The sequence below is a fragment of the Homalodisca vitripennis genome, chromosome 4, assembly GCF_021130785.1.
Source record: "Homalodisca vitripennis isolate AUS2020 chromosome 4, UT_GWSS_2.1, whole genome shotgun sequence".
Lineage (NCBI taxonomy): Eukaryota > Metazoa > Arthropoda > Insecta > Hemiptera > Cicadellidae > Homalodisca > Homalodisca vitripennis.
Window position 1 is genome coordinate 88,018,303 of NC_060210.1, and position 144,179 is coordinate 88,162,481.

General features: G+C 32.9%; 6 protein-coding genes across 9 annotated transcripts; 4 read left to right on the forward strand and 2 right to left on the reverse strand.

The window, feature by feature from the left end:
• The first annotated feature begins 3,364 nt into the window (after nt 1–3,364).
• LOC124359714 (glutathione S-transferase-like) lies at nt 3,365–24,702 on the forward strand. 3 transcript variants are annotated; one of them, XM_046812683.1, is made up of 6 exons: nt 10,865–11,434; nt 12,763–12,869; nt 17,415–17,560; nt 18,866–19,033; nt 19,879–20,021; nt 24,450–24,702. In XM_046812683.1, the coding sequence occupies exons 3-6, from the start codon at nt 17,419–17,421 to the stop codon at nt 24,618–24,620; spliced, it is 624 nt and encodes a 207-aa protein (XP_046668639.1). In that variant the 5' UTR covers nt 10,865–11,434; nt 12,763–12,869; nt 17,415–17,418; the 3' UTR covers nt 24,621–24,702. The 3 variants fall into 3 exon arrangements, with proteins under 3 accessions (XP_046668640.1, XP_046668639.1, XP_046668638.1); XM_046812684.1 differs by lacking the exons at nt 10,865–11,434; nt 12,763–12,869 and adding an exon at nt 3,365–3,413; XM_046812682.1 differs by lacking the exon at nt 12,763–12,869 and having other exon boundaries at nt 11,138–11,434.
• Nucleotides 24,703–41,148: 16,446 nt separating this feature from the next.
• On the forward strand, nt 41,149–72,326 carry LOC124359716 (spindle pole body component 110-like). 2 transcript variants are annotated; one of them, XM_046812686.1, is made up of 5 exons: nt 41,149–41,258; nt 60,319–63,235; nt 64,482–64,649; nt 66,877–67,016; nt 71,791–72,326. In XM_046812686.1, exons 2-5 carry the CDS (start codon nt 60,322–60,324, stop codon nt 71,965–71,967), a joined length of 3,399 nt encoding a protein of 1,132 aa, XP_046668642.1. In that variant the 5' UTR covers nt 41,149–41,258; nt 60,319–60,321; the 3' UTR covers nt 71,968–72,326. The 2 variants fall into 2 exon arrangements, with proteins under 2 accessions (XP_046668642.1, XP_046668641.1); XM_046812685.1 differs by lacking the exon at nt 41,149–41,258 and adding an exon at nt 52,703–52,826.
• An 11,712-nt stretch (nt 72,327–84,038) lies between these two features.
• LOC124359717 (serine--tRNA ligase, cytoplasmic-like) lies at nt 84,039–86,510 on the reverse strand. Its single transcript, XM_046812687.1, has one exon. It carries the CDS (start codon nt 85,995–85,997, stop codon nt 84,546–84,548), a length of 1,452 nt encoding a protein of 483 aa, XP_046668643.1. The 5' UTR covers nt 85,998–86,510; the 3' UTR covers nt 84,039–84,545.
• A 2,528-nt stretch (nt 86,511–89,038) lies between these two features.
• LOC124359718 (ubiquitin-conjugating enzyme E2-17 kDa) lies at nt 89,039–124,707 on the forward strand. The gene is made up of 6 exons (XM_046812690.1): nt 89,039–89,364; nt 106,315–106,378; nt 108,125–108,156; nt 111,073–111,150; nt 112,981–113,086; nt 123,956–124,707. Exons 1-6 carry the CDS (start codon nt 89,341–89,343, stop codon nt 124,093–124,095), a joined length of 444 nt encoding a protein of 147 aa, XP_046668646.1. The 5' UTR covers nt 89,039–89,340; the 3' UTR covers nt 124,096–124,707.
• A 6,106-nt stretch (nt 124,708–130,813) lies between these two features.
• On the reverse strand, nt 130,814–131,812 carry LOC124361112 (piggyBac transposable element-derived protein 4-like). Its single transcript, XM_046815147.1, has one exon. The coding sequence runs from the start codon at nt 131,810–131,812 to the stop codon at nt 130,814–130,816; it is 999 nt and encodes a 332-aa protein (XP_046671103.1).
• A 3,728-nt stretch (nt 131,813–135,540) lies between these two features.
• Nucleotides 135,541–138,936, forward strand: LOC124359719. The gene has a single exon (XM_046812691.1). The coding sequence runs from the start codon at nt 136,934–136,936 to the stop codon at nt 137,732–137,734; it is 801 nt and encodes a 266-aa protein (XP_046668647.1). The 5' UTR covers nt 135,541–136,933; the 3' UTR covers nt 137,735–138,936.
• Nucleotides 138,937–144,179: the final 5,243 nt, after the last annotated feature.

The window sequence follows — 144,179 nt, forward strand, 5'->3', positions numbered from 1 at the left end:
CCTTTGGTTTACATGTTGGTTTGGTAGTGCTGTATTGTCCGCCTATCTGGACAAAGTCCTAGACTATATAAAATTTAAATATGTGATAAATTTTTGTGATGATATCTTAGTGTACAGTAAAGACCTTGATTCGCATTTAGTACATGTCAGAGAGATTGTAAATAGACTAAGCAAACATGGCTTAACGGCAAACCTAGAGAAAGCAAAGTTTTGTTTTGAGGAAATCTCCTTTTTGGGGAACTTAATAAAAAATAATACAGTAACTATAGATCCCGAGCGAACAAGGAGTATAAGAGAATTTATGCCGCCTAAGAACGCCAAACAAATTTCACAGTTTTTAGGTATGACCAATTTCTTTTCAAAATTTATAAATAATTATGTCGAATTATGTAATCCTTTAAATCGTTTAAGAAGGAAAAACGCTAAATTTGTTTGGACAAGTGAATGTCAAGATTCGTTTGTAAAGTTAAAAGAAGCTATAATGAATGAATCCTCCTGTACTCCAGTTAGCCGATTTTTCAAAGCAATTTATAGTAATGACAGATGCTAGTGGAATAGCCGCAGGTGGTTGTTTGTTACAGGAAAACGACCAAAATGAATTAATGCCAATAGCCTATTACTATAGGAAATTTACTGATGCCGAATTAAAATATACTGTTTATGAAAAAGAAGCTTTGAGTGCACTAATTTGCATAGAAAAATGGCACGAATTTTTAGAAGTAAGAACCTTAAATTAATAACTGATAACCAAGCTTTATCCTATGTCCTCAATCACAAAAGGAAGGTAGGAAGACTTGCCCGGTGGATCGAGAGGATTTTGAATTTGCCATTTGAGGTGGAATTTAAAAGTTCCACCGATAATGCGCTGGTAGACGCCCTTTCACGTATGTTTGAGGGCGAGTCGACGGGAACAGCTGATCCGAGCCCCAGTGACTGCCGGAACGTTCCAGACCAGGATAAAAATAGATTATCGATTTCCTTCTGCCATTCAAACTCCTCCCGAAGGCAAACATGTAAACGAACATCTAATGTAAAGCCTAAAATGCAGATAAATAATAAGTGCAATAACAAGGATAATTTGTGGTTGTTAATTAATGATTTGCCATTAGCGTTTAAAGATTTAGAAAAATATCAACTTCAAGATAAAGAAACTCAGAAAATCATTCAATCTGTAAAAAGCAATAGTAACAACAATTTATGTTATTTTATAAAAAACAATTTACTGATGTACAAAAGGAATGTAAAAAGTAAGAGTAAGATATTTTTGCCTGTACAGTTAATTGATTTAGTATATGAATTCTTCCACAGTTCTTTAATAGGAGGTCATTTAGGCATTGCTAGAACGCAAAGAAAAATTAATCAGTATTTTTATAGACCTGATTTAGACGAAATTATAAAGGCAAAAGTGAAAGCATGTAATGTTTGTAAAATGAGTAAAGTGTGCCAAAGAAAATATGAAGGCGAATTAGTATCTGTGCCATTTAAGAACAATATGGATTGTTTATTCATAGATCTTTTAGGTCCCTTAGTGAGAATTAGAAACAGCAATGTATATTTACTTGTAGTTGTAGATGCCGCCAGTAAATTTCTATGGCTAATCCCTTTGAGGGAATGTAAGAGTGCTGAAATATGTAATAAATTAATTAGACCGCATAATTTTTAACAACTTTTCTGTACCTAAAATAATAGTGTCAGACAATGCCGCATATTTTACATCACTGTATTTTAAGAAGTTCTTATTTAAGAATTTTATTGAACACCGTAGACTAGCGCCTTACAGGGCTAATGGAAATCAATCAGAAAGGCATATTAGAAACATATCTACATTATTAAGTAGTTTCTATCACAACTGTCATAGTAATTGGGATAATGACCTAGGCTATATACAATTAAGTTTAAACACCGCCCATAATGAAAGCACAGGTTTTGCTGCCTTTGATTTAATGTTTAATCATTCCTGTAATAATGCTTTATCTAATTTATGGAAGCTAAATGATCTAATTGGTGAGAATTTGTCCAAGGAAACTGCAGTAAACAATTTAAAGAGAGCTGTGGTGAATGTAAAAAGGAGTATAGCAAATAACAGTAATAGACAAAAGTACTCAGAGCAAAATGTAAAACATCCCTTAGATTGCATTCCTTAGTATGGATTAGAACCCACTATTTAAGCAATAAGGTAGAAAAGTTTTGTGCAAAATTAGCACCAAAATATGTAGGAATTTATAGGATTTTATATTTTTTAAGCCCTGTAACTTGTATTATACAACACACTGAAAATGTTTTGAATGTAAAAAAGGTTCATATTGTAGATGTAAAATTAAATTAAGACCTGTTCTGTATAAAATAAAAAAAAAATTTTGTAGCATCCCTAGCTTAAGGAACCACTTGCTGCCAAATTTAAAAGATAAGATAAAATCCAGGAAGTTAACTGTTTGGTGAATTCTTAACGAATGTGTCAATGGAAATAAAATATAGAAAAAGAATTTGTAAATAGACTTAGTGTAAAGAAATGAGACAAAGTTGATCCTGACTGTTTGTAATGAGGGAACCAAATATGAAAAATTGTCTGTGTTTTGTAGGTATGCCGAAATGTTGAATTTTGAATTTTGTAGATATATTTGAAGTGTTAAAATTCATGTAGATGTAAGATGTATAGGATGTTGTATGTAAATATATATATTAAGAGTGATGCAGTATTAATACGAAATGTGAGACTTAGCTTCTCGTGAGGGGACGTTTCATTCCAAAATATTCGATCCATATTGGTAACTTGTCCGCAAGTCTCAGGGTATTTAATGGCACAACACTATACACAAAACACTGGTATGAATGCAAAAAAGAAGTATGAATGTGGCGCCTATATAACAAAACACTACACTACACTTGTTTACGATTTAATCGCCTTAAATGCCCTTATTCTTGCAACGACCCGCAAATTCTAAAACGCTGCAACGTGCACTGCATGAAAATAGTTTGCCTAAATTGATTTTCTATTTTTGGTCCCTAAGCGAGCAGTCATAGATCTGCATTGGCATGCGATCTAGCGGATTTCATAGGAAACTTTTGAAATCCCGCGCTATCGTATTGTTATGGTTGAATTTGAATTTATGTAATGAATAAAAGGTTGAATTAAGTTTGTTATTTAGAATATGTTTAAAGTAAAGCGACTAACTAGGTTGCGAAATCAAAACAGGGGGGATATTCTGTACCGTAAATTAGTAAATTAAATTTCATACAATGTAAATTTCGCAACCTAATCAGCCAGTATAATATAATATTATTTTACATCCAATGTTCCGGAACTAAATTATTGGGCGGAGTAACTACCTAATTGGCACGCGTATGAATTTTTTTCTTCTAACCCTTTGTAGCAGTCCACCTACGTAACCGATCAGACCTCGCGCGCTTTGTCCGTAAGTAAAATTTATCTTTTCGTATTATTAAATTAGCCCTTTGATGCCAAACGTATAAAATGAATGTAACGTATAGTAAAGAAGTAAATAGTAAAGTAACTTACCCTTGAAGATCTTTTATTTGCTTGATTGAGATGGATAAAGGTTGTGGCGTCGTCCTTATGGCGACGAGCACGTTGTTATAAATAGTAATTTGTATCATTAAATGGCTAATACCGTCGCGAAATTTGTTTTAGGCGAGTTTACGTAGCTGATGTATCTCACGTGTTGTTTGAATAGATGGCTACCACTTCTCAACTTCTACTCCTCTTCTAGAAATAACCGTTCTTAGACTACAGGGTTGTGAGTCTACCTATTGCGAAGGGAAGTGAAATATTATTGTTTTGTAAAGTAAAACGTCGTAGGCTACGCATAATTCAATAGAACATTGGATATTTTAGGCCCACCTAGAAGATATACTTTTTAGTTATTATATTCTAATTGGCAGCAACGTGGCATTACATAACTTTTCCTTTACCATCTAAAAGTGGTGCTTTTAAGTTTTCGTAACTAAACTGAACTTATAAGTAAACTTTGTATTTCTAGTATTTATTACTACGACCTCAGAAGTCACCACCCCCATGTGTTATCGTCGTACGGTACAGTGTGGACATTACATCTGGTGTCAAGAGGTTATATTTCTGCTTAAATTATTACCTACTTCCTAATATTCTGGTAATATGAATATAGGCCAACTTGCATTTTATCCATGTAAACATAAAAAAAACATTTGTGTCTCAATCACCAATTCTTTCATATCTAATGATTAAACCACAAAACCTCCTCAAAACAAGACTATTTTGAAGATAATGGCACTTTCATAGCAAAACACATATTCTTGCAAGAGGTAGCCTTCCGTAAGTTTTCAACTCCTTTAAATTATTGTGTAGCTTATTTTATGCAACTGAAGGGAATATCCACAAAAGCTAACATACGCTGTAGTATACTGTACTTAATTACCTAGCAAGCAAAATCTCTGATTCAGTTTAGTAAGCTGAATTTGAAGATTTCATCTGGTATAAGAGTTACGTCACGTCATCAGTTTACAGCGGAAATGAGTTACCTGGGATCGTCTGGGTGTTAGTATTTACTGATTAAAGAATCCAAACAAGGATATTCTTCTTCATTACTCTGATGTCAAACGGTCACCCACAGGGTAGTTTATGACAACACAAGTACGAAGCTATCTGCCTACCACTGTACTTGAGCAACAATACTATGGATTCTGGCAGTCAGGATAGTAAAATAGGCCTGCATGCCAAACGTTCTCAAATGACTTCCAAATAATTGTTTTGAAAATACCATTTGTTTATATTACGTTAGTCCAATAACTCATGTATTACACAATTTCTCATCAAAGTCCAACTAAATTTGATAAATTGTTTAATCTAAGTGCTGAAGAACAAATAATGGCACAATATTTAACTGCAAAGCACAGAATCCCAGACCTATGATTATCACAGAACGCCATGGGTAGAGTTATATATATAATACAATAATTTAAAGGAGTTGAAAACTGACGGAAGGATACCTCATGCAAGAATATGTGTTTTGCTATGAAAGTGCCATTATCTTCAAAATAGTCTTGTTTTGAGGAGGTTTTGTGGTTTAATCATTAGATATGAAAGAATTGGTGATTGAGACACAAATGTTTTTTTATGTTTACATGGATAAAATGCAAGTTGGCCTATATTCATATTACCAGAATATTAGGAAGTAGGTAATAATTTAAGCAGAAATATAACCTCTTGACACTAGATGTAATGTCCACACTTATTTATTTTAGTTTCCACGAGTTTCCTCCGTACGGTGACAATTCATTTAGTAACTTTTAATAAAACAACACTCTCTCTTTGGTTGACTGAAACAGAATATTATTTCTCTTTTTTTTTCTGATAAAAAATTTATTTTTTACCAATAGAATATTTTTAGTTATTTATTTACTTACTTTTGCAACAATTAGAAGAATTATATTTTATTATATTTTGTATTTAACTTTATATATTTATGTTACACAACTATCGTTTAAACTGTTATCATTTCAGTTAAGTTGGATTCGTTTATATATGCAGTTTTATTTTTCTATGACAAGATTTTTTTTTCTCTTTTTTAATTTGATATATAAGACCATTAATTGATATTAAATTTTTTGCATTAATCTTAAAAATGGCCCAGGTTAATATACGCTTTAGTATAAAATCTGCATAAGAATTAGAACTTTTGAATACGTTTGTTGGCTAAGCAATACTTTATAATTACTTTTTCAAATTTAAATTGTATTTATGCTTTACTATTAGATTCCAAGTGTGTTTTGATTGTGTATGTATATGTATAAAATGTATACTTTAACAAGTGTAAACCATAGACTTTAATGAGTGTTGTTGTATTTTTAAGCAAAGGAGCTGAATTTTTCAATGACAATGATAAATTTGTCGTACAAAAATGAATTGATTGTGTATTGAGTATTGTATGTGCGTGTGTGTGTGCGGGTGTGAGAGAGTGGTGTGTGTGCATGCTTGTTGTGTGGTGTGCGCGCGTGCGTGCGTTGTGCGTGTGCGTGTGTGTGTGTGTGTGTGTGTGTGTGTGTGTGTGCGCGCGCGCGCGCTATTCTGTCCTCTGGGGGTCCTGCTCCTCGCTGGCTCGTCGCTGCTTCGTGGCTGAGGGACCAGTATGACTGACCCTCACAGTGATGGTTGTAACACGGTGACGGCTCCTTCCTCTCCCTCCACAGCCGACATTCTCTCTGCCCGCCTCGATCCCTATCCAAAACATCTCAAAATTGCTCACATAAATTCCCAATCCCTTCTAGGACATATTGATGAGGTCAATTCAATATTCCGGTATAATAATTTTGACTTAATAGGTATTTCAGAGACTTGGCTCTAAGCCGGTAGTTTTGTCTCATGAAGTAGCGCTCCCTGGTTTTTCACTCTTGCGGAAATGACAGGATTAATAAAAAAGGCGGTGGAGTTGCGCTTTACGTGCGGTTGGGTTTGAAATACAAACTTTTATATTCCTCCACCTTCTGAGTATTCAGCTAAGCCTGAATTTATGCTAGTTGAAATTTTATTTCCAGGTTATGAGCACCTCCTGTTAGGGATCTGCTACCGGCCTCCGAGGGTAGGATTCATGGTCGATTTCGAAAATGCTCTCTTGCGCTACATGCCGACCTACACTCGTGTCTTGGTGATGGGGGGACCTGAACACAGACCTTCTAATGACTAGACGCAACTATGACTACAATCAACTGACTACTATGTTTGACTCGTGCAATCTGACTATACTGCCATTGAATCCCACACATCACACTGCTACTTCCCATACCTTACTCGACCTTATGGTGGTCAGTGATCCTTCCGAGGTCCTCCTTCATGGGCAGCTTCCAGTCCCTGGTATCTCACATCATGACCTCATATACTGTGTTCTAAAAAACTAAAACTCCTAGTGTTAAGTCTTTGTTTATAACCTACAGAGATTTTAAAAATATTGATGAGTGTTCTTTTGCTTGTGATGTTGCAAATACGCCTTGGGAGTCCATTACCCACCTTGAAACAGTCGATGAAAATGGTTGACAGGTTTAATTCCTTTGTTCTGGGTCTATATGATAAGCACGCTCCATTAATTACAAGGAGAGTTTCTAAGAAGCGCGCCCCGTCCCCTGGTTAACACCTGCTATACGCAGTCTTATGGCTCAGCGCGACTCTTTGTACCGCAGAGCTCGTAGAACTAATGACCCAGACATCCTCGCTCAGTATCGTCAGCTCCGCAATAGAGTTAAACAGGACCCTTCGTAACTCTCGGCTGCGATATATTCACAGTTTGTTTCCTGATAAAAGATCCTCATCCACCGAAATGTGGCGGAATGTTAAATCTTTAGGTATGGGCAAGCGGAAAATGGATATTCACTGCAATATACCATTAAACGAACTTAATGATTTTTTATTACTGCATCACAATCAACTAATCCAAATGCTATTGAATCATTTCTGCAAGAACTAGACAACCAACCTCCACCCATCTTCCCATATGAGAAATTCATATTTCAACATATTCTCCAGGTTGACACTCTACGAGCTATAAACAGATTAAAAGTAATGCCACCGGAACTGATAAAATATCTATTAAGATGCTGAAAAAGATCCTTTATGCTGTGCTTCCTGTGGTTGACTGTTATATATAACAAATCTTTAACCACTGGAGTTTTTCCTGAACATTGGAAGTCTGCCCTTATCCGTCCCAACAAATAAAATTTCTTCTCCCACTGAAGCAAAAGATTTTCAGACCAATCAGCATTCTCCCTGCTCTCTCAAAGGGTTTGGAAAGAATAGTGCACTGTCAAATTTCAATATTCCTAAAAGAAAATAATATTTTGAATAAGTTTCAATCAGGATTTCGATCAAATCATAGCACTGAAACGGCGCTTCTCAGTGTTACTGATGACATTCGCCAAGAGCGATGGATAGAAGTCAGTGCACTATTATGGCATTGTTTGATTTCTCCAAGGCATTTGACTGTGTTATATTCGGCTTGTTGTTTGAGAAGCTGCGTGCTTTAGGATTTTCCGAGGTTAGTATTACCTGGATTAAATCTTATCTCTCGAATCGGCGGCAGTGTGTGAGTGTGGCTGACAAAGGTATCTGACTACAGGATTCTCACTGGTGGTGTGCCGCAAGGTTCAATACTGGGACCTCTTTTATTTTTACTCTACGTAACTGACATTTGTACAGTACTTACATTCACTAGATACCACATGTACGCTGACGATTTACAAATTTACGCCCACTGTGGGGTCCGTGATATACAAACGACAATACGCAACATAAACTTTGACATTCAAAAACTTGTGGAATGGACAACGAAACACGGACTGAAGCTTAACGAAAACAAACCCAAACAATTGTCATCTCTCACTCACGACTAAAGAACTATATAGACACAAATAATATGCCCAAAATTACTGTAAACAACGTTTCTCTTCCGTACTGTGACAAAGTAAAAAATTTGGGTCTAACTATGAACACAACTCTTGGATGGTGTGATGCTGTTGTGGGCAATCTGTAAAAAAGGTGTTTGCTTCAGTTCACTCACTAAAGAGGATGCAGCACTTCTTGCCAGAACGTGTGAAACTTTTACTGGTAAAAACACTGATATTTTTCCTCATTTTTCATATTGTAACTCTATAATCAATGATATGACTGTGGATCTGGCTAACAAATTGCAGCGATGCCAAAATTACTGTTTACGTTTTGTATTTGATCTAAGACGTGACAATCATATAACGCATATCTATATTCAAAAATTCCATTCTAAAATTGGCCGATACAAGATTATTAAAAATTCTTTATTTTGGTGTATTCTAGTCTTAACTCTGGAGAGCCTATATATCTGTGCTGACAAATTCAAATGATCTCTGAAACGAGCGCAAGAGAGACAAGAATGGCCTCATCAATGCTTCTTATTCCCCGCCATCGAACCTCAACTTACAACAAATCATTTGTCGTTACTGCTTGTCGAGCTTGGAATTTCCCTTCCTAACCATATTAAGTCAGTAGGGAGTCGAAATCGGTTTGCAGCCTTACTGAAAGCTAAATTGCTAGAAACGATGTCAGCGACGGGTTTAGTTGGGGTAGGTTTTGGGAGGGACGGATAGGGTTGCTAGTGAATGTGTGTATGAATTTTTTGTATGAATGTATTTAATACTAAATTCTTAAAGATACCTTTATTATATAATTTTGTTTTATTTTAAATGTACAGTAGTAGTTTTATTTGACTTACGTTCTATATTATTATATTAGGGTTAATTGTAAGACAGGGCCTTATGGCCCTAAATTCGCCCTTTTTGTATATATAATACAAATAAAGTCATTTGAATTTGAATTTGAATTTGAATATTAGGCTAATTTTAAAACAGATTACAATTTTAACTGATGTTGCAATTCAATACTTTAAGACAAACTTAATAATTCAGAACTTTAGAACGGGAAAGTGGTTGCATTAAAATAACGTTATCAATCAATTCTATACGGCATTTCTTAAGAAAACATTTGATTAGAAAACTTAAACAATAGCGTAATAATTATTTAAAGAGAATAATTTGAGAGAATAACTTTTTTAAATTTAGCAGTATTTAAATTTGTGTAATACCTCTTTAAGGGTTTCAAATTTCACACACTATAATTGCTTATCTGTAATTTATTCAGCTTAAAAAGTTATATGACTTTATAGTTAACTAATTTTAACCGACAATAATACTATTTGAACGTAATACTTGGTTCAGCATTGACATTTCATTTTCTATGCGATTGCTAAATAAATTTTATTTTAGTTTAAGCCTTTTTTTAATACTACAGAACGTTAAACTATGTAATGCTTGAAAAATAACATAATTTCAATCGACACGTTTGGATCAACTAATGACATCTGTAACATTAGTGCTCACGATTACAGTTACATTCTGCAGAGAGGTGGTCATCACATTCACATTGAAGTTATGCAATGAGGCCAGGGACGGCTCTTGACGATTACAGTAATACTGAATTATTTTAATAATTATAATAATAATTTTCTAAAAAAATGTAATTGAACATAATTGAAAATTAAGAGGGGGTCCGGGCCCCTTGCACCCCCTCACTGACTACGTCCTTGCTAAATTGCATACCTTCTTCTCCAGCATTACTTAACCTAATGTGACCGACTTTATTATATTTATAAAGTATTATTACGATCAATTAAATACTTGATGATATGTTACGTTTAGTGAAAATAAAATATGTTATTGATAATTAATATTCATGACAGTTGGCTAATTGAGAGAGTTTACAAGCATTTACAAGTCTAGCCTTACAACTATACGTTATGGGTCATCAAAAACCTAGGTGATAGGTTTACCAGTGGCGGGATAGTAAGAAAGGGTTTTTGTATTGGGTAATTCAACTTACCATTGATTGTGAAGAACACGGGTTTAGTCTGATGTATGAGGAAGGTTTTGTGTACTAGGAAAATAAGAATCTCGGAGAAGATTCTAGAAGCGGGTTAGAATTTTCTATTCCTGAGTAGGCTACGTGTATAACTCGCTATATTATATTAAATTAAGTTTAATTAAGTACAATATTCTATATTTTTACACTTCCTAACGAAATTTGGTAAAAGGAATGTACCATCTATAATCCCGCTTTACTCATTATGTATCATGACTAAATTTATTTATGTTTCAGAAAAGCCCCAGTTTCAAGATTTGTCCCAATAAGTTTGAACTATAAATACCTAATAAATTCCAACATAAAATATATTTATAGTTTAAATGTATCAGTAAAATACACTTCAAAAATATTTAGAATATATATGGATAATTACAACATTTTTCATAAAATTCTAAATTTACATTCTAAAACAGTATTACAAGTTTCTGAGGTATGAATTTAAAAATTTGCAGATTGGTTGAAAAGCGTCAAAAATCGGAACCGGAACCTGTTTCCGTTGTTGTCTAAGTGCAGAAATCAATTAGTCCGAATTTAATGTTAAATTCCCGTTATTGTAGCTCTACTGGTTAGTTTGTGGTTGAATTCCAAACTTGGGTATCTACAATTTTGGTCCTGGAGAGTAATGATCAGGTTACCTTCCTAATAATCGACAAAGTTCCCGGTGTGTATTGACCAGTTTCCTTAATCCTTATTAAAGTATGTTTTGTATCACCTTATTATAAAAATATGTAGAAGTCTCTATTCATACATCACGGATGCCTTTTGTTTACGTCGGTTGTCTATCCATAACGTCTTTAATCAATAGCAAAACACACTACTGTTTTTATATTGAGAATTTTGAAAGGAGGCAACAGCGCTCACAGGTCAAAGTCAGGCCAGAGTTTCGATTAATGAGGAAAATAAGATAAAATTAATTGTCGATATCTCGCATTCAGTTCAGAGCACCAGTTTGTGTTTCATCGTTTAGTCCAGTTCATTGAAGTTATTGTTTTAGCAGTACAGGTAGTATTCGTTATCTTTGCTTCATTTATAGGCTACTATTATTTATCTTGAGGAATGAATGTTCATTGTTCAATTTACACTTCATTATATTTATATTCCAAAACTACTAGGTTAGCCTCTTCTGTATGGCGTTATAATGCATTTAATAAACCAAATTTAATAAAACTTGTTTAAAATACCAACTGAGTACTTTGTAGTGACTCGTTCTCACACACAGGCTTTAGTAGCCCATGTGGGAATATTTCTCAAATAATTAAATTAGTAATATAAATTTATTTTACACATTACACTATAAAAACCAAATATTTAATGTAATAATATATTTTTTTAGACAGTGAATATATTAATATGTATCTTTTGTTAATTTTTCTGAGATTAAACGATTCTGGTTTGATTTAATTTGAACTCTGAAAAGTTATCGAGGAGAGTCTCCTTGATGTTTATTGATAATAATTACATATATTTTATACTGACAACATACGAGTATATTATACGACAGAGTGAATTATACCTTGTTCCAATCGAGCTCTCAGTGGCGTACTTCAAGTGCCGCCCAGGAGCTAGACCTATCTGTCGTCCCTTGTTTTTTTCATAGCCAAAGTTTTATTAAAACGTAGTAGATATAAACAACAGTATAAGTTGAAACCAATTTAAGCTTGTTATATTTGTTACCATTTATCAATGTTAGTTACGTATTTTAGTTTACCAACACTGGGATTTTTTTTATTTCACTATCATATATTTACAAACCTCCGACCTTGCAGAGCTCTAATTTCATAATTATCAAACTCTTGTATTATGCTACTAATATGCTCTGATAATTATCCATACGTTAGTGCTACTTTTGACAAGTCGGTTTTAGATGATTGCAGCTTTTTACTAGTGATATTAAATCTGTTAAGTAGATCTCCCCACATAATTGACAAAAGTAGAGCTTTCAATCTTTGAATCTTGCAAAGTTAGCTATCGGCTTTAGTTCCTGTAGTTGCCTTTCTGTTTCGACATTGGAAATAATTGTATTACTTCCTTCTAATCTCCATTCAATGCCTTGCAAGCGTCATCTCACTGACCAACGTGTGTTTGATAGACTTGCAGTTTAAGTTGTGTTTCTTGTTAAGGCAACTACTGAGCCTTTCCCACCTTTAGGTTGAGGCAGGGAAAGTCAGAACTTTCTCTGCAACTACTAGTTGAATGCTCGCCGACTAGATTCAGTGAATTACATTACAAGGATCATATATTGCTGTCAGCATTATCCCTCTAATTCTGGCGTGTAGGCCAGTATAGCCTCCAGACATTTTGATGCATTCTCATATGCTTGTTCTCTGCAGTTTTTATGTCTAGACCAAACATATCCAGGACATCAATAACGGCACGAAAAGCTCATCGGCCTTATGGCCAACATATGGTAGAAAGCAGAGGAATCGTTCTACTGGAGGTTGGTACAAGTTTCTCAACTTTATCTTATCTGGTTCAAAAGATATAGTTTTTTAGTAAAACAAACACATACAGACAGATAGACGGAAAACTAAAGGTTTTAAGACGTGTCTTCATATGAACTGTTTTCTCATTTTTATGAGTAGAACAAAATCCCAAAGTATTGGAACACTTTTACTAAACATCCTGTGTATGTGTGTATATATGGCTAATATATATGAAGGGTCGCGAGCAAGAACAATCAGAGTCAATTTTTTCACGAAATCGAGTTTTTCAGTGCCATTCGATAGCTTAATAGAAGTAGATTTCTTAATGCTATTACAAACGTGCAAAAAACAAGTAGAGTCACTAAGTTTTTCAAAGGGAAAGATATAAGCTAACGGGCAAGAAACATCATAGTCCATGCGGCGGCGCACATAACAATCAGAGTCAATGTCGCTCCCCTCCACCTCACTCTAACTCAGATTCAGTCAGGTGCTTTGTTGTTTTGTTTCCAAAACATAACCCTACTTTAGTGGATGTGTGAATGTTGTGCGGACAAGTTTTCAAGATTGTTAGATTATTTTACTGTTAGTAAACGCTATGTTGAGTGATATAAGTGGAAGTGAGGGGGAGGAAGGGACTCATGTTGGTTTACAAAATGCAAAGAAAAGGAAGAAAACGGGGAAGATGAGCGAACGTGATGAAAAAACTTCGTGCAACTACTCATGAGGTTGGTGATGATTGTCAATGTTCTCGTTACAAGTGTTTTTCACGTTGTTTCACCGGAAAACCGACAACGTATCATCAATAAATTTAACGGACTAGGTGATTACAACGCACAAAATCAGTACTTGGGTGTGGTCTTATATCTGTTGTACCTGTTAAGCAGCGCCGCAACCGAAATTCCCAAGAAGAGGCTAATTTCAATCTTTCTTCTTTATTGTTACCGTTGTTCGTGCATATGTAGATGATGATAATTTACAGGACGTTACAGTTTGTTACAAAGCATTCATGTCATTACATGGCATTGGGAACAATCGCGTTCAAACCATAAAGAAACACCTTACTAGTTTTGGAGACGTAAAGCCAGATGGGCGAGGTAAACATGCAAACAGATCTTAATGCTCTGTCCGAAGAAACAAAAGCAAAAGTAATAAGTTTCATTCAATCCCTAAAGGGTAGAAAATCACATTACTCTTTGAAGGACACGTCAAAATTAAACTTACCTGAAGAGCTCAATAAGTCTAAATTGCATAGAAATGTACAATGAAACAAATAAAGATAATACTGTTGGGTTCACTACATTTCGAGACATTTTTTGATAGTAAATTCAATATTTCATTCGGGTACCCAAGGAAAGAAACGTGCAGTACCTGTGATGTACTTAAAGCAGAAATTTCTGTTTTAGAAGAAAAAATCAATGGAGCGGATGACAAAAAAACTAAAGATACATTATCACAAGATCTAACAAAGAAACAAAAAGAAAAAGAAAAATTCACCTGGCTAAAGGCACAAAATTTTATTCAATTAAAACAAAGTGCAGGAAGGAAGCAAGAAGAAAAGAAGAATTTGAGGCCGTTACGATGGACTTTCAAAAATATTTTCCTACACCAAACATTACAAACATCTGACGTATATTATCGACGCCAGCTCAACTTTATATCATTCAATGTCCACGTGTTAAGTGACTCTACATCGTTTGTTTTACACATACGACGAAACCGTCGCCAAGAAGGGAGCAGATGATGTTTGTTCAATGCTTGAACATTTTTTTGACAATGTACTAAGCTTGAAATGTGCGACATCTTGTTCTGTTTTGCGACTCGTGTGCAGGACAGAACAAGAATTATACCGTCATACGCTTTTTACATCACACAGTTGTGGACAAGGACCGTTTCGATAGTGTGAAAGTTGTGTTCCCCATAAGAGAGGTCATTCGTATATGGAGGGAGACAAAGACATGAGCGTTTGTAAACTCAAAATCCTACACAGAGACACCAGAACGACTGAGGGATGTGCTCAGAAATTCGAGGGTGGAAACCTTCACCTTTCACAGTAATAAACTGTGGCACTGAGGTTAATTTTCAAACCTGGACGAAGTACTTTTCTGACAAGTACGTAAAAAAAAAATGTCCCATCCCAACGAGACCTATAAGAGTACTCAAGATTGACAAAAATGAACCAAGATTCATGCTGCACAAGTCTAACTACTTTGGTAGTTATTAGGCTGTCTTAGTTCCTCCATGAAAAAAAAGCAAAATTCAAGAAATCCTAACAAAAACAACTCTCCAAAAGTGCTTAGTAAACAGTACAACGGGACCAGTGCCTATTAAAGCGGCAAAAGTGAAAGACCTTTTTACACTTAAAACAGTTTTTGACACACCAGGAGTCAAAAGCTTTCTATGAAGCGTTAGTACCTGACAGTGAATGTTTAGAGGAAGCCTCGGACGGCGAGTTTGCAGACGACCCACTCATTGATGAGGCCCAGTGACGGGGAAAACCAATCAAGGTCATGACTCTTTTTTTTAAATATTTAAAAACAACCTTTTATTGTCGTGACTTAAAAATGTTTACTATGTTTGGAATAAACTAAATACTATTTGTAACATGTTTGGATAGTTTATTTTTAGCTTTAGACCTTTTTAATAGTAGGTAGGCGACGTTAAACTTTAAAAACTGTTTTCTGGCAAACTAGGTTCAGTTGACTCTGATTGTTCTTGCCCGCGACCCTTCATATATATATATATATATATATATATATATATATATATATATATATATATATTATATATATATATATATAACACACACACACACACACACACACACACACATGGGTTTTTTGACAATTTTACCGGAGCCCCCCACACGTCTATGTAAAAGGACAGTGTTGACGGACGATATAATCTCAATCTAATTACTGTAACGCTATTATAGACAAAAATGTTAATATCGCTCATTAAAATTCTGAAGAAACTGTGACTATTACTTTTAAAATAATAACCTTACTTTTGATTTAACAATCTGGATCGTGTTTATTTACATCGTGCATTCAAGCGGAAAAGTCAATAATAGTTCTTGTGATCAAACTACAAATACCTCAACACTTGTTTCCGGTCTGGCCCGATGATTCGTAACTACGTAGAATGCCGATACAAAAGACGAATTATCATATAGCATATCTTTTCAATATATGTAATATAAAAACAAGTAAATTATAATATGATATGTTCTGAATATACACTCTAATATCACATTCGTTTGTGAAGAAGTAATAAATAAGACAACTTTCAACATTTGTAAGTAATATTGCCTTAACACGAATAAGACAAATCCACTTATTTTTCATTTTTATTTAATAATCTATACTGAAAAATATAGTAACAATTATTATTAATGTACTTTTATGAGTACTATAGTTGTTAAAACTTATATTACTACAAAAACTGGTAAGAGTGTTACTAAGGAAAGTGTAATATTATATTAAACGCTTATATCTTGATCCAACGTAAATGCAGTTTCCTGTCTACATTCCATTAACAATGCCAGGAGCTTCATGCCTTACAAGAGGTTTTTCACACGGGCCATTACAGTAATTATGCAGGATTTCTATTCAAGTTTCCCAGTTTTCACACAAGCTTCTGCAAACATCTTGACGGCATACCACCTTTCATCTGGTAAACTCTGTACAGTTTTACTTTTGTGTACCTGGTGCTGCAGTAAAGTTTCCTAACGTTTAGTAGAGCCAGTGATAACATTATATATATTTAAAAATATTTGTTTAACGTGCATACCTCCTGTTAACAGCTTCCAGCACATGCGCTCATTAGGTTCAGTGAGTGTGCAGCACACGGAACATTTATAAAGTGTTTTAGGGTTAATTTCTTTAATATAAGCACAGACAATGGATACAAACGTATCCATTGTCTGTGATATAAGTTTATAGGCCAAAGTAAATCCCTAACATAATACTTGCGCTGTGAAATGAAATGAAATGAAATGAAAGAAAGTTTATTTCCTGTATAATTACAATACTATTACAATTAGTATTAATATATACATTGATAATAAATATATGTACAATAAATAACTAAAATTATTAAACATAGTGTTTGGAAATTAGCCTACATGGGCAAGCAGCCTGTGCGTAGGCTAGAGTCGTATTATTAATACCTAATGTGTATTTACAAACTTATCTCCCAGGAATGTAGCACTGATATATCTCTAACCAAAGGTATCTCCATTAATACAACGTTCATCGCCATCAGTGCATTCCAGTACCTGTCAACAGGTTATTTTTCAAGTCCACAGCCTAAGATGGGAATGAGGGGGGGGGGGCAATGTCGTATTCAGTAATGTCTACTGTAGCAGTTAGTCGTAGGTAAACCATAATCATGAGCAAAGGATTGTCCACGACAATCATTGATGTTGATAGATTATGATTCACTATTGAAGTTTCATCGCCATTGAAAACATTAAATTGAATAAACTAATACTAATGTTGTGGAATATTTGTCAGTATTATATTTTCTGACATTCCTTACACGTAATTATTGTGTTTCAGAAGAATGGCGCCAAAGTACAAAGTGACCTCTATCGATGCTAAAGGTTCTGTCGAGTCTATCAGGTACCTGCTAGCCTACATGGGAGAGGAATTTGAGGACGTGAGGTTCCAGTGGGACGAATGGCAAAACTCAGATTTGAAGTCCAGTTAGTATTGGTATTGAGTGTTTGTAAGAATAATATGTGCCAACTGTTGTGAAAAATAGTTTTGAATAATTCCTATCAATTTAAATGTTGGGTTTAGCTCCAATTCATCTTTTATTTATTACAGTGTCTAAGACTGTTCATCTTTATTACTCTGAATTTCTGCTGGTTAAACCATAGGAAAGTCTTTGTACCTAGGTGTCTCTGATGTCAAAAAAAAAAAAAAAAAAAAAAAAAAAAAGAACACAATTAATAATTCACAGTGAGGCCCTGAGTACATTTTGAATACTGACATCATACAATCATGACATGTACTAAGTGTATTTCCCAGGGCAGTCAACTGTTTCGATTTTGCTGGATCCCTTCAGACGGACGTTTACTCCAGATTGCAGGAGTCAAGTGGGTGACAGTGTCAGTTCTGCAGCATGTGGTGTAATATACTATTACTATTATGCACTTTAAATAAATGGTTAAACTTAATTTGTATTCTGATGATTATAGCTAGGAATAACAAATAACTCAGTATGATATAAATGTGAACTTTAATGATGATAAATTAATTGACACAAGTTTGAATTTTGAAACAAGATGGAGGATACAATAATGGTAAAATTTTAAATACAATTCTTAATTTTTAGGGCAGGGTGGTCGTGCTGGCTTAATGAAATAGAAATATTGGGTATTTTTTTTAATAAAAGATATTGTAATTTTGAAAATAATTTTGTTAAAATTTAATTCTATTAATTTTGAATTATTAACCAAATTGAATGTTCCTGGGTTTTATGTTCTTCCAATGAATCACTGTTAAACTTAAAAACAATTTTCTCACCCAATAGTCTGTCTTCTGCTTCTTTGTACTTCAGTGATAATAAGAATTTAATAAAATAACCTTTCAAATACTGCTGAATAAATGTAACCAGTTTCTTTATTTAAAATAATAATCTTGCTTCACTTCTTCCAGATCCCTCTCTCCTCTTCACCTTTCAAATCTCTGCTCTCTTCACTCTTCAACAATCATCCCTGCACACTGTATCACTGACTTTAGTTCACTTTATAACTTTTGAATTTTATATGTAATAAGTTGAATTTTGATTAATTTTGTATTTATTATTGTTTTTAGTTAAATTTGAGACAATTTATAAATAATTATTCCTTAATTATTATTACTAATAAATTTCTAAATTAAATTAGGCCTAAGTATTGAAATGAATGTGAGATGGGTGTATGAAATGAGTCATTACAGTGGAAGGTGGAATGGAGCTAAACCCAACATTGACATTGAATCAATTCTTATAAATCTATTTTTAGGAATTCCTTTCGGACGCCTACCTATGGTAGAGGTGGGTGGGCAGGTGCTGACACAACCGGTGTCCATATGTCGCTATCTCGGCAGGCAGGCTGGACTCTGTGGTGATAATGCATTTCAGGATCTTCAAATTGACATTATTGCCGACACTCTTGTAGACCTACGTTTGCGTAAGTTTTCCATTACATCGCATACCCTTCCATAGATCATACTGAATTTAACACTTTGCTGTTTTATTCATTTTAACTTGACATTTTAGAAGTTAAGTTATATGCATATTACTTTTCAGTAATAAGACATTAATGACCCTAACGTTAAATCCAGCACATCCAAACCTTTACGAAGCTGATGTGTGCCGGCCATTTCCGAATCACACAGCACCAGTTAATAATAACAAACTTCATACTTACATTGCATGGCACTTGAAAATCTGTTGATGATATATAGTTACTATAAAAACTTTGCGTTAACCTCTAAAGTTGATTGGATCAAATGATTATCTAAATACTTAACTGCCATATTTTTTATAATTTTGGTTCTAGAAAGAATAGAATATAAAATAATTAATCTTTCTCTATGGAACCTACTATGGTACCGACTAAAGCACGTATTTCAGATTTTCTGAACCTAATAATATGTTTTGTAATTTGTTTGTTGAAGTGTAAAATCCAAAAAGTTTCTAGCTCCAAATGTAAGAAAACGTGATTAAATAAAATCTGGTCAAATTTGTTCATTTTTTAATCTGAGAAAAATTACCTAGAATAATGCGTTTAAAATGTTACAATGTATACATTAACAAATCTCAAAATATTTAAAATATATATGATATCACAACTACAAAGTTAAATAGCAAGGAAACAACCAAACACACTTAAAGCCCAGAAATAACTGTAGAGTTGTATTTTAATCTAAATTAATATATAACAGATTTTAATTTACAACACCAATTGTTTCTTATAATCTAATTTCTTTCATTCCTATTAGCCTATAAGCGTAAACCCTTTGTCTGTTTTAGCTGTATTACAGTTTCTTTTTGAAAGGATCGAAGGTACGAAGAAGTTAAAAAAAGATGCTTTTAAGAATGAAACATTACCTTTTTATTTTAAGAGGCTTGATGCTATTGTCAAGGAAAACGAAGGATATCTTGCAAACAAAAGAGTATGTAAACAAAAGTTATCTAGCACTAAGTTATTTCTCAGTTATTCATTGGGGCATATCAGCACTTCCAATAATTTCTTTACTGTTCTGTCTCTTTGTCTGATTTCAATTTTGTTATAAGCGTTATAAACTATTATAAGTTTGTACACTTTGATTTATTTACAATGTAGTAGTAAATAAATGTGTCGCGTAACAGGCTTTGCTGGGTTCAATGTAAAATGTCAAGTCTTTATTTAGCTCATTTAATTATTGACAGATACACACCAATTATTATTGTTGTTAATAATTTCTTTATTATTGACAATCATACGACAGAGAAATGCTCACATTCCGGCAAACGAAAAAGAAATTGTGTCAGCCTAACGAGCGTTTAATGATGCTCATTTAAATTCCATGGTTGGACATACACCATACTAGAACTCATTCTTGTCTATCTAAAAATAAAGTTTCATGCAAAATTTCAAGTCTACAGGTGAAATCTTTCTGATATATCTTGCCACACGATACAGTTCACATTTTTGTTTATTGCATTAGGTTTCATATCAGTGTTTAAATAAGAAAAGTCACATTTCAAATCACCATAATTATGAAGTTATTGGGTGTGTTGGAATAATTAAGCTACATTGTTTTCAAAACTAAGATAGACATATAGAAAAACAAGCAGAAATTAAATTCTCCAGCGTCGCTAACGCTCAGCCAATAAGTAGCCTAATCATTTTATATTACAAAAGGCTACCAGGTATACAAAAACGTAATGGGCTGAGCGTTAATAAAGGTTGTCACTTGTGGGACTGGACCGTCATTTCTATCTGTCTATCTGTCCGCATAATATCTCAAATTGACCCATAGACTTAAAATGTTGCAGGAAGCTTCATTTTTAGATAGACAAGAATGAGTTCAATGATTATTTATATAACTTCATAGGATTTGGCTGAGCATTAGAAAGTATTTTTAATTTGGTCTTATGACAAAACCATGGTGGCCAACGAGAAACTAGCAGAATAAATAAATGTGTAAACAAGCTGAGTACAATCATATGTGATATATTATCATGTGTAAAGTATTAATATATAGTAAAAAGAAAAACACAACAGAGTGAAAGCCCATTTTGAAATTTTGTGACAAGATTTTATTTCAGCACAATCTTGCGTTGTAGTACATTCCCTATCTCATCGTAATTTTTATTATTCAAACACTGCTATAAAATATAATTCAATTCACAAAAATGTGACTTCACTTTTTGGTAAGATACCTCAATAAAGGTCATCTGCAGACTTTAAAGTTTGCATGAAACTTAATTTATACGTTGTTCTATGACAGTGTATGTCCAATCATGGAATTTGGCTGAGAGTCGTTGAATTCTACCACAACAGATTAAATATTATATAGAAATATCTTTTGTCTATGCTCAGTAGGTTAACACAAATTTCTTATGTGTGTGGGAAAATGTAAATACTCGTATTTCTTTTCTGTGTGATATATTCAATCAATCAATCAATCAATCAATCAATTCATTTATTGCCAAAAACATAACATGCATAGGCATTCGTCAAGAAAATTATAATATCCTAACTTAAAGTATAGACTACTGGACAGATCAAACACAACAAGACCAAATCAATATAACAGGAGTGATCTACAATTTATTATCCTCAACGTATTCCCGGACACTGTAATATTCTCTCGAAATAAGAAATTTTTTCAGACGGTTTTTGAAATTCCCTATCGTCCACAACAATTTTCAAGCAGGATGGCAACGAGTTAAAAAGGCGGCGGATGCAGGAGTAAAGACTTTTTGTTTTTCAAAAAAAGATGTTTTATGGCAGGTAGGATCAGGTTGTTTCTTTTTCTTAGGGAGTAATTATGGGCTGGATTAACGTTGACTGAAAAAAGGTGGGGATACTTTTTGTTAAAAAAGAAAGACACTGAAGGATATAAAATGGATGGGAACGTAAGGATATTATTACTGCGAAAGTAACCTCTACAAGACTGGGAACGACTCAACTTGAAAATAATCCGTATAGCTCTTTTCTGGAGACGAAAAAACATATTGAGTTTTCTTACTCTCGTATCCCCATATAGAGACTCCATAGCAAAGGTAAGGATAAAAAACAGCCATAGTAAGTAAGCAAAAGAATTTCCTCACTAGCAAAACAGGATAGTCTATACATCAAAAATATGCAGCTGCTTAGTTTTTTCGTGACTTTATCAATGTGACTAAAAAAGTTTAGCTGATCATCCAAAACAATTCCAAGATAATTAACATTCAAAGAAGGACACATTTCTGACTCTCCAATCATAATGTTTTGAGATTCAATCAACGTTTTAGCAGACTTTCTAATTCCAAAATCAAGAAAATTGGTTTAGGATGTATTTACAAACAGAGAGTTTTCACCCAACCACTGCAGCAAATTACTGGCCTGAACAAAGGTTTTGGATTTCAAGCTCGGCTCGATTGCAACCAGAGATGACCAAAGAGGTATCATCAGCAAACAAAAACAACTTGGAACCTTTCACGCTTCGATGGATGTCATTTATGAATAGTAAAAATAATTAAAGGACCAAGTACGGAGCCTTGGGGAACTCCAGTGCGTACTTCTCGCTCCTCAGAAAATTGTTTTCTTAAGCACCCTGTATCATCAATAAAAGGAATTTCAACAATCTGTCTACGGTTCAGGAGATAAGAAGCAATCCAATCAAAAGCTTTCCCTCTAATACCCAAGTTTTCAAGTTTTCTGAGCAACAACCCGTGATCCACAACGTCGAAAGCCTTCGTAAGATCCAAAAATAGGCCAAACACGTGATTCCTGTTATCCAATGAGTTTGATACCTCAGTTAGAAGACTAAAAATTGCATTGACTGTAGGACAACCCCTCACGAAAGCCATATTGGATGGTCATGTAAAATTCCATTGACAGACAGGTAATTGGAAAGTCTGGTCAGCACAAGCCTTTCAAGAACTTTTGAAAATGTAGAAAGGATCGAAATGGGGCGGGTAATTGCTTAAGTTCATTTGGACTTCCTTTTTTCTTAAATATAGGTTTTACAATTGAGAGCTTCAAGTGTGATGGGAACTTCCCAGATTCAAATGACGAGTTCGCAATCTGTGCAAGAGGATCAGCCAATATTATCTATACAGCTCAACAAAATCCTGGATGAAACTCCATCAAATCCTGCTGAATTGCTTGTTTTCAAGGACTTTACGACTGAGATGATTTCATTTCTTATCAGTTGGAGCAAAAAATATAGAGGAACTCATACTTGATGAAGACAATGATCTAGGAGGAACAAATGAAGAATTACCCTCAGAATCTCTCAAACTCTGGCTTATTTCTGCAAAATGGATGTTGAATTTCTCTGAAATCATCCTAGGATTGTTCATCAGATCGCCATTCTCGTCATTAAGCGTAATATGTGTGAAGGCATTAGCTTTCTTATCAGGAATGAGATCCTTAACCACATTCCAAGCAGCTCGCTGTTTATTCTGAGCCCCGCTGATGTAGGTCAATACTTTTTTCGCTTTGGCGGAATGGATGCGATTCCTAAACTCCTTCTTGGTTTGAATAAAAGAAACTCTCAAAGGATGAGAAGAGTCAAGATGCTTTAGACAGCGAGTAGAGAAACAAAAGGCGATTATGAAGTTTTTTTAGATCTTCATCCAAAGGAATCCTCATCTGAGTGCCCCATGTACCGAACTTAGTCTTTTTTGTAGGAAAAACACAATCAATATAAAATGACAAAATTGCAAGAAATGAGTCAAACATTTCATCAACATCAGCGGCTCCAAAAAGCTCATGCCATGATTCACCCTCCAGAAGACTCTTGAAGACTCTTGAAGACTCAGAAGACTATTGAAAGGCTGGCAACATCCCTCTTCTGTCAGTGTGACTGTCTGTTTCCGCAGGGTGTCTCCAGAATTTGAGCTATATACTGGAATTTTGAAATGAAAATTCAAGCCTGTTAATACGGGATGATTTAGTGTTCCGCTCTTTTATTAGCGGCATTTAGTTACAAACATGTTTTGGCAAGGATTTTTACAAGGATTGCCAATAAGCAAGGATAATGCCTACTATAGGTGAAAACTAATAGTCCTAGCTCTAGTGTTAATATTAAAAATATTTAGAGAGAAGAAAATAAGTCTTTAGACATTCGTCTAGGTTCCAAACCAAACTATGTTTTTCTTAAAGAAATAAAATTAGTAATACTTCATGTTTTTATAGTTTTATTTTTTCCAAAACTAATTAACCCAAAGATCTTTTTTAAATCTGGGATGGCAAGCAATTCCATATTACAACGTTGACATCTATGATTCATTCAACGGCAACGGCTTGCACTCACATCAAGTCAGAAGTTTACCATCTAGTTAGCATAAGCCATATTTTATTGATATTTTTGCTTTTAATGTGTTATAGTATATTTGTGTTGCAGCTATCTTGGGTTGACTTGTCATTCGTGGCTATGACAGAGTTTCTCGATGCCACATGTGAAGTGGCTAATGTTACTGACGCCTATCCCAATCTTTATGCTCTGAGGAACAGAGTCTTCGATCTGCCGCAGATCAAGAAGTGGAGATCGGTCCGACCCGTCTCTCAACATTAAGAATAAAATGTTAACACAACCACCTGTCTTGAAATTTTCGGAAACATGAAACCTGAAGCAATTAAATCATTCATTGACATAATTTAGTTTTATTTTGACTGAAAGCAATATTCTTATTTCAATATAAGTCGTAGTAAGACCAGAAATGTGTTGTCCACGAGTTATTTTTAAGGTTAGGTTACAAGTAATCGATGTATATTTTCGCTTTAATGATGTCAAGAGCTAAAACTATTAAACAACTATCACCTGACTACGCTGTAAATATTGTAGTAAATGCCAAGTATCAAATAAATACGAGTACGCCTATTAAGGATCCGATTTATTAAAATTGTCTCACTGTCACTGTACGTCCGTCTGTTTGAGGGTGATAACTCTTGATGGGAAGGTCCCAGAGACTTGAAACCTGGTACAAAGTTTCGTCTTGGTAATAGGAAGAACTCTATTTAATTTAGGGTAAAAAGGTAATAGGGCACTCCATAAGTTTGTCTGTCTGTCTGTCTGTCTGCGCGGTGTGTCTTTCGTTGCGTTCTGTCGGGTCCTCCAACCATCGATACATCGATGCCTCCAACATCCCGTTATATCGGTTTATTGACACATAACAGACAATTGTCGCAATATGGACACCACAAGACGTTCAGAATTTGCACTGACTATTTCCGAGCTTGTACAGATTAATAGTATTTTACTAAAGAAAAGTTATATCGCTCATAGCAACTCGTACACTAAACAAACTCAAAATCTCTCAAAAATGTATTTAAAGAAACGAGACCTACTGAAAACTTAATTAAATGTTTTATCGATTTATATTTAAACAAGAAAATCATGAGTAATTTTGGTCTGATAAGTACATGTTGTTTATTGTATTTACGTTATGTTATGAGATATTTTTGTTGTAATTTGTATAAACATACTATTTAAATATGAGTTCGAAGGCAGCAATCATGAGTTTTCCACTTGCGGAGGAAGTGTGGCCAAAAGTAAGAACTCTGTGATGAAGTCGAAGTCGACGCAGAAGCAATACTCCAAAGGAGGAACATAGTCACATTACATTTGAGAAGCGATAACGACAATATAGTGCTGAAAAAAGTATTCGGTTTACGTTAATTTTTTAACGCTTGTAGCCAAATGAAAAATATGTTTTATAGTGGTACGGGGAATTGTAGATATTTACTACAGGATTTTGGAGGACTATGAAACCAGAATCATAGAAACCCCCTATTGAGATAAGGACATACCTTTTTTGTGTTATATATACAGGAGCAGGAGCAACAAACAACTGACTGAGTCGTAGGTGGTTGGTAGACGAATACAGACGTATTGTGACCTGTATTCTGTAGTTCAGTTTTAATAATTAGTGTTGTGTATAGTTTCTTATTAAGTGCATGTTTTTAGAGTTAGTGAAGTTGACACACAACATGTTGGTTGTGATTCCTGACTGAGGCGTGCCACAACGCTTTGGTATGATTTGTTTATTTTAACCTAGTTTGTAATTATGTATTAGGTTAGTTATTACCTGATGAAGAGATCAGATTACAAATCTCGAAACGTAGTGTTACTGATTTCTTGTTTCACTGAACGATGGCAAATGTCCGGAAAAATCCTGTTTCCTTCACAATCCTTCCATCGTCAAAAATAAACTTCAAGCAAAGAAACAACTGATACCTGTCAACTGTGACACGTTTGGCGCTCCCGGCTTGTCCAAACGTATCTTTAAAGTGGTCTTGTTCTCTTATGCACTGATGGATTTCGTCAAAACAAATACCATTGGAATTATAATAAAGTTGCTCAAATAGTATATTCCTATTGAATTGTTATAACTATATGGGTTTTTTGTTATTTGACTTCAATATTTTCAACAGACGCAATTTTGTTAATATTAAAGAAAATAACACATTTTTTTAAGTTTTCTCTAATCTATTCAAACCTATGTGGCAAATTTGGTTTCCTCAGCTTAAATATTTGTAGAGATATTATTTTGTTTAAGAAGAATACTAAATGACGCCTAGCGGCTAAACGGCACATATCTCGACCTATATTTATAGGACATTTTTTTATTGAAATTATGAATTCCCTCTCCCACAGAAATGTATGAACCCCTTTTGTGAACATCCTGTTGTGAAAAACACACACACACACACACACACACACACACACACACACACACACACACACACACACACACACACACACACACACACACACACACACACACATACATATAAGGATGAATTTAATTTGTCTGTATGATATTTCATAAAAAACATGACGTTTCCTGAAGTTAAAAGTCATAAACATTGTGTTAAAAATCACATTCTATGTCCACCTGTTTTATCTAGGTTATGTTATAACATTTCTCAAAATTTCTACCCTAATTGCCTATTATTCATCATATTATGAGTCAACTGCAGTTAAACAACCTTAAATTTTACCATGTAAGAATAATGTCAAACTGCAAACCCTTTTAAGCCCTTATTTTTTTGTGCTATAAGTTAAAAGATATGATTAATGCGTCCAAACACTTTTTCTCATTTCTTGTTAAGGTTTTGGATCTTTTAATATTTTAAATATAAACTAAACAAACTTAAAAATAAATAACATACTGAAAAATCTAAAAAGCGTTTTGATGCATATTAATATTAAACTGAGACACCTCCCATCATCATAGGGGCAAAAATAGGAAAGCGTATTTTTTATTGCTTACAATAGAAGTATTCTAAAGTTATTTTATTGTTTAAAGGCTTGTGTAGTATTAATACAAAGTGACAGTTAAAGAATAACTTTGTCTTTAGATTTCAACATTACTATAGTTGGGTAAAAGATAACATTATAAGATGTCTGATTATGTATTATCAGTTGATCTCTGATTATTTTCAGTTAACTAATACAAATAAAAGTTTTAACAATATGTCATCAAGTATGTCATCTAAGAGTGAAGAGCTGATTCCTTGTTAACCTCTTTTATTCTCCATAGCATCTGGAATAAAGACTAATTACATAAGTCTGTAGATTAAACAAACTTCATTTAAAATTTAAATATAAATCATTTAAGGGAACGGATTATCACAATCACAACACACAATATATATTCTAATCCCCAGACTTCAGCAACACAGACTAAATTTATTTAGAAACTCTCCATCTTAAGTAGGAGTCAGATTACAACAAATTCCCAGAATATATTAAATTAGAAACCAATGACAAATCATTCAAAAGAAACTTGAACAAAATTTGTTTTCCAGGGCATTCTACATAATGGATGAATTTGTGGAATACTAGCAGTTGCCCACGGCTTCGCACGCAATTTCCCGTTGAAAAACAGTACACTATATTTACGTATTCTTTTTCTATCACATTCTAAACATTGCTGAGATAATTGATAGTCGATCCTTCGTGAGCCTCTTGGGCGCATTATGAAGGTATGTACCTTATTTCCGTTTTTGCTAGGTGTTGTTAACTTATTCAGAACAATTAATTTATATGGATGAATCTCAATAAACTAATTAGGTTATAAAGAATCAAATTTGGTCTGTTAAAATTAATTTTCTGTCTAAGATATTTCCAGTATTATTGAGGAGTGTACCTTCAAGAAAATGTATCAACGAAAACCAATTTCGATCATAAAGCGTCTTCTTTCGGCTTTTTTCATTTACCTTCGATCTAACCAAATTCGATTACCTTATGCTTATGTGCAAACATTCACGGATTTGTACAATGAGGTTGTTTTCATAATAGCGTTTAATAGTATTTTCGTTGCATTAGATAGTTTATTGATCACTAGCTGACCCGGCGAACTTCGTACCGCTTTAAAGGGTCCACAGCATCCACATTGGTGCTTTAAATGTGCAGAATAAAAGACAAAGTAAAAAATAAATCAAATTAGGTCCTATGTGATTTTTTTTCTTCACGACTAATCTGAAATTTAAGTAGAAAAACAAAATAAAAAACACAATTCGTAAGTTATCTAAAATAATTTAAATCGCAATAAGCAGCAAAGCCACAGATACATTAATTTATTAATATTGATTCTCTTTCTTCAGAGATAGTGATATTGTGATATACAACATTTTTGTCTTGTTATTAGGTGCAAGAATGAATAAAGCAGATGGTTTGCCGACACGTGAACATGCCACATATAGTTGTCCATGAGAAAAACATGGATTTTCTAAATTTAGTCCACAAACGTCATGGCAAATGCAAGACGAATCGGAAACTGAGTTCGTTTAAATTCAAAAGGCATATCGGTAGGAATCATCGGAATCCTTGGAATAAGAACTTCCTCACCTTTAAATTTTCCTTTAAGAATCTTCGCGTGAATCACATTTATCATCAATTTTTTTACAACCAAACGCGTTCCATTGTATAATTTTGGTTGATTTAGATTGCGAAGCATTATGACTACTGCACCAACCTTCAAAAGTAAATTATGGGGTGGTAAGCCGGGCACATCAAAAGAGTTTAAAAATTCAGTTGGATAGTTAGTGGCCTCATCTTCATTTGTTACGCAATCAATAGATTTGAATGTTTGCAGAGTACCATCAATTTGACTCTGAATTAAAAAGTTCAAGTCATCCACATCCTTGTTCTTAGCTGCCAAGATTGCTCGCTCACTCAACCAATTGTTATTTTTGTGATTAGTGATGGATCAAGAGGGGGAGTCAGTATTGGCAATTTTACTTTGCCATTAAGACAACACAATCCAAGCGACTCTCCAACAAACTTCAATGCACTACAATGCCCACAAACAACATCCATTGGACCAATAAGTGGGCAATTCTCATAGCGGTGGTTTTTTACTGTCCTTTTTAGTTTTAAAGCATTTTTTTAAATATAAAAACCCAATTTTTTGGTGAATGCGTAGTAAAATATGTTTTTTTAATAGATATTTATTTTTAAAGGTCATAATTTATGTTTATTTCCACATTTTCTTTCCTTAAAACTATGGTTGAACTCACGACCGTCCTTTGTCCCCAGCTAAGAATGCCGTTTTGAACTAAATTTTTTTCAGCCTCTTTTCGGAATAAAAAATTATTTGTTGTCTTGATTCAATAAAGAATGCATTTTGTATTGATTATTATTTCATTTCGATGTATTTTTTTTTTTAAGTAAAAGTTGGTGAAAAGCAGCATTTTCAATCTGTCCTCAAGTTTAAACTCACGACAGTCACAGTAACTTTTAGTTTTCATAACTGATGCCAGATGTCACTAGTAGTTTTATATCCAAGCTGGATGGAATAGTGGAAGTGTCTTTGAACGACGCAGGTCTGTAATGTGGTGATTTTGTTTGAAGTTCTCCAGTATTTCCATCATTTATGTAAGTATTCCATGCCTACGTAACCTTTATACTCACGACCGTCATGCTATTTTTAAGTGTCAATAAAGAATTACAAAGTTTTAACTTTAAATAAACTGTGTGTGCATTGCTTCACACAAGTGGTTGTTGGAATGGCGATTGAGGTTATGTTTCGGTGTACCTACAAAAAATAATAAACCATGCGGTCCTCACAACCGTCCACACTCACGACCGTCACAAGACCGTCACACCCAGAAAGTGACAGGTCGTGAGCAGATCTAGCCGGTCGTGAGTGATAAAGAGTTTATGATAATATATGTTGCTTGTATAATATATTTTATGATAAAATTACGTTTCCTTATTAAATATTAGGAATTAAAAAAATTATATCTAAAACTTAATTTATACTATAATACATAATTTTTAACAAAAATTAAAATACAAATTTGAGATTTCAACACGTAAAGAATAGTTAAATTATTTTCATTTATTATTAGATTTAGAGCAATTTCTTTTATTTAATTGGTTTTACAGAACGTAACTATTATACTTGAATAGAAATGAATACACCACCAAAGTAATGGAAATAAAAAAAAGATGGCACCCCCTAGTGACAAAAGAAAAGCTGCCAGCTGAGAGAAAAAGAAAACAACGAGAGAGGCTTCGTGAAGATCCTGAAAAATACGCTAATGATGAAAGAAAAAGAAACAGAACGCAGTAGGAAAAGAAGAGAAGAAAAGAAGATTCCTATTATTAATGACTTGAGTGAACGTGGAAAGAGAAAACAAAGAGCTGAATGGAGAAAGCGTTACCCATAAACACGCAAAAAATAAACTTCAGCAGCAACGAATTGAGAACTTTGTTGATGAACAATCTCCACCAAATTCACCGTCTGCAGCTACAGACTTACACATTGAAACTGTTTTTTGAAAACCAAAGAGGCAATGAAAATGATAGCAGAAAAAAAAGACTTCGAAAAAGTAGAGACAAATACAGGAAAAAGATAAAGCAATTGGAAAAACAATTGAAACATCAAAAGAAAAAGACTGAAAAGTGGAAGAAAAAACATTCTAGAGCCGTATTCAAACATTGAATCAAAAGTCATCAGTGAAAATGTAGGTAACGATATGGCAGTTAAGAGTACTCAGTTACAGAGAGCCTGGAAATAAAAAACGTATTGCAAATTCACATAACATCAAGGTTTTAGTGCAAAAATTCTTTATTGAATGATGAACAAAATTCTTTCTCTACTCCTGGACGCAAAGATACCATTACTAGAAAAAAAATTAAAAAGCAATTAAGATACCTAACAGATTCCCATGTTGGCTCTTCACAAAAAGTTTGTTTCTACCCAGGGCGCCAAGATTTCATATCCACATTTTTGCAGACTAAAACCTTTTTTGGGTAGTTAATAGACCTACTAACAAGCGAGATACCTGCATGTGCAAATACCCATGGGAAAACTTCTCATTCATATTTCAAAAATGTAAACAATATAAAGTTATAGAACATGTTAATTTGAACGATTTAGTGAGTAGCCTTTGCTGTGATGTGACCAAGAAAACTTGCATGTATAGGGAATGTACGATGTGCAAGTCGAGCAAGATTTTATTCAATGAAAGCTGTGATGTACCATTGGATTCAATTACATACCACTACGAATGGAAAACAATTCCAGAGAACGAACGAGTTAAAAATGGACAGACAAGACTTGTGAAAGTTACTAAGAAAGTCAAAGTCGTATGTACATTACAAACTTTGAAAGACAAGTTATGTTCTCAGATAGTATTTTTCATGAAACATAAGTTTAGAGTGCATAACCAAAGCAAGTTTTCAAAGTATGTGAGAACTAATTTGAATGATGATGAAGTATTCAACGTGTTAGATTTTTCTGAAAACTACCAGCTGAAATACTCAAGTGAAATTCAAAGTCGTCATTTCGGTGCTTCGAATGAACAGCTTGCCCTTCATGCAGGTGCCTTACCTAGCTAAAAACCATGTGTGAAGATAGCTCTGTAATCAAAAAATCAGGACATTTTGCACAGTCTCTTTATTGTAATCGTCATGATGCAGCTGCAATTTGGGCTCATCTTCTCCCTATATTTAGGAAGATAAAAGAAGATCACGAGAACGTTTACTAGGGTACACATCATGAGCGATGGACCTACAAAACAGTACAGGAATAAAGAGTAACATTTTCCTGTTTTGTCACTTTATGAAATTGTTTGGTTCCAAATAGCTTCTTACAATTTCAGTGAGGCTTGGACACGGAAAAAGCATTGCTGACGGTGTTGGCGGTACTGTAAAAAGAACAGCTGACTCTGCAGTTCGTCCTGGGAAAAGATGTAGCAAACATTGAGCAGTTCTTGGCCTCTGTAAGCAACTTGAGACCACTTATTTTTACAAATTGAAGGAGCCAGTATAATAGAAGTCGATGATATTTAAAAAAAAAAACACTTAAATTTGCTGCCGATCAAGAATACAATGATCCTTCACCAGGTTGTCTGGAATTCTCAAGATGGTCCAAAAAAGCTGAACTGTAGATTTTTGTCGTGCATAAACTGCAGAAACAAGACAATGTGTACCCATCAAACAACATATGACCATACAACTTATTGAATGCTGATATCAACCTCTTCTACGACGCCGGTCTACTAGTATCCTTTTTAAACTATTTATTTAATATCTTCATTCATAAATATTTCACATGTCTTGTTTTTTGGAAATATATTTTAAACTGATATTTTTCTTATAACTAATATTGTTTGTTACAGTTTAATTTCATCTTAATATCTCAGTGTAATGAAAATAAAAATATTTTTCAGCTAAACAGAAAAATGATAATATATGTACTCTTTGCTTTAATACTATGATATTAAATTTAAAAAAAAAATATTTCGTTACGTTTAATAAGGTTTAATCGTTAAATAAACAATAAATTTTATTTTATTCCTTAACTAAAGATTTAGGTGGTCTACAATCCAAAAAAATACAGTCTCGAATGAATTATATATCATCAAGTATATAGCTCGGGATGAAGATGAAACGTTGGAAAAATTCTACTAGCCCTACTTCTCCTAATCAACCAGAAAGTGTTGTCAACGATCTTTCCGATGGTGACTTTGTTCTAGTGAGATTTTGTAACAAAAAGACTGTTACCCATTATATTGGACAAGTGATGAAAATGTATGCTGATGGTGATTGCGAGGTAGACATTTTTGAGAAAAACAACTGGTGGGAAAATTTATTTTCCCTGATGCCGGAGGACATCGCCTCAGTCCTACTCAAAGATATAATTCAAGTTTTAACAGAGGTCACATCAAAACAGAGGAATCTTTTCCTTTAAAGACCTTGATATAACTTTAAACGTGAAATAAATAGTCTATCAACATAGGTTGTGCTCCAGTAAAGTTTCACAGTTTGATCGTATTCTCAAATTCTGTTTCATTTTTAATTTTGTTTTGTTCTATAACTATGTTTTAAATTTTTTTTCTTTAGGTTTATTATGTTTATAAAAAAACTACTGTAGGTTTTGTTTCAGTACAATTTTTGCATTAATTTATAATAAACTAATGAATCCAAATCTGTGTGTAATTTTCCTTTTCTGTAAAAAAAACTGGGAAAAATATCATTAAACTAATAACAAAAAATTATAAATAATACAGAAAATTGAGTACCATCGATGATATTATAGTTCAAAGGTTAGTTTTAACGAAAAATTGCATTTTTTCACAAACATCAGGAAACACTCACAACCGTCACACTTACTCACAACCGTTCACACGCCAAATAAAAATTTAAATCATGAACCAGTCCATTTTTTTTATTGAAAAACCTCTATATTTGAAAAGTACTCATTATGGGTTGTCTTAAAAAAAATTTTAGGTTTGAAGTTAGTCATCGAATACTATGGAAATACTCAAAATTGTACTTTTTTCTGGGGAATGATACTATGTTTGCAACAACATCACCTAAAAAAGTTACTTTAATATAAATCTATGAATGTATTTTCATGATTTTTGAAATTGTTATATGTAGGTTTTATGAATCATTAAACAATAATTGTAATTAAGAGTATTTTTACATATGAAAAAATCATTTTAAAAGCACTGTGACGGTCGTGAGGATTTGTTACTCTCTCCTTGAGGAAAAAAATCTCTTTAAACAAGCACTTAATACAACACAATGTTGGAACCTTGTGTACAAAAATAAAGTAAAAGATACAATAAACCAAAATAAATAAAAATCAAAAAATTAAAAACAACTTTTTTGTCAAGATATATTGGTAAAAATCAGCAAGGCTTTGAGAATGGCCCAAGTACAGATACATGCGAACTGTAATCATAAGTGCAATCATAACTAAATGATGCTCTATTCAAATCAACAGCTGATGTATTCCTTCTTGCGTGTCGAACTTGATCTAGTTGTTGATCAGTACGATTAGCTCGCCGATTTCGCATAGCCAAGCGAGCTGTTTCACGGGCTTCCTCTCTTTGCTCTTGAGATTGAGAAGCACGAAGTCGGGCCATACCAACACGACGCTCTTGTCGTCCGATTTTACGTTCTTCTTCAGTAGAATTGTTCGCAACATTACGAAACCTTCTTGCATTACGGCTTTGTTGAGACAGATTTGATCTTCTGGGTCGCGGCATCTTTATAATAATCCTCTCAATGTTCACAAACACTCGCAAATCGTTTTCGTGCGAAACAAAGTTATCCGAACCGAAAGCAATCGAAGTAATAAGTTGTTTGTCTTTTTTAAAAACCAACAGATTATTGCAAAGGTAAAAAAAAAAAATCACTTCATGATTGACTGATTATTAAGTAAAACTGAAAGGACAATCTATATGTCAGTAGCCATGATTTCATTTCGTTTGACTGAGTAACCCAGAAAAATGACACAGGCAGCTGTCAAAGTGTCAATCAAATTTACAGTTGTTTGTTTACATTTTTGAATTCAGGCAATTGTTTTTTTCAAGATACAGTTTTTTTACTCTATTCTTTCAAACTATAGGATGTGTAAAGAAATTTAAAAATAGTAATTAAATGATATAAACATATATTTCTTTTCTCGCATTATATATGTTTACAAAGAACAGCTGATTAAATTTGAACAGGCTCTTTCACTTAATAACAAATGTTTGCTGCAATGCATTTCTTATGGGTATTTTTGTAACTTTTAGAGACCAGTGGGGCGGAATCCTGAATCGGGAACGGGATAAAAAGTATCATTATGTCCTTCTCCCAGTTCTTAGCTACCTCCCTACCAATTTTCAGCCAAATCGGTTCAGCCGTTCTTGAGTTATAAATAGTGTAACTAACACGACTTTCTTTTATATATATATATATATATATATATATATATATATATATATATATATATATATATATATAGATTGGTGCAATCTGAATTTTAAATTAGTCAATGACGTCTTCTATGCAACCTGCATTACTCTACTGATCAAGCACTTTACAATAACAATTTTCTCAATTTTAAATGTAAACAAATGTTTCTGCCTCTTTGATGAACTTCAGCTGAAAGTATTAACAGCTGTTAAGTATCAGTTCGCTTTGTATTACATGTCGTAGCGCAGTCTGTCGGATCCAATATAATACACTCCAACATCAACAACAATAAATTTATAATTCAAAAATTAATCAAATAAACTATTTAAATTGAACCAAATCATGAATCTAAACCATTCTCGAATTCCCTTCAATACACACACAAAATTTCATCAAAATCGGTCCAGTCGTTTTGGAGGAGTTCAGTCACATACACACGAACACAAGAAATATATATATATATATATATATATATATATATATATATATATATATATATATATATATATATATAAAGATAAGATTAACATTTTATTAACTTTAAACATTTTTTTTCTTTAATTATTGGATATTTCCGAGGTTATGCTCATTTATAATTTATTTTATTTGTATTTTTATAGTAAGGTATTTGTAGAAAACACATCCAGTTCAAAATTGTTTTATATTTAATATCACATTGAAAAAAGAACTAAATGTTGTAATATATCAATAATAATATATTATAATATAATAGAATGTCTGTAATTTTAATGTAAATCTAAAGGTATTGTAATTGAAAGTTACACATCGGCTGTGTTAATGTACTCAGGATAATCATTGCATAGTTATGGATCAAAATAAGAATAACTTCTACATTCCACTCTAAGGCTTACTATACAAAAATGAAGCCTTCTTTTCTGGTCGATACTAAGCTGAATGACCTCCCAATACTACAGCTTCCCAATTAACTATTTCGGCAGCCAGCAGATCAGAACTTGTGTGTCATACATCATATCATCCAGTGTACATAACCAGTAGGTTTTAAGCTATTTATACATAGGGCACATATATTAAAGGTTGAACTCAAACATAGATCTGAACTTTGCAGTCTTCAAATCCTTTCTATATTCCCCTCAGATATACCATTTCCATATGCTGTAGCAGTAATAAAATACTGACAAATCAGTGCCTGTGTCAGCTGTACTGGAAACAGTTCTCTAAATCTGAACAGACCCTTCAATCTATTTATTGCTCTTTGGATAGCAGTACATGTGGCCAGAAGGGCTTAGCTTACTATCTATTTGAAAATCTTCTATCATAACCTGAAATAAGATTGTTCTGAAATATATACATAATGAAGTTGCTCCATTAAAATTTAATAACATATTAACCCTTCGTACGCGTCAAGTGGTATATATCGCCGATCGTAATTTCCCCGTAGCGCGCTAAGCGGTATAATTCGCGGTATCTCTTAACAACGTATTATAAACATTAAGTTCCACGAAATGCCGTCAGAATGTGCATGAGTGCTTCTTTTGTCTTCCATTGTGATATTGGTGGAGCGTGACACATCAAAACAGCTGTCGTCAGTCACAACATCTGATTTTTGTTCGCCGTGACCGCCTGCGCGCGCACTCGGCCTGCCGTCTCTACGCTCGGAGCGGGTAAACTCGCTCTTGAAAACAACAGCTGAACGTGCATTGTTTGTTTATATAGTAACCTAACAGTGGAAAGACTTACTTTATGAAAAAAAGGAACAGCTAGGTGCTTCGTGTGTTTGAAGAGAGGACTGAGGAAAGAAACCATTTATCTTTGCAAGACATGCAATGCCAAGCCTGATGAATGTTTTGAAGTCTACCACAGTCAAGCTCAATTCTAACTGTGCAATTTTCTAACTGTTTTGTGCCTTCTAATTTAATTTTTAACAGTGTATCAAATCCAAATTATTTTGTTTTAAACTAATATGTATCAAGTCTTAAAAAATTAAATAAAAAAATTGAAATTATTTGAAAACTTTTATTATTTACATAATTAAATAATAAAAATAATTGTTTAACATAACATGTGTTTTTATATAGTATTTAACCAATATGTTCAATAAAAAAAAATAAACTTTAGAAAAGATACAAAATTAAAAAAATTTTAATTAAGCGTAATAGTAGATTTTTGTACTGATTATTTAGTGTACCAAGGTTTAAAGTAGTAATTGTTCATTACAAAAGCATTTACTCAATGAATGAAGTTATAGATCAGTAGCAATTACCTCCTCTGAAATTGTTAATAAAATAGATGTATTAATTTTTATTTTATTTAATTCACTTAAATAATAACACAAAATTTTGATTTAGAATGAGATAACATTGGCAGAAGTTTGATTTTGTATTATATATTTTTAAGACTGTAAACTGTAAAATTATTGTAAATCTGTAACTTTTATACAATATAGTCTTATCACACAATATTTCTATTGTTTGACAAATAAAGTAATTATATATTGTTATTCCAACCACAAGAGTTTGAATTCTTGTAGTGAAAGCCTGTACCTGGTATCACACATAGACTATTGTTTTTGAGGACCTTCTCAACCTCCTGAGACATGCACACTTACTCACTTTCAACTTGACAACGTTCTTGTCTGAACGTTCTTGTCTGAACATTGCAGTATATACTATAGATTAGTGTTCGTGTATACTCTCAGCAGAAACCCAACTTCTTAACCACATGTATTATATTTTTACATTTTTAGATAAATCACGCAACAATGTATCAGATTAATCAATAAACTACATCAACATAATATGCAAAATACAGATTATAATAGAAAGACCAGATTTTGATTTTATAAAACATAGCTGACTTAAATTGGACAAAGTTTTTTATTCAAGTTACCAACTAAGTTATTATTGAAAATTAAACGAATTTAAACACTAAAAATATTAACATTAACTTTTTAAAATTAACTTTTTTATGTACTAAGAAACTTACTTAAATTAATTAGTTGTAAGGCTAGTTTCACAAAGCTTTAATACCTCATAAAGTTTTAATTACTGAAAATTTAATTTAAAATGTTGAAAGCCTTAGTGTGCTCTCAGTCTGATTAGGATACTTATCATCACCCAGGATAGAGTCACATTGAACTGTTAAGAGCTGTCTCTAGTTAAAACGACCTTAAGTTTTTTTTCCAATAAGAATAGTGTTAAAACTTGTGTACTTTCACATCCTTATTTTTATCGTAGCATTATGGGAGATGTCAAACTTTAAAGATATAGTTATATAAACGCAAATGCTTAATGGGTTCTTTTTTGTAAAGAATATATTTTTTAATATATTAAATGATTAAGTACAAAAAGTTTCTGGTTTTTTCAGAACCATTTACTGTAAAAATATATCGAATTTTTTAATGCATTGTAATTATATCTTTAAAATTAGACATCTCGCATATTCTAAAATTTAAAATAGGATTATAAAAGTGTATGAGGTTTAACATTGTTCATATCAGCCAGTACAGGCTTGTAGTGCAGATTAAGATTTGTCCAGGCCCGTACTCAGACTGGTTTTTTCGGACAATTTTACCAGGCTCTGGGCCTTCAGGGGGCCTGTACTTGGCCCCATTGTATGTATATTTGAAGAGACCGTGTCGTCAGATGGCGCAGGACATGATAGAGCCCGCCAAAGCTTAATACGGCCCTGGATTTGACAATCTATTGCAAGTGTTGTGATATGCAGTGAATTTTACTTTTATGCTCACAAACCATAAACATATTACACTACATTTATAAAAGTAATATCTATGAGATTACAAAAAATGATAAAAACCCATATATGTAAGAAAATCAAAATTGTATAATAAACTCTCAGAAATTGCAGACAGTGACTGTAACTAAATTTCAATCCACTGTAAATGGCTGGTTTGAAATAAAGTGCTTTTTATTCAGTTATCAAATTATCAACTTTAATGTGAATTAAATAGGTTAGTTAAAACAGTTACAGTTTTATGTTATGCTCTTAATTACACAGCTATTTATTTTATTTTGATATTTTATGTGTTTGTATTTTCTAATTTTAACTCTGTGTAATTTATTTCAATTAACTAGGATTGATCTTTTACTGTATAGTCATTCATTATCTAAGGAACTTTAAGTGAAAATGTTGGTTTTTAAATTAATAACATTATAAAGTTTTTATTCTAAGCTTTCTTGTTCCATAACATGTATTGCTTGTATTGACTATATCTATTTCACCATTTTAAAACATGCGCCTAATGACAACAAAGTTTTGAATTTTTGTTTGGAATATATTTTCTTTAATAGCTTATTAAAATGTATGATTTACTTTTTGTTTTAAAGATTTAATTTTGGCAGTTATATGTCTTCTCTTTGTATTTCTACTAATTTGTCTACTTAATTACTTGTACAAATACAACTTTTACAGAAAACTTCTTATTCAAAACAGACATTTGGAAAACTGTTGTAAAAAATATTGTTACGATTTAATAGAAATTATTGTTTTTGTGTTAACTCATTTACATTGGAATTCAAACCCATAATTTTTTTTGACAAAGCAACAGAATTTTCCGTGGATCTGTGATTTGTTTTATGCAAATTACTCAGACCTAAACCTTGTTTAAAGTTTTAAAAGCAATTACGTCACAATAAAACAGGTTTAAATTTTTGGTTCTTAAAATAACGAACACTAAATCTAATTTTAAAATCTCAGCAATCTAACACTCAGCACAATACTTTTATGAAAACAGAAAGGTGAAAATGGAAACTATCAAAAGAGAAAGCTATGAACTTATTTGGAAATAAATGCCGTGGAATAAATTATAAATATTTAAATTATAATAATTCTGGAATAAATACTATCTTTGATTGTGAAACCTTAAGGTTTAATTATGAAGGATACTACAATGATAACTCTATATTTAAAATCCTCTTATTCCCAAAATAATAAGTTTTTGTTTTCTGAGATAAAAGTCTAATAAAAATTAAAAAAACTCTGACTTATTAGAGTTTCTGCACATTATTAAACACAATCTAAAGCAATGTTAAATGATCCATTTTACTCACTGAATCTTGAAATCCTTATTTCTAAAGTATTCAAAAAGTTAAATATTATTAGTTTTGCATTATTCCTTTCACTCTTCAGCTATAATAAACCTGTTTGTGACAAAGAACTTTAGATTTTATAAATCTATATGTTTTAATTTACATGATTAGAAATTCATGTAGAACATCTGTATTGTTATGTTAACATTTGAATTTGGATGTTTATTACTTTTACCAGAGCAACCCACTATGATCTTTATTAGGGAAATACACCTATTTTTTTGTTTACACAAATATAGTTGACTATTAGTTAGACATTATCTGTGTTTGTACTTTCTTTTATAGAGAGAACTTTGGTTTACATAGGTTACAAAGCCATCAATTCTGAAGCAATTGTACACATATTAATCCATCATTAATGGGTCAATGTTAAATCTGATAGTTTTCTTTGGTGGGCTTACTGTAGCTGTAAATTTAATATGAATGTAAATGAACTTTAACATATAAAATATTGTATAAGACTACCTACCTATTAATTTAAATGTATGTAATTAATTTCAACATTTCACAACATTTAATCATTCAAGATTTTTAACCTTCTTAATAATTTTGATACAGAATATAGTGAATTCTCAATTATTATTTATTTGGTTTCAATTTCAAGTTATGAGAAATAATTTTGCATAGTTAATTAATATAACTGTCTTAATAATTCAGTTCATGCATAAAAGTTAACTAATCACATTTTATATTATTCCAGATTTTTAACCTTTTAATTAGTTTTTAAATAAACCAAATGAACAGATTTCTCTTCCACTGCAGGGTAAATTAGAGAAAGTAGAAAAAGGCAAGCAGTTGAGACCTTGATAATGGATATCTTGTTTTCATCTTCTGTCTCCTATTTAGCAGTTTGTCATTTACATGTTCAGACCTATCCATAACAGGAAGTTTTAGACCAACGTAGCATGTTCTAAATGTAAGTACCTGCTTTAAGATATAAGTAGCATTAGGACACTTTATGATTTTAATAACTATAATAATAGTCCAATATATATTGATTTTCAGAATCAACGTATAAATTATAATGCCTGTTATACAAATGTTGAAAATTATGATACAGGTTACATACATTTAGCTGAACCTACCTTACACCATATTGTTAAAATGTAATGTACTATTTCTGAATAATTATTTATTTTGTAAAAGTGAAAATATTAAATTAAATAAATTCAAAACATATTAAATCCTTATTGTTTGCTCTATCCTCCACAACAGAAAGGAATGATGAAGTATGTGAATATATTATGTTGTATTGCACTTAAGGGGATTCTGCATCTAGAAATGGCAAAAAATGACAAAAATTTGAAAAAAAAATATTTATACATATTCTTGTTCTCTGTTTAATTCTGAACCAGAAAAACATAACTTTATGACTAAAAAAATAATATTTTATCTCATAATATTTATTTTATTCGGCCATGTCCTGAGTGTGAACTCGACATTTTCTGGTTTCAAAGAAACTTTACATGTAATAAGCATTATTGTTTACTCTTTGTTTCTATAGTTATTTATGTTTGTTTGTTTGTCTTTCTGGCTAGCTTGTATGTTAGTTAGCTAACAACTGTTTGCTCAAACAGCTGATCAAATGTATTTGAGTCATATGGTAGCATATCACAAACAAACATTCACAAAATATTCTGTTTGTTTACAATTGTAATTGTGCAGTTTCTTGTGTTTTAGTGTCTACAATAAGTGAATAGTTTAGTCAAATATGGGTCGAAAAAAGAACTCCAAAAAGAGACTAAGTGATAGAAATAGACAAGCGATTTCGCTAAGATGGAAAGATACAAGTGACAATGGAAATAGAGCTCCAGTTGAGCCTAGGCCTAACCTACAAACTTGTGATCCACAACCTAGTGTTAGTATGCAACATGTTACAAATGCACCATTTGTCCAACAACAAGTAAGTGAAGAGACTGTGGAAAATGTAAGTAGCCTACTGGATTTGCATTATATTCTAGTTATAATGAGATAGATTCCAGAAAAAAACGAATCATCAGAATACATTTTAGTCGAAACCAAGAAGCTTGAAAGTTTTATAGGCTCTTTTCCTTGTAAAATGTGTTTTTCTGAGAGGTCAAAAGTAATAACCAAATGCATAAAAAAGGTTTTGCTGTTACCCTGAATGTAAAATGTGATGACTGTGATTATGAGACTAGCTTTTGTACGTCCCAGTCGACGAATACAAACGACACTCCGAGAGGTTCTTATGACGTAAACCGCAGAGTAGTCCAAAGCAATTGCTTCTATTGGCAAAGGGCATAGGGCTTTAGATATGTTTGTATGTCCTTGAACATGAGTCCAATGAATTATAGAACGTTTCAAAAACATATAAGTAGCCTACAACGCTTCTTCAAAAACAGAAATGGAAACATGTTTTGGAATTAGCCCGATTCGAAGTAAAAAAGTGTTATGGCACTTTAGATGCTGACAATGAGGTGTTTGACATAACTGTGAGTTATGACGGATCATGGCAGAAACGTGGTTTCACATCCAAATATGGGATTGGTTGTTGTATTGAAATTTTGACAGGTCTTGTTATAGATTTTGAAGTGATATCCAAATTTTGTAACATATGTGAGGTAGCAAAACGAAAAATTAGCAACCCTGAGCATTTTCAGACTTGGTACAACAATCACAAAGGTGTATGTAACCAAAACTAAGTAGGTTCATCACCAGGAATGGAGGTGGAGGCAGCAGAAAGATTGTGGCGGCGTTCGGAAAGCATTGGATTTAGATATACAACCATGTTGTCGGATGGCGATGCAAAAACAATTGCACATCTAAATGATTGCAATATTTATGGTGACAAACAGATTGAAAAAGTGGAGTGCCTCAATCATGTTGCAAAGAGGTTAGGCACTGGATTGAGAAAACTAGTAAAGGATCGTTCAAAATCAAAAAACCCAGTTGGAGGTCGATCTCGAGGTCACCTAAGTGAACCAGTTATACAAAAACTAACAAGGTATTACCACAATGGTATACTAAAAAACCTTGGTAATGTAACCAAAATGAAAGAGGCAATATATGCCACTCTCTTTCACTGTAAATCCACTGATGAGTCACCACATCATAAGTTATGTCCGCTAGGGAAGGAATCTTGGTGTTTTTAACCAAAGAGCCCATTGCTGATGGAAGATCTCCTGAACCACATGCATTGAAAATCAAAACACCTCTCTCTCCTAATGTAGTGAAAGAAATGCTTCCTTTATATGAGAGGCTCTCCACCGAAACTTTGTTGACTAGGTGTTTTAGCCGGTCGGACTCAAAATGCCAATGAGGCGCTCCACAATGTTATTTGGTCAAAGTGCCCCAAAACTGTTTACACATCTAAAACAAAACTTGAACTGGGTATTTTTGAAGCCATCAGCATTTACAACACAGGCTATAGAAAACTTGTTCAAGCTATCAAGAGGCTGCAGGTATTAGTCCTGGGAGGCACAGTTATAGGATAGCTAAGCGCTTTGGATAAAAGCAGGCTAACGACTATCAAAAAGGCGCAAAGAGTTACAGATTGGAGAATATAGGAGGAGACTGAAAGTGGCACAGATAGCAGAAGAAGAAAGACTAAGAGCAACAGAAGGGCTGGTGTATGGTGCAGGAGAATTCTAGGTCTAAAACCTAGTAGGCTACATTTGGCTGTAAAGATCTGAATGCTGGAACCACTACTTGATACGGTAGGTCTAATTTTTTTTTTTTTTTAAGACTTCAAAACTTAGATTTTGGACCAACAAAAAATATTTATGGATACTATTCTAATAGGCCTATGTAAAATAACAAATTAATGTAATATTATGTTATAATAAAATTGTTGTATTAATATAAACTTGTAGATTACATTGAAGAAATGAAACTATTTTAGTTTATCGCGATTTTCCGAAAAGTTAGGTTTCTTTGAATAAAAATTGATATTGCTTGAGAACCATAATACATAGAGAGCTGAAATTTTTTCCAGGTATTATTCATATCATGTCTAAAATTCCTATGTATTTTCATAACTCTACAGCTTACCTAACCTATTTTTTTTAATTATACAAATAAAATAAAATGAGAAAATATTTTTTTTAATTTTTAAAAAGCCCATGGAATTTTAATCTATTGGGGTATGACAATGAAAATACATAGGAAATGTAGTAGCTGTCAATAGCATCAAAATAAAAATAAACAGGATAACAATCTGATTGTCATTCAGCTATGGAATATCAATTTTAAAAATTAACGTTATTTACAAAATAAAAACGAGTATTTATTTTATTGTATCCAAGTAAAATTAAAATATGACACCCAAAGGTATTTTACATATTAGTTTTTACATGTAGGGAATTGAAAAAATACATCAAAATAATAAAATGTTAGTAAATATAAAAAAAACACCCATCTAGATGCAGAATCCCCTTAACATTATCATATTATTATCCAAGGTTGCAGGACTAAAATATAAATATAAATCACTTTCAGAAATTATGATGTAATACACACAAAAGTGTTTTTTAACCCGATAATTTTGAAAATCTATATTATTATATAAAAATCGAATGTTACCTCTCAATGTGTGTTAATCACGTAAAAACTACTGGTCCGATTTTACTGAAATTTTACATGGACATTCTTAGGATCTCTGATTAACATAATAGGCCTTTCCTATTTTTAAAATCCCTTTGGGCTTTGTTTCACTGGTCTCTAAATTTAGAAAAATCCTACTTTAGTCTCTAAAGTGGCTTTGCAGCACACAAATTTTAATTGAAAAAGTCTGTTTAAATATAATCAACTGTTCTGTGTAAACACATTGTTTTATGACAGCACAACCGTATGCTTAATTAATAAAGACATTTGTTTACATTTATAATATTGAAGCATAGAGTGAGCTTGATAATATGAATAATTCTTATTTCAACCTTTTCAAAAACTGCTGTTGAGCACAGAGTAAGAAAGTATCCAGATAAGAAAATATACTTTAGCTTTATTAAAAATATACTTTTAACTATATGTTTTAGTACATGTTAAGTATGCAGTGCTTGATCAGTACTGTACAACATACTCGTATATCAAAGATAAACTTAATATCGAACTTTTACTATTAATTCACCCAACTTACTTGTCTTTCGATAGAAGTAAACTTCTCAGACCTGTATATGTATATATATATATATATTTTTTTTTTTTGTAATCGGAGGAATAAGGCAAAATCAACCATGGCACAAAAAATATTAAGATAAGGGTAAATTACAATGGCCACAAATATTGCCAATGGTCATTGTGTCCCTGTTTTTTAATACAACATTACATGTGATGCAATGGGTAATTGGTAGTTATCAATATAGTAATAACTTCTAGTAATGAAAATGTGGTTGTATTTGTCTCTGCACATTAACTCATTATTAATCAAGCTGAAATTGTAAGTAAATGATATGGAGACCCATACATGCTTTGGTTAACTCCAAACTCAATGCAGTTACGGCTCCTTGGCATCTAGAACACAAATATTTTAATTCCGGTAAGGCAGAATAAATGTCCATTTTTTAACCCTAATGTGCTTCATGTGTTCCCTTGTTTCTTGACAACTACTTAAAAAATTATGTAAATCTTTGATCAATGGTAATTGATATGTTTTTGGCATCCAAACCTTAAAGAAGGCTTTTGTTGATACACAATATAAGTATATTTTAAATACTTAAATTACCTAAAAAACAGTTATATGTAGTTTTAGTTTGTTTTTTTTTTTTGTGGAGCCCCGTACTGCAGCTTTTCAATAAAACAAGATATATTTGGGTTCATGGATATACCTTACACAAATATGTTCGTTGCTGTCATACCTTATTTCATGAACTTGTTTACATATTTTATTTTTTCAAAAATTAAAGTTACAATATTTTAAATTTTATATCCCAATCAGCTATTTTGAGCAAGCCTTTAAAAGAGTAGTTTTCTAAATACAACCTTTGATCATGAAATCTTAAGGTTAATGAAAATTACTCAAATGCTAAGTCTATATTTCATTTAGTTAATATTCTCATATTCCCAAAACACTTAGTTTTTGGCTCCTGAGACATAATTATAACAATAATTGCAAAACAACCTGCATTTATTAGGGATTTTACATTATTCTGGTCTTACTTGATCATTTACTTTTTCAAATACGTTTTCAAAAATACAGTAGTTAAAGGTAAATATTTATACTAAGGACAAGGGAATTTTTTATTTTTGGCAAGTTCTTGAGTGTCAATTTAAAGGTTGAGATATCCTTTGACACTATAAAAGATATACAAAATTATGCATTTCCCTGCATTTTTTCCAAATTACATTATTATTATAATTAAATATATAATTATATGTTGTCAAGGCGACATGGCTGTTGCACCTGGACACAATTCCTAATTTGATGATCTTTTGAGAACTTGTTGCATTTAGTTTGGACAGTAGGTTCTAAAATTTAGAAGTGACAGAATATGTAGAATTGGAGGGAGAGCAAACTTAAAATAGTTGGACTTTAGGATTTTTTACTTATATACTACCAAACCATGCATTTCCTGAAGAACCTCATATACAAAGTTAAAGAATATTCAGTTTCCATTAATATATACTGGTTGAACCTCTCTTTTGTCCAAAAGATCACTGAAAAACAACAGTTCAAAGATGTTATGAATTTTATTATGTTTGAAAACTACAGATAAATTCAGGACTTTTCTTGTACCATTTTTCTAATTTGTATGGTTTAGTGATATGTTTCTTAAAAGTTTGACACATAGAAAAATTAAGAAGAGAAACTCCTTAATAACATCACTAATCTACGACTATGCTTTTTTTCAACGAGACACTGAAACATTTATATGCTGACGTAATTTTAGTACAGCTGAGGCGATTTGAGCCCCTCTTAAAATTGTTCTTTTTACGTTCAAGTACTGATTGTTTGTTGACACAAATGTATTACAAGTGTTTTTGAAATGTATGATAATCTACAAATGAGTCAAGTAGCCTATGTTATCCTTACAATTCCCCTCTAAATGTCTTTTAACAGTTTTCAATACCATGGATGCAAATATTCAGGTATCAAGTCAAACAACCATCCTCTAGAAAAGTTTATTTATTTTTCTTAACTTCTATAACTTCTTTACTTACTGGGAGTACATGAATGTTCTGTCCCTTTTTTAAAACATGTGAAGGCATTGTGAGTTAATGGTAGGGCCATTTACATTTATTTTGTTATACCAGTTTTAGAGTATAAATGATAGTTTTTAATAGAAATACTATATTTTGAACAATTCTCATATAGCTAATTGAGGATTAGTAATGTAATAAGAAATTTTTTCAAGCTTATTTATCAATATAACTTATTGCTTCATACAGTATTATTAATTTAAATATCATACAAAATGTGCTATTGAATGAAATACATTTTTGAAATCAAATAGTAAATAATAATATTGTACCAGGCTTTGGATACTTAGAAATTTGCTATGCTTAAAAATTATAATTAAAATAAATTTCATCTTAATGTAACCATCAAAAATCAAAAATGTGATGATATTCACACATAGAAGTTATTAAAAGAAATAACTTGAAATTTCATGTTTGTTGAAACATGCTTAAATGATCTAAAAATCACAAATTACCAAAAACTTCCTTGCTGGTTATAGACCCTTATCAGTTGTAATCCTCAACAATCTTCAACATCTCAGGAGAGAGGTCCCCTAATGTTCACACTTGCCAGTTGCCACTGGTTTAACTTTATGAACTTCAATCTTGTCTTTATTTGTACTCTTAAACACTTCTGACCGGTTTTATAAATACTTCCAATGTCTGTAGTGTTCAAGGATGAAAAACTATATCCTCGGACCTCGTTCTATTTAATTTCAACACAGCTCCGGACAATGCAATTTATAAATTAAACCCAAATTTATTGGGCATCCAATTAGGATGATAAATTAGTTGCCTAATAAAACAATATTAAGATCAGCTAAACCAGAGAACGGAATTATTGAATTCCACACCCCATCCTTCATGTGGCACTGGATCTTGCTCTTTAGCAGCACTGATTCAGGATGACCAGTGATAAAAAATGGGATCCATTAAACACCTTAACTGTGATATTAGTTATTAATGACTTTAGGACAGATGAGATAGTAGTAGCATGCATCTGCCATAGTCAATGTGTTATCCAGCCTTACTTTCGAAGCAGGTGGACCTGATTTTTGACACTATTTCTCCTTACTTTGTTATTAAATACACACACAAAAACTTTGAATCTAAACCAATCTTAAAGAAATGGGAGGAGTTGTACAAAAATGATTTAAAAATAAATTGCTCATTATATAACTGCCTAAAGCAGTGCTTCCCAAAGTGTGCTCTGCAGCATCATGAGGTGCCTGTAAATCCTGCCAAGGGCACCGAATTATCAACAGGGTTTATGAAAATATAAGTTTGTGTGAAAAAATTAAAAATATATATTTATTATTACTTTCATGCTAGACTAGATTTATAATGTCATACTAAATTATTTAACTGTCATCAATATTCCTACAGCTCCAAACATTAATTAAATCACTGTTATATTAAAACAATTAAGCATACACAAAAGAGATTGCTACGTCATCACATGAATAGTGTTATGGTGAGAGACTTGCAGGGGTAATCACCACTATTTCTTGGAATGTGTTGCCATGACACTAGACATGACCTCACCCAGACAAGCCAATAAGCATGGCAGTGACTGGCAAAAATGTGTTGTAATATGTAGTCTACTGATAGTGGCAGTTTAAAGGCAGGTCAAAAAGGTAGCTTCAAGCTCTGTTTGAGTGAAAGCGACCATTGCGATTTGGACCCATTACAAGATCCATGGAGAAGCATTAGCAGCTGAACATCTCATTGAGGAACTGCACAATATACTTAACATTGTTATTGTTGCACTTAACAATGTTATTGGTACAATCAACTACATTAAAAACACTCCTAAAAAATAAGATTTTTTTTTAAATTGTACACGGACATGGGATCTGACTGCTCATGTTTTATTCTACATTAGTTCTTGTTGGTTGTCTCTTGGTAGCCCCCTTTCTAGAGTATTTGAGCTGAGACAGGAAATATATGCTTACCAGAAGGTTAAAAACCATGTTATTGCCGATAAATTTATTATAGCTTTTCTTTCTGAATTGTTTGAAAAGTTGAACATACTAAGAAAAGAACACACATATTTTAAATCCGTCAGACAAAACGGAAGGTTTTAAAAAGAAACTCGATTTGCAGAAGGCTATCATGGCTAAAGGTGAATACACTAGATTTTCCACCTTGAAACAGTTTATTGAAAAAAGATCTTTCCAAACTGAGTGTATTTTGGATGAATGTCTCCCTATCAACAAAGTCAACTCTATAATGTGGGTATGAAATCCATTTAACAAAGAAATACATCTAAACGTTGAAGAGACTAGTTGAATTCCAAATAGATACTTCGTTATAGGCTGGATTAAAAACTAATTATTTGCTAGAGTTTTGGTATAACTTTGAAAAAAGAGAACCCCCAAATTGCCAGGAAAGCATTGCTTGTCTTAATACCGTTTGATACGTGTATCTTTTTGAAGTGGACCTCTCAGCTGTGGCAGTCACCAAATAAAAATACAGACCTAACTTAAAAATTGAAAAGAAATGTGAGTTGCAGTTTCAAACATGAGTCCAAACCTCATATTCAGATATTGATGTACTAATTAAAGGAGAAATCTTATCCTTCACATAGATTTTTAGCAAATATGTCTGATTGGCTTGTGTGAAACTTAAATAGAATATTATCTAACTGTGATGAATTTTAGTAGACGTAATCTGACTAGCTAAACTGTAATATTTATGGAGCAATCGTGAATTATTATGACAATATTTAAAATATTAAACGCTTTGTATTTTAATTAAGTTACTTCCCTCTATAAATTTATTTGTACTACTCCAAGTCTAACAATAATATAATAAAAATAATGATCTTTAAAAATCAGTAGTAGTAAATAGTACATAGTTTCACATAATTTATTAAAAACACAGTTTTTACTTTATATTTTTATGACGGTTAATTTGCAATTGGCATTTTACTGATTTGAATTCATTATTATCTGAATTAAAAAGTCACAAACATTTATTGTTATTCTTTATCGACTCTATTGAGCTGAAGGGATGGAGTGCCAAAAAGGAGCCTTGAGTACAGAAAGTTTGGGAAACACTGTCCTGAAGTGATGCTGTCTAAATCAACTAATGTTGGTGTGAGAGGTAATCCAGATGCGGAGAGGCCTCCTCCTCCTCCTCTCTCTTTCATTCTTGATTTACTTCTTCCAGGTTTGGGATGTCATTTCAAAATCATGCATTTACTTATTCTTATCAAAATTACAACATTTTAATTCCTAGTACACTTACTGAACTATTAGACTGATAGGAAGTGTCTGATGTCCTAAGTCATATATGTAGAATATAATTAACACTACACCATTATAGTTGTGTACTGCTACATCAATTAACACTATTACAAAATTATTAATTTTCTGTGGCTAATCACTGTACCTACCTCAACATTTTGCTTTTCCACATTTTTTGAGTATTAAGAGTAGCCTAATAAGGAGGATAGTTTTTTTATCTTACAATACTCGTTTCAGGACACAATTGTTGACTTTTACTTAATGAAATAGATTTTACTTGCAAATTAGGATTTTGTTGTCCTCATATCGGCTTTTGAAGGAATTGGTATGAAAATTCTTTGCTTTCATTACCTAAAAATTATTTATGTAAGTTAATTTTTGCAGTATGTTAGGATATAGTAAGGTCAATATCCTGCAAAATTGTAACATTATCATTATATTTTATAGATATGAATATTTTAAAATAAAATACAAACACACAAGCAGAGAAAAAAAGGATTTTAGGAGCTATATTTACATGAATGCTTTGTTTAAAGAAACATCATTAAGTTTGACATTTTAATAGACAACCTGTAAATTGGGAATTATGGAAAAGTAAACTCACAAATGAACTTAGTAAATATCAAACTCAATAAACCTTGAAAATATTTCGTAGCAAATATTTGGGTGAGTGATATATCGATACAAATTATTTTAGTACAATGTCATTAGTTCTACTTATTACTTATCCATTTTTTAAAGATAAATTTTGCGTAAATCTTGAATATAGAACAACTTTTTAAAATAATAAATTCCTTATAAGGCTGTCTAAATAAAGGCTTTAAATGGCTGACTTATTTTACAGTATTGTGGAATTTTTATGTCAGTTTATTTTACATTGAGCCCTTTAAAATGACATAGAACTTAACCATAATGTTTATGATGATTTTTATGATGGAATTTGGTAATTTACATGGATTTAAAAATGTTCTACTAACCAACTTTATGTTTGCTGAAGATGTCAGAATTATCTGAGGACAAAAATATTTTGTATACCCTATATTGATGAAGAGACTTTTACTGTTACAAGTTAAATCATAAAAAAATGCTTAAATGGCTGGCCTTTTCACAATTTTACAAATCTTTTTATGTCAGTTTATTTTACATTGAACCCTTTAAAATTACATAGAGTTTAAACCTAATATTTTTTATGATGGGATTCGGTGATTTAAATTATTTTTAAAATTTTCTACTAAACAACTATAATATGTTTGCTGAGGATATCAAAATTATCTGACGACAAAAATGTGTTTTATTTTTTTATATCCTATATTGATGAAGACTTTTACTGTTAACAGTTAAATCATTCAGAAATGCTTAGTCATTTTATAATATTCAATATACTTATTAATACTGATCGTAAATTTTACTGCATAAAATACAATTTGTAAAACAATACTTCTCTAGGATTTAACCCTCCAGCTGGTACGAAACGAATTTTCGTCGCAGAAGTAGACATGTACAGTTATTGAAATTTTAGGCAATTAACTGAATTATTTTAGGTCATATAAATTATTTTTATTTGATATATTCTAGAAGAGCATTCACTATAGTTCCGATTTACTGTTCTTACTTCGATTATTGTCTTCTTTGTTTACCGTAAAACATCGTTCTCTATGGACAGCTGACGCTACGTCGCTAACGTAGTACTGGTCAACCTCGTTGTTGTGAAACTGTAAACAAGTGCAGGGTTTTGTGTTTCAGGTTACGAATCCAATAGTATTTGTGGAAATTGTATTTTCTGGTGTTTTAGTTTTGTTATTATTGTTGTTTAGCTTTCTTAGGTTATAGTTTTAGTTGTTCAGTATGGGTGAAAACTTGAGAGACCGATCAAGTGATCCTAGAGAGCATTTTTTTGAAATAAGCAATTGCGCGCGCTTTTTCATACAAAGCCTACAGGGCTAGATTGATGAAAAGTTTTTAGGATACTCTTCGTAGTTCGTTGCATGAATTTAATTTTTTTGAACGCTCAGATTTCTTGTACCAAAGTAACTAGTTATTCAGTTCGTTCAGTTGGCTAACCCTGTGAATGTACAGTACAAATGGATTATGAAACCCACGTAAGTTGGCATAAATGTATAGAGATTCCATCTTTAGCCCTTATATTAGGGAAAGATATCAAGGGAAAGTGTATAGCTTTAAAAGTATTCTTTAAATTGAAACCATAAGAAATTATGTTAGGTTTGTATGTTAGACGTAATTCCACCAATCAGGATCATAGTTAAATTATTTCTCGTAACCAACAGAATATTATGTCCTCTAACAAATTATTACAAATAGCCTTTAATTTTGTTTTCAATTCACAACACAGCAGTATTTTAAATATAAGATTATTACAATTAAATCATTTAAAACTTCCAGATAGATCTATGTTATTTATTATTTTTCCTAAATTCCTTCTATTTATTTAAAATTAGTCAGAAGCAATGTATTTGATGAGTGAATTTTACAGCAAACTATGGAATAATAACATAGAAAACAGATCCCGTTGCTTGAAAAGTCCAGTCAGCTGTAATGAAATGTTCTTATATTGCTGTTATGAGCTTAAACTATTAGACATAAAAATTTCTAATAAGGAACCTGTATTGTTTATTATTGTAAAAGTAATTTATATTCACTCCCTTCTAAGTTTTTTTTTTTAAATAGTTTAAAGAAATTGAAAAATATAAGAGAGGGATAACATTATTGTGAACTTTACAAAGAGCAAGTGAACTTATTTATTACATCAAAGGAATTCCTATCTAAAAAGTGACATAAAATTAAGATATTTTATTTTAGACATAGGTAGCACTGCATGTATCCCAGTACTGGAAACTGCTAAAACTCCTACCAGTCACTCAACATGTCAATAATTTGCCCTCTCTCACCGCTCATATCAACACACTTTTCCCCACTACAGCAAAAGGCCTACCTGTCACGCCCTCCAATGTTGATTCAAAATGGAGGGGTCTGGCTGGTTGAAAGTTCAACTACTTGAAGATTTCCTATACTAAACCAGTGTCCAGTGGTATGGTGACTGATTACATGAGCAGTGACGGATTTTTCTATGGCACAAGATATGGCTTCTAATAATTCGCCCAGTCACCCCTCTGTGCTCCACGAATTTGAATGAAACATCCCAACATAATATAAGACTTAATTAATGAATATGACTAAATTAATTCCTGGGCGTAATTTAGTTCCTGGCTAAATTAGGTACTAGTTTACAGATGTTTTAAGATATTATAATATGATTTTGTAATAATTAATATTGATATCATATCTTCTAGATATCCTAATCTTAATAATATTATAAATTCGAATACCGGTATTACATTTTCTTGATCAGGAAACACGGCAAAATTAAGTATGGAACAGATACTAAGAACAAGTAAATCACAATGGCCATTACTATTAACCTTTTGACGTATTTTCTTGATCATGGCAACAAGGCAAACTCAACACTGGCATCGTAAATATAATTCACTCGAACCAGCAATGGTCATACATGTGCAACACCTATTAAATTGCATGCATAACAGCGGGTAACTGCTAGCAGTGCAGATTTAAGAGATAATCTAGTCTAACGTTTACTTTACAATTTAAAGACTGTTATGAAATATAAATTACTTGTCTTTTGGCAAAAGTAGGTTTTGCAGAGCTGTGTATTGTATATATATTTTCTTGATCAGGGGGGGAGGCAAAATCAGCTATGGAACAAAAATACTGAGATCGGCATAAATTGTAATCAGCATAAATATTTTTTTTAACATATTTTTTTTTTTCGTGGGAAGAAGGCAAACTCAACATTGGTGTCAAAAATAAAAATTCACTCGAACCAGAGGTGCTCATACAGGTGCAAAACCTGTGAAATTGCGTATGAAGGCTAGGGTAACTGCTATATTATAAAGACAAGTAAAGTAGAAATAAGATATTATTATGTACTATAATAAATTTAATATGTTTTGAAATTTCTTCACTTTCACATTCATTGGTGAAGTTTCAAAATAAGACAACTCTACATTTGTAAGTAATATTATTTTAACACAAATAAAATAAATGTATTTATTTTTCATTTTCATACGATAATATACAACGAAAAAATTAGCATACAAATTATTGTTACAGTAGTTTTTATGTGAAATATAGTGTTTAATTTTTACATTTTGTTTAACTGATAGACTAAATGTTACTAGTGAAAATGTAATCTTACACTAAAATGTTGTCTTGCTTTCTTAACTGAGTATTTATTTCTGTATTATTTATTCAAATCCAAACCATTCATCGTTAAGGATATCAGATTTAATGGTCAGAATTACAAGGGAATCCAATTTTTCTTCTTTGAGAGTAAAACGTAGCTATCTATGACTTAATTTTCTTCAGAAATAAAAATGACCTTTTTGCGGAGCAGTTGATAACCTAAATACATTCTTAGAGCTATATCTACATTAGGAAACGTTTCCGGCAAGTTCTTTTCTCTGAGAAACTTGCTCATAGACAGACGTGTAAATGTGACATAATGGCATTTGACAAATTTATAAAAATTGCAAAAATTGTCCAAATCACTAATTGGGTAGAGCCTCAGGATTAAGACAATCTAAAATGTTTATTTCTCCTTATGCTACAGGGTGGGCAGCTCTCCTAGGATCAGAGAAAGGAAGATATAAGACTGATATTAGGCATGTTGACAGGACATGACTCCTAAGAAAACATCCTATGAGGGTGGGCCTCAGCCAGACTGATGAATGTAGACTCTGCAGAGAAGAGGAGAAATCAGTGGAGCATATTTGGTTAAATTGTCTTGCCATTTCAAAAATTCTGAAAATTCCTGGGAGCATATCTCCCCAGCCCCAAGGATATCAGAGAACAGGAGCCCTCAAATCTGATCAGCTTCTATAAAAGCCTGAGATTCTGAGGACACAAGTATAAGTGTCCTGGTGTTCCATAGGGTTATTAATACATTAATAGTTTACCAGTTGACTTTCCAAATACTAATTTTATCTTATTTGCTGACGATACAAATATACTAATTCAAGAAAACAACATAACGAGTATGGAGGAATCAATCGTAAGAACTCTAAATCAACTTATGAATGGTTTAATTCTGCTGGACTAATATTAAACCAAACTCTAACAAATGTAATGCATTTTAAAACAAAAAATAACCAAAACAGTGTCTTGAAATGCAATAGATTAAACCTAGTCAATTCACATACATTTTTAGGACTGAAAATTGATAAAAATTTAAACTGGAAATTTTATGTTAATTATCTAGTTAACAAACTAAGCTCTTTTCGCTTAGCAATGAAAATATTAGCAGATTCATTATCTATTTCTACTTGTAAAATTGTATATTATGCCTATGTTTAATCAATTCTGAAATATGGTATTGTACTCTGGGGTTCGTCTCCTGATTTTGAAAAAGTATTCATAGCCCAAAAAGCTGTCTGAGAGCAATGGTTGCGGCAAACTTTAGAGAGAGCTGCCGACCACTATTTAAAAAATCTAAAATACTCATACTACCAGGTTTATATTGTTGAACTTAGTCCATAAAAATCCAAACACCTTTGACCAATACAAAAATCAGCATAATCAAATACTAGACACAAAACTCTTCTTGCCTTTCCAATCCATAAAACTTCTTTATTTGAAAAAAGTCCACCATATATGGGAATTCGGTTATATAATGTTTACCTTTATCACAAAAAGAGCTTAAAAATAATAATTTTCAAAATAGTATTAAAACCCTCATTAGAAAAGGCTTATTACAGTGTAAATGAAATGCAGAAAGATTTTTCACATAATATAACTAATCAATTTAAAATCCCAACCCATGCAATTATTCATTATTAAATCATATTATCGCTTCAGTCTATGTAAAATAAGGATGATTTATTATTCTTTATAGACATAATACAATATAGACAATTCATGCAGTACATACTGCAACGCTCGTATTTTAGTTATACTTTTAAAAATCTTTAAATTTTTTTAATAAGTAAGGGAGGTGCAAATGTCCTTTTTAGGACTTAAGCGTGGAGAGTAACCGTCTTATTCCCTCAGGGAAGAAAAGGATCCTCACTTTGCTATTGGTTGCTTCTTGTTGGTAAAATTTTGATGGTGTGACCTGAGCAGTGGCGTAGCAACAGCTTTGGGGGAGGGGTAGGAGGAGGATGAATCTGATTGAAGAGCACACACCCCAGTTGTACAGAATAAATCTGAATATATCTAAATTAGATAAGCCTAATTCAAGGCAAAACATTTAACTGCTGCATTTCAGAGAAGTTAGATAGATGTTATATGAATATTTTATTTATCTTTAGAACTTGAGGTGGTTTTATCCCCCTCATCCCCCTTTGTTACACCACTGGACCTAAGACAAGGAAATTCAACACTAAAAAATAATGGAGGAATATACCTAAAAGTCATATTCACAGCCAAACATCTGTCTCCGCTGGTTTGTCGATGCTACAGGGGTATGATCAGGGCCGTACTCAGCTTTGGAAGGGCCCCGGAAAGGATATTCGGCTGGGCCCCGTCATGTCCTGCCACCATGCCCTGTTACACCACTTCACCCCTCCTCCATTATCTCATTGTCGTCTTATTATTGTGTTAATAGTAGCAAAATTCAATATATACTGCTGAAAGTAAGTACGGGGAAAATCTTATAATTGGACCATTTTAAGCATTGTTGTAATTAATTTAGTGAACTCTAAAAATGTATAATAATTAGTCTATTAGTTGTCTGATTGAAATTATTTTTAGATATTGTTAGTTGTGAGAAAAACCTTTAGAAGACGTGTTTTTTTTATTTTTTTTATTCTCAACTGACGATAGTTCGTCTTTTGTATTGACAATGTAGTAATGATTCATAAGGTCAAACCGGACGCAAGTGTTGAGGTATTTGTTGTTAAAGATTGGTATTTGTAACATTTGAGAATTGACTATATGGTGGTTTTGTTGAAAATATCACAGTCCAAAGCGTTATCTTGTCAGAGGTATGGTAAAAGTTGCATCAACTCAAAATCGATTTTAGGTTTTTGTAGTAAATGCACACAACAGTGTGAGTCACTTTGCTACTGCTAATGTTTTAAAATGGTTAGGAATTTAATACAACAAGTTAATTACAACTCGTTTTCCAATAAAGGCACTTTTGTAAAGTTGCCTTTTTTTCTTTTTTTTTTTCCTTGGGGCGGCCTACTGCCATGCACTTAAGCCTCAAGGGCTTTTTGCGCACCCCGGAAACACCATGAGGCCCACCAGTCTACAACTTCAGCAGTTCAACAAACCGCCAAAAACAACCTATCAAGTCCTCCTGGGAAAATTCACCACCCCTGTCCAAGCTACCAAAGATGGCATACCGCTCTCTTGCTATTGCAGGGCAATCAAAGAGTAGGTGCTCAGCAGTCTCCTCCTGCTTTTTACACCTTCCACAGAGCGGATCCTCCTGAAGGATACCAACTCTGTGTAGATGCTTCCTCAGGTGACCATGCCCCGTAATGAGACCAATGACCTTAGAAGACATTGATCTGTTTAATGAGAGAAGGTCTGAAGCCACCTCGGAGGAAGGTGACTGTAATACCATTCTACTCACTCTCAAACCCGGATGCAACCTCCACCTTCTCCCATGCTCCGCGCGAATCCATTTCGAGACAACCCTAGAGGATTCACACCTTGGAACACCGCAGAACGGTTGAGGGCCCATCATAATTGTTGCTGAGCCCTGGTTGGCCAGGGCATCAGCTCTTTCGTTCCCAAGAATCCCCTCATGACCAGGAACCCAACAAACGGTTACATTGTTGATTCTGGCAAGGGAGGAAACGGTCTGATAGCAATCCCAAACCAGTTTGGATTTGATTGCACAGGAATCCAGCGCCTTCAGCACTGCCTGACTGTCCGTGAAATTGTTAATCGTCTTGCCCCTATATCGCAGACGAATATTCTCACGAGCACATTTCATAATGGCTGCGACCTCCGCTTGAAAGACTGTCGGATACGGACCCATAGGAACCTTGCCTTACTATGGAATCCTCGATTCTGAAAGGCTTCGCAAAATTAAATTAATATTGGAAAATGTGTTTAAATTCACTATAAGTATTAAATGAAAATATTTCCAATGCTCCAAGAATCTTCATGGTTAGGAATGATGAATGAATTTCAAGAGTATTTGATAAACATCTTTGAACAAGTGTAAATTTATTGTTTGGGCTGGGGTATAACTCAATGCATTTTATTATCTTTGACTCCTTTCTTTTTTTAAATATTGTTTTGAGGGCTAAGTCCAAAATGTGGGCTTCAAGATTAAGTAAAGATTGGCAATTATCAGTAAATAATGAATTGATATATCTTTTCTTGAGTTCTTAGTTTCTGTTTCAGCTGATTGCAAAGCCAGTAATATTTATTAATAATATCTACCTCTCAAGACTTGACAATTGAATTTAATTGTTCAATTGATTGCCAAGAACAATTAACAACTGATGATCATCACCAAGAAAGTATACTATATTTAGTTTTATGACAAAGTCTATTAGTAATGAATTTTTTTGGCTTTTGGAGTCTTAAGCAGTAGCACATACGGTGCTGTTTGGACACTGAAGAGACTGACAGCCATTAGGTGATGGTGGTGAACTCTGGGCTACTGACGATAATGAGGTCCAACAGGGTGTCAGTATCAGTAGTGTGGGCAATAGGATACATTAGTAATCAGCTGTTTTCAAAGTGATCTGGATGTCACTGTCTCACCTGTATGGGTGGACTCTTCTCTCCTTGGAATTCCAGGTTAGGTGATGTTTAGTTTATCAAGTGTCATAATGCTGATTGTCACACACTGGCCACAGCTTTGTTTTATTTGATGTAGTTGGATCGTGGCACAAGTGTCCTGTTGTTCCAACACTGAAAAAGAAGATTATAAGCTCAATATGGTCTGTAGAAATAGCAATACATGTCTCATTGACGCTCAGGAGGTAAGTGGATATCCTGTGTTCAGTGGTCTGCATGCTCTGCAAGCGGCCAAGTACACAGATAACCAGTCACTGAGGTTGGTTCTGTCTTATAAAATCAATGTTAGGTCTATTAAATTAACTTTTTGTCATGCACAACTATTTTACATCGGATCTTCTCATCTAAAGGATTTTTATAGCGAGAACAAGATGATTACTGAACTGCAGAAGCTGCATGGAGTTCACATATTCCCCATGTGTGAGATGGATGAATTTAAAATCCCTCATGGACCATTGACAGAATACATACTTATATTCACTAATATTGTTCTGTTTTTTTCAAAATGCCTCTATTATTCTATAGAGTTCTATACTTGATGTAGCCAACTCAATTACTAATGATCAAAAGCACAGCCTAACATACCTACACTATATATTCCTATTAAAACTAAAATAGTAGCATAAAAAATGTACGTTAAAGTTCTATCTCTGCACACTTGAAAATGCAAACACTGAATTATAACCAATTTAGTTTGCTTTCTCATTCTCAAAATGTAAATGAATATTTCTTATTAAACTTAATTTTATTATTGTACATGTATGTGAATAAAACAAAAATTATAATTTATTTCAGATTATGGCACTAAAAAGTACGAGTGAAAAAGGAACAAACACAGAACCAAGTAGTTCTAACAATGCAGAAGCAACTTCAAATCAGCAAGAGCCGAATTTAAACGGTCAAGCAGTCAATTATTTAATGATACAAATGTTACCTTCAACTCTCCAGCAAGTAACATCAAGTACTGAAGAAGTAAGTTCTAGTAATGAAGAAAATTTGGTAAATGCACAAGAATATATAGAAACACTGAGTTTAAAAGAACAGACGCTAACTGAAAGTAGCCTTGAAGTAAGTTCAAATGGGCAAAATATAAACCAGAGTGACGAAATTGTAAATTTAAATGAATCTATAGAAAAGACAAGTAAAAAACTTGGTACTGAAAACACAATAAAAAGTCAGGAAGTTAGTGCAAGCAATAAAGTGTTAGACTCTGATCATCAAGCAATTGATTCAAGCATGAAAAGTACTAAATTACACCAAAGAAATAGAATTGAAGAAGATTTAAGCAAAACAAGTATTAGTACTGAAGGCAAACCTATAGACAAAGTACATGAAGTATTTAGCAGTAAAAGATCTAGTAGTGAAGAAATTAATTCATATCAACAATTATTTCATTCAAGCACAGAAGAAGTATGTCCAAGCAAAAAGAGACTAGAAGCAATCATGAACGAAATGAATATTTTAACAAAACCCAAATCAGAAGATAAAGTAAATGAAATAACAAAAGCAAGCGTAAGCAGTGGAACACTTAATTCCTGTGGCAAATTACTTGATTTAAACGTGGAAGAACTTGAAGAAAGCCCAAGCATATTAAGTGCAGAATCAGGAGAAAAAATAAGCAACAAAATCTTTATTACTCAAAACAAAATAGACGATAAAGTAAATGAAAGAGAAAGCAGGGAACTAATTCACAAAGAAACACTGCATTCAGTACAACATGAAGTTGACTTAAAGATGAAGGAACTTCAAATAAGTGAAGAATTCAGTTCACATCAAAAATTATTTGATACAAGTGCAGAAGAATTTGAACCAAGTCCAAGCAAGAAGAAAGTAGAAGAAAACATGAACAAAATGAATATTTTTACAAAAATCCAATCAGAAGATGAAGTAAACCAAATTATAGACAGAACAAGAATAAACAATGAAACAATTAGTTCCTGTGGTAAATTACTTGATTTAAATGTGAAAGAGTTTGATGTGAGTCTAAGCAAAGAGAGTACAGAACCAGAGGAAAAGATAACCAATAAAGTCTTTATCCCAAAAAGCAAAATAGAAGATAAAGAAAATGAAAATATTGAAAGAACAAGAATAAATAGTACAATATCTAATTCCGGTGGAAAATTACTTAATTTAAATGTGGTAGAACTTGAAGTAAGTCCAAGCAGAGAAAGTGCAGAATCTGAAGAAAAGATAAGCAATAATGTCTTTGTACCACAAAGCAAAATAGAAGATAAAGTAAATGAAAGAGAAAGCAGTGAACTAATTCACAATAAAACATTGGATTCAGTACAACGCAAAGTTAACTTAGACATGAACGTACTTCAAGAATGTGAAGAGTTCAGCTCATACCAAAATATATTTAATTCAAGCTCAGAAGAATCTCAAGTAAGCCTAAATCTAAGCAGAGAGAGTACTGAATCAGAGGAAAACACAAGCAATACAACATTCATCACTCAAAATAAAAGAGGCTATCATTTAAATGAAAGAGAAAGCTGGGAACTATTAAACAATGATAAATTGTGGTATTCAGCACAACAAGAAATTTTCTTAAACTTGAAGAAATTTAGAGAAGCAGAAGACTATACTGCATACCCAAAATTGTATTATTTAAGTACAGGAGAATTTCAAATAAGTCCAAGCAAAAAGCTAGTAGAAGAAAATATAAACGAAAAAACCAAATCAGGAGATGAAGAAAACAAAATTATGTTCACTCAAAACACATCAGAAGATGAAGTAAATGAAAGAGAAAGGAGTGAACTAATAAGCAATGAAGCATTAGACCATCAAATAATTTCAAGCAAGGATAGTTCAGAATCAACAGAAAATGCAAGCAAATCCGTCATTAGCACTGAAATCAACCTAGAGTATAAAGTAAATGAAAACAATAGTGAAAAAATAATAACCAATGAAATATTAAATTCAGATCAACAAGAAGTTGATTCAAACATGGAAGGATTTGAAGTGAGGACAAACAAAAAGAGAACAGTGCCAGAAGAAAAGGAATGTGCAAGTATAAGCAAAGACAAACAAAGTAATGAAAGACCAGTGTCCTTCCAGCAATTGCTTAAGTCATTCAGGGAAAAATGTGGAGTAAAACAGAATACAGGGAATACAGAATTAAAAGAAAAGATTAAGATTGCTAAAACATGCATTAGTACTGAAAACATACAAAAAGATAAAGTAAATGAAATAGTGAGCAGAAATACGAGTATAGCAAGCAGCACAATATTAAGTACAGATAAATTAAAAATTGACTCAAACATAGCAAACCTTCAAGTAAGTCCAAGCAAAGAGAGAGAATCCAAAGAAAAGACAAATAAAATATTTCTTAGTGCTGAAACCATGCAAAAATCAGTAAATGAAAAAGGTAGTAGAAAAATAATAATCAATGAAGCATTACATTTAGATAAAAAAGAACTCCAAGTAAGTCAAAACAAAAAGGAAGCAGAACCAGAAGACAGGTTAGATGAAAAAGTAAGCAGATTCCAAACAAGTAGTCCAGAATCAAGTTCTGATGATATGAATGCTATTTTAATGCATTCAGCGAGAGCTTCTAGCAGGACACAAGAAAGTATGTGTGCCAAATATAAAATAACACACTATAACATCCGTGGCTTGAGGGAAGGTTTAAGATATTTGCTAACTTACATAGGAGAACCATTTGAAGATTTTCATCCCTACGATTATAATAATTGGCCTGAGATAGATTTCCGTAAGTAAAATTCTATCTAGTATAAATTTATTTTTTGTAGCAGTCTCACAATACTAATTTTACTCATTACTCTATTCATAATAGTTAATAATTTACATATTTAAATACTTATCTGAATATTATTTTTATTTTATATTAATTTTTATGGTCCTCATTTAAAATAGTCCTTCCAGCTGAGTTGGTAGAAGTAAGTAAATTTTGTAACAACTGAAATATTATTACTTTACTCTCCAGGAATTTACATGTACTAAATCTCTCATAAACAGTTTAAGATACAAAACAATTTTATAACAAAAAGTTTAGGTAATGTTATAAAAATTCCAGAATACTTCTTTGTTTTTTCTCTAGGTTCATAAAAACAGAGTTGTGAGGTTTAAAAGGTTACCATATTAAAACAATATGGCATACCACACTGGCCATCAAACTTGGCTGAGTTATTTATAAAATAAATTTTTGTTCAAATTTCAACTATTACTAACTGTTTTAGCTGCATAATAATATGATCAATCATATGATTTTGTGGAGGGTTTTAAATTTATTTGTTAATGGTACAACACAATAATTTTGACTAATTTTTTTATTAGTAAACGTATAAAATGTAAAATATAAATAGATAATTAAATAAAAACCATGCATTGTTGCAAGATATGAAATAATAGACAGTAAATAAAACTATAAACAAGAGAATTGGACCATTTATGCATAAGATTATTATATAAAATACAAGATGTAAAAATTATTTAGTTAACTATTTTATTGATGATGGCTAAAAAATAATAGTATTTGTTTCATTGTGATATATAAATATGAGTTAAATTAAATTGCTTTACAATCATTATACAGTAAATATACTAATGTAATCTCATATTTAACCCACTACAATAATAAAATAAATAAGAAAGAATGGTTTTTAAAATTAGATCAAGTAAAAATATAAAATTAAGTATAAAATATTAATTAACAATCAAAATTGTCATCACTAGCTAAATTACATATTTCTCAATAAACTAAAATTATTTTATATGATTAAAACAAAGAGATTATGAAGGAAAAAATGTAAATTGTATTAATGTGTTTTTAACATAAAAAAAAAACTTATGAGACAAGATAGCTAAGCATTACAATGACACAAATGAAGTATTATGTAGGTCTTCCAAGGTTAACAATGCTATTACGACAGTAATCTTGAGTACATGATAATTTTCAATAAATAAAATATAGTTGTGAAAATATGTATTATTTTCAGGTGATGGGTTTGGACATCTACTTGAGATGAGAGTAGATTATAAACTGGCAAGTCAGCACATTGCATTCACCCGTTACATTGGTAAACAGGCAAACATTGCAGGAAAAGATGCTTTTGAGAACTCGCAGATCGATACCATTGCAGAAATCCTCCTGGACTGTTACAAAGGCAAGGTTTCAAAGCGTTTATTAACTTATTACTTATATCAATGGTAATTCAACTGAGATTACCTATTCAACAATGTCTGTTTATAAATTTGAATAGAATGATTTTTAGGTCACTCTATCCTCTTTTCTATTATTAATCTTTTCTGTAACTCTACTCTATTCAAAAGGGCCAGACAAATGTTCCAAGAGACTATAATGTATAAAACCTTTAGCACTCCACATGTTTATGAGGTTTTTAAAAGGCTGGTGAAGTGAAGTAACCTAAACACAACATCATCATGGTTCTTGAAATCGACAAAACCAAGTTTCAGATTTTCAGAAATCCATTGCATTATTACGTTTTTCGATATGACCTATCTATCTATTGTATATACAACGTAGGTGTATGTCACACCACGTGTCACGTAACAGGTTCGCTGAAGCTACATGCAAAATTTCAAATCTATGGCTTATTTCATTCTCAAGATGTCCTGCATGGAAATGGATGGACTGATGTCATACAGAAAAGACATTTTGACAATATGCTGTGTGGACAAAGAAAATTGTGTCACTCTACTGAGCGAAAAGTTTCAATGATGTTCAGTCAAGTGCCACAATTCGACATGCATACTCATAGTATTTATTTTTTATTTTTAGAAATCAATTTTTATGAAAAATTTAAAGTCTACAGGTTAAATCTACTCCACGATATCTTCATGGTACATTCACATTTTTGTTCATTCAGTTTAGTCTCATAACAATTTTCAAATAATAAAAGTTTTGGTGAGCTGATGAGGGTACTATAACACAAGAGTGCATTAAAATCAAATTTTGTTTCAGACTTTTAACATTAACCTTAAACTCTATTAGTTTTTGTTTTACTATATGAATTAAAATTTAATATGATTATACTCATTTTGTTTACAAATTCATTTATCCTCCTATATTCTTGTTGGCTTTATAGTTACCCATACGACCAATTTAAAATTATTTGCTAACGCTCAGCTGAATCCCATAGAGTGACATGAACTATCATCAAACTCAGTGTTAACTATAATATAGTTAATTTATATATTATATAAATGAAGCTTTTTGTATAAGTGATATATAAATGATGCTCAGTCAATTAAATGTGACACGAGGGTTGAAGTCTCTTACCATCCTGTGAGTTCTCCTTGGAGGAAAATGATACACCAAATATTTTGCTGAAATATTTTATTTCCATTTGTTCAAAAGCATATACACAATGCCATCATAATTTACCAATTAGAACATATCCTCTGTGATTTCACCAGAGATTCTGACATAGAAGACAGTACACACGTTTCCTGGCCATTGTTTTAGTAAACATTTCAAAAACAATCCAATGTCACAGCCTTCCTGCTGATCACTGCATCAGTATGACAAGACCTGCATGTCTTTGCATAATTGAGACCCCCTCTCCCCTCTCTTTCTCTCTCTTCTCCCTCTCTCTAGCTTACTATCATCTTTTAACACACTCCCATCTAACATTGTTTTTTGTGTAGTGAATTTATTTCCATTGGATGATGAAGGTAAAGCACACTCAAACATAACATATAACTGCTTGTTGACAGTCAGTACTCTTAGGTCTGGGAAATAGAGATGACCATGTTTACTAGGTCACAGCCAGTGATTAAACATAGAAGTTGTATCAAGCATCTCCCACAGAAAAACACCATAACTGGCATGAGATGGAAAAAGTTTACTATCATGTCAGACCTGGTTAACAAATTCTTCACTTTTCTGACAAGCAATAGCACCGTGGCCAGTGTTGCACATTCTGTTAAGTGCTTATGTTTTTCTAAATCAGTTTTGGATCCAGCACAAAGTTTAATTTTACACTGTCTTCCACTTGAGGTATTGCTGATCCGAGAGTACAGAATAAGCTTTATGTTTAATCCACTTTCAGTTTCAGCCTATTCATACAAAACCAATACTTCTCCTTTAGCAACTGATCTACCATTTACATGAGCAACCTTGAACCCGAAATTCTGGTAATCAGGATTGAGTTATCAGTAAATAGGAGAATGCTTCTCCAAAGATTAAATAAATCAAATATCTGCTGAGTCGTAATATGTCATTTGAAATTGCATATCAGCCTACCTTTGATAAAAATGTAATAAAATTTATTATTATCAAAAATGGTATTAGATAATACAAAATTTTGTCATTTTAAAACCATAATTTGTACTTTGAAATTTTATATAACTCGTTGTTGTGTGTTTTAGAAATAAACGTATTTCTAAGTAATGTCCCAACAAATATTAGAAACAAGTGGAAAGAGGAATTCATGACACGGATACTGAATGTGCTACAATCACTGGAAGACAATGCAAAACAATGCAAAGGGTTCTTAGCAACTGAACAGGTTAGTGTAAGATTTATACATAGAATGCCAAAACATTGGGTGACATTATCCCTTTGATCCCAAAACTGTAGTTCTCACTTCACTATATGATCTAGATTTACATATATATGTAAATATATATATATATATATATATATATATATATATATATATATGTGAAACAAACTGTATTTATTTATTTCAACGGTTTCTCCATTTTGTTTTCATTTCTTATATATTATGGTATATTATATGGCTAGTTAGGAACAGCAAACATTATTTTAACGAATTGAAAGATAAATAGTAATCAACAATAATGACAAAAAATAATAGTAACAATAATGACAATGCCTTAACAACTAATGCCAACAAAGCAACATGTAAAAGAAAAAGTACACTAATTCTACTTAGCACTAACTTTACAGTAATAATACAAATAATGTGAATCATTGAAAAGAATAACAATAAAAAAGGGATAAACTATAAGAATAACAATAACAAGGGATAAAGAAACTATGCGAATAGCAAAAACAAGTAATAAACTATAAGAAAACAATAACAAGGTGATATTTACATTAACAATCATTAGAAAAACTAAGAGTAAGATAGACTATGAAACGGGTAGCAAACAGGTAACTATAGCAAGGATCTGATACAGATCTCAAGCATGAGCACAAAATATCAGTGAGGCCCTTCAGAGGCACCCAGCAAGGCATACACTGGAACATTCAAACTCTCAGAGGAATGTGGCAAAAAATTCTAAAACATTACCCCTTGTAGGTACTAGAAGACGGCTCTCTTAAAGGTTGTGGTTGAAGTTCCACAGAAGTCAATATGAGCCGATGCCTCGCCACCAGACCTCACCAATCTGGATATCCCATGATGAAAGGAATAATTCCTGGCTTGGAATCCTCTGACGAATAAGGCTTTGGATCTTGTTCCTCTGGGGACGGAAAAGTCTATGCAACCATTAAAGATGTGCAGTCTATGTATCCATTCACCAGCTTAAACTGGAACTGCATATCGTGACATCAGTAATAAAGCTCCTCCAAGGTGCCAATGGGAACCTCTTCGAACTGGTAGCCAAGTCTCAGTCCAACTAGTCTGAGGAATCTTTAGATTCTGTCCAGCATGTCAATTTTCCCGGACTGATACAGGAACCAGACCACACAACAATATTCCATGACTGGATGTATCAAAGTCTTATAAAGAAGGACCAGAGTACACACGTTCCGCAGGTCTCTAGTTGATCGGAAGACAAATCCAAGGAGTGATGAACCTTTCCCAGATATGTGAGCTAGATGCTCATAAGGACTGAGAGATAGGGTAGTTACAACAACTAAATCGTTGACCCTATCAATAACTTTGAGAATGAGAATGAGAATATCTTTATTTACAATCTTTGAGATTATAAACAGTGTCATTAAATACATTAACATCAGGAAATGGTTTTTTGAAGATACTCTTCCAGCGTGTAGAATAGCTGGTCTAGAAGCCATTGATGTAGTGCTATCTTGAGTTCCTTTCCTCTTTTGGACAGCAGGTGAGGTGGTAGGAGATTGTGGAGCTTCATTCCCATATATGATGGTTTTCGCTCATAAAGCCTCAGACGATGTACAGGAAGGTTGTAGAGGTTTACATTTCTGGTGTTGTAGTGGTGTACTTTGAGAACTGCTCGCTTTATGCTGTATTTGTATGGGTATACAAGGTACTGCGACTGAAGGACATAACCAGAGACGTGTTAACATTGTTCCATTGCGTTTGCCTGACACCAGCTGTTGGTATTATTTAAAGACGTTTGTAGTCTATCTTAGGAGGAAGAACAGGTTACTTTTTAAAATATTTTGATATCATCGGCAAAAAGAAGACATTCAGATGACATGACTTGGCATATATCATTTATGAGCATGTTGAACAGCAAAGAGCCCAAATGTGAACCCTGAAGAACTCAAGAGGGAACATGAAAAGAATAAGAAAAACCTTCATCATACTTCACAATGAATATTCGATCACTCAGATAACTTCTTAGCCATTGTATTAAAGATCCACAAATGCCTTCTAACTTTGCAAGGAGTAACCGGTGGTTAACTTTGTCAAAGGCTTTGCTGAAGTTAGATAAATGAAGTCTACTTGGGCAGAGTCATTAAATGCCGACATGACGTAATTCTGAAAAACAATGAGGTTAGTGTGGGATGAGCGGCCCCATAGAAACCCATGCTGCTCAGAGGAGATGAAGCTGTTGAGTTGGAACATCAAACTACCCAGGTTTAGACTCTCATATACTTTAGGTAGGCAAGGTTTGATAGCAATTGGCTTATAGTTTCTAATATTGTTCCTGCTTCCAGACTTGAAAATAGGTACAACATAACTTTGCTTTAAGGTGGAGGGAAAATTCCCTTGTTGGGGTCAAGAGTTTCTTCTGAACGTCAGTCGCAGAGAACACAAAGCCATTGATGGTATGATTAAGGCCAAAACAGAAAACAGGCACTTAGACAGCAACATCATTAAACAGTAATGAAAAGTATTTAGCAAAGAGGTTGCACTTTTCATCAACTTCAGTAGCAGTTACTGAATCAAAGTTCATATTCGGAGGATAAGTGGATGTGATCATCAGGTTCTTCACATATGATTTAAAGGACTTTATGACCTTCTACTTTATTTATGTAATTAGAGTAGCTGGTATTTGAAAGAACCTTGCAGTCTCTTCTTTATAATTTTAAATTTGTCATTATCTGCGGGTGACATGCGGGTGACAGAGTCAGTTTGTATTGTTTATAGAGCTTTTTATTCAGAATCACTAGTCTTTTCAGATCCTTCGCAAACCAACAGGGAAAGTTACGATTTGCAGTTTTCTTGAGGGGAGTGTATTTCCGGATTAGTGCACCCAGAAAATCTAAAAATAAGTTGAAGGATGCTTCGGCATCCAGAAGGTCCTCAAACACAGGGTAATTTAGGTGTCAGTTCATTTAAAACAAGACCAACATTGCATCTGCGGTAATCAACAAAGTCCCCCGGGCTATCACTAGAGATAAACACTGAGGCAAAAAAAGTAAATGATAAAGCTGGGTGATGTCTATCCTCCTCCACAAGAACTTCATCGGCACCCTCAACATGAAGATTATCAATCGATGTGAAAATCAAATCCAACAGCACAGCTCGAAAGTTTATCAGAAGGAATGTAGGAACAACCAATAAGAACTCTGGATGTTCCAATTTTACATAGTATGAAGAGGCATTCAATAATCTTATTTGTAGGATGAATTTGCTTGCACATTATGCAGCTCATAACCGTCACAAGTACTTCTCCCCCCTTACTCTTATAGTTGGAGAACTCAGACATGTCACATCTAAAAACAGTGAAATGAGTGAGGCCGAGTTCACAGTTATTAACATCATTTGACAGATTTGTTTCAACTAATGAGAATACATTAAAGTGAGAAATGGGTGCACATTTTGAAAATAAGTTGGTTTTACTTCTTTCTCTCTATTGATTTTACTTTTTTTAATCTGTATCACTATTTTAACAGTTTATATATAATACTAAATAAAATACTCGTATGAAATATCAACCAATTGACCTATCAAAGGTTATTTTACTAGATTGAAAATAATGAAAAATCATTTATTGATCCAATTGGCCGATTGGTTCAGTATTTATTCTTTTGTTGTAATAAATTGTATAGATTACAATAAGTCAAGAATAACCATTGCATTTATTGTTTGTTTATTATTTTCACAATTGGAAATGTAATGATAACGTTCCAATAGTTATTGTATAATTATAACGATAATGTTCAGTGATGACATTGTTTTCTACTTAGAAGGAAATTTGTTCTGTTTAAAAAGATTAGCAACTCACTACTAAAAATCACTTAATGCTGGCAATAGAAGTTTAAGTAAGCCCTGGCATTTGTGTAGTTGTCACTCTTATATGATGACAAGTCATTTCAATATTGAAGTATGGCTGCCTTGCCCTTCAACACAACACTTAATTTTTTAACCAGTTGATAATTTATTGTCTTAGGATTCTGAGACCCACGATTGTAGCACTACAAAAGAACATTATATAGTCAGCATTATTTTTTGTTTTGCCAGTTAGTAATGAATTTACTAAATTTAGTAATGAGAAGAATATAAATTTGTTTATACAGTTTTTACTTTTCGTCCTGAATATTCAAGCACAAATGAGGGTAAACTAATAATATGTTGTGAACATTAATATGTTTGACCGTTAGTTTATAAGATTATACATTAATATAGTAATTGACTACTACAATAATATGTTCTTAAATTTAGTCAGTAAAAATAAATAAACAGTTCAAGTAAAAATAGTTTTTAACTTTTCTAAAAATCAGTTATAGTGTAATGCCTCTAATGGTTTGTATTAGCAGTGACATAATCAGAAGATTAAAATACTGGTTCACTTGAAGCCAGTTCTAAATGAAGGTAAAAATATATTTTTAATAAAGAACTATATGTACTATCATATTCCCTTATTTATAAGAGTAAAGAAAATTTATATAGAGTTCCATGATTTTATACAATTCAAACACACTAATAAAAACAGTCAGGGTGGAACGGCAAAGAGATTTTATTAAAAATTAAGAAAAAAACCTTTTTTGAGCTAGAGCTAAGTGCATTCTGTTAGGCCTTATTTTTGTAAGAATTATTTATGTTTAATACAATTTTATTGCTAAATAAGTTACTAGTAGCTTCTCATTGGAGTAATAATAAGATGACCAGTCTCAAGTTGTTGACTCGTACACTAATTAAGTTCTCATTTCTTGTTTTACAGATCTCCTGGGTTGATTTTGCTTTTGCTGGTTTTTCTGAATTTCTAACTGACATCTGTGGTGGCCGAGATCTTGTTGAAGAATATGAAACACTCAGCGAAATCAGATCCAAAATCTACCAATTGAACACGATCGCTAGATATCGTCAAACATGTCTCAAAACTGAGTACCTTGAATAGGTGTTTGGTTCTAAATATTAGTTACTTTTAGAGTTTATATATTTTTAGACAAATAACTATGTTAGTAGTATATCGGTAAATTTTAAAGTTAAATGTGTTATATCTAATATCAAGCATGTTTTGTAAGAAAATGACAGTATGGTTCAAGTGTTACTACAAAGTAGATGATTTTATAAATATTAACAATATCCTGTACATCAGTTTTATTTTTATAATTTATTTTAGCATGAGTATGATTTTATAACATTGTTCAGAGTTGGTGGAGGATTGAATAGTTATTTTCAAATTACGTTATTGTGTAATGAATAATCAATGTAGCTTATATTATGATTACTGTAGCAATAAAGTTTTTGCATGAATATTGTGTTTGAATGATAATATTTTAATGCCTGAACACTTTACAATGCGTTGGCTTTAAAACGTTTAACACCACAAAGTATTATATACTGTGCTGAAGTTTATACTCAATTACTAAATTCAAAGTTCAATAAAGATATTACTAAACTTCACTAAATACTCAAGACTCAAGGTGAATGAACATTGAAGTTCAACTATTCACAATTCATAGCATATATAGTACATAGATGGCTCAATGGAACAACAACCGCATACTTATGCTAGAATAACACAATATTCTAGATAATCTTATCAACAACTAGATACTGATTCTACATTTATTCAATTTAAGAATTAATAATTTTGGTTATCAAATTTACATAATCAACATGTCACTTGTTCCCTCACTTTGTATATATAAAATAGGAAAAGACTTGTTTTTCTCTAACAATGTTAGTAAACAGGCTACAAACAATAAAACATCAGTATTATTTAATTATTATACAACTACAAAAGCTTTGTAAATTGTCCATCTGGGACCATTCCTAAATTATGCACCATGGAGGAGGAGTTTTTCAGCAGCATTACACACTGTTAAAGTTTGGGTGAGGGGCTTTGACACAGTGTTATATAACTATTTAACCTCAAGAATGAATTGTTTGAATTTGTTCAAATAATTTGTCTTGTTCCTTCAAAGATTTTAATGTTAGTATTGTATTTCTCCTTACAAAAGCAAATGAAAAGAAGTCAGAATCCTCTGAAGAAGATAAACCTTCATAACATGTGGGTAAACATTGTGTCTATAAAAAATTCAAATATACAAGTTGGTAAAAGAATTATTAGTGGTTCGTCATTTTAGGAGACAGGAAGTGAGGTGCATGTACAGACAAATGTATGGCGACTGCCGTGATAAGCAGCAGACGCAGAATCCAAATCATCTGTTAGTACATGTGTATTAGAGTCAAATGTATAAACCAACTATACGGACCAAAAAACCATAACTAAGAATTTTGATTCTAACCGGCCGAATTCAACTTGACAAACAGATATTTTCAATGCTTAATCTGCGCATAATTTCAGCCTGTCAAATGGTTTTCATTTAGGTTAGTACTCTACAATCAAGTCTACAAAATAATACAAAACTCATACTATAGGATACACGATTTTCAAAATCAGAGGTATAACTAAGGGGGATGGGAGGAATAGAACTTCTCAAAAGCCCTAAAAATTTTCATAAGAGCACAATGTGGTTTATTGTATATTATATGCAAAATTATGAAAAACTCCAGAGAATTCAAAAACTACTGACCTGGCTTATCCATCATTGGTAAACTAAAACATAGTTACTTTAAGAGTGTAATTTATCAAATTAATTGGAAATTTTGTAACAATCAGTACATTGGGAAAACATCTAATCATCTTAGAGTCAGAATGACAGAGCACAGATTTGATATATTCATAAAGATAAGGAGAACCCATTGACCAAACATGCTGCTGACCATGAAATAGACAAAACTGAAGAGTTATTAACTTAAAGGAATTAATAAAGTCTTCCCTTATTCCCTGAAGAAAACTTAAATAGATTAAAGTTAAAAAATCTAGAGCAAGCCCATCAAAATATAAATACTCATTTGGCTTAAATATAAGATGAATGTATACTTTTCCAAATTTCTATCTGTGCCACAAATGATATTACAGTGGAGTGTTTCAATGTTTTTCTAATTGTGTATTTACATTTGATGGTTACATTGTCCTTTCCTGTGTTTATTGTTTGTCTTATACATTTTTACTGTTGTTTCTGAAGATATGATTATAAACTCCCACAAAATATAGAAGCTACTCAATTTTCTGTTAATTTATTTCAATTAGTGAAATATATATAATATATATATACAGGGTGATTCATGAAGTTCTCCCCCCACTTCTACAGCACATTGTAAAAATAATGAAAAAATGTTATATAAACATAGGTCCGAAAACGCTTCGTTAGCGAGTTACAGCTAGCGAAAGATTTCGCCTGAATTCCTGGGTAAAGAGTAAAATAAAGCCATACTGAACTTTTGGAAAGGTTAATTAAGTAAGAAATATCGTGGATTCTTATGTATTTTTACCTGATAAAGCTAATAAAATAGGTTTCAGAACTGTACCTGTAGTAGTTTTTGAGGGATTCAGAGTTAAATGCAAAAAATTGGGGCACGAAACAATGTTTTTTTAAGTTTGATGTACAATAACTTTGTTAAATTGGTAATAAATACATAAAATCAACAAACATTAATTGTAGAGAATTTAATTCTGAGAAAATTGATATAATCAAAGTCTAAAATAAAGCAGAAATAAGTACCAAAAAATCGATTTTATTCAGTATAATACATTACTAGTTTTAAGCAAAATTAATCAGGTTGGGCCAACCGTACGCACCTTTTTATAATAGATGTTCGAAAATGAGGCCATCATTATCAATACATTTTGCAGCACGTTTGTGTATTGCTTTTGTTGCGTTTCTTAATTTTTCAGGACTTCCCTGTATCTGCACAGCCGAATCCATAATACGGGCAATTAATTCATCACGAGAATTCACTTTTGTCCTTACAGAACAACTACCACTATTATTAGAAGATGTTCCATTAGCAGCAAGGTGCAATATTATTTATCAACATGATGGTGCCCCTGCCCACTTTTCCCATAATGTAACAATGCACTTAAACGAGCAGTTTCCCGGGCGATGGATTGGTCGCGGTGGACCACACACTTGGCCACCAAGATCACCAGATCTAACTCCATTAGATTTCTGTATATGGGGTTGGATGAAGAACCTGGTGTACCAGGAAAAAGTAAATACACGTGAAGAGTTAATAAATCGAATTGAAGATGCCGCCGCACAAATCAAAAACAATCGTGCAGCGTTGCGGAGGATAACTCGATTAATCAGAAAGCGAGCTGCTAAGTGTATTGAAGTACAAGGACTGATTTTTGAACACCTGTTATGAAAGTGGTACGTAGTATTATAAGCTTTAGATGAAAAACAATAATTTATTTAAAACTTAATTTAAATTGCATCCTAATAAATCTTATGTGTAGGCTACTCTATGTCATTAAAATGCGGTTTTCCTTTGCTTTGGAATTTCTTGCTTGGTAGAATGTTTGTTGTAAAATTAAATTCCAGAAACTAATACTTCGCTGTTAATAGCCGTGTGGCACATAATTTTATTCAGAATTAAATTTTCTGCAAGTTTCTTTGTAAAAATGTGGGTCTTCAATGCCTATTTAACAAAATAATTGTCCGTTAAACCTTAAAAAAGTGTTTTCAAAATTATTTTATTTCTGTTTTTTGTAGTATAACAAAAAAACTAAATGAGATACAGCTATGAGATGAACTTTATTCAATTTCTCATCTAAAAATCCGTTAGAAAAAGTTGCATTCGCCTATAAATATCTCTTCATAAACACGCGGCAAATCATCATTTGACCTCCTGCACACAATTTTTGGTGAAATCTTCAATTGGCCATAACCCAGTAAGGAAGCATTTCCGGACCCATGTTTATATGAACTTTTTTCTTTATTTTTTATAGTACAATCAGCTCAGAAAGTGCCGGTAACACTAACCGAATCACCCTGTATATATATATATATATATATATACGGGTGTACATAAAGTCCTGCACGGGTATAATATTTTCTGAACGATAACAGATAAATCAACAAGATTTGGTACATCAATACTACACCTAAAAGTCTACTTTTTGAAGGAACTATCAGTTTTCTGTAATATCATGGGGACGTCCCGCAAGGAGTCAGAAGGAAATCTTAAATAGGAGCATAGGTCAATATGGACATCATTTTAAAGGGCCTATCTAGCAGAGTTTAATGCCGCAAACCGCACTCAAAAAGATTGATCCAGTACAAAATGGCGGCTGTTCAAAGATTTTACTTGGTTACATTTTATTAGTAGCCATAACCCCAGTAAAGCAAAACTGCAACCAAACAAATACTGCAGCTAACTACTACATTATGCTTGTCAATTGTACAGAAGTGAATTATGACATTAGTTATCCTCAAGGGTTACAAATTTGGTCCTAATATATTGATAACGGGGAAAACCTGATAACAGTAACAATTAGAAATCTCAGCGACCTATGACGATCGGAAACACTTCCTGTTTCCATAAAGTGTTGAACAGTTCTCCCTACAGTTGTTCTAGAAATTGGCTGCCTCTCGTGAAAGTAGTCATTAAATAAATGTGTGATCGTCTGTTATTTCCCCAACCAACCATCATAAGAAGTGTTATACGTTCACGTTCGTCAAGCAACATAGTGTAGTTGAAGAACTACAAGCAATACGACAAACTCTTTTGTACTAAATCGCACTGATAAAATGGATGGACAGCACTACTAAAACAAGAAAACTAGAATAGCCTACTATGAATAGACTGACTAATAGGAAAGTCCTAACTGCGACCCAAAGATAAGAGATTTCTAATTGATACTGTTATCAGGTTTTCCCCGTTATCAATATATTAGGACCAAATTTGTAACCCTTGAGGATAACTAATGTCATAATTCACTTCTGTACAACTGACAAGCATAATGTAGTAGTTAGCTGCAGTATTCGTTTGGTTGCAGTTTTGCTTTACTGGGGTTATGGCTACTAATAAAATGTAACCAAGTAAAATCTTTGAACAGCCGCCATTTTGTACTGGATCAATCTTTTTGAGTGCGGTTTGCGGCATTAAACTCTGCTAGATAAGCCCTTTAAAATGATGTCCCTATTGACCTATGCTCCTATTTAAGATTTCCTTCTGACTCCTTGCAGGACGTTCCCATGATATTACAGAAAACTGATAGTTCCTTCAAAAAGTAGATTTTTAGGTGTAGTATTGATATACCAAATCTTGTTTATTTATCCGTTATCGTTCAGAAAATATTATACCCGTGCAGGACTTTATGTACACCCTGTATATATGTGTGTGTGTGTGTGTGTGTGTGTTTGTATTTGTGTAAGCAATGTGTTTGTTTTAAATACAGCAGTTCAATGTTTTAATTTTTATTTAACTCGATGTGATGTGTCCTCAATCAGATTCATTCCCTCAAAAGTAACCCACAGTTACACTTGTGAAATGTATACATAGTATGCCATATTAGTTGCTACTGGAGAGTTGTTTTAGGTTGTGTTATTGCATAGAAGATTGAATAAAGTTTTAAGCAAAGGTTGTCTGTTTAGTTATTTTGAAATGAGTTTTCATCAAGTGTGACACATTTAAAAACAAAAATTTAAATAACTGTAAGATTGTGCAGAGTAAGTACTAAAGTCATTTTATTTCCACATTTTCTTGTATCAGTATTATTGAGTCATATTGTGCCATTTTCATACAGTAATATTGTCATAGAAAATATATTTGTTCAATTCTAGTTATTCAATGTTTTGATTAAGTCTGCATGTGTTACAAGCATTTTCTGTATATCTTCTAGATGTTCTGTAAAGTCAAAAGTACAAACAAGAGAAACACAAACAATGGAAGGTATTTCTCTGCTGGTCAATATAAATCCAACTTTTCTACACTACTGGCCTGTGTGATCTGGTATCTACTGGAGCTTTGGCTGTTATCTTTTTGCTGTCAATTACTAATGTAAACAAACAACTGCTATCTCTGTGGCACAACTCACTGCTTTAATATTTCTCTGGCTACTTAATAATGATTGCACAGTTTGCAATAAAAGCAGTTCAACATTAATTTCATGTTAATTAATTGTGCTTAATTAATTGTTTAACTGTAGCTCATTTTATACAGGGGTGCTGAAAAGTCTTGAAACGATCTAATATCTTCTTTACTCGTGAATGCAGGGCAAAAAATTGAACTTTTGATGCAATCATTAGCTCTTTACCACCTCAGGGGGTTGGCCCGTAAGGAGTCAGTGGAAAATCTTAAATGTAAGCATATGCCGATGTGCATACCATTTAAGGGTATTAATTAGTAGAACATCATTTCACAAATTAGACCTCAAAAGGTTAATCCAAAACAAAATGGTGACACTCGAAAGTTTCAACCCTGATCTTATAAGCAAGTTCAAGAATGGCTTCATTTTATTGTAACCATATAGATGAAGTTACAAAACATTACACATGATTATTGTACACAAACAACTACTTTAAGATGTATTCAGTGTACTGCTATTCTTCTATGGGAATGGTTTAAGAGGAGTCAGTAGAAAACGTTATAATTTAAGCATATGTTGATATGCATATCAGTTTAAAGGGCTAGTCGAGCAAAGAAGTATGCTGCAAATCACATTTAAAAAGCTTCAACAGTTACAAAATGGTGGTGATTCAAAGATTTTAAAAGTAGACTGTAAATTCAGCAGAAAATTCTGGTAGTTTCTTTAATTTCACACTAACAATTTTGTGTTGCTATTGTTACTAAACTAAAGTTTTTACGCTCTATGTCACTGTACAAATTTTTATGTTTTTATATTTACGAGTACAGAAGATATTAGAACGTTTCAACACTTTTCAGCATCCCTGTATATTCTCCAAGAAATAAAACATACTGACAGGCAGCCTATTTGAGAAGAAAGAAAACAAACACATTTTTGACTGTCATATGTATAGCTGATGTATTTCAGTGATACCAGCTTTTTATTTGTTGATATTTTGTCTAACTGAAATTTTAATGTTAATTTAATAGTTATGTTTTAGAGTTAAATGTGAATTTTAATGAAAAACACTGACACTTTTTTTGTTAATTAAAAGGACCTTAGCACTCCCTCACTGCCCTCAAGGAGCTATTTGGTGGTGGTGTTTTATTAAGTACAGTTCTATTTTTTTTATTTATTTATACTATTGAAAAATCAATATTTTCACTTAATGAACTAGTTTTTGCCAGGGTAAGAGGCAATATCATGTTGTGTTTTTGGAACCAAACAGAAAGCAGTGGGTGATAAAAAATGGGATTTGAATTTTATGGAGTAAGTGTTGTTCATTATAAATAATAAAATCTTATCTGAATAACAGAAGACAGTTTGTTTAAATCAACAATAAGAGTTCAGAAGTTGTGTCTAAGATGGATGTTCCACAGGTCTCAACCCTTGGAGCATGTTTCTTCATTGTGGCCAATGATCTTCCATCCAATGTTATGGCTGATGCAGTTGTTTGCTATGCTGATGACACAACACTTTCCAAGCACCAAGATATTACAATTTTAAAGGCGATTTCGAAATCAGCTCTTTAGTGCAGTAAATTGGTTCTCAGCCAATAACCTTCTTTGTAACCATAAAAAAAAACTAAAACAATTTTAATAGATTCGTCAAAACTATATAAAATAAGTCATTAAACTATAAGACATTCACATTGATTCAAAATTAGGGTTTCAATTAGGAAACCCATATTAGCTTTGTTTACAAGAATGTTTTTAGGGTGAGTTATCTTATCTGGAAATTAAGAGATATTGTTTCAAGTGAATAGCTTAGAATAGCATATTTTGGGTTTTTGAGTCACATTTGAGCTATGGCTTGCTTCTGTGGGGACATTCCTCTTTAGCCAGTGATTCAATAAAAAATTGTTCACACAATTTGTGGGCTGGCCCTATGGAGAATTGTCACCCCTTGTTTATTAAACTTAAAAGTGTTGAAAGTGGTGAAATTATAATTTTCAGTACATTGATGTACATAAAATACAACTAAGATGAATTTTATTCAAAGAAAATAAACCAGTCGTAATACATGTCAGAAAAGCAAAATACGCTTCTATAGTTTTAAGATAGTTTTATATATTTTAATTTGGACATTTATGGACGAAACCTATTCTATATCATATGATCAATAGTTAATAAAGACTCTTTGACACTTCCTTCTCTAGGACACTGGATCTTCTAGACGCCTCATCAAAGTTATCAATGTTAATATATCCCATGAAAAGTGCACAGCTCTCTATGGGAGATGTTGGAATTAAAAAATTCAATTAATTACTCTTATTCAATCTCTCTGCTCTAGGATAGATTCTGTGTGTCACCCATCAGGTAAATAACCCAGAATCCTAAAATGAGATTAAGTATCTAACAAACGTAAATTAATTGAATGGAAGAAAATCTAATCTCTACAACCAACCTCTTCTGTTGTTGCTCTCTTTTATATTTCTAAGCAATCTCTTGAACTTGAACTTTGACACACACATCAACATTCAATCTAGCTCTCTGAGGTGAGATTTGGGGATTTGGAGTAAAACCTAACTTAGCAAATTACTCGGTTTGAATGCCTCTCGACAGATATCACATGCTCTCCAATAGCAGACTGTGTTTCCCGGTAATGGATAGAATAATTAATTATAATTATTGTAGAAACAATACATTTTACATTTAAACAGTGATATTTATTTCACAGAACCTCGTACAAAAATTAATCTCACTACGCTCTGTAGATGTTATGAGATGTGTTACCAACATAAAAACTTTAACAACTCTTTAGAATTAGAACAAAAAATCATAATACAGGGACATCGTCTGGAACTGAGGCATGATTAGCAAAATATCCCATACTATTACTGAAATTGGCAGGTGTGAAATTGCAATCCAAACATGATTTTGTCTCCAATTCAGTATAAATATTTTACATGGCTTCAATGGAATCATCACATGGAACACTAGCAATATCATACCATACCAAAATTTAACCTATTACTGCTAAAGTAGGCATCAGTAGAAGTGTAACTCATCCTTAACTTACTTCTAGAAGGATCTGGGTCGTTCTTACCCCACCAAAAAAGATGTAAATAATTACACTTTCAGGATGAGACTTTAAAAAAAAAACGATGTAATTACAAAAATAACATAAGAAAATTGTTTAAGTTGAATATTATTTTATACGATAAAACATAGTTTTGGTACAATTGGCCCTTAAGGTAGTCTGCTTAAATATTTATTTATTTTTTTTTAGAACTTTGACAGTATCCTAATTTGAATTTTACATAACTCTCTGGTTAAGTGGAATCGTAAAAATACTAATAGTTCGGTAGTTTTAGCATTAAAAAAGGAGTCAACCTCAGAATGAGAGATAATACACTGAATATTTATATATACCTTCATTTTGGAGTTCTAAAAGTTGTCTCATATAATCTTGTGTATGCAAGGTATGTAATAATATTAAGCTTATTATCTCTCATTCCGAGATTGATCAGTAAAATGATTGGACTACTAGTCTAGTGCGTAAAAAGACAAATATATCAACACATTTTGACATCATTTATTGTCAGACCCCTTTTTGAAAGTTTACAAAGTACATAAAGTGACAAGTGAGAATCTAAGTAGCATATCCATATTCTGTTTTCAAAATTAATTTCTCTTTCCATGAGCCAGCTGACTTATTGATTCATAAAACCATTCTATCACTCCTTTGTTTGAAGTTTGTTTTTGACAATAGATTGTAAAGAAAACAGGATTTTTCCAGACATTTGCCATCTTCCAGTTATACATATTTTTTGAAACCGAAAGCTAAGAAACAATGGCCATAGTGAACTAGAGGCATGCAAATTACAAGCACTGAGACTGCATGTAAAGAACTTACATAGTATTTCACCAGACACAAAATAATACACCAACGAAAGATAGATATAAAAAACTGGAATTCGCACTCAAAGGGCTTTACATACCATTGAACAAGGCATTTATACCGATGGAGAAGCAGTCCAAGACATTGGATTTAGGGTCTGAGTTAAGAGATAGTGCAGGTCCAAATCCTATCTGTGACTGTTGCACTTTTTATTAGTACTATTGTCCTTAATCTTTTAACTCTCTCCTTTATTCTGTTCGACAAGATCCTCCCACAGGCCAGTGGCCCATGAGGACCTGCAGAAAAGGCTTATAAAGTGATCGGCCTCTCCTTTAAAAAAACTTACTTTGGGATAACAAAGTATGGCAATGTCTTATTCAAGGACTGTGGAAACAAGGGAATACAGCAGCAAAATTAATTCAAAAAAAGGACTAGAGGACAGAATTATTCATCCTCTGTCTTATAACCACTAAGTAATTCATTGAATTGGTCTCCTGTCCTTCATTTACCTATGCAGTTGAAATTTTTATGAGGCTAATCAAATATTGGAAAGGAATGTTGCATACATATGCAATTATTATGTAAATAACTATAACACTCTTTATCAGTCATATACATTTCAATAATTGTTGTTATACATAACACATCCAGTCCAAGGCATCTGTGTTACTCCGTAAAAGTGTAAATATTCCAGCCTAATTTTAATAGTGTTTTTGAGACATAAAAGGGTTCCGATATATTCTTCATAAGAAAACAATAAAAAAATTATAATGTCTGAACCCACTTAAGACACAACGCTAACCTCAGTATAAAGAAAAAATAAATAAGAGTACAATTATAATCAGACAGTCTGTATTTGCTTTTAGGATTTCTAGTTAAAAGGGTTTAATGTACTAGGAGTTAAAAAATAGAAAAATCTGGATATAATTAATATGAAGTTATTTCAAGCTACTATTATAAACGATATTGGTACCAAATTATTTAATTTTTGCTGAATCAACAAATACAAAAATTAACAATAATTAAATTATTACCTTTTTAATCAAAAATATGCATTTTTAGCTGAGAAAGAATGTCATAAAACGTATACTTCAATGATATATTAAGTTAAAAACTTAAGTTATTAAGTTTGATGATGTATGTTCTAACTTTTAATAGTGCATTTTTCATAACTATATTTGTAATTGATTACTTTCCATTACTTTCACATTTGAGATCTGTGAAAGTCATTGTTTACTTAGTAGCTAAGTCAGCTGATTTTCAGTTACTGACACATTATTTTCCCTTTTTTTACCAATTCTTTCCCTACGTAAACACTCTTTTCCTGTATAAACAATTTTTAAATGTGTAAACCCATCAGTATGAGTCTGTTATTTGTTTTAGTATCCCTATGGTTAAACAGGTGATTTTAACACTAAAATTAATTTTAAAATAGTGTTACATATGGAAGAATAATTATTAGATTATAAAATGTCAGATAGTTGTTTGAAATATTCCGTGTCCTTTATTGTATCATGATGAAAAGTATTGTTAATACCTGTCTTAAAAATTATACTGCGGGGCTTGATAGCATCTTCACATGAGGTGAATGTCGCCCTACAATAGGTTACTTTTGAGGCTAGTAATGAAATGTAGGATTTATAAACATATTAAAAATTACACATATTAAAGTTAAAAGATTAAGAAGTAATATAATTTTTAATGTGTCTTTCTTAAGAAAAGAAAATTTTATTCACTCTAATTGGAAAAAATACTAAACATTTTTTTATCTCCCTGCACAAAACCTTTGTACAAACTTTGTATATTTAGACGTTTTTTAATATAAAAATTTGTATAAAACTGAAAATTACCTTTTTAAAATGGTCTATTTTTTATAATCAATTGAAAAAACAGATTAGACACAAAAAATTCATTCAACTATTATATAAGTGTATTTTGTAATGTACTAAATAAGAACATGTACAATAGTGTTAAATTTACGTCAATAATCAATAATGCTTAATGCATAAATAGCAAATCAGTATCTGCCAATACAGGTTTTCAACGGCCAGATCCGAGACTGCCCCAATCTCCAAATTATTTTTTGTAGAATGAAACTTTTGGTATGATTGGAACTTATTTTCTAGCTACTGTCATAAATGTAGTTTTATTGATACACTTAAGTCCCATTTAATAGCTCCTTATCTACCTTTTACATTGAAAACCGTATATAGTTTTTAAACCATTTTGCAATAACAATATTTAAATAATTAAGTGGAGAAACAATACATTGATTACCTTTAACTATAATTTACCTATGTTATTTAAAAATTAAACCCATTTATTTCAATAATCTTTGTTTAATTGCATTACATATTGAAAATTAACAACAATTATTATTATCTAAACCTGAACACAGATGTTTTAAATTTCTTAGTTAATACATAGAACAATTCTTAAGATACAAGATTTTCTCAAGTATAACTTTTCTGAGTACAATGTTATAATGAAAAATTAAGTTTCAAACTTATATGTAGGTCTACTCACTATATGTTTATACAGTTGGTTTTTGTTGTTAGATCTTATTATAAGAATTATGGACAGATTAAGAAAAATATTTAGTGCCTTAATAAGGAACCTGTATTCCAGTTTTAATGGTGACAGTTACGTAAAACTAAAAGTATAATCTTGTCCACAAGATTAATAAAAATATAGTGTATATAATAAATTTACTGCTGTTTGTTGTCTTTTGGCAGTAATGGAAATACCTTTTTGAATGGAATTACATCAGGATAATCTTGAGGAAAGTATTTCTTGAGCACTCCTGGAATCTCAATGCCTTCATCCATTTGATAGGTCTCCAGGACAGCACAGATAACACGGGTTGTAGCACAAGCAGTTGCATTCAACATATGTACAAAGCTTTGTGGTTCGTTCATCTTCTTTGTCTGTCCATAACGAACAAGAAGTCTTCTCGATTGGTAGTCAAGACAGTTGCTGCAGGAGACAAGTTCCCGAAAAGCTCCAGATCCCGGAAACCAAGCTTCAAGATCAAGCTTCTTTGAGGCAGAATTGTTAAGGGCTCCTGAAACAATATTAACTACCCTGTATGCAATACCTAATTGATCATAAAATTCCTTGCAGTTATCCAACATTTCATCCATCATCTCCCAAGATTTCTCCTCAAAGGGTGAAGTAAGTACAAATTGCTCAATCTTCTCAAATTGGTGAACTCTGAATATACCGCCTGTATCTCTACCATGTGAGCCTACCTCTTGCCGAAAACAGGCTGACTGTCCAATATATCGTATTGGAAGAGATGTTTCTGGTAACCACTGACCTCTATGTAATGCTGCCAATGGTTGTTCAGAGGTTGCTATCAGATACTTCTCATCTTGATCTAAACTTTCTTGTTCTCCATTTACTGATTTCCCAACAATCCTGTAAAGCTCTTCATCGAATTGGCTCAATTGAGCTACTTCCTGCATGATTTCTTTCCGCATAAAGTAAGGTGTATAGATTGGTTGGTACCCTTTTGAAAACCATTTATGCAGAGCAAACTGTACCAAGGCCATTTGAAGCAGTACACAAGGGCCTTTAAGATAATAACCCCTTTTCCCGGACACCTCTGGTCCAACTTCCGTATCCACTCCTTCGATCATCTGAACCAAGTCTACGTGAGAATACTTTTTATAAATACTCACATTACCTGATGTGAATATGGTTTCATTATTGTCTTCATTGTTACTAATGGGTACTGAGAGATGAAGGATATTGCCAATTTCTTTGAGGGCTTCATTTCGAGCTTTTTCCAAAATGTTCATCTTATCTTCATATTCATTCATTGATTTATCCAGGAAATATTTGAAATTTTTTATCTGTGTAATACTTGATGATTTGAGTACTTCTGGTTTGAAACTGTCAATAGACAATATCTTTACAACTTCTAACTTTTCATCAGAATCTTCATTGTTTTTTATTCTTATTCCAATTTCTTTACTGCATAATTTTTTTATAGAATTGTATTTGTCACAAATATACCGCAATTCTCTCCAGTTGATATCATTTTCAACAACTTTGTCAACAAGAGTGACATCTTTAAATCGCTTTCTTTGGTTTTCTCTAATTATTTCAGGATTTCCTTTTTTATCAACACGGAATAGTTCCAAATCTAATACCATGTTTAAAATGTATTTTAATTCATTGTGCAAAATATATAGTTATATTCATATATACTTAACTGTTTTCATTATCTTCGAAACAGTTTAGTCTTGAAATCAAAACAAAATAATTTGCAATTCCTGTAGAAGCTTATGTTACCAATGTGTGATTAAGTGTGATTTATTAAAAATACTGAAACATAAGCAACAAGACAAGTTTTTATTCTTTTGTATGAGTAGTATTTTAGAAATATTCTTCTGTATATAAACAATTAATTTGTTTCCTGACAAAAGATAATGGTTGTCACAGATCATTAGCCTAATATACCTTAGCACTTCACACAGTCACAATAATTAATTTATGATTAATAATAATACATAATAGCACAGCACATTGTTAAAATGATTAATTTTATCATACCTAACTGAACAAAGTTTAACAGTTAATACTAGGAGACAACAGGATTCAGTGTTTGAGCAGGATTATCCTGGACTACTACAAATCACTGTTGAGTATTGCATCACCTCTGTTACAGATGATTCTTGATTCACACTCACAATTGTTGGTGATCTAAAAAATGGTTGCAAATTGCTATCATTGGTTTGTTCATAGTAGATATTGGTGTGTGGTATCAAAAAATGCTATTTCTTGTATGATGTAAAATTTTAAGATATACATTATAATTTTTAAATGAAAATTTGTTCAAATAATTCTGCTATACTTCATACTGTAATGTATTAATACAATTTCATTTCCTGTTTTATTTAATTCTAAATATAATTTCCAAAGGGAGGTAACAGAACAAGTAATATTATATATATATATATATATATATATATATATATATATATATATATATATATACACTCGTATTTAATGTCATTTTATTTATAAATTCAATACTGTATGGATTAGTTGAACCATAATATGATTCATATAAATTAACCATATTCATATTACCCTAACCCTCACGTGCCCTTTTGGGTGCTTGGGTGTAGGAAATATTGTAAGCTTTGTAAATTTGTTGAATAAAAGATCTTTGACTTTGAACATTCAGAGCGTCTGCCCTGCACCCTTTCGATCTCACCATATCCGTCCGTGGTTTCGAAATTGAGTGAATTCAAAGCCCGTTTTATAATAATACAACAATACAATATCAAACTACCTCTTGCTGTGTATTTGCAATTAGTAATAGGAATTTGATACCTGTCCTGCCCCTATAACTGTTTGACAAATCTCTGACAAGAAATAGTAGTCCCTTGTGGTTATTCTACTCGTAACTATCATGAAATAAAATTGTATGAAGCTTTGGTTAAGAAGTAAAATAAAATATCTGTATATTGATTTAGGAGTGACAAATTTGCATTATATACAATCCATCCGACCCTAAGGCAGTTCCGTTCGTTTCAGCAGAGCCGCTGAGCAATTAAGCGCGGCATAGATCACGCGGAATAACGTAATGTTCGAAAGTTCAACCTGGACAGTAATGATTGTTTAGATAATCTTACAAGATTGTTTTAAAATCTACTAGAACCCATTTACTTCTCGTTATAAACATGTTACGAATATCATAGAAATTTGTAGAAATAAAATTAGATAACAATCTAAGAGAGGCAATTTCATTTCGTGAAGGTCATGCATATAATACCTTGCATGTGTTAAGTTTAGAAATATCAGAACTAGACTCAAATTCGAAAGTGTATACTCAATGATGACTGTTACTAATATAATATTATAGTAGAAAGTAAATGTGTTCTTTAGGTTGTATATTCTATAGCTAAATATTAGATAGATGTTTAGCTTACTTTTCTTTATTAAGTAGGTGATGAGTACATTTTGAAGGTAGAAGAAATTATTTTTTTTTTTTGTGTGTGTTTTACTTCCTGAGTAATAAAATAGCTTTACCTATTTCTGGAAGTATATGCCCACATTTGATGGGTTAGGAACCTTAAACTGTAATCCTGAGTATACCACTGGATCTACGCTATTAACTCTCCCCATTACTTTATACTCATAAAAGATTAAATAAGTACTTGTAATAAAAGTATGTATAACTATTATGAATTATGAAGGTGTGTGAAGTTATGGAGTGGATAGTCATTACAAAAATTAATAAATATATTATCTAAGACGAATAGCTATGACTGTGGGATGTTAAAAAAGGAATAAATATGATTGGCTTATACAATAACTTTGATTTTTCAGAGAATAGACTTAATATCCATTTGGGAATAGTGTGTAAGAAATGTTGTTCCTTAAAACTAGTTCTGTTCTTTAAAGCAAAGATAGTGCTACTATACCAAATATTGTATTCACAGTTTTAATACATTTTAATCTTATTGACTTAGTTATTACCTAATTTGTTATGAATAAATTTTAAAGTGTTGAGTAATTTCTCTTATTGCTAGAGTTTACTCAATATAACACGTGTTTAATAGTTTTCTATTACACATTTTGTAATCACGGTTTTCTTTGTTTTTGCCGCATTGAAGTAAGTGATAAATAATCAAAGACAATTTAAGAAAATAAATATCAAGGCTTTCTTATTTCAATCAATCCCATTATTACATCGAATTAGTCAATGTTATTTCTGTTAATCATTGCTATTCTATTCTTTAGTACCAAACGTTTAAGTAGGTAATTTTATATTTAAATGTTGAAGGCACATGGAGAAAGCGTAGTGTTTGCAGAACAGTATGAGGTCGCTTGATTTTGAACGAGACAGTTCAATGGGAAAGGATATGTGTACTGGAGTTCGGAGAACAACTTATTACTCTCTCTGAGAGGTAAGTTAACCACTCTCCATTTAAGTCATAATAATATGTAGGGAGAATAAGTAATGTAAAAATAACTTTGTCAGAACCTGAATATTTTTTCACCTCTAAACTGTTCCTGTTTATAAGTAGCCGCGTTTGCCTTTTCCATCTCGATTTTTAATTTTTTAAACAAAATCCCTCTTTAAAATGCTAAATTCAAAATAGGCGGCGGTATTACTCAGCGCATGAGTCGTCGTCTGTGGAAGATGACGTAGTTAAAAAATTACGTACAACGATTCAACTTCCACTACTCTATTGAACCTCGTTTTCGAATATCTTTCTGTACTTTTTATTTAATTTAAACCAATGTATTATTTATTTCTGAAATACTTAATTTTATTTATATAATTTTCAAATAGCATATGATCCAAGACTTATACCTTAATTTTGAAACAAATCTGAATATACCAATAAATTAGGTCGTTGACTCAAGACGTATTTTGCTTGCTGCTGTAGGAAGCCATCTTGTATTTTCCGATCCTAAGTCTTTTGATAGCGGTTTCATTGTCTAGTTTGGAGACAGTGTGACAAAACAGCAGTTCAGAAAATGGCATTAAAACGAATTAATAAGGTAAGTGAGTGTCTATTTTATTCTAGTATATCATAATAATTAGCTGGTACTCTTTATTCTGTAAGAAACGCATGGTGGAAAATTTACGGAATAGGATCACTTTGCCTGTTTGTTCAGTAGGAGTATGGTTACTTAACATTGATACAATTTATTTTTACAATTTACAAACTTGAAAGAAACTTAAATATAAAAAGTATTGCCCAAGATTGAAACTTAAGATCCAGGGCTTTATTTTGATAGCATAATCCAAGCTTGACTTGAATGTGATAAATTTGCTTAGTTGGTGATTTTACTGATCCCAATTCCAGGAAGTAGATCATTTCAAGTTTGGACCAGTAATTTTATATTTACCTTTTTTGTGCTATTTCATTCAATAAAAAGTTTATATATATATATTTATATTTAAATAGCCTAATAATACAAAGTAACAGTGGTATTCAAATAGGTCTAAACAAATCATTTTTATTGATTCACTAACCTCAATTTATTAAATTGAGTCTTTCAGGCCTATCTCAGTAGCCTTCTTGGACTTGAATGGTTTGAAGGTTATAAATGGTTAATTTCAACATTTTATGTAAGCTGTGTAAAGCAAGAATAGGTAAGTAAAAGAACACATAGGCCTAAGCCTACATGCTACTTCACTGTAATAGGATGTCTTATCTGTACCTTGACATTGCTTTTTAAGATATCTTTTTGTTGGCCTACCTTTATTAAAATAGTCCCATCATTGAACATATAAATATTTTATGCTGTTTCTTTAAATAAAATTGGTATTAGCCTACTCTCAATTTGAGAAAATTCTCGGGTGGCCTTAATAAGCGGCCTAAACTCGTTCTTCTTCGGTTGTTTTTATCGAATAGTAGCCTACAATGTTTTTATCCGAAGGAATAATTCGATATTACAATTTATTTCACTTAGCATATAATTTGAACCTATTAGTTATAGTACATTTAACTTAACCCTTTTAAGGCCAATGACCAATTGAGTTGCACTAGTCTCAAAGGCCAGCTCATGACATTACTCAGGTACCTTGAAGGCCAGGCTATTTTTGTTCCTTTTTGCATAGTTTCAGTAAATAAGCAGTAACTTCCATATTGCTTAGTAAAAACTGATAATTCTTTAATTTGTTTGTAAAATTTTAGGCGTAGACAGGAAACTGTAAGGTTGGTCATATAAAATAAAAAATATTTTTTACATACATGTTTGTATGTAAAATTTGTTATGTAAAATTTGTAAGCGTAATTTACTTTTTTTGGTTTTAACACCTCATAAAAATACAAAAGATTGTTTTGCACCCAAGTAACACATATTTTCTAAAACTACATATTATTTACAACAAACATGCCAATTTTCAAGTGTTTATCAACAATAAAAGTGAAGTAGGCACGAATTATTCAAAATCTGCAACTGTGGCTTATTTGTGAAAATTGTAGAAAAGCTAGTCTTGTCTTCAGTTCATACACAAAATATCTTTTATCTTCATACAACTCACAAGAATCCATACAAGATAAACCCAAAACACTGTTAGTAATTAAAAAGTTCATTCATTTTCTAATTCATCTTCAGAATCATCATCGTACAAAGCATCTAAATCACTATCACCTAAATCCCCAACACCGTCAACAAACTGAACACCGGTACTACTAGCAAGTAAAGTGTTGACTAAAGTGTTTTCACTTGTAGGTGATTTGCCTCTCGTTCTTTTGCTCATATTTACACTTAATAGTTCACTGCAAATAGGCTACTCAAAAATACCTATAAGTTAACATCGCACATAATTACTGAATTGCATCAACAAAATATAACCACAACAACTTTAACCTATACCCAACGCCGGAGTAGTAAGACAGACGATTGCATAGATGTATAATAATAGAAATGATGCAAGAAACGGCAGTGTTTGCGTTTACTCATGAAGCCCATCTAACCCCAAACAAGAAAATATCATGGTTGGTGGCATTTGGAAGGTTTACTGGCCAGCAAACCGGAAATAATGGACGGCTACCTATTGTAGCCGCCGGCCGCGAACGCTATTTTGACGACGGCTACAATAGGTAGCCGTCGGCCTTATAAGGGTTAACTTCATGTAAACAATAAACAGCAAGAAATAACTAATATTTTAAGATTTTGAAAATGACGATTAATATGAGAAAAATATTTTAGATATTTCTCAAAAATGACGAGATTTGTTTAAGTAGCTTCAACATGTGGGATTGACTCCTGGTGACCTATGGGTGAATTATTTCCTTCATTTTACAAAAGCGGTTACTTGTTGATATCAAGCTGGGCAAGTTGTAAATATTGTAAGGTTTCTTAATGATATCTAGGTCTAGACCATAGTTGGTTTTTGTTGTTTTGTAATGTTAGTATTAAATTAATGTTTTTAAAATTGTAATGTACAAGATTCTTCTTGTTTCGGTAATTTATTATAACTCTTTTTACAGATCAAGTTGATTGATATATCGAATTGTTCGATGGTAGAAATCAAATAATGAGTGTAGGCCGCTTATTAAAGTCTCCCGAAATTCTTGAGCAACATTATTATTTGTAGACTAAACGTTAATGGAATTTTCACTTTTTCACTTGATGTCCTTTTCTGGTTATGTTACTGAAATCTTCGTTCATTGTTGTTGTTTACAATGTTATCGAAAGTTTTTTGAAGTGTTACTTTTGTTGATCAAGGATTAAATGAGTAAAAGAGTTACATGTTACTCTCCTGTGAGTGAGGGAACAATAATTAACAGTGTAATCGATGGTGGTGTACAAGTGCAAGACGAACTGAGTGACTATTTCCTTCAGATTCAGATGCTGAGAACGAGTCTGATATTAGTGTTAGGGCTATTGATGACAATCAAAGTGATGTGGATGACACTGATGACGATCCTGACTTTATCTTACCATCAGATAATGAGGAGTTATTAGATAGTGAGGGGGATGTGGCACAGATAAATTTACCTTCAACTTCCACTGGTAGGCCTACCAGTTTTGGGAAAATCCTCATAGTGCAGCTATGTTTTAAGGTAGCACCTTCAAATTTGGTATATGTTCTAAGCAATTGCTCTAGTTTATAATGATATCATGCTCATAATTTTAGTATAATTTTAAAAATAAATTATCAGATGCCAAACACAATTTTTATTTTTTTTATTTATTTTTTATTTACATAATTTTTTAAAATAAATAATGAGTTTGTTTCAAATTAAAATGTCTTTTTTTTATTATTTAAAAAACAGCATTTAAATACGAGTAAATAAAATAAAAATTCATGCAAATCTAATGAAAAATAAAAAAGATACAGCATTTTTTTGTAAATGAATGCACAACAGCGATTTTCCTCCTTGGCAATTTTGACTGGTACAATAAAAAAATGGCCAGCAGTAAAAGGGTTAATCAGTGTTGAACGTTGATATTATTCTAGAAACATTGGTAAAATCATTCAAGACCATGCTAGGGATAGATTATTTGATAGGCTATAGTTCAAGTAATATATTGATAATTTAAATATTGAGATTTCTTAAACAAAATTTATATTTGGGGCTATAGTTCAAGTAATATATTGATAATAATTTAAATATTGAGATTTCTTAAACAAAAAAAGATACAGCATTTTTTGTAAATGAATGCACAACAGCGATTTTCCTCCTTGGCAATTTTGACTGGTACAATAAAAGGTACTTTGGGATTATACCGACCACACTAGTATGAAGAACACAAAAATAGAAATTTATAGAAACAAACATGATAGAACGAAAAAACAACTCTTCAATTACAAAATTACAAACTTACAAGCATTTCCAGGTATTGTGATCGTTATTGTTGTCGCTGTTATCTTATCTTTCTCGAGAATCCTGATTACGGCAGACCGCGCGGCATCACGTGATTTGCACGGTACATAATTGCCTTTCCATTACAATTCAATTTATATTTCTGATTAGCCCCTCTAGAATTTGATATTTTACTGATAGGTACTATCTCGAGGGATGTTTTTCTTTCCTTCGGTGCTGCCCCCGCGCTGATGGCCGGAGGCACTCGCATTTTGGGTGGCGGAATGTGATCAAGAATAAAAACAAGTTTTTAGTGTTTTTTTTAATAAAGAGTTTAGTTTGGTAAATGTTTGTTTTTGTTGAATTTTTGTGTTTGGAGAAATGTAGAGGTAAAACACGGAAGTACAACAAAGCGATGCACCAGCTGAACGGGCGGCGAGACTCTGCAATCACGTTATCTACTAGACGCTCGACTTTGACCTCTGTCTGAGGATGGGGAGGGGTTTGCGATAAGACAATTCCTGTTTTATATTGACGAAATATTGTTCTACGCTAATCTAGTAATCAGTAGAAACGAAATGTGAAATAACGATTCATGTCTGGGTGTGGTCGGTATAATCCCAAAGTACCCAATAAAAAAATGGCCAGCAGTAAAAGGGTTAATCAGTGTTGAACGTTGATATTATTCTAGAAACATCGTAAAATCATTCAAGACCATGCTAGGGATAGATTATTTGATAGGCTATAGTTCAAGTAATATATTGATAATTTAAATATTGAGATTTCTTAAACAAAATTTATATTTGGGGCTATAGTTCAAGTAATATATTGATAATTTAAATATTGAGATTTCTTAAACAAAATTTATATTTGGGGCTGCAGTATAGTAAATGGCCACCACTACAATCAAATCAGGTTACTAATTAATTTTCAATTAGATATACATCAACTATCAAATAAAAAAAGCATTTCAACTGTTAGTCTGTATTTTTACCATGTAGCACATTTTAAAACTTTTCAAAGTTTTCAGGCAGTTGAAATAAAAGTAGCTCTGAAATTATCCTCTTAATGCTTTAGGAGTTGATGTCATATTTTGTAAATTAATACTTTACTAATCCAATAGTCCCTCACTTTTTTATCTCACGTCCTAGATTGTTTCTGGAAAAATAATTTCTGTAATCAGTTTTAGATTTAAAAACGTTTATTAAAATATTTTTAACACTATGATAAGTCTATAATCGAATTGAAGCCAATAAAAATAATTGCAAAGTTGAGAAAGTATAGTAAACCAAACTAGGCTATTAAACAAAAACAAATTTTGGTTGTTTAGATTTTGCATTTAATAAAAATTAATTTAAGTAATACATTTTAAGAAAGATGAAAAATAGGTATTCTAAATTCACAAATTTAAATTACCAGGTCAATTTGTATTTTTAATATTGTGCCAAAGATTTAATAATTTATTTACATAAATGCAATACCTATTATGTATTATTGTTTATAACAGACGGTTCTTGAAATCTTATCTGTACTTTTTTATTTTTCTTTTTTTGTTTAAATATATTAGTAGACTAATTTGGTGGGTTATTTATATCCTCCTTTAATTATAAGGGGGGGCACTGTGCACCAGTGGAGGCTGAACCATGCCAAGAGGGCCAAGGCCAACTACGTCAAGACTCATGGACTTCACAGCATGATTCACATTTGTATCCATAAGAAGTGTAGTCATTACTCAGTAAAGGCATTAAAAAAATCACTTTATTTAATTTCACTAATATTTTGTTTTAGCAAGGGCTTTAAAATGTTAACATGTTTGAATTAAATTGTTATATTTTATGTAATTAATGTAATGTGCTAATGGGCTACATGCATAAACTGTACTTTTGTACTTCTGAAAACCGCTTAAAGTAAAGCCACAACTATTAATCGTAAATGTTTTTAAGTTTGTTTTTATGTTGTGGCAGTATTGAAATCTGGCCAAAAACACATTAGAATTCAAAAACAAAACAATAACAATCTTATGATGACATGAAGGGTTAAACAATATTAATTTTACTTACAAGTAAAATAAATATTGTTTAACTTTGTATTTAAGTGTAAGATATGTGAAATTGACATGAATGAAATGTCGTACAGTAATGTGGCATTCAACATTTTGTGGTTTTATTGGCTGAGCATTGGTGATTGACCCTAGCAAAGCCTGTCACTTGGGGGTTGAAATTTTGCATCAGACTTTATTTCTACATAACTAACATGAAGTTCAATTATAGTGGTTTGTCACTCTACGGGATAGCATTAGCGAATATGTTTACAATTATACTATGTTGATAAAATCATAGAATAAATAAATTTGTAAACAAACTAAGTACCCTTTCTTTAAAGATTGTTTTTGATAATGGAAACTGCCTAGTCGTCTTACATTTAAACATGTAACATAGTAACAGATATTATTCCCTCTAAAATTTTTACAATGATAAAATAAACAAGTAATTGTTAGGTATGATAGTATTTATCAATCTATAGTAACAGATGTTATTCCCTCTAAAATTTTTACAATGATAAAATAAACAAGTAATTGTAGGTATGATAGTATTTATCAATCTATATTGTTATTTTGAAAACTTTCTTTCTCAAAAACAAACTAAATTAATTGATATCAATATTTTATATGATGTACTTTTTATATGTACGTGACATTAACTGAAATAGTAACATTTTGGAAATATATCTTTTTCTAAAGATTTATTTAATAAATACTTAAGATAGTTCATGGCAGCACTACTTTAATGAAATTTGAATCCCCTTAAATGATTTTTATTATTTATTTAAGGTTTTTATTGTCTTCATCATTTAGAACTTGATAATAATAAATTTTTTACAATTTTAAGACAACAGTTATTGGGGTGTGTATCTCTATGTAGGCTACGTCTGTGTCTCTCTGTAGCCTACGTCTGTGTATCTCTGTAGGCTGTCTGTGTATCTCTGTAGGCTAAGTTTGTAGAATCTACATTGACCATCGTTCATCCTGTAGTCTGATACGAGTGTCTTTATATTCATAGGATAATGCACTTGATATAGAGATATATCTTCTGCGACCTAAAAATTAATAGATGTTTGACACTGGATAGTGCAGTTATTTGTTTTGTTATTTATTACACTCATTGCACAGCTGGTGTTTCAAAACTTTCGCTACAGCCTAGTTTGGCTCTACTTGGTCAATAGAACATTGTTTTAAAGTTTGCAGTGAGAGTTTTGAAGTATCCTGAATATTTATTTATATATGAAGTAAATGAAAATAATGCATTGATAAATTGTTATAATAAATAAATTAAAACAAGTTAGTTATCAATTTGTTTTTAGTTATGTATCTTTGCTATTACGTATTGATTTTCTGTTTTATACTGGAAGTTATATCTTTCTTTCAACTTCCAATATCTTAACTTCTTAATGACCGGTTTTCAAATGTGCTCTGCCAGTTTTTAAAAAACTAAATACCAACATCAGTTATTAGTTTTGTAAAAATCAACAACTTACGCATTACTAATGATCAAAATAAAGGACAATGTGATCTCTCTTTTCTTATCTCTGATACAGATACAGATCACTTCATTCATGAGCCTCAAGCACAGAATGGTGTAAAAAAATATTGATAATTACAATTCATTTGTAAGCAACTTAATATGGAGTGGCGTTGTCGAGATTAGGTCTGGCACAAGTAGTGAATTCGTCCAGACTGTACAATGGAGTGTCTGCAAGCCACTGCCGGAGCTTCTTCTTCAATGCGGAGGGTGGACTTTCCTTTATTGACTGTGGAAGCATATTAAATAGCTTTGCTCCAGCATATGAGGGCTTTTTTGAGAAGATGGGAGTTCTGTGGGTAGGAAGATGTTGATGTTGTGCCTTGTGTTGTAGCTATGGATACTGTTGTGTATTGAAAAGGAAGATCTTAGAGCGAAATCAATTGTCTCCAAGATGTATAATGAGTCTGCAGTTAGAATTCCAAGGCCTTGAAAAGTGTCCCTGCAGCTCTCCCTTGGCTGAAGACCTGCCATTGGATCGAAGAGCGCGTTTCTGGAGCACCATCACTCGTTTCAAGTTCTCCTGCTTTGCCCCTCCCCAGAATATTGTACCATATCTGAGGTGGGACTCTCGAAAAGCGCGTGGTTAGCTTGTTCTTGTTGCTCCAGCCATGCTGATGGTCAAATACGCTTCAAGGTGAAAATTGGAGAGATCAGTTTAATGCAAAGTGAGTCAACATGATAGTTCCAGGATAGTTTCTCATCAAGTAATATACCAAAGTGTTTTGTTCAATTAAGGGTTTGAATGTTTAGGAGGGACCAGTGACTTCATTGAAGACCAAATCATTGCTGATACAGTAGTATCTTGTGCTAAACTCACTGCAATGAAGTTGTTCACCTCCAGTGCTACTGCTGTCATATTGCTATACAGGAGCATGGTATCATCGGCAAACATGATAGCTCTGCTATATTGGCTAACGTAGTTGGGTAAGATCAGCTGTAAACAAAGTGAATAGCACTGGTTCTAAGACCTAGCCCTGAGGACTCCCTCTCTTGACATTTAGTGGCTTCGATCTGGTCAGTGTTGTAATACCATTGGTGGTTCCTTTCAGCTCCACAAGCTGCATTCAACTGCTTAGATAGCTTTTAAACCAAAAGTGAGCTATTCCGACAACTCCAAGCTGTTCGAGTTTGTCTAAAATCAAGTTGTGATCGAGGCAGTCGAATGCCTTGCTTAGGTCAAGGGATGTCAGTGGCGTAGCGAAGGGGGGGGTCCTGGGGGGTCCGGACCCCCCCCCGAAATTTTTAACACATAATAAAAAATAAAGCATGGAGCAGGAGAAAAAATGTGAAGTTATCATTACTCTTGTCTATAAACATTAAATTGATTGATTTAATTGATTAAAGTGACCGCTGTTAAATATATAATTGTCCTTTCGTTTAAATCATAAAGTATCAAATGATACTTTTGGGCTCGGCCTTTCGGACAGTGTAGTGTAATCACGGTATTTCTATAGGGCGCGGTCACGTGACGTCGCAAAGTAACCTAAACCGTAACACGGCGAACATTCGACCTACAGCGCTCGTTGTGTCAACAACTCCTGGAGCAACATGAGCGACATCTTCAAAAAGATGGGACAGCGTGCCTTTGGAAGCGCCGGGCAGCCAGCTAAGAGGCCTAGCTCTCCACCTGCCGGCTCGGAGCCTAAGAAGGTCGCTGCTCAGCAGCAAAGTTCCTTTTTAAAGGCCACAACGTCACCTCTGCTACTGTGACACCTGACCTGACCAACCTACGGCTTAGGTTTCTACGCCAAGGATACCCTTGCTGTTCCTGGACAGTGTTCCGGACTGGCCTACCCACGCCAAGAAGTTGGAGGAGTTGGCGCGCGACGGCCTGACGGACAACATTCCACTGTGCTCACTATCGCTTTGAAAGTGACCACCGTGGAGGACGTCAGGGCAGTACACAGCGGTACCTATGTTCCAAGAAGCTGTCCTTCTACACTCACAACCTTGGGCATGAAAGATCGCTTAAGGTTGTGATCAGCGGACTGATGTCTTAACTGACGAGGGCTTCGCCGTCGACGAGGTTGCACGACTTCGGACAGCCAGGGGACCTACCAGGAGCTGGATGATCACGCTGACCAGGGACAGTGAGTGAGAGAACCCTGACACCATGCGAGCTTGCCAAATCTACAACGTGACAAGCCTGCTCCATGTCAGGGTCTCATTCACTGTCTACAAGAAGCCGGTCGGCCCGCCGCAGTGCTACCGGTGCCAAGGTTTTGGTCACTGCTCCGGCAACTGCAGGAAGCCGAGAAAATGCGTCCTCTGGGGGGAAAATCATCTGAAGATGAACTGCCCCAAAGTCTCGGTCGGAGAAGGGTCACTGCTGCAACTGTGGCGGCGATCACAACGCCAACTATCGTGGGTGTCCAGCCTACAAGGAGGCCAGAACGGCAGCTGTCCAGTTAGACCGCAAGTCCCCGGCCAACCAAACCAGCGCGGGACGGAGTCACCTGCGGACTCCGAATCGGAGAGTGAAGCTGAGGACGACATTGCCGGAGAAGAAGAAGCGCCGGAGGAAACCCCGGAACCCAGCAAACCGACAGCCTCGCCAGCCGGCATCTGTGGCTGACCTTCCGGTCACACAGTGGGCCCAGGGCGGACTCCCAGGCAGAAACTAGAGTGGCAACCTACACCAGCCACTCCGCCTCAACAAACGGAGGTGCCAGCAGCTGATGCAGCAGCAGAAGCAGCCCGCTCCCGCCAAGCGCAGCCTTCAAGCCGTTGATTTTATTGTCATTAAACGATTGTAGGACTGTTAGGTCCACGCCTAGTTTGACGAGGGTGGATGGCGTCACTTTTTCCGCAGGGTAGGACAGTCAGTCCACGCCGACACCTGCGGACTAACTGGTCCTACTTTTCAAAACTGACCTGGCCGTGCATTAGTTTTTCTACCTGCACTTATTCTTTATTCTGGTCAGTGATGCTTCCACTACATTCGCACAGCGTACTGCTAAAGCAGTAAATATTAACAACAGTTTACTCAGGCTATCACATATGAAGTGGATTACTAAAAGGGATTATATTTTAACGAATTCCATATTAGCATTATATTACTTTCTTATTAATTTGGCATTGTCCTAATGAATCATAAACATCTTCAGTAAGTTTTTATTAGTTATTTCCTTATATTGGACCATCGTTTGTATAATACTGTATATACCAGTAGACACGTTACTCGTAGTAACACGTCAATTGAAATGGATGGTTTATTGTTTTATTAACATTGTTAATAGTTAAAATAACCATTTTAGTTCATATCTAATATATCATTTTTTAAGTTGTAAGCCTACCAAATTAAGTTAAGTAGATACGAAGAAAAAAATATTTATTACCTTAAATAGTGGCTCTTGGCATATAATCCAAACAGTAAACAAAACATCTGCCTACACAGACATACTAACTTACCATAATAGTGAACCTTATGCCGCTAACGATACGTTGTAAATATCACTCAAACAGGAATTCGATGAACGGCTAAAGAATTTGTCTAGTTTCATTCAAACTTCCAATTGCTATTCATCGCTATATCTCGCTGCAAAAAAAAATTAACGTTATTTCAAATAGTGATCCCGGAACGACAGGAGATACCATGTTTAATTACTATCAGTTATAAGGACCTCAAACGCTCCAAATTCTTAAATTTATTCTTAAACCTTATTAGTTTTTATTCCCCTTTAAAATAAACTGTTTAAGCGTTAAAAGTTTTTTAAAATTTGGTGTTTAGTTATTAAAAAAGCCCTAGTTAATATTGCTTTGTTTTCTCGAACAAGGTACATACAAACTTCTGAGAAGCCTACTTCTGTCAAAAGTCAAATAAACTATGCGTTTATAACTATATAAAAGTTATATAGTACATTCCTTTGATGTCTGCATACAGTACTCATCATGCATACTCAATATTTACTAAAGTGTACAGTTAAAAGTAGACTTTTAATAACACTTTTAGTTTATTTATCTAAATATTTGTCTTACTTGTGCTCAACAGTGGTCGCAAAAAAAAGTTTGAAATAAGAAGTGTTATTATCAAGCTTACCCTATGCTTTCACGACTAAATGTAAGGTAATTTATGATTGTGCTACTATAAAACAATGTTTTACACAGAACAATTGACTAAAGTTAACAGGCTCTTATACTATTATATAAACGTCTTCTTCTCTTTACCTGATTTTTCTGTGCATTCTTACGATATTTTAATCGTTTTTCTCCTAGTCGGAGCGAAAACGTATCCAGTAAAGCAAAGACCACTATAATCGTTACAGACATTCAAGTTAGAAATGGCGTAACTAAACCTGACTTTATTTTATGTATATAATTTTGTTTCATTCCTTTTGCAGCTGTCTTATGTAGTGTACTGAAAACTATTTAGCAGATATAGAGTTTAGATCTCGAAACATCCATTCAAGTGCTGCAGTGTGAGTACGACGATTCCTTTGTCAACCCCTCGTCAAAAAGGAACCAGTGAGTCGGACAGTGGGTCCCCAGGCCGGGACCGTGGGACCCACTGTCCACCCCTTAAGAAGTAGGTTAGAAATGCTTCCGGCAGTTTTATGACGTGGACCTACAGTCCGTTTACCTCATTAAACTGTAGACGTGTATATAATTATCGAAAAAATATAAAAAATCACTTTCGGGTCGGAAAATATACAATTGAAAAACTCTACTGATTACAACTTTAACTAATTTGGACTTCAGTGATTGAGGTAAACGTGGTGTTTTCGATTGAGTTTAGGACGGCGATTTTTATAATAATTAAACTGTACACTGTACCTATATAATTATCGAGAAAAAAAAATCACTTCCGGTCGCTAAATACCGAAGAAAAGCTCTCTACAGATTCAAGTTTTGACGATTTTGGATTTTCACTGGTTGAGTGGTTGAGGTAAAAGTGGTACTTAGAATTATGTTAGGACGTTGATTTTTAGGTATTAATTCAACGCCCGACTAATACACATATAATTATCGAGAAACAAAATAATAAAATCACTTCCGGTCGGAAAATACCGAGGAAAAGCTCTACTGATAAGAAGTTCCAACTACTTTGGATTTCACTGACTGAGGTATTATTTCATTTTCCTTAGTATATTCCGATCGGAAGTGATTATTTTTGTTTTTTTTTTCTCGATAACTATATATTTAATAGTCGGCGTTGAATTAATACCTAAAATCAATGTCCTAACAAAATTATAAGTACCATTTTTTACCTCAACCACTCAATCAGTGAAATCTAAAATCGTCAAAACTTGAATCTGTAGAGAGCTTTTCTTAGGTATTTACCGACCGGAAGTGAGTTTTTGTCGATAATTATATAGGTAGTCGAGTACAGTTTAATGATAACAAAGAATCGTCATCCTAACTCAATCAAAAATACCATGTTTACCTCAATAACTGAAGTCGAAGTAGTTGAAGTTCTAATCATTAGAGTTTTTTCAGTTGTATTTTATTTCCGACCGAAAGTGATTTTTTAAAATTTTTTTCCGATACTTATGTACTCGTCTATAGTGTAATGATACAAAAAAAACGTCATTATAACTCATTTCATAAATACCTCAATCAGTGAAATCCAAAGTATCCGAACTTCTAATCAGTAGAGTTTTTTTCCGGTGCAATTTCCGATTGTTAGTTTGATCTGTACCCGAGCAACGCTCGAAAATTGCCCTCCTTTTCTAAAGGGTTTTTGGCCGTCAGTGGCCCAATGTCCCCGAAGGGGTATTTCATTTTCTCCACAGAATATAGTTTGTCAATTATACACTTGAGTGAAGAGCTCTGTTTTGTTTTTCTTCTTTCTTATCCAGTGAATCCAACATCACTTTTGTGCCTTCTACTCGGCCAGAATCGAACTTCGTAAAGTTTCTGTAGCTATACAAGAAAATTTGTGGTACTAGAGTTGCTGTAAGAGTTAAATTTGCCTATTACATCTTTCCACTCTCTATAAGGTGTAATTACTAAAGCCCATATTTTTGGTATTTACCATTTACCAGTGAACTCATTGGCAAATAACACACAAAAACGTCCCCCGGAATCCCCCCGGTTTTCGGACCCTCCCCGAACGTAATTTCTGGCTACGCTACTGAGGGATGTGCTGATTGTTTTCCCAGCATCTAGATCAATTCAATTCAATTTGTTTATTGTCGTTAAATAACATATGTTACAATAGACTTTGTCACATAAGTCAATTAAATGGTAGCACAATGATATAAATAAAATAGTAGACATTCGACTTCAGTGTAAATTTGATGGAAGATAATTTTGTTGTTTATCAAATGTGTTTTAATCTGAATATAACAATTAACAAAATATAACAATGAACAAATATAACAATTAACAAAAAGCCTGTTGAGCCCCAGAGGAGTTCCCCCAAAGAGTTGTACTGTATAATAGGTGACAGTGAAAAAAAGAGTAATAAGCATTTAAAATAAGTTCCCTACTGGTACATGTTTTTAGTTTACTTAATAAGAAAAGAACTTTAGCCAATTTTTTACACAATCATTAGTTATACACTCAATGATTTCTCCAAGAGCTGTTATTGTCGAGCGGCGTGGCATAAAGCCATGCTGTCCTTCAAGAATAATATAATTTTGCTGGAGATGTGCTCTAAGTCTACTTAAAATAACTCTCTCCAAGACTTTAGAGAATGTGGGAAGCAACGAGATCAGTCTGTAATTCTTTATCTTATCTTTCTTGCCTTTCTTATAGAGGGGGTATACTTTTGAGGTCTTAATTTTAGATGGAAACACCCCTTGTGCCAGAAAATGTAATAACATTATTGATCTGACTGTTTCTATTACATTTCACCACTACAAATTTAATACACTATAACCAAAAAGTTTATTTATAAATTATCTAAAGATATTTTAAACAATCCAACTGAAATTTTGAATACTATAGCAAATGCTTATAGTTTTACGACATTATTGTGTTTAATTTTTAATAAATTCAATTTTTTATTAATTAGTGTAACTTTTATGTTCAATGTATTATAATTAATTTTTGGAATTCATACCTTTTAAATCATCACATTCATATTAATTTGCAAGCATTAAAAAAAATGTTAACTAACTTTTAGCTGAAGTTATAAAATATTGTTTTCTTAGCAAATACTTGGATTTCCCTTATATACATAAATACTTCATAAAAATACATACAATAAAAAAAGTGATAAATGAAAGATTTTGAATGTTTTGGTAAGCAGAAGAGGTTGAACAACAAGATCTCCAAACATTTAGTGAAGCAGACAGTGATCCAGACATGCATGTGGTCACCTTAGATTCTATTTATAATTAGACTTTGGCCTGTTTTGTGGATATAAAAAACTTCCTCATGTGTGTAGGCAACATTATAACTGCATACAACAATTACAACAAAGGCATTTCTTTATATAATTTTCCTGTTGTGGATTCCATTATCTAGTAACACAAAAGTTTGGTTAAGTGCATAAAAAATACTGAACTATTTGATTTGTTTTGTTTAGTTGCCTTGAATTCACTGTATGATTAGTATAATCAAAAAGATATAGTTTTATAAATACAATATTATAATGGATTCAATATTTCTAGTTAATATAATGATTTTTATCAACACTAGTTCGTCTATCACTTATTCCTGTTTCAAGCAGGTTTGGTTGCAGGAAGTTGTTATTATTATCATGGCTGTTCGGTTGGTGAGAATAAAGTAAAGTAATAGAAGCTTGTAGTAGTTTGATTGGAGACGGGCAAATGGACAGATCTCATATTAACAAGATGAATATTCTCTTAAATACTATTAAATGGTGTCAGACTAGCTATGAAGACATTCAAACAATGAATCTTAAGCCAAAGAAAGAAAAGAGATTCTATGTTCCAATTTCCTAGGAAAAGCTAAATGCTAAAGCATTTGAATGAGTACAGATTTTATGATAAAATTGTAAAACTTGAGTGAGTATGCCATTAATTATTTTTTTAAAGTTAAACAATTAAAGATTGCAATATTCTTTCACCTAAATCCATGACTTATGTGGCTTCAGTGACAATAATTGTCCTGATTATTTTGCTTATATTTTATGAAGCACTGTGTACAGTAAGTAGCTGCCACCCAAAGCACTTAATACAGTATGTAACTGTCACCCATTGTCTCTCACTGTCTGCCATTAACTACAGTACATAGAATAGGTTCTGAAATATGAATAAACCAGCCTTTTGGTTTTTCCCTATTCTGAAAATATGTCACATAAAATCTAAGTTGACTTATTACACTCTGTGTCGTATGTGTAGATAAAAGACAAGGTTTTAAATTTTACTGAGTCTCCACCTAGGACCACAGTACAAATTATGATAAGAAGTGTGTGCCGATTTCAGTGGCTCACCTAGGAATCTTGTCTAGAAGGTGCCTGGAACACCTTGGAATTGGGAGTATGGAAACATTGTCAGAACTGTAGGGGGAAATTTTTGAAATACTAGGTCCTAGAATCATTATATGTCCTCGTATAGTACTTCTGAACTAATAATAGGAGGGCAAATATCAGATCAGAGCGTTTCAAAGTTCACAGTAAAACCATTCACCACCCTCTTTGTTCTCAAGAAGCTTATACAGGGATAATTTACAGATATTATGAAGTTTATTTAAACTAAAACAAAATTTATTCATAACATTATCAAAATATTGACAAATTTTTAAGTTTTAAATTTAAGTTCTTATAAATCAAGAGTAAAGCTAAATCTACTCTTGGGTAAAAAAAGTAGATGACCAAGTTTGAAAGTTGACCACAAACTAAGTAATAAAGCTACAATAACGGAAGTTATGTTAAAATTTAGAGTGTGATTTGTTGTTAAATGATGAACTCCAGCTACAAGATTTGTTTTAGTCTTTGTGATCTCAAACCATTTAAGAACAGTTTATTTTATGTAAAGTGCACATACTCTGTTTTATATGCTGAAGAGTCAAACTCTTTGCTCAGTTCTTGAAAAAGCAATGGCCACAGAGCTTTCATAATTGTAAAATAAGTTTTCAATTGTACCAGAATGTTTAGTTTGTTCAAATCTTGGATGTATGAAACAGTATATTTCTTTGTTTGAACAAGTATATTTCATACAAAGTATATATTATTTTAGAGTTGTGTTTAGTAATAATAACAATAGTACACAGCAGTAGGCTGATTTGAGGAAACAATATGTTGTAATGTTTGCCACTGTAAATTGGTAATTATAATTCATTGACAAATCCAAAGAAGTATTTTATGTGAAATGTGATAGGGTTGGTTGATTGTATATTTGATTATCAGGAACTTCAGTGAGATATGGGTAACTGTATATCTAATTTAACATCAAGATCAAGGATCCTAAATTTGGATATTCAAAGTTGTTTCTTTCTACAATTAAAAGAATGTTAAATTAACTTTATTAGAATGAGTGTCTTTATCCTGCTTCCCTTCTTGTCTGTTTCATTTCTTACAAAATGTATTTAAACATTTATTCTTAAACTTATGCTTTACTATTGACAATACTGTATAGTTGAGGTGTTACTTCTTACTATTGACAATACTATAGTTGAGGTGTTACTTCTATTATAGGACATATTTTTTTTATTTAACTTACTTAGATAAAAAATAATGATACAATTGGTTGCAGGAACTGCAAGACCTGGGCCGTGACCCTCCAGCACAATGTTCAGCGGGGCCAGTTGGAGATGATTGTAAGTGATTATATTAATAGGATATCAGTTGGGATAATCCGTCACAATAATAAGCTTTTACAAACCTTATTATGAAGGAAAATATATTAAAAATTTCTTATTTGTGTTTAAAACCTTGTTTCTATATTAGATCACATGACAGAGTTGGACAGGAATTTCATTACTTCCATTTAGGTATTAAAATTTATAATGACAATCACATTATAAATTCTGGACTAACTCCAGCGCAGTTGAGTATTGTGGTATAGGCTCTTACAACTAAAGTTGACTGTTGTTATCTGTTCTTGTACAGTTTTTATTTTATTTATCTCCTATTACTTATCAGTTACATAAGTCAAGGTCAAACACTTAAATTGATGCCAGTTATTTACACCATACCTTCATTGTATTTTTTTTTTTTTTTATGTTATGTAGATTCTAGTTTAAGCTAACTCACTTAATCCTCCTAGTGATGAATATGTTTATTATGAATGATAGGTGCATTTGGAGTGTTTCGCTGGGGGTTTCTTAAAAAATAATAAAAATTATTAATTTTATTGAAAATACAACATATTATATACCAAAATATTCATAAAAACATAAAGAACGATTTTGCAATAAATAAAACTACTTACCTTTGTACATATCCCTTAAATCTTGCTCAAAAATTAAAAAAAACTGTTTTTTGAAAAAAAAAATTTTTTTACTACAAAAACCACATAGTATAAAACTTACTAGACAAAAATTCGAAGATAGCCAATTTTTTTTAAATTTCATGAAGATAAATAATATATACAGTTTTCGTACAATATTTTACTTGAAAAACCTGTTATGATGGAAATATATACAGTATGTACATGGAAGAAACCCTTCCATTCACTCTTAGGCACAACTACTATCATGCTTCCTCTTCCTCCCTTGATACTTTGGTCTCCAAAAATGATCCAATTTATGGAAACACTCTCTATGAACACCAGAATTGCATCCTGGACACTAGAATCGTGATCTTCCCCTTTTTTTGTGTGGCCACATACAATACATAGCCGCTCTTGTCTTCCTGGTAAGCGTTGGAGGGAATGGCCTGCACCAGGATTTGAATTATAATCATCGGGAAAATTGTCTGCACTGATATCACTGTCACTCACATCACTCATTTGTTCTTCTAAAACATTTCTAATATCTTGTGAACGTAAATCATCCGCCATTTCGAACGTATTACGATCAGAATAAACGAAATAACACCGATAAAACACGCCAACACAACTCATAGGTTAGCGGCGTGGCGGTTAGCGGCCGCGAGTAAAACACAACGTCGTAACAAATACCAGCTATTTGTTAATTCTTTTAACAATTCATCTGGAGACAGATCTAGAGGAAAGAGGAGACGTTTCTGTACACAATGCAGTAAATAACGGCCGAATTTAACCGAAGATAGCCGGGCAGCGATGACGAATTCGAAGGCATGTTTGAACGTCGACGCATCGACCTCTATCATTCATATTAAACAAATGAACGCCGCTAGAGCGGCTTCTATCACTAAGAGGGTTAAGTCCATTGTTCCATTTGAGGAATTTGTTTATTGTTCACAAATTGACTCTTAATTTGGAGAATACAAGTAATTTTTAATTTTTTAAAAAGCAATTTTGAAGAAATCTGTGGTGGTATAAACATTTGTTTCAAGTAGGCTCTGTATAAGAATGTATATTTAACTCTTTCGAGTTTATTCTGGCGTTGTATTATGATATTAACAATTTGTTGTTTTTTCAGTATTTCATTGGCAAGCCACAATTATGGGACCTGTAAGTATATAAACTGATTGCATTATGTGATCGTAAAGTAATATTTTGTTATTCTGTTTTCTAAGACATTGTAATGATAATCTACCGAAGTGTAAGGAATAATTAGACAGCTAATCAGAAATAACACTATATAAAAAGTGGAGATGTAGGAGGCTAGTATTCCCATTTTTGACAGGAGTATTTAAACACTAAAGTATTCCTTTGCATTATAAGAACATGCCAAAAAATACTTCAGTCTCACTGCATGATAGCCCCATCATTTATGAAATTTGAAAATATCATATTTCTTATTACATATATCTGACTGTGGTTCAACTTTTACACTTCATATAATTAATATTGGGTTTTATCATTTCTAATTAATTAAGGTAACATTTTGAACTAACACAATTTTAATTTATAAAGCATATTTGTAAAGATTGTCATTTCAATTTTTTTTTTATAGCAGATATACAGGCTGGATGTTTACAAAAGGTTGTCACAAACTTCTGTGACTTATTGTACTTATCATTTCAAACAAAAAAAGTTATATAAACATAGGTTGATAAATGTCTAGTAAACCAAATTTGGCACATAGGTTTGAAGAGCTAAACAACTGACACCTCTCAACTATGACATGTTTGGTGTTCCCGGCTTGTGCAAGCATATCTTTAAAGTGGTTGTGCCCGCTTATGCATTGACGATTTCGTTGAAACAAGTACTGTTGGAATCATCTTAAAATTATTCAAATAGTTGATATCTAGTAAAATTGTTATAACTATACTGGTTTTTTTTGTTAAATTTTGGTAGATGACATTTAGTTAATATTAAAGAAAAGTAAAACAGTTGTTTTTGTACATTTTCCTCATCTTGAATACATATGTGCCAAATTTGGTTTCTTTAGCTTAACTAGTTTTAGAGATAATAATTTTTTTTATAAAAAATACAAAATGGCGGGTAGCATTTAAACAAGGCATTTCTCTACCTATGTTTATATGACTTTTTTGTTTGATATGATGAGTACTATTAGCCACAGAAGTTTGTGACACTCTTTTGTGAACACCCTGTATGTATGTGTAAATATATATATATATATCAATATGTATTCTCTTCATGTAAAAATAAAAAACCAAATATTGGTAAACACTCTTGATATGAATTTTCGTATGTATATAAAGGTTGGGGTGGACTGTGTATTTTCAAATTCTGTGTATGATTCTAAGCTAAAAATGAAGAATAACTATTTTCCATTTTCCACTTTGTTTAGCTGCTAGCCACAATTTTGTATTTTTTACTACCAAATTATCTCTAAAACTAGTAAAGAAACCAAATTTGGCACATATGTTTGAATAGTTAAGAGAAATATATGTTACTTTCTTTAATATTAACAAAATGGCATCTGTTGATAACTTTTTAAGTTAAATTTTTAAAAACCAGTATAGTTATCAGAAAAGTACTAGACACCAAATATTTGGAGAATTTTATTGCAACTCTTTACTAATTAAGGCATAATCGAGCATGGCCACTTTATAGCTACGCTTGCACAAGCTGTGAGCAACAAACGTTTCATCTTTTGATTGGTATCAGCTGTTTTACATTGGTTTAAAAATTTTAAAAGATACCTACTATTTTACAATTTTTATAACAATTCCAAAGGTATTTTTTTCATCGAAAGCTATCAATGCATAAGTTAGTATAACTGCTTTAAAGATACGCTTGCACAAGCCGGGAGCGCCAAACATGTCATAACTTGAGCATTATCAGTTGGTTGTTGCTCCTGGCTTCTACAGGAGTTTCTTTAAAATGGTCGAGCTCTCTTATTCATTGATGGATTTAATTTAAATAAGGACCGTTCGAATTGTAATAACATTGTCCAAAGAATTGGTAAACTTTTTATAACTGATGTATTACAGCTGATGTCAATCAGAAGACAAAATGTTTGCTGCTGCTGGCTGTATGTGTGTGTGTATATATACATACATACATACAGCATAATGTATTGTATCCATTATTTGACACTTGGAAAATATATATTCTGTAAAAGTAGCTGTTTCATAATATGAGCTCATAGCTGTTCAAAATTATGAGCTGTTTCAAAAATTCAAAATAGCCAAACTTTTGAAAATTTAAGGTAAGACAAAAATATAGTGCTATGGGGTTCAGAAAGAAAATAGGTAATAATTTCTGTGCCATAGTGGCAAATATTTACTACAGTTGTTTATCAATAGAACGAAATGTGCATAATAAAGTTGACTATTTATTAATAATAAACAAAGAATAACACAATAACTTTTACTTCTGTATCAGCAATCAGTAGCCAGTGGCAAATATCCACTATTCCATTAGAATGACAAGAATATCACTTTCCCCTATTCTGAAGTATTATAATAAACAGTATTTGATAGAAATTTGCACAATTTGCAACAGACACTGAGCTGCTTGTTAACCAGTTTTAACAAAGAATTGCAATGTTCCAAATCGTTCAAAAGTCCCAACACTGACTGATACTGAATCACTAGAAAACCTAGTGGTTAGGAGGTTGAAGATCCATTCACTTTACCTTTTCTTTTCAGAAAAGTAACCTTTTAGAGCTTGCTTCCCTCTTTGTAGTTTCACAATAATAGTGCTAAGTTTTATTACAAAATGTGAGCCTAGTATTATTTGCTTTGACATAGATACGCTATTTAAGATAACATCCCAAACTTTGTGTTTAAATGTGTAATTCAGTAACCCCTGTTCTAGAACGAATCGAGCTAGATAATTAAACAGCTGAATGTATGTTGCCAGTTCTTGCGATTGCAATCTTTTGTAATGTGTTGTGTTTTGGAGTTGTATTGAATAAATGTTGTCACCAATTGATATTCTGGTTGATTATATAGTCTTTGGTTTAGGAACAACAATAACTTATTAATAACTAATTTCTTGTGTCTTTTTCAGCCTGACAGTCCATATCAAGGGGGAGTTTTCTTTTTAACAATCCATTTTCCTACAGATTACCCATTCAAACCTCCTAAGGTAAAAATTTTTATTTAATAACATTAGTTGAAATACTAGTTGATGTAACCCTCCATATCATTATTGATACTTTTAATTGATACACTATATAACTACTTATATTTTGTTCAGCTATATCATAATACAGGGTGGCCACTCGACTGGGAATAAGCCGGGAATTTTTCTGAGAACCGGGAATATTTCAAAAACAAATTTTCTGTCTCCAAGAACTTTTAATACCAAGCCATGCACGTCAGTTTCGTCGTCAGAGAGGGTGTGGTTGGACAACGGCTGGAAATCCTGTAAGTTCGCTGAATAACTATTTGCCTTAACGACTTCTCCACACACATAACGATCAGTCGGACGATTCGAACTGTTCAAACCAAAAAGTTCAACATGTATAAGGAACCTTATGTCATGTTGTTTCGTAGTCCATGACTATAATCTAACGAACACATGACGAACCACAGTCTTTCGTGTGTTTATTTACTTTGTAGTTGTGTTTTGTCATGATGGGGTGATTCTATTCTTGCATTATATTAAAGGCTGACACAAAATATTTAGTAGCCAGTAATTGATAACATAAATTGTGCTTGTATTCTGGGTGCAACTGTAGAAGGTAATGTCCTGTACTGGTGTATATGTACTTATTCTTCAGATCACAAACTAACCGCATTTCGGTAACTTCCGTGGCAGATAACTTTTTGATGCATTCTTCATGTATTGGCCGTCAGGGATATATATTGAGAGCCATGATACTTTCATGGGACTCTAACCAGGGCTGCTGCCAACGATGAGAATCTGGAAAAACGTGCATTACGCATGAATTTTGGACTCCTGGAAACATGAATTAATTTTTGTAGTGTCCTTGGAATTTTCAGTATGGATGGATCGTTTCCGATACTCGATACCGGGGCTCTTTCTACTCGATTCCAATACCAACAGAAGTGCTTAAATACACTTGAAAAATCACGATTTCATAATATACTACTCATATGGGGAAGCTGAATCTCGAATACAACAAATTTCTATTCCCGGGTGACTACTGATCGGCAGTACGTACATTACCCATTGCTTCGAAGTTAGGCCATCGCAGATCTCTGACCTGCAATGCTAGACTGCAGTCTGCCCCAGGGTAGCACTGTGTTGGTATTTATTTGTTAACTTTGTTTATTCTGTATTAGATATATGTATTTTCCAAACATCAAAGGAAGGATAGTTATAAGGTATACACGATGATTAGTTGACACATCGAAAGACACAGGGATGAAAACTAAGGAGCTTGAAATAGGTGATAGCGATAAATTGTTAAAGAATTTCTCGCATATCACTAGCGACAGACTGCTAGAGCGCCACAGCTTTGTGGCATTTCTTGCAAATACAGCTAGTGACGATAAACCGTCACCGTTGAACTCGCCGTAAGGGTTAAACACATTATTACATTTGTTTATTTGGTTTGAAAATAGACTAGAGAATTGAAAATTTTCAACCAGGAAAACTGGGAAAAAACCAGGAATTTGAAAAGAGCTTTTGAGTGGCCACCCTGTAATATAACTTAACAGATCAGTTGTGATTTCTTTTTGTTTTCTCATTTATAATGTTCTTGGTCTGTGTATACTGCATATTGTTCAATGTCTGCTGATACATAAAAAATATTAGTTCATTATGAGTTCAATAATGTATCATATTACTGTAATTTTTTCTTATCCAATCAAATTTGTTATGCTATTTGCTTTTAACATAACTTTTTATTAGTTGTAACATTTGTGTAGTAATATTGTTATCATACTGTTGTATAAACACAGTAGATAGTTATCATGAAATAGGTATAACTTTGATCTATTTTTGCAGGTTGCGTTTACAACTCGAATTTACCATCCTAACATAAATAGCAACGGTAGCATTTGTCTTGATATTCTAAGATCTCAGTGGTCACCTGCATTAACAATATCAAAAGGTATGTATGTATATAGTTTTTATTTAGTTTTATTTCATTTACTTTATATTTTGCATCATACAACCATTTTCTTATATGAAGATTTATTGATTACTCCTTCGATATCAAGAAATATGTACAGTGCTATCTAACAGCCAAGCAGTCCTCAACTCCACTCAGCAACTGGTGCAAAGCAAGTGTTACAGGACTTACCTATGCTAATTTAGATAAAGAGAAATCCGAAGAGCACCGTTTATCTTAAATACCTCTCCACTAGTCACTCTAGTCTCAAGAGACAATAATAAACTGATGAGATATACAAATTTGTTCAAGGAATAAAAATTATACTGCACTGTCTCTACAAAAACTGGATTTTTTGTAGAAAAACACTATCCTCAGGAGTAAATAGAGTTATTTGGAAAGGCTATGTTGTTGGTAATGTTTTATATTCCTTAGGCAAACTTTGCTTTCAGTAATAATTTTTGTTTATTCTACTATTTATACATTATAGTTATATAATTATTATTGTTGATGTGGCAATGTCATAATTTACAACACATTTTTCCCGTTGTAAACTGTTGAAGTTGTAATTTGCGATGCATTAAACCTCACCTGCTAATAACATGTCATTTTTTGAACAATCTACCTTCAGATCGTAATAAAAATTATATTGATTGTATTCAGCAGTTTCCATACTTTTTTATGTACTTTGATACATATAATTTATTTCTATTGCTACTAGCCACTAAAAGGTAAAAATGCCTAGTGTGCTATTGAAACTAGACGGCTATATTGCTGTTTGAATCAACTGCATTCTGTTCTGTTAGGTTTTACGTTGTTTTTGTTTTTTATTACAAGTTTTTCTTGGATCACCATAAACTCTAGAATATTTTGGATTTTTGAATTGAAGGTATTAAGTTTTTTTCTTTGGGCTGTAGTAAATGAAAATGTTTCAACTTCAGAGCATAGAGGTAAACCCAATTTTAATTTCTTGTATAATATAGTGTATTTTATTCTAAATAAAATTACATATATCAATTTTTTTGTTGAGTAACTGATTTTGTTCAGTTCTTTGCCAGTTGAAGCTAAAATACACGTCTGATATAGGGTTAATAATTAATTATTTATTTGTGTCAAATGACACTTTCAGTGTACTGAATATGCAAAAGTGAAAAAGATTGTTGTTTAATGTCTAGTCAGCATGACCTCTTTTCAGGATAAAAGGCACTTTGCTGAGATGCCAAACATGCAGAATAAGTGTATAAATAATGTTAGCTCTGAAGACTCTATAGTAAGACATGAAGAGATTCTGGGTCCTTCTGGAGTAGAGCCTCCTGGTGGTTTATGGATGAAATGTGCTAAACTTACAGGGTCTGTATAATAAGTAACCGGACTGAGTCTGCCCCGCTCCGTCAAAGCGTCTGCTAACCGGTATCTGGTGCTGTAGTGGTGGTGGGGGGTCTAGTGAAAGGGAACTAGGCTGCAGCAGTTGCCTCCAAGCGCTTGGAGAGTTAGTATCGAGCGAGAGCGGAGTGCATGTTCAGTTACCCCGTCGGAGTGAAAATGGAGAGTACGATTGAGCAACATTTTAGCATTAAATTTTGTGTCAAACTCAAGAAAACGGCCACGGAAACTCTTCAAATGATTCAAGAGGCTTACGGAAAGGATGCTCTGTCCAGAACTCAGGTGTTTCAGTGGCACAAAAATTTCCGGGAGGGCCGCGATGACGTCCATGACAAACAGCGCGTCAGTCCTCCATCAACGAGTCACACGGACACAAATGTGCAAAAAGTGCGTGATGTGTTGAACAGTGATCGTCGTCTGAGCATTCGGGCTATCGCAGATGAGGTCGGAATTGATAAGATGACCGTTCAAAACATTATTAAGAACGATCTAGGCATGAGGAAGATCTGCGTGAAACTGGTACCCAAACACCTGACTGATGAGCAAAAGAAGCGTTGTGTTGCTGTCGCTTCGGAAATCCTTGATCGACTGCAAACCAAACCAGAGTTTTTCAACCACGTTATTACAGGAGACGAGACGTGGGTTTTTGAATACGATCCTGAGACGAAGCGGCAGAGTTCGGAGTGGCACACACCGGCGTCACCACAACCAAAAAAGCGTGCATGAGCAAATCGAAGGTGAAGTCGATGCTCATTGCTTTCTTTGATGTGAAAGGCATTGTTCACAAAGAGTTTGTGCCACCCGGTCAAACTGTAAACGGCCAGTACTACAGAGAGGTGCTCTGTCGACTAACTGCCCGGGTTCACCGAGTCCGTCCGGAGATTGCCAATTCGTGGATTCTCCATCACGACAATGCACCGTCGCACACCTGCCTGCTCGTCACCGAACAGTTGGCAAAACAGTCGAGGGCAACGTTGCCACAGCCTCCTTACAGCCCGGATATGGCACCACTGGACTTCTTTCTGTTCCCCAAGATCAAGAGACACCTTAAGGGGACGCGGTTCGGGACTCTGGAAAACGTTCAACGTGCTACGACGAGGGCTCTAGACAACATCGAGGTTGCCAACTTCCAGGGAGCGTTCAGGGATTGGAAAATACGGTATCAGCGTGTTATCGACTCCAATGGGGACTACTTTGAAGATTTCTAAAGAAGAATTTTTACATATTTTGCCAATAAAAAATTTCCTGAAGTCAGTCCGGTTACTTATTATACAGACCGTGTATAGTCGATATATTATTTCACTATTTACAATTTGTCCTGCTAGTGTCCAGCTTTTATGATTGGATTTCGACCTGGCTCTGTGCCACTTCATCCTACAGGTCTAACTCAATGTCCAGAATGACACAGTTCAGAAAATGAGTCAACCAATTCTCCCATTTGGTCTAAAAGACATTCCTTTGGTATTTTGTTCCCCGCTAACCACTTATACTTTTGATATGAACCTCAATGCTGCATTCCATTTGGTTGTTATTTTAAAATTTTTATGGACTAGGAGTGATAGGTCTACCATAATATCTTAAAGCACTTAAGAAAACCTTTCATTTGAATTTTTCAAAAATTGCCACTTCAAATAAATGTTTAAAACATATTTATAAACTTATTCAGTAAGTTTCAAAACGGGTTCTTATAAAAATTTACATTCAAAATAAGCCTTTTAAGAGGTTTTGCTGTTGAAACTGGGTTATAAAATACAATATCAATATACTAATGACATAATTACACAGGGAGGCCATCTGACCGGGGAAACCGGAAATTTAACGCAACCGGGAAAAAGCCGAGAATCTTCCTGTAAAACCGAGATAATCTCCAAAATATTTTTTCTCTCTCATAATAATTTATGAAGAAATAATTTTACAGCTCCTTGAATCAGGACCTGATTAATCTCGAAAGATCATATTGTTCCGGATGTGGTCCGTGAAACTGGAATAAAGATTGTGCTATGTTTGCAAGTTCCATCTGATGCAGGTTGATCCCAAGTTGCGATGCCTCCATTAATGTAAACGATCTTATCTCTTCAGTGTCATGACAAGCTTCATCAAATTATGTAATAATCCATTGAACAATTAAAGTCGTCCGACCTATCGTCTCAGCCCTCGGCCACTATACCTGTAGTACGGTGTTAGCTGAAGAGCGTTAGTTTTAATAGGAAAATGCATTATGCACTGTCAGGGACAGATGTTTGCCCTGGTGTGTGGGACTCTCACCCACTAAAAACCTACCGGTCCAGGCATTGGAAACCCTCTCGGGAACGCATCTCTGCAACTACTTCAAGAGGGTGCCATCGTTCGCCCAATGGGCATTACTTCATTCTAAAATCCACCGGCATGAGCTATTCTGGTGCTTTATAGCTGCTCTCTTCTTTTTTTCCTTAGCACCCTCTTGCAGAACGCTCCACGATTCGGGACTGGACAGCATCTCTTCTATAAGAGTCTCCGGTGAAAGACTCCCGATAGCTGCCTCCAGCTCCCTTTTCTCACCTTCTACATTTGAAGAAAGTGTGCAGGGCATCGTCCGCATCCGAATCCCCGTACTGGCATTCCGGACTCGGGATCTTCCCCAATCTGTTAAGGTAGAAGCCAAAACAACCGTGCCCAGTGAGAAGCTGGGTAAGGTAGAAGTCTACCTCTCCATGCTCTCTTTCGGTCCATCCCCTCAGATCACCTATGAGCCTAAAAGACCAACGTTCTAAGAAGCGTTAGTAGTTGCGGTACAAGTGGTGTTTGTGTGTTTAAGTTTCATTCAGTCACCGAAATCTCTGTGGTGCCACCATTCCACTCACATCTGTTGTGGCCAGTGTCAAGCCTTCACCATATATACAAAAAATTAAATCACTGTTCATATGCTTACCACTCGTATCGTGGCCAAGGCCTCGGTTTGGTCTATGAATGATTGTTCCTTACACACGGTCCGATTGTGTCGATTACATAGCTTTAAACACTGAAAGTGATGAAAGGCACATCCAAATCTTGACTATACTAGCTGCATGTAACAAGTTGTGTGATTTTTGTGTCCAAAAGTAAAATCGCTAGTTTAAACTGTGGTTGCAAGAGTCTGACAACAGTCTCTGACAGTTGTTTGCAAGAACTGGAGAGTAGAGTACTATTTCATGTTTTGCATCATGATTTTAGAAATTCATAAAAAATATTTTTATACTAAATACATCAAGTAATTGGTATTGCGGTATTCATAAAATTCTGAAGTTTATTTATGTACCAATAAATATACTCTTTTCTTGTTATATATTAATTTTATGAGGTTGAATATACAAATGTAACATTTATAAACGAAAACTTCAAAACAGTGTGAGATAGCAAAATGTTGTTAAATTTGGGTTTTAGAACTTTAAAAATAAAACACAAATACAGACTTAGTTATAACCATTCATTTCCCAAATTGTGAATGGCCATCAACTTTAAAGCATAAGAATTGTTAAAAAGTGTAAGGGTTTTAAAACTTGTCAATTATTACGTAATATTAGAGCGTATTAAAAAACTTTAATATTGTGTATGCAACCACACAACATTATTATTTGTAATGGTAGATGATTAAATTAAAATGGCGCAGTGTTGAATAATATACAGAAATAGTGGTGAAATGTCATAATTTCTAGCCAATTCAAACTAAAATTTGTACTAAAACAATACACATGGATAAGTTACAGTACAAAACTAATAATTTCTCTACTATGAAAAGCCTTTTAACCAATAGAGAGTTTTAAAATAGTTACTATCCACATTGTAAAAATTCACGATGTAATGTAGTTTTATGAACATGCATTCCATATAATATCAGTGTCTAATAAATTATTGTCTTGAGAAATGACTTATTAAAAGTATTGAAATATAATCTGAAATCTTGTACTTTCAAATCTTCCATCGATCATAGTCAATAATGATAATGAAACAAACAATTAATATACTTATTGTAAGCATTGTATATTTCAAGATGGTAAAGTAATAGCTATGAATTATTTTACCAGATTAATCAAATATATTGAGAATTGTTATAACAACAGCCATAATATAATTTATGATACTATGTTAAGAGGTCTAATTTCCCTTCTGGCTTAGTTGGAAGAAATATAGATTTAACATGTGCTCTTATCTCGAATGTTATAAAGATTGAATTTATATATTTGGCTGTAAATTATGCTAATCATGTGTTTACTATTATTCCGTAATTATTCTATATATTATTTAAAAATTTGTACCGCTGTTATTTAAAAAACTTACTACAGAATGAACTGTAACAAACATAGAAAATTACCTGAGAATTCTAAAGGTTTTGTTTGTGTTTTTAACGATGCAAAAACTGAAATATGACAATTCCTTTGGAAGTATACAAAGTACGTATTTGTTCGTGGTAAGTAAATATGTTAATGAACATAATTTTTTGTTTATTTCTGAAAGCTAAATCAATTTTACATTTTTACAAACAAATGTATGTTTTTTAGATTTTTGTTTCTAAGGTTTCAAGATGATAAAGTTTTTAAAAATTTGGAGGTGTTGCAAGTATCATCCAACAGTTTGTACAATGAACCGAAAATGCATATTTAGTTTGATGTTTTGAGATAGTAGATCCCCCTCAGTGAAATCTACCTGTTTTGATTAAGTTATTCGGCAGGTATATTTATTCCTAAACCACATATATTTTAAGTAGATCGTACTCATAATGCAGATGTCATACCTTTACTATTCTTTTTATGCAGTAAGGATAAAATCCAAATAATTATAGTACACGAGGTTCTGGTTTTGATCATACATTATAACAGTAGTAGATAGGAATATAATTTGCCTTTTATATATATATATATATATATATATATATATATATATATATATATATATAGAAAATTATTCCAATAGCAGGATAAAAACAATTTTATTAACGTATAGTGAAGTTTTGAAATTTTGAAACGGCCGGATGTGGCGTTCAGATATGAATTTTATTTGTGACGTCATTATATAAAAGTTTACTGCAAAACATTATATTTATAGAATACTATTGTTATTGACATACTTTCCCAATGTTACTCTATTATATTACCACTAAACAACAATATCCATGTTCTATATCAAACATTTAAATAGCATTTTTTTTTACATATTTTGCGGCTCAAGAGTTATTATGTAATTTTAAATTTCTATTTACATTAAGAAGTTGTCAAAACGGACTCACTTTCTGCTTCTCAACTTGCTCTTATCATCTTTAGAGTCACCCTTTGAAAATATTACAAAGTATGGAAACATTCTGGAGTGTGCCTACATTGTACCATGGGTACCAAGAGAAGCTTCGAGAAAGTTATTGAGGTGTTGAACAAACTGCTCGCTTCCATGTGCCAAAAAGGCATTCATGGCCTATGCCTCCTGGTCCTGGGTCATCATCCATTTTGGTTGGTTGGGGTTCATGACCATTAGCAACTAATGATTCAATTAGGTTCACTGTGTAGTTGCAATATTTCTTAATTGGTCTTGTGCAAGTAAGGTGATACATATATTTATCCTTGCAGCCATCCCCACCCATATTTAAATTGTACTAATTTATGATTGTGGGTTATAGCCTCTAGGCCACTTTTTTGCTATGAATAATCTGATCATCGTCATGTAAAGCAATGGTTATTAAATGAACCGGTATGTGAGTCACCTATTGCTTGTAACCTACAAGTTTTTTGTTTCTTTATCTGAAATGAATAGTTTCCTCTCTTCCAAGTTTAACTTGCACAATAATTTTGGTAAAATTTTTGTGTTTTTATTCATATTGTCAGTGATGAGTGTTTTGGAAAACATTTAGGCAACAAGTGGAAAATTTGTGTAAACATTTTTGGTATAAAGGTGTTTTGTCATAAGATGTAAATTACTTAATTCTGTGAATACTATTGCTGAACCACTCCAAAAACTCCATTTTAATTCCTCCACTGTACATTTCTTAGTACAAAACGTAGCTGGTTTGGTAGTCACACAGCTTAAAATTTTTAATGCCACAACTAGCATGCCTTTTGTTTGCCATAAACTGAATAGAAATGCAACAATTCTTCATAGCTATCATTGATTCGTCTATAGATATATGATATTCAGATTTGGCACAAAGTACTATTTGAAAGATCTGTTCTTACTGTTATATAATTTCTGGACCTTATACCACGGGTCATGGGATGGCTTTCTTCTTACTTAGTTTTAGAACTATTTTGAAACATTGCTCAAATCAATTGAAACCTGTTCATTGACGTAGTATTTGGGATAAAAGCAAGTCTCTGTGATACAGTAGTAACCCAATAATGTTTCAAGTTATTTTTTAAAATTTAACTCCATGTTTATTACTGTATTATACGGATATACTGCTTGATCTCTCTGACCGTAACATTCACCCACCGATTCATTCTGATGTTAGGTGTTAGTTTGCCTGTAGTTATTTTTTGTCATTTCATGTGAGATTTGTTTCTTTTACAATTAAATTCCATTTGAAGCGCTTAAAAGTCAGTGATGATTTATTTATTGGTAGCATATGTCGTGATTCAGAACCAAACATTTGTCCTGTACATGGAAATATTTGTAACAAAGTATGATTTTCAGTCCGTGTTGAAGTAGAGTGTTGAGTGTCAACACTATTTCATTGGCTTCAGATTCAGAAGGGAAAGGTTGTACGTTAGGCCTAGACCTCGTTTCAGAGCAAAGTGGTTGTCTAATTACAGCTACATTAGGTTGGTCTACTTGGTCGCTATCTGGCAATAAGGAATCACTATGCTCATGTTCAGAGAGGTCATTCATCTCTACTAGATGATGAATAATTTAGGAAAGAAGTATCTTAAGCACAGTTCCAATGTCTGAAATATCACTGCAACTATCACTATCTCCTTAATACAAAGCATTTCTAATAGCAGTGGAATTTTACTTAGTTCACTCATTATCATACTAAGCAACTAAATTTGTAACCAACAGTTCCGCAGTGAATTACAAACAATTACACAACGTAACACAAGAAAAGCTGATGACAGACACTCAGCTGACTTAACGGTTGCAAGTATTGATGTATGATCGATTAAATTTATCTTGATATGAAAATAATTTATGAAATGACAATAGAATTAGTAAACCAATATTTTAATTGTTTCTATCAGGACAGTAGTACTGGAACAGCACTCTAACCCTCCTGATTGGTACAATTAGCACTTTGAGGGTTATTTGTATAAACTCTATTGTAAGAATGAATAAATGTGATTGATTATTAATGTTTATGGAAATTCAAGTTTGTAAACATTTTCTATATTTGTGATGTACTGCTGACTTGTTGTAAAAGTAGTAAATATTTTTGATGCTGTCAAAAAAACTTATTTATTTAATGGAATTGGTCATCACATTTTTAACCAGTATACTGTGTTCTGAACGTGCAGATATTACTAAAAAACTTACATATGCATAGTTTAGTCTTATCTCTTTTGTAACTAAGTGGATTGTTGCTTACCCAGTAATTCTGGGCTTCACTTTGAAGAAAATATAGTTTTCAGCTATGTCACAACCATCAGAATTTATGTGTTTTTAGGTTTTCCTTCATACTGTTCATGAAAGACATGTGCTGCTTCACAATGAAATCATGTCTCACTAAAGCGACAGATTTTCACAAAACAATTCAATAAGATTAGAAGTTGATTTTACTAATGTTTCCAAGTGCCATCTGTCAATTTCAAACCACTGATGAAAAGTTACCTTTACACTGAAACTTTTGAAAATCTTCTATAGTAGCTTTTATTTCCTCATTTCTAGGACAGGATGCACATTGTTCAGAAAGTAAGTACCGTTTCATTGTACTGCCGCCTTAGCGCTGCAATCGGTGTTCCGTGCATGTGCACTAGTTGTCCTTGTTCACTGTCTATCGACTTACTCCATTTAAGTTGTTCTACGTTGTGTTTTCAGTTTTCTCTGAACGTTTAAAACAATTAGTGATCCCACCGATTGTGAGATTCGTTCTGTAATAAGATTTGAACACAAGGAATGTGAAACCGGCTGAAATGTATCGTCAACTTCTATATGTTTACGGGGAAGACGTGAAGGAATGGTGAGAAAGTGGGTTAGAACGATCAGTGGCGGTCGAACAAATGTGCATGATGAGAATTGGCCTTCTCTCATCACCGATGGTAATGGCAGTTGACGAAAAAATCCAAGAGAACAGACGTTTCACTATGACAACACTATCTGACGTTTTCCATCAAATTTCACACACTCTTTTGTACGAAGGCCCGATAGGTTCCAAAAAATGCTCACTGACGTGCACAAAACCAAGAGACTCTGAAGCGCTTTGACTTTTCATGTGACAGGTGATGAAACTTGGGTCCATTATGTCACACCGGAATCCAAGCAGCAGTCAATGGAGTGGCGACACATGCAGTCCCTGAAGAAACAAAATTTCAAGACGATAATCTGCACAAAAAATCATGTGCACTGTCTTTTGAAAGGTGTTTTGGTGATTGATTTTTCTCTCAAGAGGTGAAACCATTAATGTGGCAAGGTATTGCAAAACCTTAAGCGCGAGTTAGGCGACCAAAGCTTTGAAACTGACGATGAAGTGAAAACTGCTGTGGAGCCGTGGCTACATTTGTTGGTGGGAAACTTCTACGAAAAGGGTACTGACAAATAGATAACCCGCTACGACGTGTTTGAACATCGGTGGAAACTAGGGCGAAAAATAATTGAATGTTTGGGCTTTCATGTAGAAATAAAATTGTGTTAAAAAAAATGTGTTTACTGGTTTTTTTTTTTTAAGAACAGTACTTACTCTCTGAACACATCTCGTAATTAGAGGCATTAAACTCATTCATAATTTTCTTAATACTCCATAAATCCAGTAAAATAATAACAGTTATTTTTTTCTTTAGAAGTAGAATGTTATAAAATTGGTTTTGAAATATGTTTAACAGTGACTCTTTCATTAATTCAGACTCGTCATCAGATGACTTGAGTGTTAGTGAAGGACTGTTTTGCTTGAGGCATAAGAGTTTGTTATAACCTGTGTTTATCGAGAGGTAATTCTGCTAATTAATTAAGAGAAGTGTGTATGAATTACCTCTGACTCGGTGAATAATTTGAGTTTATTTCAGAAGTAGAGGCTATTGCAAATTCATTCGATTCTTTATACATTTTAAAAGTTGTTAGTTCCAATCGCAAATTTAAGCTTCTTTTGGGAAATCGTCAAACGGTAAATTAAAAAACAAAAGTGACTCTATAAAATCCCAAAAGAATAAAATCCCCATAACCGTAGTGAATAAAGATAAACAAGAAAAATGTAGTAGATTAAATTAAATAAATCTATGTGAGTCAACCTCAAGTTAAGCAGTGGTTGTGTTTTATTTATTTGTTTTAGAGGTGATTATTATCTGAATTATTTGATTGTTGATTATTTGTTATCTTAATTCAGTGAAATTTGTTCTGTCATAGTGTTGCTGTCTATCTGCTCACTGCTCTGTGATCCAAATCCGGATGATCCTCTAGTCCCCGAGATCGCCAGGATATACAAGACAGACCGAGAAAAGTACAACGAACTGGCTCGAGAATGGACGCGTAAATATGCCATGTGATGATTCGGCCATTAAATCGACACCCACGTTTATACTAGTTATCAAAAAATGTTCCAAAACTTACAAAACAATTAAACAAAAATTTGACTTATCTTGTTCTGATTATCGTGGGTGAATGGAAGGAGAATGTTTGTTTTGCCTCGGGGGGCCCTTCATCACCATGTCATATTGTAAGCTGGTCTATGAAAAGTTCTATGGTATTTTATTTAGTATTTACGGAACCCTTATTTTACTTGGACGGATAATTTTCCGAAGTGGCAAAAAACTTGTGTAAAAAATCCAATTGGATCCTTTTCCCTCGGTGTTGAATGTTCAGTACAGGAACGGAACAGATTGGATATAACTTGTTTCCACTTTATAGCTACTCTTCTGGTTCAAGTTGAACCTGCTTCAGGTCGCCCCTTTTTACAAAAGGCTTCCGTATAGTTGTCTTCTTTTAATTAATTATTTTAATGTAATTATTGTGATTTTTTAAGGTTTTAAACCGCTATTTTTACAGGAAGGTTTTGTGAAAAGGTGGCACTTTTGTGTGCATAAAGGCAAATTCGAACAAGCGTATTGAAAACTTACTTTATACACACAAAAACAATAAAGTTTCACTTTGTAAAGTAATAAGTGTTGTATTTTTGCCTGTACTTTTTTGTTTATATGTTTTCCTTCAGCACATAATTTCAAATATGTAAGTATGTTAAATACGCTTAGGGAGTTTTGGGTTATGTATATCATTTAAAATAAGAAATTAATTTAAAATTCGTATCTACAGTTCTTTTTTTTGTTTCAAGATAATATTAACCAGATTATTGTATATATAATATAATAACACATTGGTTTTGTGCAATAGATTCCTGATTTTGACTGAGGTAAATTTTATCACACTCAATGTTTATTGTTCAATTTGTTCAGTTGTAAATTAAGATTTTTTAGCATATTCTAATTTTTATTCGTGTTTCTGATTTAAAATTTGTTATAATAGTAAAGTTGTTACAAGTACAAAACTATACTTTTATTCAGTTGATCCTGAATGATTATGTATAATAATTATTTTGTCATTAAAAATCAGATCTCCCAAACATGTGGTTTAAAAAAAAAAAATGGTATTACTTTAAGGAACTGCCCAATTTAAATTATAATCAATAAAGTAAAATTTGTCATTCATTACTCTAGTAATGTATTTACTCTGAAGTTTACATCATTTGATGGAAGGAATTTATTGCACAATTTTGTTTAGTTACAATTGTTAAATCATATTTTGCTTGAAGTTAGGTCATAATACTGATATAAGTCCTTTGGAAATGTTTTATAATAGCATTTTAAAGTAGATTAAAATAAAGACTATGTACATTTTTATTTAAATATGATAATTCAACAAATTATGAATGTTCTTTTCTTTATCCAAACTGAAATTTTAGGAGGAATTGTCTGTTCCTATCTTAAGTTTCAGACAACACAGTATGCTACTGGTTATAAAAATATGCTGGTTTTAATTTTAAATATATAAATATTAAATTATTGTATACAAATTACATGACACATTGGATGTGGAAAGATAAAAAAAATTTAATATCTGTTTTTTGTTTGTAAATATTGATTTATATCTGAACTTGTAATTATTCAATAACTCATCATCACTAACCACAACTTTTACACTAAAAATTACATAATAATATTGTTTAAAACATGTTTTATTTTGGGCTTATACCCAGAGATAAAAATGAGCTATGTTTTATATGTGGAATCATGTCATCTTTTGTGGTGAAAACGGTTTAATATAAAATATTTTAACTCCGAAGGTTATATGTAAGGGGGGAACTAATTATACAATTGAAATGTGTATAAAACTACAGTTTAAATTCAAAGTAATACAATGAAAAATTAAAACTTAGGGATGGAAATTTCAAAACTATAATAATTTAAAGAGTAAACATTAAAATGGCAATACTAAATTAAAGGAGACATTTCAGAAAGCATTTATTAAAATCCTGTGCAATGTTTGGAGTATAAATGCTTAAATAGTAGTAATGAGACAACTGATTGAATTTTACAACTACCTTTTCTATCTGTTGTTTTTATATCCAATCAGATTTTTTCGTTGAATGAAACAAATGATTGAAAACATGTTAAGGTTCCATATTATTTTCACCAAACTAATATAAACTTGCGAAAGGAAATTAAGTAAAAAATTACATATTTACTAGAATTTACACATAAACAATTTTGACTAATTCTTTTTTTATTACTTTACTGAGGAAGATTTATATGATGAGAAAGATCTGAAGAGTCGCACAAAAGATTATACAATACTAACAAATTTCTTTAATATAATGAAAAAAATTATTGGAATAATATTAACCTATTGAAAAGTATATAGTAGTTTCAGTAAAATCGCCGGCATAATTCAGATAGAATTAGATCAACTGCTGGCTGTAACTACTTAACTGATTTCAGTCATTTGAGCATAACAACTTGATGAAAAATTCAACCGACATAAAAAACTCAGCCAGTTGAATCAGTTCTTTTTTTCAACAAATGAATGAATCGACTATTTCCAATCGGATATTCCTATCACTAATAAATATAATAAAATTTTAATAAAACTTTAAATACTGGTTTGATACAACAGTTTTTGGTTGATATTATATAATTACTAACGGAAGTCTGGGGGACAAGTTCGGAAGTAGGTTCAAATTATGGGCGCATATTAAGTTTTCACTTTTTAAAATTGGCGTTTACTTGATAAGCAAGAAATATATATTAAACTTTAAAATATAATCAAAAGTTTTTATCATATTTTTATTTTATTAACAGGGTGACCAAAAAGTCCTAAGTCAATGTGTCAAATCCACTAAATCCTGCAAAAAGATTTGGATTCAAGAATTTATTGGTGAGATTAGACATTTGAATCTGCTGAGATGTGCTGTGATTCACTAATTATAAACAAAAATCTCACTCATGTCCCACCACTGTCAGAAACTAGACTTTGTCACATTAGAGCTGAAATACTAAAAATGTAAGTGTGTGAGACCTCCAACATTTATAATTACAATAGTTGACAATCTGCCTCACTGCTGTGGTGTAGGTAAATGTTTTCCGTAGTAAAATACTACATACACTATGAACAGTACACAAAGTAACATAACATAATATTAAAACTAAATCTACAGCAAATCATGGCATTACAAGAATGATGTTGAGTCAACAAAGAAACATAAGTGAACTGAACATCTTATCAGTTAAGGAAACGAGTGAACAAAAACCACAATAGAAAACAGTTGTCTGTTCCAATGTTTCTAGCAAGAAAATGTAGCTCAGAAACAGATTTAATGAGTATAATTTTATTACATGCATGCTCGCTGATTCGAAAATGAAATAATAGCATGATACTTATTGTTCTCACACAAGGTTCTTGAGATCTCTATATAGGAAACGAGTTATAATATTATATAACAAATTACTGCAATAAGTAACATTTAAAAGTATTAAACAGGTATTCTACAAATACTAAATACAATAATACAAAATATTTATTGTAAAATACATGTTGCATTACAACGTCAACGATCAGTAAAATTAGCTAAGTTAAAATCAACAAGACGGTAAAAAAATTAAGAATTATTTCAAGTCAACACTATAACAATCCTGTAAATTGTAGATGAAGATATTAAAATCGTCTAAAATGATGATCTTGACTTTTTAACCCTCAAACTGGCAGTCTTTTCACAGATGGCAGGCCAGTTTTGTATCCGTACTTTAAACATTTAGTAAAAAATACATTTTTACTATAAACCTATATTTTTTTATTGGTGGGACTGTTGCTGGTAAAGTGTGATAATATTATAAATATTAGGATCTGAGATAGCCAATTTATTATTCATTTTATCTAGTTTCAGAAAATATATAATGGTATCTAAGTACTCTTGTAGAAAAATTATGTATATTGTAAAAACCACAAATAGTACATGTAAGGCAAAGTTTGTTACTACGGTTACAATTATTTTCAAAATACAAAAAGTATAATTAGTACACTAAATATACCAAAATTTAGAAAATTATGTGCACTACAAAACAATAAATTAATAAAGATTCTTGGAGCATTGGAAATATTTTAATTTAATACCACTAGTGAATTACAACACGTCTTCCAATAATTAATTTAATTTTGCGAGGCCTTTCAGAATCGCTTTTTTGTGAAGTTGCCTGATGATTGAATCCTATATTATGAAAGGCCTTGCAAAATTTAATTAATTATTTGGAATATGTGTTGTAATTTACTAATGGTATTAAAATAAATTAATCAACTTTATTTTTGAAAAGTGGTGAGGCATACTTAAATTTGTTGCTAAGAGTATGATAATTTTCAAAAATTAAGAAAAATATATAATTTTTCCACAAAATATTTCCAAAATGTAACATAGTATAGCCTAAAACAAAGCTATAAACCATACCCTTGATATATCACTAATTTTCGAAATGGCTAAATAAGGACAATTTTTAAAGGTAAGCAAAATAAATTTCACCATTGAAATCACCAATTCTTTGTTTGAACTTGTATATTAATAGGAGTGGTAGTGTTGATTTATGTATTATATGAACTGCCAAAACACGTTTATGTCATATCGACGTTATAATGTCAATTGCCAGTTCTAAGGTTAATGGCAAAGATCTAATACTCTGTGGAAATGTATTATATGACTTGAAGCCCTGATAACTTAAAACTATTTGGGGGAGGGGGCTACTTTACGTGTTCCTGACTGTACTAATGTTGTGTCTGTGACTGGTTTCATAATAGTGAACATCAATTGACTTGGAATAACTATAAATGTTACATTTGATGTACAGAACAATATACAGTACATAAGAGATGGCATTGTGAGAATCCCTAGGCTAATAAAGAGATGTCTACAATGTGCGTCTATCAATATTGCAGAAATTGAATGGACAAATGCTTACTAAGCGAACATTACCCCACAAGGAAACACCATATGTTAAATGACTGAATATTAGCATAGTAGGTCTTCGACATAACATCAGGCATAAGACACATAGGCACCAATGTTTTCAGGCACAATCTTTTAGGAAACATAGCATGAAGTCCCTAGGCCAAACGAGCAGCAACACTTTTAATATGATTATGCCATTTGAGATTAGGATGTGTGATACCTAGGAATTTAAGCAAAGTATTATACTCATGCTAGATGAAATGCGTTTTTTTTTTTTCAATATTTTTTAAGGCTATTTAGGAAAATTCTGACTTTTTGGCTCAAATATACAAAAAGTAGTATATGTACTTAAAAACCACTTTGGTCAGCAATAAGGGTTTAAAAATGCATGAGATTTAACATTTATTAGACCGTGTTCGGATAAAGGAAAAGTTGATTAAACACGAAAATACCATTAAATATTTCCTAAGGTATAAAATATCATAATGAGCCTAATATTTGTAGCTATTACTGTTTGTTTCATAGTAACTACAACTCATTTATAATACACTAAACTTGCATAAAGTCTCATTACAAAACTATAAGTAATATTGTGTACAATTGTACTACAGAAGAGATAACTAAGACTGTAGAACAAAAATTTGTAGTGACTTGGTCATTGTCTTAGCATCCAGTGGGGTTATAATAAATCTCTGGAACAGCGACAGCAAGACCAATGGGTGGTTAAGAGGGGGCCTGATGTTTTACATGGTATATTTTAACGTTTTCTTTTTAAAATGTAATATATTATTTAGAATATTCAGTATTTTTGAAAATGTTAAATCAGAAATGGGTTAGAATTACGAACAAATTTCTAATCGTGTCTCTTATATTGATTCATATTCGTTGTGTTCAATTTATTTTTATTTGCAATTTACCCTTTGAAAAACTTTCAAAATCATGGATTACTTAACACGTTCAAGCCAGCCTTTTCCGGGTATAGCACCCGGAATCCCAAACTTATTTTGTTAGCTTATTGTATTCGTGTAGCATTACAAATATGGAATATAATCACTAAAAGAAAAGAAAAACGTGTTTTTGGTGTATCAAATGCTTTGACGCCACCGTGGCGTCATCGGTACTAATGGTGTTGCCACGTGTTACACTGACTAAATATTTCCGTTTAAATTCTTGATACAATACAATACAGGCTTTTATATTATAATAACTCTGATAACATCATTTTTGTAGATTAAATTATACTTTTTGCGTAAAAAGTACTATGATGCCACCGGGACGTCATCGGTACTAATGGTTTTGACTTGCAACATACTTACCAAATAGTTGTGGCTTGAAACTTGTGATAATATGTACTGGCTTTTATTTACTAACAATATCAATAAATATCACAATTTTTATAGGTAAAACATTATTTTACATTAAAAGTTTATGATGCCAAAGTGGCGTCATAAAAGTTATGAAAGTAATACCTGAAAAAGATTTAGGATTGGCAGTAAAACGTATAATTATTAGGTAATATTTCAAGTACGCAGAATACATTGTGTAAAACATAACTATTGTTTTTTTTATATATTACTTATAAAATATCTGCTTATACCATTGTTTGGTGACTGAAATCAATCATATCAAATCAAATACCTTACAATAATAGATTATTGAGATGAATGAAAGGCGCATTGCTACAATTCACTGTTTTGTAATAACTCTAAAAACACAATTGGAATATATTGAATACTTGAATATGTTATGTATTGCTATTTAGAAGAAGTTCAGGTATTCGTTCATGTCACACTGTGAAACTGCACAAAACAAGCTCCCAAGCACAGACCAGGCTGTCCCGGATATTTGGTACAGTAGAAGATCGTGTCTTTCCTCTTCCCTTTTCGTAGACACAAACAGCATCTCTTTCGTAGGGTCCTTCCACTAGGAGCAGCAGGCATCCTAGATGCAAAATGCATTCCTGGAGTTGGTTGGATGTCTACTCTCATTCCTCGATTTGAAGAGACATAATCAGGTGGTAGTAGTCGTTCTACCACACACAAGCGATAGTCATACAGAGACAGACGCTGTAATCCAGAATGGCTCTTGAACATCATGTACGAATTCACCACCATCATTTCAATGGTGTGAATGCCAAGTTTTTTGTACCATCGTGTGGTTTTTCGTGTGACGGGGTAATAAGCCAGCATCTGATCTTGACGATCAACTCCTTTCATGTACTTGTATTCAACTATAGCTGTGGGTTTCATTGTAGTTTCACCTCGTTTATTCTTACACTCTTCCATGTCAAGAACATGCTCTGTTGAAATAAAACTTACATCACTTTTGTCATGCCATTTACCAATTGCAACTCCATCAGCGCAGTAGCATGTTACCTCCCCATGTGCGAGCTTGGTCTCTACAACCTCGGAAGGTGTATTTTTGCATTTAGCTCTGAGGGTTCCTGTAGTGTAGGTTTTCCGGTCAAGTAGCTCTTTAGACAAGTCAAAGCTATTATAATAATTGTCCATGTATACCGCATGACCTAAGTCAAGCCTATCTTGCATAAGATGCAAGACCACAGTTTTTGAATGACCGACACCTCCAAGGTCAAAATCATTGACTCCGGCATACACAGCAAAGTTGATGACAAGTCCATTTGGTTCTGTCAGTACATATAGCTTTATACCATATTTATGTCTTTTGTTCTTGATGTACTGACGGAAAATTAGTCTTCCCCGCCATAACACCATAGACTCATCAATGCACAGTTCCCGCCCTGGTTCATAAATAGCTTTCATAGTGTTGTTAAAGGGATCTACAACCGGCCTAATTTTCTAAAGTCTGTCATCTGGTACTGGCTCTTCACCAAACGGATTGCGAGCAAAGTGCAAGCATTGCATAATAAGCAAAAACCTATTTCGGCTCATATACTGCTTGAAACATGGAATGTTGTAAAGTCTATGAGTCTTCCAATAGTCTCTCATTCATTCTAGGGCACTGAAGAGCACCCATATGTAACAATAGGTCCAAAAATATTTTTACTTCCTCCTGGTCATCATCGCTCCAAAGTTTTATTGAAGAGTGAGGTCTTTGATCGGTAGTTGCCATTATGTACTGAGCTTGAGCATTTATTTCAGTTGTAAGCAAGTCAAAAAACTCGTCATTTATAAAAAATCTAAAGGTTCTGCATTATGTTGCATTTGTATTTTTAGTGCTTGTTTAGAAACATAATCAAAGTTTTTCATTGAGGAATTGTCATTAGTCCACTGAACAGCAGGGACAACCATGCGCCTAGTACGCCTTTGTGCAGTATTTTGTGGGCTTGGTAAATCATGTGTCTGTGAAGCAGCAAACTGTTGTTCTATATCATTTAGCTGTGTTGGGGGGTTACACTGAGTAACCCGGAAGTAGAGGCAACAGTACTCACAGACGTAGTAGACTTAGTTTGCAGCGACAGTGACCTAGAAGAATCAGACCCGCCGGCGTTGTCTGGCAGTGGTGTTGATGAACGAAATTGATCGTCGGGAAAGTCAATGTCAAAATCACTCACAATGTTTTCGTCTTCAGTACTCTCCGAGCTTAGGCTACCATTCAATATACTATTCAATGTATCGTCAGAAATGGTTTTCCTAGTAGATAGTGTAGACGGTGAAGGGTCCATGGTTACAGAAAACGTAAACTATTCACTTCACTAATAATAATACACAACCAAGTAAGAATTACGTTTCATAATCTCAAACTCACTCATCTCCCGAATAACAACAGTGAAAGTGAGAAAACAGCGGGAAGCCGAGACAGCAAAAATAATATAAACATGTGAGAAACTGGCGGGAATCGCGTCTGACTAGAAATCAGCTGTTACTCAAGTTGTAATAATTATAAAAATTAATCAATACTTTGAAGACTGATTCCTGGAAACCAAGGTCGATTTGGTATTCTTCGACATCTAAATAAACATCTAATATAGCGAGAATGACGATTATTTAATAATTAGTAATTCATTCGGCGGCTTAAAAATACCCCTGTACTTGACACCACCGTGGCGTCGTTGGTACTGGCGGTGTGACATATAGGCACGACGCCACCGTGGCGTCACCAGGATTGAACGTGTTAACATACAAAAGTAAATATTTTATAATAATGAAGAAAACAAATTAAGCATTTGGATGAAAAATGATAATATAATAATTCTAAATGGTTAACATTAAATAACCTAATGCTGAATAATAGAAATTATATTACAAAAGAAATAAAACCAAGTATCAACATTAAGATAGATAATTAATATTTGAAAACATCTAGTAAAATCAGAATTTATGATTTAAATTAAGGGAGGAGTTCATGAAAAAATTAAAATCTTTATTTATAAATTTAAAATTTCTACACATGTATGGTTGTTACATATAAACATAGATACAAATAAAAAATTGGTAATTTTTTTTAACTCCCGTGGTGAGTGGGGGGGGGGTTGGTTTCCCATATTTTTCAAGGGTTTTTTAGATACCGTACCGATAAAAATTTATTTATGATAATTAATTTCTGTTTTTTTCTAAGTGTTCCTAAAGGTATAATCTGTGATCTGTAGGATGGATTTCATTGTATCATAGTAAATAATAGTCTTGTATATCTTTAAATGTAAAAGCTTAATTTTCCGTGAAAAAATTATAATAAATTAATTTTTAAATATGTTCTGTTTATTTTGTCTTTAAATCCATCCTACAGATCACAGAGGGGAACCAAGTAAACAAAACAAAAAAAGAATCATAACTCTATCTGTTGTAGAAGCTGAGCTGTGTAATTTCTAAGGTAAAAAAATACAACTTTCGGAAATCGACAAAAATCAAAACAGTGTACTTTATCAGTGTACCCATCGTTTCTCACCAGCTAACTTAGTCTTTGATTTAGTGTTAGTTTTTAATGATTTACTACTTAGTCTTTTCACCTCTCTTTGCTTTACTGGACCCATAGTTCATAATTTAACCCTCCAACTGGCAGTCATTTTTTCCTGTAGTGGCAGCATGTTTTCAAGCCTCGTGCAAGGGTTTAAAAAAAAAATTTATTAAAAATATAAATTTAAAGTAATATATATAGAAGTATATATTTTTGTGTTCAGAATTAAACATATAATAATATTAGTATTTAAATTTGGCCTTAAAAAAAATGTTGACTAAAAATTTTTTTCCATGAAATTCAAAATTTACATTTTTTTTTTTTTTAATTTGGGGGGGACCATACCTAGCAAACCAAGTTATAGTAAGAAAACTATAAAAGTGAGATATCCATTTTATGTCAAATTTATTCTAGTTTCAGAAACACATAAGCATTTTACAAATTTATGAAACTATAATAACACTATATAACAAAAAGCAGCGATGCGCATAAATTGTGGAAATAGGGTGTATATGTAAGAGTTTGCTAATAAAAGTTTTACTAATACAGTTTTACTTCAATACATGTTATATTGCATATTTTATTACTCAGAATGAAGTAAACTATACAGCAGTAGTAAAATAAATTCCATAACTTTTTTTTGAAGAGTCGAAAAAAGATTCATTTTGTCATTACTCAAAACTTTTGCGAAAAATTTTCGAAAAATGTATTTATTCTAAAATTTATTTATTTGCACTACTGCAATATTTAACAATTCACCACACACTAAACACAACACTAAAACACAAATAAACCTACTAAAACTTACTAATTGACACGACTCGTCACATCAACAACTCAGACGGCATCGACAACATGGCGGTCACATCTTTTACGTTCCAAACTACGAACTTGGTACATTGCAACTACAATACAATGAGGAATAAAACTATAGTATTCCCTAGGCTTTTTTTTTTCCCGAATCCAATGGTGCATGAATCGAATCGATACGTTTCCGGAATATACTGTAATGAGTGATTATGCAAGCGAATGTTTGTTCATCAAAATTTTGATGAACAACAATCATAATTGGGTTGTCTTCATCAAAATTTTGATGAACAACAGTTTGGAGGGTTAACTAGCTACAAACCAGTATAAATTATGATAACATAACCTAGGCTATGTTGTGTTGTGTTGTGTTGAAGAGTCAAAGAAACAATAACATAAATCTGTGAAATGTTCACTATAAGTTTATAATTGATGATTTCATTTAGCTTTTAGCACAATAACAAACAATAACAACAGCCACTGAACACAATGAGTATTTAACTATGTGATGTAAACAAAGCACTTACACTACAGTCACATGTCACAACAAAGAACAAACTGCAGAGAGAATCAGCTGTGATTAGTTTGTAAACAGCTGCTTGCTGTTGTCTTGTCCCACTTTTCTAAATACAAAGCCAATAACTATGATAAGCTGGCACAATGGTTTATAGTACTAAATATAATTACAATTACAGTATAGTTTTGATACAATAAAAACATAAATTGTAAAGAAATGCTGACAAAATGTTGTCTACTACTACTTTCACATATAAAACAGAAAAATCAATCCTAAACTATGAACTTCAAATATATTATTTTCAAAGTTTAAAAAATCGTAGGGCCTTATATTTTATATTTTTATGTTCAGAACTGAATATAGAACCAAAATATACAAAAAAGCAAATAAAAAAAAAAATTAATTTTTTACCGATTTGTTGTGAACTTCCCCCTTAATCTGCTTCCTAATTTCTGTATGCAATTTGAAGATACCTTATATAACTATTTCTCTAAGCAGTATTATTTTTTAATTTGCTGGAAGTGTTTTAATACCAAATTTTGTTGAAACTCCCATAGCAGCCCAAATCTGTAAAAAAAAACAATGTAGACAACCAAAATGTTCTTTATGATGGTGAGAAATAATTATTTCTGGCTCTTGTGTATTTAAATTTAGAAATTTTACAGATGTTTATTGGATTTAAAATATGTTATTAGATTCTGAACTAAAAAATATTTTGCTTTTGTTCTTATAAGAAAGCATTACTAATGATTTATTTCTATTCAAAGCCAAGAACCAATTTACAATAACTCCTATACACCATGGCAATATTGCTTACTGATTACGATATTAACATGAAAGCCTTATCTTAAACTAGACTGGTAAAAGCCAGCTGTTTCCTCCACATGGTCGGTATGCTGTCGTGCAACATGTTGATGCTGGTGCTGAAGTTATTTCTAAGCAATCTTGCATAGGGGCTTGTGTGTTATGGCGACTGTCAAATAAATTTGGGGAAAGTCCCAGCTGGTAGATAAATGTCCACTTCAGTCAACATGGTAAGGCAGTCAAACGTCTTTTAAGAAGTTTGTGAAGATAAACCAAATCGCTGCTGTTCCGTCTAACTAGGTCTTGTTGGTAGAAATTAGCTTCCAATACTTTAACAAAAACATTCTGGTACTGCATACATTTGGCCTGACTCCAACAAACCTCAGGAATTTCCTCTGAATAATCTGTAGCTGGTTTATGAGGCCTCGATGGTAAGGAAACCAGACAGGATTGCTGTACCTTCAAAAACTTATTTGCTCTCTTGAAGAAATATTTTGAAGTATTTAAATGCATTGTTGAAAGTATGCACTATTCTTAAATAGATTAAACACTAGTTTTCAGACAAGTAACATCTTTAGGCTGTAGAATTCAACAAAATTTTTAAAATCTCAGCAAACAAAAGGGCATTTACAACTAGCACAGTCAAGAGATCATTTATAGAAACAATGAGATTGTCAAGACTTCAGAAGGCACGAAACAAACTGATGACAGTGTGAGGTTACATCCATATGAGTAAGAGTGAGAAGAAGGTGGAGGCTGTGAAAACAGAAAACAAAAATCTGCTGAACGTTTCTACTATCTCTTTAAATCACTAGCACAATGATCATTATGGGAGACGAGCATGAAAGTTAGTTGATACACCTGTTGACCGAGTGAAGCTCCAAAAACTGTTGTTTTCTACATGGACCTTACATCAAGTTCGACAACACCTTACATTGGTTATGGAGGCTTATACTGGGTGTCCCAGAAAGGAATGCACTTTTATTTTGGGGAAAGCCGAATGTCCAAGAGAGATAAGATAAAGAGCTTATCAGGGCTTTGTAGCCATGCCCGCGGAAAATCATTTGCCATGGATCGCTTTACCGGTGAGCAGCGTGCTTTCTGTGTACGCGAGTATTACCATACGCTTTCTTATGTGACAGTTCGACGACACTTCCGCGCTCAATACAGACTTCATGATCTCAACCAAACGCCATCAGTGAACATAATTAAATGCTGGGTGCGCAAATTTGAAGCTACAGGATCAACTATGAACCCTCGTCCCATCGGTCGCCATAGAGAAGTGCGTTCTGAACAAAATATCGAGCGTGTCCGAGATGCTGTGGAGGATAATCCACATCGATCAGTAAGAAAACACGCTGCTGCTTTGAATATACCCCGAACCAGTATTCAACGCATTTTGAAACAAGATTTGAAGTTACACCCGTACAAAATCCAGTTAGTACAGGCATTGAAAGAGACTGACTACCCGCTTCGGCTTAACTACGCAAACAAGATGCTTCGTAGTTTTAGAAATTTCAATAAAATAATCTTCAGTGATGAAGCACATTTCCATGTCGATGGATATGTGAATAAGCAAAACTGCCGTTATTGGTCTGCAGAAAATCCAAGGGAGAAACACCAACGCTGTTTACATGCCCCGAAGGTTACTGTCTGGGCGGGAATGACTCAAAACAGGCACCATTGGGCCGTATTTCTTTGAGAATAACCAAGGGAACACTGTGACAGTAAATTCCCAGCGATACATAACAATGATTAATGATCATTTACAGCCGTTCTTGCAGACGTTACCTCGGGCTAACAGGCAAAGATTGTGGTTTCAATAGGACGGAGCTACATGTCATACAGCAGGAAACTCCATGACTGCAATAAGGCAGCTGTTTCGTGGGAAAGTCATTTCCAGCTTTGGTGACATCAACTTTCCTCCGAGAAGCCCAGACCTAACTCCACTGGACTTTTTTGTGGGGGTATCTAAAAAGTCGGGTGTACAACAACGCTCCTGCTACCCTCGATCATCTGAAGCAAAATATTCGTGAGGAAATTGAAGACATCCCACCAGAACTCTGCCGTCGAGTTTTCGCAGATGTAAGGTTTCGTTTGGCGGAGTGCCGGCGCCGGAGGGGTCTACATCTGGATGATGTAATCTTTCACAAGTAATTTCCCTGAAGTGTAAAAACAGGTAATCCTGGGATAATTGCTGTAAATAAAGCCATTTTTCCGGTTTTTTTCTTTTTAAAAGTGCATTCCTTTCTGGGACACCCAGTAGAAGTGAAAGTAGTCTGTGTGATTTCTTGTCGAGGCTCAAAGGATTTATTAACACAGGGTCTTTCGAGAATCACTTATGGAAAGGTAATGTTTCAGCTTGTTTGGAGGAGCTACAATTTATACATATGTCCCCCTTTGTTTCAATCAGTTAAATTTACTTATCTTGCTATGAATGAAATCCAAATCCACAATACAAAGTAAGAAAGAGGCAACTTCTAGATTACTTTTTCTTAAATAGGGAAATGTAATCAGTGGCGTAGCTACCTTGGGTGGCACCCGGTGCGGAAGTTAGTGGTGTCACCCCATAGAAAGTAGAAAGCAATAAATTTTATATGATAAAGGTCATGGATAATTTATTATTTATAATATTGAAGAAATAGCAAAAAAATAATAACTAAAAGAGAAAAAGAATTGTTAAACAATTAAAATTTCTTATTGCTAACTTTGACAGCTGCAAACTCAGCAATAACTTCCTTAAAATTTATATTTTGTATTTCCTCGTGTTCGATGGCTAATATACTGAGATTGCTAAGCCGCGATTGGGTCATTGTTGCTCGCAAATAGTTTTTGACGTGACAACGTCTTAAATTAGGTTGCGGCTCGGAGTCACTCATGAAAAAGTGTAACGCCCGGTAACGTTACGATGCCCGTCCAGTGGGTCCGCCGCACGGGATAAAGCAGATAACTTTGGGTCCACCGCACGGGATAAAGCAGATAACTATGTTTATTCGTGAAAATGTGGAGTGCTTAGATTCGTCATTTACAACAACTACAACAATAAAGGTAAATAATTGTACACTGATATTTCATTATCGTAAACTATGATTGATTGATTAATTGTTAGATTGACACAAAAGTTGAGAAACTGAGTTTATAGGTTATGTCATACTATTGACAAATGTTGATAGTGTTAAGTAAATTATTAGTTTAAATCACTCTGCAATCAATCGTAATTCAGTCGATTGAGAAGAAACAGCGCGTATTGCTAGTCAAACATTTAAAATAACAAATTATAACCTCTAACCTGTCATAACAGTGCGACCAAACAAACGAACTAAACCGACCAATCACCACGCGCGAAGTTAGAATTTAACTGTGTTTAGCAAGAATTTCAAATTCCAATTTTAGTAAATGTTTTATTCAACTTTACCATTTACAATAACAAATTTTAATTAATTTCAAATTATGTACAATGTTTTAGTAAACAAAATATATTTCTATAGTTAAAATTTGTGCAATTCTTATTTTCATTCAATTCCTTGTTCCTATTGTGCAATTTAATAATATTCATATCAATAAATATTCTACCGAGAAAAAGACGTTGTCACGTAAAATCTTCGCCCGTAAAACCGACTTTACAGGCAACCATATTTTTTTTATTAATTTTTTTACATTTACTGAAACTCCTCTCACATGAAGCTACGGACACGCAACAACGCACTTCACGAAACAAATTAGAAATGTTGCAACTGAAACTTCAAAGATTGCGAGATTGGGACGGGGAATCCCCCACTACAGCGTCAGGCTCTTTTGCGGGAATCCCCGAATTATACATAGAGCTGAGTTAGTGCTTGTGGAGGAATATCCGAAAAAGACATTTTTGTGCTAGCGATTTATTTTTTTTTACATTGTTCTTAAAGTTGAGAGACCGGGTAGGTGTCACCCCAAAAAAGGTGATACCCAGTGCGGTCCGCCCCTCCCCCTTTGCTACGCCACTGCATATAATTTATTTTGAGGCTCTTAAAGTACAACAAGAGATAAAGATAAGGGAGGGTGATGGAAAATCATCACATTTTAGTCACAAAACACTAGATCCAGAGTAACATTTCTAACATTTTTGATGTGGTTAGCTCTTTACAAAGAGTGACATCCCACCTGGCCATCTATAATGATTTTATTGATCCATATTTGCACTGGAAATAACATATAAGTGGGATGTTAAAGTCCCCAATTAGAAGCAAAGAGAACCGTGATTTAGTTACCTATCTAGTGAATTGCCGTATGCTCCATAAAACAGATTTACCTGAAGGGATATAAACACGCTTTTTGTCAAATCTCTTTGAGACAAATAGATGAATGTGCTTTCTATGTTACTTACCACCACTCGATGTCTTCATACTGTATACTAGATCAGTCTTTCTGGTGTATTGTTTAGATATTGTTAGATCAGAGCTCATAATTGGAGAAATCTGGTGTTAAATTAGTTTCACTTAGTAAGATTACATCGTAAATACTGCTAGATGAGTATTAGATTCCGTATTAGAAAACCGCTAATATTGTGTAAATATGTACCTCATTCATTCATGATGTTGGATGAAATTAGCCTTATTAACTAGTTTAGGGTCAAATATGGTCAAATAGGTTTCTGAGGAATCGATACGAGACAGTGAGCTCTATATTTCAAGGTACAATCTTCGACACAGATTAAAACTCTTCAGGATCTCACTAGTAATTTACGTTGGGTTGAAATTTCTGATGATAGAAATAGCTACATTTTTACATAACAGGCAAGCTAAATTGGTCGAGGTTAGTCTTTATCTTTTTTCTAAAGTATGAAGTATTATATCTTGCTTACCGGTATGTCTAATTTAACTTCCTTCAACATTTGGTCCATCACATTAGGTAGAGTCGTTTTTGTGCACTGGTATGGTTTAAGTTGATTTAAATTTCACTGCAGGCAATAGAATAAATTCTGTAGGAAAAGATTTACTAAGAAATAATTTTGCTAAGTCAGTAACTGCGTGGTGGTGTGCTAAGTTAGATCGATCTTAAATAAGCGTATCGTCAGTTCAGTTACTTATTGTTTAATTCAGCCACTTATTTACATTTTTTACTTAATTCAATGTATGCGGCCATGTGGGTTGGATTATTTCAATTCTTAATATTGTATGAATAACTGTCAATACAAGTACGGTAATTAAGTACACTCGGTGATTCACTGTTAACATTTCTTATAAACTAGCATTATCGGTATCGACAACTTCTGTGGTCAATAATTGCCATAATTCTCCTATTGTATTTTTTTTTTAGTTTAGCTGATTTACAATATTTTTACATTTAAATCATTGTTACGAGATTAGAGAGCCTTTTCTAATTTTAAAGAACCCTCCTTGTAAGGATAAAACGTAGAACCCGATCGTTTTGATAATACGACCGTTTAGGCCAGTTTTATTTACGTTTAATTACGTTAGCAGATCTGGTATTGCTTTCTTCAACCAACTTCCAGGTCGACAATGGAGTGGTTTGTTTAAAAAAACGTTCCAGCTACACGTATGTCAAATTATGGTAAAGACCTCCAAAAAAGATCAGTTCCTGCCAAATCCCGTCACCTGATGTAATCAGCTGGTCGGCCTCACGCTGGCCTGGCCGCAGCGCGCCGCACATCACCTGGCTTCCTCATCATTATATCCTATTATCCTAACCTGTCTTACTTCTGGTTGTCGAAATCCGCGGTTGTTGTGTAAGTGATAGCAGCGTCCTGTCGGGCGCGGTCGGTGGTTATGTTGGGCAGAACGTAAACGAAAACCCGCGGAATCAACTTACTAAGGGACGGATGACCCTACCTACAATGTCCCAATTAAATAGCTATGTGTTAATGTCAAGTATCCAGGGAGTTTTGAGGTTATAAGTACCAGAAAATGTGAAATTATTTGATGCATGGTTGCATCTATATAGCCAAATTGTGTTTGTTTATTACCGTAATGTTTAATGATTTTAATTTTGAGTGCTGATTTGTAAATTAAATAACTACAAATTTGTATGCGTGAACGCAGAAAAATTATTTTATTTACAACAAAATTAATGTACAGGATATCAAATTAAACTTTGAAAGTGAACATTAGTATTTTGTGGACGATACATTCTTAAGACCTTACTTTTAAAATGTGTTACGAGTATAAACAATTGACTCATCCTAACTGTGACGTGTGGCGCTCCCGGCTTGTGCAAGCGTGTCTTTAAAGTGGTCGTGCTCGCTCATGCGTTGACGGATTTTACAGACATAAGAACCGGTGGAACTGCTATAAAAATTGCAAAATAGTTGGTATTTTGTAAAATTTTTATAACGTGTGTAACGCAGCAGCCGATGCTTATCAAAAAAACAAAGTGTTTGCTGCTCCCGGTTTGTCAAGCGTTAAAGTTTTAAAGTGGTCGTGCTCGCTTATTCATTGACGGATTTCATTGAATTAAGTAATTTTGGAATAGTAATGAAATTGTTCAAATAGTTAGTGTCCAGCAAATGTTTCATAACTATTATTTTTTATATTCTCTTATCTATTCAAACCTGTGTGCCAAATTTGGTTTCTAGTTTTAAAGATAACACTTTTTTATTACAAATGGCAGCTAGCGACTAATCGAGACATACCCGGCACATGGTTATATGACTTTTTTTTTAAATGATCAGTACTATCAGCTACAGAAGTTTGTGACCTAATTTTGTGAACACCTTGTATATGATCGGGAAATAAGGCAAAATCAACCATGTAAAAAACCGGATTACATTACAATGACCATAAAATTACGCTGTTGACAGATTTTCTTGATTTTGGCAACAAGACAAACTCAAAATTGGCATCTGAAATATAATTGCTCATACACGTGCAAAGCCTACAAAATTGTGTGCAAAGTTGCGGATAACTGCTAGGAAAAATATAAATTTAGCATTCAAAATATTTTCTTTATTATATTTTTTAATTTGTTTCCATACACTATAAACTGTTCTTTATAAAATAATAAAATGTCATGTAATTTTTTAATTCAAAATAGTTTGTAAGAATACATAAAACAATAAATTTGCCCCATTTTAGTGCTGCTCCGTGACACAAGTATGAAATACTCCCGGCTTTGATAGTGATAGTGATACACAGTTCATTTGAGCATATTTTAATATTGTAACTTCTATCATTACATATTTATAAACAAAAATAAAGAGACAAAAATGCCCTCGATATGCCTATATAATCTTTGCAAGTGTTTTCCCATTCAAGTGAGTATGGGTAAGATTTCGGCCATCACTAAAACTCCTGTGTCATCCAAACATCAAAAGAACTTTCACAAATTAAGAATAATAATTATTCGTATAAGTCTTATCGACTCAGTAATGAATGTTGAGATTTGTAACGGAGAAAATTACGGGACTGCTAGCCATTATCGTACGGTTAAGTTTTTTACAAGGTTTGTGAAATTGAGGTCAGGTTTTGTCAGCCTTTGTACTCTAGTAGACTACTGCGTGACTTCTTCTTTAGTCCTACAAGTGAGGAAGCGCCCATTTCGTTCTGCCAATGAACAGGTTACTTATACCTCGTCCTCCGTAGCTTTTCAGTTTTTCTTAAGAGTGCAATATTATCTATTATTGTTTGTTTTTCGAGTGATTAACAAATTATTGTGTCCATTTTCTTTACTGTTTAGTTGAAGATGCACGCTCGAAACAAAACAGTTTCTCTCTACAAAAGAAAAGTTCAGGTAATTAGTACTATCATTATTTGTAATCAATATTTTATCACACAGGTGTAGTATAATTCCTTGCCAACACCTTTAAATATTTAACTCAGATTAAATGAATATTATTATGTTTTAAACTTAAAAACTCCAAACCTTTGGAACTGTAGATTTGTGAAAGAGAGCATGCAATTTGCAGCAAACTATTGTTAACAATCCCCCACCCTTCTTATTATGAAGGAAAACTTAAGTCAGACATAATTTTATTTAATTATACATTTGAAAAGTCAAGGTTTATGTACGTTCAATAAATGATACGAGTTGGATTATTCAATACATTATTTATAAATGTAAAATAAGTTATTTAGCAGCGTTTATATCAAGGTCTAACCACGCCAACGGTCGCACCACCGAGGACAACGTGTTTTAATGTTGTAATCAGCGCA

Bases quoted from the DNA above. Each gene is read 5' to 3' on its own strand.
- LOC124359716 (XM_046812685.1), top strand. The intron at 63,236-64,481 runs GTAAGTAAAATT...TATTATTTTCAG, and splicing joins TTGGCCTGAGATAGATTTCC to GTGATGGGTTTGGACATCTA. The intron at 67,017-71,790 runs GTTAGTGTAAGA...CTTGTTTTACAG, and splicing joins GGTTCTTAGCAACTGAACAG to ATCTCCTGGGTTGATTTTGC.
- LOC124361112 (XM_046815147.1), bottom strand. From the start codon at position 131,812: ATGAAAGCTATTTATGAACCAGGGCGGGAACTGTGCATTGATGAGTCT.
- LOC124359717 (XM_046812687.1), bottom strand. From the start codon at position 85,997: ATGGTATTAGATTTGGAACTATTCCGTGTTGATAAAAAAGGAAATCCT.
- LOC124359719 (XM_046812691.1), top strand. From the start codon at position 136,934: ATGGACCTTACATCAAGTTCGACAACACCTTACATTGGTTATGGAGGC.
- LOC124359714 (XM_046812684.1), top strand. From the start codon at position 17,419: ATGGCGCCAAAGTACAAAGTGACCTCTATCGATGCTAAAGGTTCTGTC. The intron at 19,034-19,878 runs GTAAGTTTTCCA...TGTCTGTTTTAG, and splicing joins TCTTGTAGACCTACGTTTGC to CTGTATTACAGTTTCTTTTT. The intron at 20,022-24,449 runs GTATGTAAACAA...TTTGTGTTGCAG, and splicing joins GATATCTTGCAAACAAAAGA to CTATCTTGGGTTGACTTGTC.
- LOC124359718 (XM_046812690.1), top strand. From the start codon at position 89,341: ATGGCATTAAAACGAATTAATAAG. The intron at 108,157-111,072 runs GTAAGTATATAA...TGTCTTTTTCAG, and splicing joins AAGCCACAATTATGGGACCT to CCTGACAGTCCATATCAAGG. The intron at 113,087-123,955 runs GTATGTATGTAT...GTTCTGTCATAG, and splicing joins TGCATTAACAATATCAAAAG to TGTTGCTGTCTATCTGCTCA.